General features: G+C 35.0%; 9 protein-coding genes and 3 long non-coding RNA genes across 17 annotated transcripts; 9 read left to right on the top strand and 3 right to left on the bottom strand.

Moving 5' to 3' along the window:
• Positions 1-3,759: 3,759 nt before the first annotated feature.
• On the bottom strand, positions 3,760-5,514 carry LOC108223626 (aquaporin PIP2-1). The gene is made up of 4 exons (XM_017397966.2): positions 5,046-5,514; positions 4,451-4,746; positions 4,221-4,361; positions 3,760-4,119 (listed from the first exon to the last, which is right to left on the bottom strand). Exons 1-4 carry the CDS (start codon positions 5,338-5,340, stop codon positions 4,006-4,008), a joined length of 846 nt encoding a protein of 281 aa, XP_017253455.1. The 5' UTR covers positions 5,341-5,514; the 3' UTR covers positions 3,760-4,005.
• A 2,767-nt stretch (positions 5,515-8,281) lies between these two features.
• Positions 8,282-19,923, bottom strand: LOC108223473 (uncharacterized). 3 transcript variants are annotated; one of them, XR_001807267.2, is made up of 4 exons: positions 19,819-19,923; positions 18,947-19,088; positions 17,253-17,384; positions 8,282-9,935 (listed from the first exon to the last, which is right to left on the bottom strand). It is a non-coding gene; the product is annotated as an uncharacterized LOC108223473 (long non-coding RNA). The 3 variants fall into 3 exon arrangements; XR_010292027.1 differs by having other exon boundaries at positions 8,282-9,428; XR_010292026.1 differs by having other exon boundaries at positions 8,282-9,418.
• A 570-nt stretch (positions 19,924-20,493) lies between these two features.
• On the top strand, positions 20,494-25,105 carry LOC108220658 (pentatricopeptide repeat-containing protein At5g52850, chloroplastic). The gene is made up of 2 exons (XM_017394481.2): positions 20,494-23,631; positions 24,754-25,105. Exon 1 carries the CDS (start codon positions 20,603-20,605, stop codon positions 23,243-23,245), a length of 2,643 nt encoding a protein of 880 aa, XP_017249970.1. The 5' UTR covers positions 20,494-20,602; the 3' UTR covers positions 23,246-23,631; positions 24,754-25,105.
• A 5,172-nt stretch (positions 25,106-30,277) lies between these two features.
• On the top strand, positions 30,278-31,141 carry LOC108220498 (protein S40-4). The gene has a single exon (XM_017394283.1). It carries the CDS (start codon positions 30,404-30,406, stop codon positions 30,881-30,883), a length of 480 nt encoding a protein of 159 aa, XP_017249772.1. The 5' UTR covers positions 30,278-30,403; the 3' UTR covers positions 30,884-31,141.
• A 4,201-nt stretch (positions 31,142-35,342) lies between these two features.
• On the top strand, positions 35,343-36,331 carry LOC108221733 (uncharacterized). 2 transcript variants are annotated; one of them, XR_010291826.1, is made up of 4 exons: positions 35,343-35,613; positions 35,694-35,752; positions 35,826-35,976; positions 36,060-36,331. XR_010291826.1 is itself a non-coding variant. In XM_017395591.2 (4 exons), exons 1-4 carry the CDS (start codon positions 35,604-35,606, stop codon positions 36,145-36,147), a joined length of 249 nt encoding a protein of 82 aa, XP_017251080.2. In that variant the 5' UTR covers positions 35,347-35,603; the 3' UTR covers positions 36,148-36,331. The 2 variants fall into 2 exon arrangements, 1 of the variants encoding a protein (XP_017251080.2); XM_017395591.2 differs by having other exon boundaries at positions 35,347-35,613; positions 35,826-35,917.
• Positions 36,332-36,337: 6 nt separating this feature from the next.
• On the top strand, positions 36,338-37,006 carry LOC135152565 (uncharacterized). Its single transcript, XR_010291825.1, has 3 exons — positions 36,338-36,443; positions 36,748-36,827; positions 36,909-37,006. It is a non-coding gene; the product is annotated as an uncharacterized LOC135152565 (long non-coding RNA).
• A 1,704-nt stretch (positions 37,007-38,710) lies between these two features.
• Positions 38,711-39,868, top strand: LOC135152672 (uncharacterized). The gene is made up of 3 exons (XR_010292049.1): positions 38,711-38,768; positions 39,211-39,351; positions 39,458-39,868. It is a non-coding gene; the product is annotated as an uncharacterized LOC135152672 (long non-coding RNA).
• A 35,748-nt stretch (positions 39,869-75,616) lies between these two features.
• On the top strand, positions 75,617-80,191 carry LOC108221732 (double-stranded RNA-binding protein 2). The gene is given in 3 exon segments (XM_017395590.2): positions 75,617-75,882; positions 78,517-78,736; positions 79,485-80,191. Coding segments are annotated over 3 exon segments (1,173 nt in total). The 5' UTR covers positions 75,617-75,636.
• A 521-nt stretch (positions 80,192-80,712) lies between these two features.
• Positions 80,713-91,549, top strand: LOC108223197 (uncharacterized). Of its 2 annotated transcripts, XM_017397325.2 has the most exons (20): positions 80,713-80,878; positions 80,960-81,037; positions 81,435-81,538; positions 81,632-81,718; positions 81,836-81,911; positions 82,024-82,098; positions 82,207-82,260; positions 83,558-83,617; positions 83,719-83,835; positions 84,389-84,483; positions 84,582-84,787; positions 84,900-84,997; positions 86,287-86,390; positions 86,532-86,697; positions 87,280-87,402; positions 88,177-88,259; positions 89,405-89,546; positions 90,041-90,070; positions 90,227-90,300; positions 90,405-91,549. In XM_017397325.2, the coding sequence occupies exons 2-20, from the start codon at positions 81,005-81,007 to the stop codon at positions 91,201-91,203; spliced, it is 2,526 nt and encodes an 841-aa protein (XP_017252814.1). In that variant the 5' UTR covers positions 80,713-80,878; positions 80,960-81,004; the 3' UTR covers positions 91,204-91,549. The 2 variants fall into 2 exon arrangements, with proteins under 2 accessions (XP_017252814.1, XP_063949194.1); XM_064093124.1 differs by lacking the exon at positions 80,713-80,878 and having other exon boundaries at positions 80,885-81,037.
• Positions 91,550-92,921: 1,372 nt separating this feature from the next.
• Positions 92,922-104,553, top strand: LOC108223218 (uncharacterized). 2 transcript variants are annotated; one of them, XM_017397355.2, is made up of 20 exons: positions 92,922-93,062; positions 93,144-93,221; positions 93,603-93,706; positions 93,800-93,886; positions 94,003-94,078; positions 94,187-94,261; positions 94,370-94,423; positions 95,427-95,486; positions 95,589-95,705; positions 96,249-96,343; positions 96,444-96,649; positions 96,763-96,860; positions 98,323-98,426; positions 98,566-98,731; positions 99,260-99,382; positions 100,240-100,322; positions 102,363-102,504; positions 102,999-103,028; positions 103,185-103,258; positions 103,340-104,553. In XM_017397355.2, exons 2-20 carry the CDS (start codon positions 93,189-93,191, stop codon positions 104,133-104,135), a joined length of 2,523 nt encoding a protein of 840 aa, XP_017252844.1. In that variant the 5' UTR covers positions 92,922-93,062; positions 93,144-93,188; the 3' UTR covers positions 104,136-104,553. The 2 variants fall into 2 exon arrangements, with proteins under 2 accessions (XP_017252844.1, XP_063949193.1); XM_064093123.1 differs by having other exon boundaries at positions 96,228-96,343.
• Positions 104,554-105,684: 1,131 nt separating this feature from the next.
• LOC108220825 (ubiquitin-like protein 5) lies at positions 105,685-110,475 on the top strand. Its single transcript, XM_017394687.2, has 2 exons — positions 105,685-106,051; positions 110,239-110,475. Exon 1 carries the CDS (start codon positions 105,818-105,820, stop codon positions 106,037-106,039), a length of 222 nt encoding a protein of 73 aa, XP_017250176.1. The 5' UTR covers positions 105,685-105,817; the 3' UTR covers positions 106,040-106,051; positions 110,239-110,475.
• Positions 110,476-131,898: 21,423 nt separating this feature from the next.
• LOC108223505 (auxin response factor 18) lies at positions 131,899-135,785 on the bottom strand. The gene is made up of 6 exons (XM_017397805.2): positions 135,639-135,785; positions 135,221-135,280; positions 133,844-135,054; positions 132,537-133,411; positions 132,332-132,397; positions 131,899-132,172 (listed from the first exon to the last, which is right to left on the bottom strand). Exons 3-6 carry the CDS (start codon positions 134,933-134,935, stop codon positions 132,091-132,093), a joined length of 2,115 nt encoding a protein of 704 aa, XP_017253294.1. The 5' UTR covers positions 134,936-135,054; positions 135,221-135,280; positions 135,639-135,785; the 3' UTR covers positions 131,899-132,090.
• Positions 135,786-140,502: the final 4,717 nt, after the last annotated feature.

Genomic DNA, 140,502 nt, shown 5'->3' with positions numbered 1-140,502 from the left:
GGGTGTAATAGTGTTTTTATTATTATAAAATGAAGATAGTGGAAGAAAGTAGTGGGTGTAATAGTATTTTATATTATAAAAATTTACTATTTTTAGTATGTATACAATTGATGGGACGTCCCAAAAAGGAAACTGTATACAATTCATTGGGACGGAGGGAGTATCTCTTATTTTCATTCCCGATAATCATTCTCATCACCGATTCAAACCTCTACTTTTTTTTTCTTTTTTTTTTTTTTTATCAACGGTGTAGTATACTTCTTTGTTTGTGTCGACTCTAAAAGACCATCATACTCTAATCTGAAAGCAACAATTTACGTACGGTTTTGGGTTCCATTTTACAAATGGTCTTTTATCTGGAATTCAAATTTGAGGATCCTGTTATGCCAAAGGAATTGTCTTCGAAGCCAACCGCACAACTCCGAGGCGAGTCCATCTCGAACGATTGGAATATAAGTAGTATATACAAGTTGCTAACATTAAGACAATTTTTATTATATCGACTAAAAAGTGCTGACAGACACACTTGAAGTTGCATGTGCACTTAAGAGCAAGTCCAAGGGTGTCTTAGTTGATGCCCTAAATATAATATAAAATATCATGTCCTAGTATTCTAGGACATATCTTGCCAACTTGAACTCCAACAATGTGCCTTATTCTTACAAGATGTTTAATATTTTATTATTAAAGACTCTCTTCCATCATTAAAGCATAATATAAAAATAGAGAGAGAAAGTGAGTGTTGATGTGATTTTTTAATAAAATATGTTATAGGGCAAGGAGAGAGGTGCCTCAAAAATAGGGCTTGAGAATGTTGTCCTAGTGATATAAGGCATCACTAGGACATTGTTGGAGCAACTTTTTCCATCAAATGCCCTAAATAATAACTTAGGACATGAGATATGACATCTCTTGGACTTGCTCTAATCTAGGTTAAAAGTGGTAAATATGCATGGCCCGGATTCGGGGTGCAAAATGCCCCTAACTTCTAATTCGAGATATATCGTCAAAATTTAGACAAAATAATGAATTGTGATTTTAGTGATGCGCCCGTATTTCAAATTGTGTATTTGGATATAAAAGATTTATGAGCTTTTAGAAATATAATAATAAATACTTATGAATTTGATTGGATATTTATATATTTAAATGATGAAATTGATTTATTTTAAAATTTTAAAATAAAAATAAATTGTTCAAACACTACATCCTACTAAATTATGATATAAATCTGTTTTTAATTAAAAAACAAACCCTTTTTTAATTCAAAGTCGACATTCCCTCCTAATAAATATATATAAAATAATGGGCTTCAAGCTGCTTAAAAAGCCCAATAAGAGTACTGGACCCAGGCTCTCCCCGTTGGCATATTCCGAAAGCATATGTCATTAGTTGAGTGAAGGTGACGAGGTTTTTCATGTTAAATAAAGACGAACACAAAACGAGACAACGATAGGGTCTCAGAATATGCCTTCGGAACGTTATAAAGCAGAAACACGATACTCTGAGTAGAAATCTAAACTAAACTAATTCTAATTTTCGTCTAATAAATCTTAAATTTAATGCATACATTTTATTTTGTTAATGTCATTTATTTTAATTATCAAACTCATCACTGAAGTGGACAAATGATATCAAATTCATCACTGATCTCCACGAGGTCTCAAGTGGCTCACTAAAGTCGCTTAATGATATCAAACTCATCACTGCCGTTAAAAAAACTAACGGAAGTTTAAACGAAATGACACATTGGCGGTTGACGTGGCACATTAATAAAAAAAACCGGAGAAAAAAAAATGAAAGAAAATAAAAAAAAGAAAAAGTAGAAAATAGAAAGAAAGAAAGTAAACAAGAGTAAAACATATATCAACAGTAGCTACATACATAATAGACACACACTGCAGCTTCACATGGGAGAAGAGACCAAGCGTCAAGAACATTCAGAGCGAATAGCATATAAACCCTAATCCAAATCAAGCCTCATCAACACTAAATCATAACCAGGTATGAAAACCCTAATCTTTTTGCATTTTCATGTCGTATCTTTGTTTATTTATGCTGTAAGCAAATGTTTTTGTGGCTTATATATGTTTTATCTGCATGTTTTAAATCATTGTTAAGGTGTCGTGTGTTTGTATAATGATGATAGTTGATCATGTTAAAACCCTAATTAGTGTTCATTATTTTCAGAATGTCAATCTTTAACGTGAATATCACTCTGTACCATCATTCCGTCTAAACTTCCGTTAGTTTTTTTAACGGCAGTGATGAGTTTGATACAATTAAGCGATTTTAGTGAGCCACTTGAAACCTCGTGGAGATCAGTGATGAGTTTGATACCATTTGTCCACTTCATTGATGAGTTTGATAATTAACCCTTTTCAATTATAAGTGAGGTCAATTTATCTATGGTGGCTAGCCCCTCACCTAAACCTTGAAGAAAAGTTACCAAGTTTCAATGAATGTAGTATAATCCAGTCACTGTTAGTTGACGCAGATACAATATCGATTATATTATAAAATGCTTCCAAAGTGACAACTGTATGCAAAGTATAGTGTGCGGTGTGCCTATAGTGTACCTATATGATAATTCCTATTTAATACTACCCAAAAATAATGTGCCATGTGTTCAAATAATTTGATTGCTAAATTAATTTAAAGAATTTGTAGTAATAAAAATATGACCGACTGTATTGTCACATACCATGCTGCGACTCCCTGTGTTATCTTGAGCTTCCAAGTTCCAACAATTAAGTGTCGGTTTGACTTCGATTTATTTTATTAATAATTTATAAATTTAAAAGTATATATATAATTTTTTGAAATAAAAGGAATTTATTGCGTGGATAAACCAGCCAAAATACAATTGTGAACTTCAACAAATATCTGCAGAATACTCGGTCTGAAAAAGAATATAATACTTTTGTAAGACAATGAGAAATCATATTAGCAGATCGTTTAACGAAATTGAGGGTACATAACTACATATAACGAAATTGAAAGTACATATATATACTCTGGCTTATAAGAAATTTGATATATATAACCTATAAATAAATAATTAATTTTACCGGAGATCTGGGCTCAAGTCTCTGGTTCATGTCCGAGATGATCGAGCCGTTAACTGGTACCGCCGTACCGAGTATATGTTTGTGTTTTGTTTGTTTCAACTGTACTACTGCACACAAAAATGATGTACTATAACCCAATTTCTTCCATAATTTCCATAATTTAAGGACAAAAGTGCATTATGGAACAGCCAAATCACAACCTAACAAATTTTTAAAAGCAAGCATGACAAACAAAATTATATAATAAAAAGAAGATAAGATTGATTAGCTCAGGGTCACTAAAAAGATAAGCTAGACACCCAATATTCCATTCTATAAAAAACAATAAGAATCCAACAATATTGTTTTACTTTTTTGATCTGGACTAGTCACCTGCAACAATTATGATTTTAAAGAATAAAATGCTTTGTCACACCAAGCAACAAGACATCAAATAAACACATTTCTTCTTCATATCATTGCACTCACCTTTAGTAGCATGCATATTTATATGATCCACATTGATCAAGATAAGAATGCTATTCTCCAAATATAAAAATGGTCAATGACAATTTAATCTCGTTTCTTAATTTTACGAGATGTCGAGCGTTCGAATTATATCAGACGGATTATATCAAAAGCAATCACTATGATGTGTTTCTATATAAATCCTGATTATTTGAGTAGATGCTTTAAGTGGGAACAAAAAGAGAAAAGGATGGAGAATATTATTAAGGGATGGAAGGATACATAAACGATCACAAGACCACAAAAAAATACAAGTACAACAAACAGAAAATTACAAACTTAATATTCTCACAAAGGAAGCATAATTTAATTCAAATTATCTACAATTCCATGGTTCAGCCCCTTCCAGCTCCATTTTTATAAAGAGGTAGAAACAGAGACAGAACTGATGCCACAAATACTTGATCATGTGCACAAACTAAAGCTTTTAGGCATTGCTCCTGAAAGAGCCAAGTGCCTTGATGGCGGCTGCTCTCAGAATGTACTGGTGGTAGAATGCAGCAATGGCTGCTCCAATGAAGGGCCCAACCCAGAAAATCCACTGAAAAATAATTAAAATATATTAATAACAAGTATATATACTATATGGATCGGTTAATGTAAAGATTTGAACAAGGCAATGATTTAAGATGAGCTACATACTTGATCATCCCAGGCCTTGTCTTTGTTGTAAATAACAGCAGCTCCGAAACTCCTGGCGGGGTTGATTCCAGTTCCGGTGATGGGAATCGTGGCGAGGTGAACCATGAACACAGCAAATCCGATGGGAAGGGGAGCCAGAACCTGAATTACCGCAAACAAATGTCAGATTCATAAACTTATTTAGAAAAATTACAAAAACTGTCAAAAAAAAAAAAAGGAAGGTAACATACAGGGACATGAGAATCTCTGGCATTTCTCTTGGGATCAGTAGCAGAGAAAACAGTGTAGACAAGAACAAAAGTACCAATAATTTCAGCACCCAAGCCAGTGCCCTTGTTGTAGCCATCAGCCAACTCATTAGCCCCACCACCATACCTATTGTAGTATGACTTCTGGAAAGCCTTTACTAAACCTACTCCACAAATTGCACCCAAACACTGAGCTACCATGTACATCACTGCTCTAATTAGAGACACTTTTCTTGCCAAGAACAATCCAAATGTTACTGCTGGGTTGATATGTCCTCCTGCAATTGTTTAAACATATTAATTTAATTTTAACTCATCAGCCCGTCTATAATTATAAACTTTTTAGTCGAACTGGTAACTTAACATGGTACGAATCTAATTCTTCTATCTATTTAAATTACTCAAAATATGCATCATACATGTACATGTACTTCTATAAATACCTAAAGGTGGTGAAGTTCTTAAATAAAATACTTAGCGCGTAATTTTTTTTAATTAACTTACCTAAAAACACGAGATTTAATAGGGTGAGACTCAAACGAGAACTATAAGATCACAGAAAGTGAAGAGTACTGACCAGAGATACCGGCGGTGCAGTAAACAAGAATGAAAATCATGCCACCAAAGGCCCATGCAATTCCAAGAAGTCCAACGCCACCACATTCATCAGTAGCAGACTGGCTCTTGTAGCCAATCACAGTCAACACAGTAATGTAAAGAAACAGTAAGGTGGCTATGAACTCAGCTATGAGAGCTCTGTAAAATGACCATTTGCCCAGGTCATCAATCCCAATAAAGTCTGCCGGCGGTGGGTCCTGGTAGTCCTTGCCGGAATACTCATGGGTGGCCTCTGCAACTTCTTCTTTTCCCATCTTCTATTTTTTGTCTGTGCTCAGAGAGAGAGAGAGAGAGAGAAAGAGTGGAGTGTGAGTGGATGAGCAGGAGAGGGTTAGTATTTAAGGGGAGAAAGAGAGGAGATTAATCATTATGTGTAAAACCCTACCTCATCTTTACTAATCATTTTCCATTTTTTATGGATTATCAATGTATTAGTGTATATTTTGTTAGTAATAAACATAATTAATTTGCCGCCCATAGTAATTAAAAGAAAGTAAAGCAATAGGATGGTCCCCCTACTGTACATATGCCAACGGCTCTTCTCCGATACTTTTTAAGTTTTAAGTTCTCAAAACTCTTACCTTTCTACTCCTATGAAACGAGCCGTTATGTAATTGTTATGAACTCCTGCATCAATAACAACGGATACTCCTGCGGTGTCGGTATCCTGAAATTTGCGAGATCCTAGCTAAAATTAGTTTTCAAGATTCTAAATTATATATGTTTTATATAATTCATATATCGAATTTTCTAGCATGTACTCATGCCATGTTCCGTGGGTGCACAAAAAACTCCACTAATAAGCTTCCTCTACCTAAATAAAAAGTAGTTACCTTTGTACATTTATCAATAAAAAGTTCAAAAATTTTAAAACCAGGATCCTAAAAATAGATCTTGTCTGTCTATGTTTATGAAATGTGTAAAAACTGATCACAGGTTACAACTACTGCACTTTCACCTAACTCAACTGCTAAAAGATCCAAGTTTATGTTGGTAAGAAATATTTGGCGTCCAGCTAGAGTTGGTATTGATAAGCAACTATGCAATGGTCCAGCCATACTGACCATGAACTATATGTCAAGTTTTTACCTGTTATATTTGTTGATTGAACACTGTAAAATGTAAATACATTCAACAATATGCATGCATATTTAAATGAGGTGCAATCAGAAAGTCCAAGAAGACTAAAATTTCAATTAACAAAGTCGTTAGATTATTAAAAAGGATTTGCACGTAACTGCTAATGCTTATCCTTTTAAAAGTTGAAAGACCTTGCGATTAATTAGGTCGGGAATTATAATTAAGACACGTATGAAAGTGGCTGAAAATCATTGTTGTCATAGTGTGGATAAGCAGAGCATTGACAGATAGGATCTGACACAGAAAGGGATTTGACAGATCAACTCACCAGACACTTACACCTCACAATAACTGTAAAGCAGAAAGATGAACATGGTTTTATTTGTACGCTCCTATATGCTGACAATCTGCACATTTTCATGTTTGCCTAAATGCTCATAAAGGCCTCTACATATATAGCCTTACACACAGACCTGCAATTTATTCATCGGATTTTCTGATATATGTTCATGAACACACGCTAATAACCGTTTTTTAATTTGACGGTACGTTTGTATCAATTCCAATCTCATTTACTCGAAAAAATGGTATGAACAATATTTTGAAGAAGCCGAATATTTTCCTAAATGGGAAGTTATTAAGGTTTGTATAAATGAAATGATTATAAATCATACTCTATAGAAGTGGGTTGCTATCGGAATGAACCGACCATCTTTAACAAAATGTCCACCGTCCAGCTGCTAACATCCTTTTCACCACATTTTTTATTTCCAAACCACAGAAATGTAGTGGAAACTAGTATTATTTTGATTATAATTACTCCACACATAATCAGTGACCTGTACATATTCATATATTATCACATCTTCATTAATTGGTTAATTAATTAAGGTCTTTGATGTTTACTCATGGTTAATGGAGTTTTAGTGGCTTAAGGATGCACCAGGTGTCATGTAATCAGCATGTCATTTTCTGTTGATAGCATTCTTAATCGCAGACGTTAGTTGCTTCGTTTATAATTATTGATACTTAAGGATAAGTTAATTTATACAAATCAGATTAAAAAAGTACAGTTCTAGGAGTCATGCGTACTTATGTGTTTTTTGCTGTAATAAATATGGTTATTTATCTTTTTTTCGTATATCTTATAATTTGATTATTGTAAATAATAACAGAATATATTATTGATATCGTGATTTTATAATATAATATTGAGAGGTCGTTAGTTCGGGAGTAATATGGTGTTGGAATGAGTAACCGTGGTATGGATTTGACTGTGCGATAAGTCTGACACAATTTTAAAATTAAAAATAATTCAGATTTACAGGAAGAAGTTTGGTGGATGTTTTTGAAAGAATTATTTTATTCATAAGTAATACTATATCATAGTCTTACTCATAAAATATGTAAATTAATACGAAGCACAAATATTTGCTTGAGCAGTTGAAATTGTAAACTCGAGGTCGACCCCTTTCGTAATCCATATCACGGCACCTTATGGGTAGAAAGTTTCGAAGCTTTATTTGAGTTGTTTCCTGCTAATTTTGTGTATCACCATTGAATGTTTGAACAAGTTTGGGCAAATTAGAATCGATGTTAATATTGACACTCCGATACGATGAGAGTTGCAGTTGAAATTATAACACAACTTAAGAGATATGAAGTACACTGTATAGAACTATGAGTATAATCAAATTTCAGGGAATTTTATGCAATTAACCTTTTTCTAAAGTAATATTATCCCTATTTACGTTTGTTTTTGTCATTTACTCTTTACATTCTTTCAAAATCTGGTGTTATTTTTTTTTTACCAATTTACCGATTATTGTCATTATGACTAAAAGTCTCCGATTTATCCAAAAAATCTCAAATAAATTCTGAATCGTTCTATGATATAACTACTCATTTTAAATAATCTTTACAACAAACAGGGATAAATCTTTATTGGCAAAAAAAGGGATAAATTTAACCGTGCAAAATTTTAAATAATTTGTTGGAAATTAAGAGCATGGTCTGACATTTCTAAAACGCAAAATGTAAAGATGGTGGCATAATGGAAGTACGATTACTCGACGAGGACACAAAGATTGCTAGCATATTGCAGCGTATTCACCATTGAAGAATAAATAATGGTATTTACATTACATATTACAGAGATGAACGAACTACAATATACACCTCATATCATGTAGGTCATTGTATACATAATGTAACCATATCACCTAAAAATCGAGCCGTGGTTCACAGACGAAGACATACATAGACAGGGAGCCATGAAAAGCTCCAGGTTAATCAATGAGCAAGTAATAAAACAATTTTAATACTTAATCTTGATCATTACCATCTTCATAATCCTCGTTTCTCTCCTCCCTGATTGTTGCCAATTTAGGCGTACAAGAGGGTTTCTGCGGCGAGATTATACGCGAAGGCGCTACCTCCATCCAAGGTTTAGCTTGCATGCCTTTCTTAAACACTGCCATTATGATGGTTATAAGAGATTAATTACTTTGAAGAATTCAAAGTTTTAATTAATCTCCCGTTCTCCTTGGTATGTGATGATGAGAAAGAGAGGTTGTGGATTGAGGATCCTCTGAAACCCAATGTGTATTTCAGATATTTGGTTTGAGAAGAGAGGTGAATGGCGATCACTTTGTGGTTTAGGGTTTATATAATTTTGCTAGGCTGAAATAAGGGAAATTATTGGCCATTGATATACTCAAAATTAGGAGGAAATTCAGGAGGGTGTCAGGGAAATACAAGATGAGACTTGAGAGTATGGAAGGTGGAATAGAAAAAACAAAGCGGCAATTGACAAAATGAAAACTAATATCCCAGCGGGTTCAAACCTCACTAACTCCCGGGTTCAAAACTCACTAGCTCCCGGACATAATATGGCCAATTCACCAAACACTTTATAGTGCAAATAAATGGGCATCTCCCTATATTTACTTTTTATGTGATACAGATATATGAAACTAAAAGGAAACTCAAAAAAAGATACAAAACACAATTAAAAAAACTACAGGACTTGTGACAGAAGACATCCATGAATGCATGTGTAACCAGCACGGACTAGGCCACCTCTCTCTCAATGGCGGACTGGTTGTCTGGGATGACAAGGGTACCATGAGAAGGGAAGATAGATGCCCAAGAACGAAGCAACAATCGTCACGAGGAATTGAGTGCAACTCCGGTTCTCTGGTTGGGGCAGAAGAGGCAAAGCCCATGTCAACATTCATTCTTTCCTGTAGCCTGCCAAATGCTTCAAAGACATGGTGTAGCTTGAACCAGCGATATTATAATTCATACAAACTAAATCCTCTATAAGTTTATAAATTATTAACCTTTCTAAATTTATAGATTTACAGATGCGCAGCTCGATTTGCATATTTTTCACAGAAAAAAAATATATAAAAACTCATACAATGTTTACAATAATCAATCCAAAAGCTACACACATATGAAGAGAACTACAATTTGCTTCCACCACCAACAAGTCCATATTGACCATTGTTCCTTAGTGCACATCACCTCAGCCACTTTCCCAGCTTGGCATCACGCCAGTGCTTCCACCAAACTATCAATCTCATCCCTAACCATATAGCCAATACTAAACTGCCCCTCATTTAACAATGATGCATCTGCATTAAACTTAATGTATGAAGCAGGCGCAGTCTAACTCTCTTTACCATCCCCTTCACCAGGGTCGCAACCTTTGTTACATGGACTCTTCGATTTTGGCCTAATACCCGTGTCCGCCGGAAATGACCTGGGTATGTGTACATGATCTGACTTGGATCTTTCATAGTAAAACCGGACACTTCATCTTGTAACAACCAAAGTAAAAAATGATATAAAAGGCTTACAACAACTTCTTCGTAAAGAGCAAGGTCTGTATACGACTTTTTCTATGTTATTCTTTGACTTTATGAGACGGGTATGATACATATAACGTGTACAAGTTTAATTGGTGGAAAACACTATACACACATACTTTTTAAGATGTGAAATGGAATTTGAATATATAAATTTTCCTTTATGTTAAGCTTATATTCCGATCCCCACACCTGTGTCAGATTTCGGACTCACATCCAAGAATCTTAATTTTCAGAAAAATAAGGATCCGACACTCAGATCCGCACCCGTGTCGGACAGCCGTACCCGAGCCCGGGTAACTTAGGTCGCAAAAGAGAAATATTACCTCTTCCCTCAGCCTTCATCCATTGGTTAAGAGTTGCGTTAGCAAATGCAACAAATCCTATACCTTCATCGTATGCTGCTGCCACACAAGCTTATTATGGGGTTTCCAAACACCCCCAACAAATCATAAACATTTGATTAAGGCTGGACGATTCAACTCCCTTTATCAACTCTTCCACCCCATCCCATACAAAGCCAAACTCCCTTCAACTACTCAAGTAAAACCTGTCAGCTCCCATCACTCCCACAAAATATTAATAGGAAACCAAGCAATGAAAACCAGTTTCAGCAAAAAAAAACTACAAACATAAGAAATCAATTCCACTTCCACTTCCACTTTGAATGCAAAATTAGCATAAGCAGGATAAGGACTTTTCAGAGTTTGTAAATGCTGGTAAGCAATTTGAACTGAATAGTGACCACTCTTCTCATAGACCCAATACCAGTAGTCTTCTGTGGATTACAAACAATGATGAATTCCGAAGATACAAGCCACATTACTGACTGAGAACAAATCAATCACTACCTCATAATCCCACACATTGCTTCCAACTTCTAAAACACTGTTTACCATAAATGTTCAAATTCAGGTCCGATAGGTTTTGGAATAGGAGTGCTCCTAACATCCACAGATCTTGAGTAATTAGAAGAGAATATTCGTTCCGAATTCTTCTTTACAGTCTGTCCTTGAGACTATGTTGCGAAACAATGATACTTCTCCAATTACAGTTAGGATTAGAGCCTATATCTGCAGAAAGAAAGTCACATGTCTAAAAAATTACAAAGTCTGGAACACTTTGCTAATCAACAACTCTAGCCCAACCAACAACCTTCATCCATGCTTCCCTAACATAGCTATATTAATATCCATCAAACTCGAATAATCTATACCACCAACATGTTTGTCTCTCGTCATACTATCTCAACTCATCCACTAAATTCCCCCGACACTCCTCTAACACAAGCAGATTTCACCAGGATTTGGACATCATTCTTTCCACCACATACCAAAATCCAATTGGTAAGAGAAAAACACTCATGGCACACGAAGGAAGCGTCATTACATTCAACAATATTTCCTTCACTGACCAAGAAAGGATTTTACTATCCCACCCCTGAAAATGAGTCCTCATTCACTCTTTCAAGAAACACAAAACTGCATTGTTATTTCACCCCATAGTAGTAGGCAGACCTAAATGAACTATGGAAAACTGCACTTTTATTTCATTAGAATTAATATCTTCAGCATATTCATTCACAAAATAAATAATAGACAAATAAACAGGATATTAGTATAACATATTTCTACTACAACAAATCCAGGCAAGACGTTAACGTGTAATAAAAACCATATAAAAATTACAAGAATGACCTTGCCGGTTGTTTTGTTTTCATAATAATTATATCCTAATTCTTTGATCAAGCAATAATATAGTTGTTCAAATTTCTTAAATAACAATTACGGAGGCGACGACAACATTTATATTTATAATTATATTAACATTTACAACTAATATAAGTGTAACATAAAGTAAATAAATATGTCAAGATTGTACCTCTTCCACCATTATTACTTATATTTTCATGAATTTATATTTTAACAAATTGCACATACAAATTCCAAACAATTTAATTTATCAACACACTACAATTACAATGTATCACCATATAGGCAAATTAGTGCGTTATTTGAATCATGCATAAATTATAAATTATTAAAACTAGAAAACCGTAAAAATTTAAAACCTACAAAACATATAACTAAAGATAATGTAATGTACACCTGTTATAGATATTTGATAGCACTTATTAAGAAATACTTATTTCCAAATATTCCAAAAATCATTCAAAACATTTCCACTACTGTAGAATTTTGGATCTTTCTTTTTATACTATTTTTTCTTTGTCATTCTACTAATTTGGACATTTTCGCTCTTTTCTTACTTCTTTTAGATATTTTTCTTTTCTTTTAGATAATTTTATGCAACATTAAGTATTTTTTTTTCTTTTTTTTTTTTGATAATTTTATACAATTAAGTATTAACTGAAAATAAAAGAAAAACAAAATATTGAATATTAAAAAGAAAGCTTATATGCCTATATGGAAAAATATATATATTGCAAATAGATAAAAATAATACCCGGCGCTTATTTTTATTAGTATCAAGTTTAAGTATAACTATTAAGGATTTATCATTAACTTTATATAAAAAAACAAATTGCCTACAAACTAAAAACCACCAGGTACACTCCCAATTTTACAATACCCACTCCATAATTTCTAACTGCACTCCACTGCATGACTTCATATTTTTTATTTTTTTCTGGGGGGCCCACCGTTGACAAGCAGGCCCAATGCTTAAGTGGCGGGTCTGCTGATGTGACAGTTGCCACACCAGCACTTTGCTGACGTGACAGTGACGTCATGCTGACGTGGCAGTCTGGGTTCCATAATTTTGCATATTCTAATTGCCTATTAGGAGCAATTAGGGTTAGCTCAAGGATTGGGATTGATGCTAATCGAAGCAATTAGGGTTCAAAGATTCAATTAGGAGCAATTAGTGTTCAAAGATTCAATTAGGATCAAAGATCCTAATCCCAATTAAACCCTAATTGATCCTAATTCAATTAAACCCTAATTGATCTGAATCTTTGAACCCTAATTGCTTCGATGAGCACCAATCCCAATCCTTGAGCGAACCCTAATTGCTCCTTCAGCGAGCAATGATATATGTGTGTGTGTGTGTGTGTGTGTGTGTGAAGTCCTAATCCAATACAAACCACTAAAATACAAATTAAATACAACCCAGTGTTTTTATGTAGAATGGGAAGGGTTTTGGGGTCGGGGATGGATCCCTAGATGGGCCTAGACGAGACCTATGTGGGACCTAGTAGGGTCGGGGTTGTGGCGTAGTGGGACCATGATAGGGCCTAGTTTTGGCTCTTAGGGCTGTCCCAAGCCTGTCCAAGGCCTGTCCGGAGCCTTTGCGAGGCTCTAGAGGTGAATTTAGTGACGGCGAGGGCGGGCCCTAAGTGGGTGATAACATATAAGGGTTGGGTAATGACATGTAGAGGGTGGGTGATGTCGTTTAAGGGTGGTTTCCCTTGGTTTGTATTTGAGCAATTACATATATACATACACATACATACATATACATACATACACACACACACACACACACACACACACATATATATATATAAAGTATAAAATTGTTTAAACAAAATGTGCAAAAATATATAAATTTAAAAGCATGCGTATTTATTCACTAAAATAGCTTATCTTAAATTTAGAGAAAAATTATATATACATGCATATTTGATTTAAAAATAATGCATAGTATGTTTATTAGAATGTATTGTACAATATTTTAATAAGTTACTATGATATTATATGGAAAAAACACAATAATTTAAACACATAAATTTAAACAATACCCATGTCATATTTCTTGATCGTAAAAGAGGGAAAATTTGTATTAATGTATTATTCTAAAGATAAAGCGTAGCATATTTATAAATATATATTGTACAATCATTTGATAAGTTAATATAGTGTTATACAAAAGCAAAGTTCATGTGAATAAATAAATTTAAGAATCATGAATATCGATTTTGAGTATTAGAATAAAGCATGTACACTACTTGCGTATATTTAGATTGATATTGTAGTTTGTACATAATGTTTGGAGACTAGGAGTCTACTTTTAGATAATAATGATTAAAATGAACACATAATTATTATACATATAATACAGATATGGCTTACGTCAGTGCATCGCAAACGAATATTTGATCGTTCAACTTTAACTACCGATTTCGGAAAACAAACACAGATTTAGAAAAATATAGATTCCCGTGAAAGGACGCGTCCTTTTTCTATTTTATATCACTACTCGCAAAAAGTGGAATAATTTTACTAAATTGTATTCCCACGAAAGGACGCGTCCTTTTTCTATTTTATATCACTACTCGCAAAAAGGCGGAATAATTTTACTAAATTGAGCACATAAGCCAAGAATATTTCATTATAAATAGAGTGCGGCTTGTGTATGGCATCCCAAAGAGAAAAAATACCCACAATATAGCTAGAGAGAAAAAATGTATTCAGGAATGAGGTCAACATCAGCCCTGTATCCAAGCCATCCTTCTCAACAAAAACAGGGCAGTGATAATGAGTCACAGCCAGGGTTTGGTGAACCCAACTATGAACAATTCAGTGGCCAACTTCACAGTGCCATGAAATCTACTTATTCAACCCCTTCAAGCTACCCGATGCACCAGAATCAAAATCATGGTTCTGGTATACAGCAGGGTTTAATAACGAATAATAGCTCCTTTTATCATTCAGTAAGGAACCCTAGCTATTCAGCCCCTCAAAGATATCTGATGCAGCAGAGTTCAATGACGAATATTGGGGCATACCCTAGTGCTTCAACCCCTGCTAGCTATCATGTGCCCCTGAACCAAAACTATGGGTTTGGTGTGCAGCAGAGTTCAATGACGAAAAATGGGCCCTTTAATCATTCAGGTATCATGTATCATCCTCTAAAAAAGTCCCCGACTTATCCGCTGTATCAACCTGCTGCAGCTCAAACTCAAGAGGTCTCGACTTACTCGCTGCGTCAACAAGATGTCTCGGCTTACTCGCTGCGTCAACAAGAGGTCTCGGCTTACTCGCTGCGTCAACCTGCGGATGCTCAGGTGCAAGAGGCCCCGGCTTACCTGGTGCGTCAACGTGCAGCAGCTCAAGTGCAAGAGGCCCCCTTGGCTTACCATGTGCATCAACGTGCAGCAGCTCAAGTGCAAGAGGCTCCCTCAGCTTACCTTCTGCATCAACATGCAGTAGCTCATGTGCCAGAGACCCCGACTTACCTGGTGGAACAACGTGCAGCAGCTCAGGAACAGCAGGTACAAGTGATGAGAAATGGAGAAGAAGAAGAAGAAGAAGAAGCAGAAGAAGAAGAAGAAGAAGAAGTTCTTGAAATCAGACTAGATACTCCAATTTTTCAAAGGGGAAAGCCACGCCTTAGATGGACCCCTGAGCTTCACGAACGTTTCATTCGCGCAGCCACAAAGCTCGGTGGTCTCTCTAGTAAGTTCCTAAACCCTTGTCTGATGTGCTCTAGCACGAGTTCACACACATGTACATATTAAATATTGTTTTGAAAGTTCTTTTTTGGTTGAAACTTGGAATCTATATATTTCTGTACTTGCACATATATATATTAGTTGTACTTTTGCATTGTAGTTAATTTAAATAAATGTTTAAAACTTCTATATTATGGTTTTAAAGTAAAATATTTATTTATAGGGTCATAAAGATAAATTATGAACCCATTCTTGTGATAGCGTTGTCTAAGGATATAGCTTTTAATATTTCTGTACGACTCACTAACTCACATTTGTAGAACCTACTATATGCCGAAGAATGTACATCTTTTTCATATTCTGTAGGACTCACTAATTCACAATTATAGGACCTACTATATGCTGAAGAATGTATATCCTTTTCATCTATAATCTACTAAGTAACAAATATTTCAATATACTTGCAGAAGCCACACCAAAGGCCATACTGAATAAAATGAATGTGAGGGGGTTAACGCTCGACCATTTGAAGAGCCACTTGCAGGTACATTTCTCTACTAGATATGCATATTTATACTAATATACTGGAAGTGTCTTAGAAAATACATATAAAAGAACTGCCTTTGATTAATATTCTCCCGCAGAAAACGAGATGCAGGAATGCTTTGGCTGAGCAAATCATCGGTCGGGGTAAGATGATTTTTCTTCAATTTCTATGACTAAAGTATAAATAAACAGAATAAGATTAGACACATTTTCACTTTGTTGCATAATACGACTGAATTACTACTCAATTATAAGCATAAATATCTGTATTGTTTTGTCAATTTGTTTGTAAATTACAATTGATTGTGTGATTTGTTATTGTAAATTTCTACAAAAGGTACTCTAGATGAGTAAACATGTTTTATATCCTCTAGTTCAGTAAGCATGTTTTAAACACTCTAGTTAAGTAAGCATGTTTTAACATAAACATGTGTTGTATACCTTAGCTATCAAACAATTTATTACTTACATAAGGGATTCAAATTAACGCAAATAGTTATGCTCTATTTACAGAAGATGCTGTGTCTTCAAGCAACCCGCCAATTAATTCAGACTTCGGAAACTATGGGAGCTTACTTAGGAGCTCAGAGGTATGCTTTCTTATTTCAAAATTTTAAGCTTTTGTCTTGCCAAAGTCTGTAACGAGGTGACCAAATAATAAATTGGTTCTTATGAATGCTTTATGCAGATTCCAAACTAGTAGCAGAATCTCAGGATCGCACTATTGCACTGGGCGAGGAGGATGGTGACATTGGGAATTCAAAGAACTTGATCGTCATTAGATAGCTTCATAGTTTATCTCAGACTTTTTAGTCATACAATTATGGTGTTTTAGTGGAAACTGTGTCGTGTCTCGGTTTATTTTGGTATTTGCAATTCATACAGTCGTTGCAAGACAATTTGGTTGAATTTTTTTTAGTAGTGAATTGTCTGAATCCTAGAGACAGAGTCTCATTACGCAAGTTTTATCTCCTTCTATAATAATACTATTATAAGTGGTGAAATATCTTGCAGATCTATCCTTATATGAGACAGTCATATTCATCCAAATCACCCTTCATACAAGCGATGATCAAATATGCACATCAGTGCAGGTGTATGTATACATACATGCACACATTTAAAGCCCCCGACAGGTTCAGCACTACCAAGTACCAGTATATTACATTAAACAATGATAATCTTTTTAGAAAGGGTCAGTTTGACCATGTATGTCAATATTAATATTCAGATGGGATGAGGATGGTACCATATTTTGATTGCTGCCTTCCTAGCAAAATACCACGCAGTAGCAACTCACAATGCAAGTGCAACCTCTAGTGAATTAAGTTTCTTCCACCATAGAGCAGTGTGCTTGCTTGATGCATATTAAACATGTCACCTGTAGTCCAGTAGGAACTAAGGTTACAAGGGGGAGACATAAAATATTTATGATATAAATTGTAAAGGAGTCCACCCAGAGGCCATTAAGCAAAATTACCAACCATAACATATGAAAGTTACAGAAATAAGAATAAAAGATTACCTCATAGAATCTAAAACACAACAAAATTAACCATGTTCACTACTAAAACATCATAATTCATATCATATCTATTCAATATCATCGAGCTTTACACTAACAATATCACAGGAAATGATACTATTCTATTATTTATACAATCTTACTATACAATTAAAAGTATATTTTTAATTGGCAAAATGAAGTATCACAAACTTGTGATTTGACTTTAGCGTAATTTTAAAAAATTAAAAAAAAAATGCTATTTTGCAAACAGCTCTGGAAGCTTTGTTTCAAAAAGGATTTTTTATCTATAACGTAATAATGACTTCACCCTTAAATTGCTAATTCTGTTTATATTATATTGTTGTTATTGTGAATATTCTTCTTTTTAAACAATCACATCCCAGTAATACCTCATCTAAGTATAAAGGTTAGCAAGAAGCTGGTCCAATAAAGTACTAACCAGATCACTAACGCTTATAGATATGAGACTTTATGTTTTTACAATTTACAATTTCATCACTAATCACTTGTTGCCATTGCTCGACTCCCCGCTAATACCTCATCTACGCTTGTATGAATCTACCTTAATCAACCTGCTTAATGTTTACTTTTGAGTTTTGACGTCCTCCACTCCTAAGTCATGCCCCTTAGTGCTAACTAACTGCTCGAGTTCTTTAGCTCTTTAAACAATAGTATTGACACTAACATAACAAAAATAAGACGGGAAATGAAACCCTTTGATAGGCATTTGAACTATTACTCATGGGTAGCTATTTAAAACATCAATTATGAAGAAGCAAGATACTTGAAACAATAATCTGTTTCCATTCAATTGTCGTGTTATAAGGTTTTGTGATCTCGATTGCCGAAAGAAATAATATCTACCATTTTTGCAGAAAGCAGAATCTCATGTCCCAAGGTGAGGACCATGCTAATTGTTTCAACTTTAAAGATTATCATATCAGATAATTTATATTATCTCAGACTTCTAGTAATAAACTTATCTCTCACAGTATTGCAGTAGGACCAGTTTTGTTTCTCGATTTATTTTGGCATTTGTTTTCACATAGTAACTGCAAGAATCTATTTACATGGTGATTTTACAAAAAGTCTCTCAACACAATTTTAGTCTCCTACGTTGTAAGGTATCTTGCAGGTTGAATATCCAAATATGAGTTATGGTCATTTTTACCTAATCACCCTTCACAAGTGAGTATTAAGAATGCGTACCAGGACAGGTGTGGGTGGGCGTGTGTGTGTGTAATTAGATTCATGCAAACATACATAAAGTTTCTCCTTTCTACATATTAAACCCTTAGACTGGTTGAACTCTACCAGGGTTAACTTAAACAGTAATAACTAGTTGGGAGAAAGGTCAATTTGAAAATACAATCGGCTGCATACTGGCTAACATTCAGTTGGGATGAAGAGAGTACCATAATTTGCTTGCCGTCTCCTTAGCTTAATAACACTTTGTAGCAACTTCTAATGCAAGTACAAGCTCCCTTGAATTATGCCTCTTCCACGATTGATGATTATTGTGCACCTATCACCTGTAATCATGTGCCGACTAGTCGACTACGGTTAAAGGGGGAAAGGATAATTATGACATGAGCTATAAAGTAGGGTCCATATACCATGAAGCAGAAATAGCAACCATAACAAATGAAGTAAGACCAATAACAATACAAATCTAGAAGAAGTAAAATTTTAGCATGTTCATCGATAAAAGAATCCTAGTAGGATAAAAAGCACATACTTGATTCGACAAAATAAATCTTAGTTACTTATTTATTCACAACTTTTTTCCATAGACCAATCATTCTTCATGCATCAAAAGATTTTGGGCTTTCATTTTTTGTTCATATCGGTTCCCTGTTATTTCATTACGCCCCCAAATCATCACGACCCTGAATAAGCTGCAATTTTATATTTCCAAAAGACGAAAAGAGATCGATCATGAGTATTCCCAAAACCCGCAAGTTTTAATCAAGTTGTTACTCCAAGATACCTTAAACGAATTTGTTTTCTACTCCATATTTCTAACTATACCTCTACCAAACTAAACAGGTTTATATGTTTCAAACTGCATACACTATCAAATTCCGTTAAGTCCGGAGTAATGTCAGAAATCCCAAATTGATTCCAACACAAGCACCCAATCATGTGACATATTTAAACTAATCCAGTACTTGTAACACTATTTTAACCTGGATTTTTCAACGCAAACATTCAAAAGAATCAGGATCAGCAACACAGATCATCATAATAATAATAATAAAGGATACATAGAAGAAGCGTATAATACCTGAGAGATGCAGTATCAAACAGAGTTGAGAAATTGAGTAACCAGGGAGATGGGGTGGGGGAGAGCAGAGAAGATGGTGCGGGGAATACATCACGAAATATTTCACATATTTTAACTAAAATTTAATTTAATATTTTATAAAAATTAATATATAATAAATTCTTCTTACTGAAATTGTATATGGAAATATTTCAAGAAAAATGTTGAATATTTCCAAAATTCTTAGCTTCGAAATTTCTTTTCAAGTTATAATTGATAATATATTATTAATTTTCACTTATAATAATAATAATAATAATAATAATAATGCATGTATATAAATTATCAAATTGAAATTAATATAAATATCATATTATTTTAGAAAAAAAGTTTGAGAATAACAAGAAAAACATATCAGGCTTCCGTTTCAAATTAGATGTCCACTTTAAAAAAATCACACAGTTTAAAAAAAGTGGATGTTTACAAATTAATTGCATTAAATGATTAAAATATGTGGAGTGTGATTGATCTAGGAAATATAAATAAGAGATATGTAGAGTATAATTGACTTTGGAAATATGATTTTGAATTGAAAGTTGAAGTGGACAATTAATTTGAAATAAAAAATTTTCTTAAAAGTGGACATATAAATTGAAACGGAGGGAGTATCAAGAATTCAAACAATATTAAAGCAAACAAATATACTTGGAACGTTGCTGGAAAAAATGTACTCCTTAAAACGTGGTGTGTAATATAAATGGAAGTATGGAACCATCAATCTTAATCTTAGTCTTGAACAGAAGAAATGTTAAGCAGGAGTTTACCCAACAAATCTGAACTGAGCTCCATTGAAACCATTTGCTTAAATGTCCTCACTTATTGCAACTCCAAGTCTTTGAAACAGGGCATTTGTGCTCACAGCCCGATAATCAAGCTGGGTCTTGAACATAACGTGCTACTCAATAACAATTTGTTGTCAATTTATTCTAAATGTTATGGACCTGAACATGCACGCCACCTGTTTGATGAAATGCCGCACAGAGATGTTGTGTCCTGGTCTGGGATGTTATCTGCTTACAGCAAGTGTAAGGATCATGAGGAGGCGCTTAGGTTGTTTGATTTTATGAGAGGGGATGGGCATTATCCGAATGAGTTTACGTTATCGAGTGTTCTAAGATCGTGTTCAAGTTTGGGAAGGTTTAGTCTTGGAAGTCAGTTGCAGAGTTATATGATTAAATATGGGTTTGATACAAATGGAATTTTAGCTAGTAGTTTGATTGATTTGTACTCTAAATGTGGTTTTGTAAAGGAAGCATATGAATTGTTTAAGAATGTTGATAATGCTGATACGCTTTTATGGACAACGATTATATCTGCGTATACACAAGCTCAAAACTGGAAAAGGGGGTTGCAACTCTACAGTGATATGATTCAAGTTGGGGTTGTTCCTAATGAATATACCTTTGTGAAGCTTCTTGGTGCATCAAGTTTTCTTGGTTTGTACTACGGGAAATTAGTTCATGCCCAAGTTATTGTATGGGGAGTAAAGACGGCTTTGGTTTTAAAGACTGCTCTTGTTGACATGTACTGTAAATGCGAAGAAATGGACAATGCGTTGAAGGTCTCGAAGCAAACACGTGAACGTGATGTTTTCTTGTGCACTGCTATTATATCTGGTTTCATCAGAAAGATGGATTTCACTAAAGCTTTTGCTGCCTTTACTGAAATGTTGTGTTCTGATATTGTACCAACTAACTACACATATTCTGGAATCCTGAATGCCTGTTCATCGATTCCAGGAATAGAACTGGGTGAGCAGATTCATGCACGGGTACTCATGGCTGGTCTTCAAAATGATGTCTCTGTTGGAAATGCACTTGTCGATATGTACATGAAATGTTCCTATACAGTGGAGAATGCTCTAGGAGTTTTTAAAGAAATATCTTCACCTAATGTCATATCTTGGACTTCGTTAGTTGCTGGTTTAGCTGAACATGGTTTTCAAGAAGAGTCTATGAAGGCATTTGAGGAGATGATATCCGCAGGGGTGCAACCTAATTCCTTCACGCTTTCCAGCATCCTCTGGATTTGTAGTAGTGTATATTCTCCTAGTCGGACAAGAGAACTTCACGGGTATATTATGAAGAAAAATGCAATCCAGGATTTAGTTGTGGGAAACGCTCTTGTAGATGCATACGCTGGATTAGGCATGGTGGATGATGCACACCGTGTCATTAAAATTATGGCCAAGAGAGATGTCATCACGTATACAGGTATAGCCACTAGGATCAATCAGATGGGATGTCATGGAACCGCTTTAAGCATTATTAGCCACATGCTTGCTGATAATATAAAGATGGATGGATATAGCCTCGCTACATTCTTATCTGCATCGGCAAGCTTAGGTGCAATGGAACCTGGAAAGCAGCTCCATTGTTCTTCTCTGAAATCTGGGTTGGACAGCTGGATTTCTGTTTCGAATGGCATAGTTGACTTGTATGGAAAATGTGGGTGCAAAGATGATGCAGTAAGAGCTTTTCAAGAGATAGATAAGCCTGATGTGGCTTCCTGGAACTGTTTGATGTTTGCTTTAGCATCAAATGGGCATATCTCGCCCAGCCTCACAGCTTTTGAAGATATGCTTTTAGCAGGGATCCGCCCAGATGCAATTACTTTGTTGCTACTTCTGTTTGCTTGTAGTCATGGTGGTTTGGTAGATCTCGGTTTGGATCATTTTCAGCATATGAAAGAAAGATATAATATTGAGCCACAATTAGATCACTATGTCTGTAAAGTTGATCTCCTCGGTCGTGCTGGCCGGCTAGCGGAAGCAGTGGGTGTTATTGAATCAATGCCTTTTCAGCCAAATGCATTAGTTTACAAAACGTTGTTAGGTGCCTGTAGACTACACGGGAACATACCTCTTGGAGAAGACATGGCCAGGCGAAGTCTTGAGCTTGAACCATCTGATCCCACAATATATGTGTTGCTTGCAAACATGTATGAAGATTTTGGACAGCCTGAATTAGGTGATAATACCCGCTGGCTAATGAAAGAGAACGGATTAAGGAAGAATCCTGGACAAAGCTGGACGGAAATACAGAACAAGATACATCTTTTCAGTGCAGGAGATAGAATGCATCCACAGATATATGAGATTCATGAGAAACTAGATCTCCTGTTAAGTGAGTTCAAAATCATGGGATATCCCTATGAAGCCAATAAAGCCTCAATGTACCACAGTGAGAAATTGGCTGTTATATTTGGACTTCTAAATGCCCCGTCAACTGCTCCAATACGCATCATTAAGAATATAAGGATTTGCAAAGATTGTCATGAATTTATGGTGAATTTGACATTATTGGTTCACAGGGAGATTATTGTCAGAGATGGAAACCGCTTTCATTGTTTTAAGAAGGGTGAGTGTTCATGCAGAGGCTTTTGGTGAAGCATGGGAGAAACAATAGCTGAGCCCATACGGTTGCCAAATTTGAGAATAAGCTGGAAAGAATGCTTCTGAAACAATCTCTGTATTACTCATGTCCTAAGAAATTTATGTAACAAATATTGTGAGACTCTGGAAACAAACCTGCTCCGATTAGAACACACATGAAGACCATATGGTTTCACCAGTAGAAAATTTTCAAGTTGCTGAATAACAGTCCTTGTACTTCGTAAAAAATCTATAGAAGGCAGAGTTGGAGGTTCGGCACAAATAGGATGCCGGATGTGCAAACTATAGTGCATGCTACAATGGTGTTGTATTCCTTTGTCTAGGCTATTCAGTCTTCATCTCATTTCCAGTTTCTTCTGACATGTCTCCAATCTATTCTGGTATTACTTGCTTTACCTTATTCCTTTAAATAATTTCCCCCTATATCTGAATAACTGGATTCTGGGTGCACTACTTACAATTTTGTTCGGTCTTAATATGTTTATGGTGTTTTAAATTATTCTCATTGCTAGTCTGAATCGATCTAGTGTCTACTTGTTGCAAGTTCACTTTGCCAAACGTACGGACGCCATTTTGTTTATGATTGTTTTGTTACTGGTATTAGCTTTATGTCTTTTTCTTTAGCTATTTCTTTGAACTATATTCTCTTCTAGTGAAATTCCCCATGGTCCTAGACATCTCAGTTTTTGGATAATGTTTGTTAAGCAAAAGAAATTGTGGGCGGCAGTATATGTCACTAGCTTCTGTTGATTAAGTTATTGTCAAAAATTATTCTCAGTTTGTTCAATAAAAAAGGTGGAAAGGAGTTTGTGTATCTGTTACTTGCTTCTCTTGCTTCATATGATCACAAAATGCAGCTTTAGTAATGACCAACTACAGAAGTTTATTCTTGTGTCTGTTACTAGCTTCTCTAAATTTTGATGGTTCCTAGCCATTAGTCTGTTACTATAGCCTCTATTCAACAATTTGTTGCTTGGAACTGCATATTTGACCAATTAAAGTCTGTTCCTCAGATATATCGTTAATAATAGTAATTGCACTTTCCATAAGACTGGTGATAGAAGATACTTTTTCTTTCATCCAGGGATTGCAACTGGTAGACAAGGAATACAGTATTATGTCCGAGATTAATATAAGAGAGACTCAAATTTCTGGTAGTAAAGATGTGTAACCTGATATATGTTCCTGATAATTAGGCCAAGTGATGTATCTAGAAGTTACATATGTACTGGTGATCTGTAATTCCGATTTGCTCTGTGATAAAGTAGTCTTGTTTTATTTCCTGACGTTTCAGTAAAGTATGTGTCCGTAATGTTTACTATAAGCAAAAAAATGCAAATACAGTATTAATGAAATACAAATGGTCGATATCCTAAAACACAAGTCACCTTGTTTTCTTTCCTCTTGATTCAGATACCACACAAGACATGCTTTCTTTGTAGCAAAATGTATCCTGGCCGCGAGAAGTGATTAGTTAACTTGCAATCTATTTACACGTGCAGGTCTTTTGCTAACCTAGCAGGCTGGCATGGTTATAAATTGGGTCCATGTGGTGCCTGTGTAATCTACGCTGCTGCCTCGTCGAACAATCAGCCCGATCTGTATGCACAAGCAACAAAGCTTCATATGTCAAAGCTGTAACATTGATAAAGATGCATTGACGAGCTCTTAGACATCCTGGTATAGTAGATTTTTATATATTTTTTTTATCAACAAGGTAATTGTGAAGCTAGGATAATGTTATACAGATCAAAATATAAACTTGTTGCAGAAGCTGCTAATTGTGAAAGCTGTGTACATAATTCTATCAATAAAAAATATCGTTAAAGGAATAAATTTTTGCAAACAGAATGGAAAAGTATCGAGATATGTTCGTTCCATCAAATTAAATATCGAGTAATTTTTATTGAATAAGATGCACACTTTTTATGTGAGCTTTGTCAGAGTTTGAACTAGTAGGGGACTGGCATGATGGTACTTGATGCTCTTTCCACTAATCAAGAATAAGAAACAAACAACTCCACGTAGAAATATTCAAATGTAACCCTCTCCAAACGTGGTCAGACCAAAACTAACAAGAGAATAATGCTCCCACCATATTAACATGTCCCGAGCTCACCATCATATGTAATAAACAAATTACTGGTTGAGTGTAACAGAAAGTATACAGATATAAAATTCTAGAAAATCTGTTCAAAATTCCACTTTCGTATGTGAGATTTGCGTACAAAAGGTTATTCGAATTTAGACTGGTGCATTTTTCTAGTGCATGCTTTTCAAACATGAACATATTTAAATTAATTAACAAAAGGTACAATAATTTTATATTTTATATTATTAACTGTACTATTGCATTGTGATATATTTTTATAATTGTGATTAAGATACTTTATTTTACATTTATTATGTTTGTTAAAGTCAGGAACATGGATTAATCGATAAAGGAGCTGACGAGGGATTAATTGGATGATCTAGTGTTAGCCATATTAAATATTAGATATTTTATAATATTATAATAATCGTTAATATAATACTTAATTTATTACATATAATATTTTTTATTAAAATATAATTGACTAGTTGAATTTTAAAAATTAAATCAGAAAGATTAATCGGTTTGATCGGGAGTTTTCAGAATCATATTTCTACAGGGAAAAAAGGAAAAGAAGGGGGAATAATAATAAGGTCAGGAAAAATCAAGCTGTGATCGTTGTAACAACTTTAATCAACGACTGAACAAGGTTTGTCTCACCCACCTTGGAGAATTGATTGATGAAAAGAAGATGATGGAGCACAATGAAATTGGTAGTGGTCCATAGCGCACTTATACAATAAATTTATATCCTCCTTGCTCCATGAAAGTGAAACCTCCTAAACTCCGATCCACTACCCTAATCTACTCTTTCCCACCATCAACTACAAAGTATGCCCAGCCAGTTAATATGCCTTTATTGTGTATAGACCATTGATTAAGACCCTGATTGGCTTCTTTAGCACTCACTATAACTCCTTGTGACGTGTACTTCATTGCAAACATTCACAAGAAAATAATATCTCCATTTTGTGGGTTTTTTTTATAGTAATTCTTTTTTGTTTATTACATTTCATCTATGAGGAAATATTTGTACAAATTAGAAAATCTAGATATTAGATATAAAAGATAATGCCTGAGTATAGAAATATAGTTCTCTTCGGATAATACTTGTCAAAATTTAATTTTATGAGAGAAAACTAAGTCATAATTCATCATATAAAAAATATTAGAAATTTAGTGTTCTAATATATTTTAATATAATGTATTTATCGTGTGTGTGGCTGGTAATTTTTATATTCCTTTTCTCGAGCAATATTAAATATACATATTCATAGCAATAAGGGGTCGTAGGATTGAGTTGTACCACGAAACTCATTTCCTACTCTTGGGTTTGAACATTTTCTCATGCTCATACTCAAATTGCCGAATATTGAATTTTCTTTTATACTCATTACAGCAAATTCTCGAGTTATTATAATATTAAATTATTGTCTTAACAAAATTTTGAAATACAAAGAATATGAGATGAACATTGAGTTGGGGAATGGATGAGACCGGAAAATAAACAATAAGCAAAGATAGCAGCATATTGATGCGATACGTGCGAATAATATTTAGTATTAAAAATTTCAATTAAGTAAGGATGTGAATCCACCCTGCACCCTATCTGCACAGTGCACATTATAGTATAAAATTATTATTCACGCGCTTGTACATGAATAAACTTAGCAATCGAATTTAAAATATATAAAATAATATTATCTCATTTTTACTGCTATTGAAGTCGTGAAAATGTCATGGACATAACTTTGAATCTGAAATAACCTTCTCGTGGGATGTGTGAGAAGATATGTTGAAGAGCTCTTCGATAATCTTCTTTTTATAATTTTGATATCTTAGATTTGAAGTCCTTGTAACGATAACTTAATTTACTGTTGCTTAAACAATGGAATGGATTACTTAGATTCGTATTTACTTATAATTAACAGTTGTGCAATAGTACAACAAGATAAATAATTCACAGTACATGGAAATGACAGAATTATATTATGACACAAAATATCTATGATTGGCACACCTGAGTTTTTTAAACCAACATGCTGATATAAATATGATTAGCCTATAAATTACAAGCTTAATAATTACAATTCCATCGGCACAAGATCTAAATCCAGGCGAAATGTATAAATAAATAAATAAAATATGATTTCGCGTAACATGCATTACTTTTTTCCAGCAAAGAACCCCCACAATCGAGCATGAGATGCCTTGCTTAAAATAATGTAGCTTATAAATCTATTACTTAGAAAACTAATTGTGGCGTTAGAAAAGTAGTTAGGATAAGGATTGATTGTTACACCCCGAGCAGAAATGAATTATCTAATTGGTGCCTATAAACAATATTACTGAGCACATCATTATTGAAGAATTAACAATATTTAAGTCAGACCTAGATTTGATATCCATTATTCTTTTAATTCTCTCTAGAAGTCTCGTCTGGAAACATAGTTTGGAATAATTAATTACAAATTTATGTTAATTATTTTTAACTCGGTATGATATTAATAATCATGACAAAGACATAAGGATTGAAAAATGACGAGAGGTTTGGGGATATAGTAATTTAGAGTAATTTTAAAATATAAATCGGTCATGTGTCACTTTATATTACTTTCAGTTCAATTAAACGTTAACCCCTATTGTAGAACAAAGATAACGTAGATTACTGAGAAGTTGATTGATTACTGGGGCAGCAAGAGAGAGGCAATTACATTGTTGATTTGTTCATACAATCCAATACAGTCCGACATATCTGTTTAATAATGTGTGTGCAGCATCGGTGATTTTTAATAACATTCATGTTTTATCAAGAAAAAAGAAAAGGTAACAACATTCATGTCACATAAATAAGATTAAATACACGCATCAACGTATCCGACCAAGTTAGCAATGAATTTCTCTTATTTTTAACTATATTTATTTTAAGAAACCTAAAGGAAAAAATTATTTACTCATATCTAACTATTTAGTTAATTTAAAAAATATTATGTTAAATAATAATTTCATATCATTGGATGTACTTGACCTTGCTTCAAGTTGTATACGCAGCGGAGCGGCACGCATTTAATACTTCTCTTTAATTTTTATTCGATAAAAATTGAAAATAAATCTAAAACCATATTTTATAAAAGCATCAAAGTACGTGTCAAACAGTAAATATATAAAATTAAATGAGACTGAAGGAGTATTGTACTCTGCTTTAGTTAAAGAAATTTATTAACAAATATTTTCTGTGCATGAGAATATCATTATTTATGAAATTAAAATTAATAAAAAACATTTTATGTAATCAAGTATGGTCGATATACACTAAAAAAAATCGATAAGTTTATCATGGAGAGAAGAATTGTGCCCGTTGGAAGTTTAAGTGCGTGGGATTAGAAAAGAAAAGAAAAAAATAAAGAAATAATGAGAAAAAAAAGTGTGGTGTCGCAGTTGAGGTGACAGGAGGAAGGAGGTGAGAGATACACATACTTACATTACATACATACCAACTGGCAGAAGAGAAGAAGGCATCACGAGCTATGATACAAAATGGGCGGGGTCCATGTTCACGTGCGATCATGGTACATCCTTGCGCCACATGTCCCGACGATGATCATACAGGTGTCTGTTTGTATGTGTGATTCTTGAACTTATCAAAACGGGACCAGAGTGTTCAGAAACCAGGGGGATTAGTTATGCTTATGCCCCTCTTCTCCAAAATTGACACCGAGGATTGCTGCAGCAATCAAAATATAATACTACTATATTACTACTAAAAATTTATATATATATATATATGAATAAAAATCCAACTACTCAAAACACATATAGTTAGATTTTATAACTAGATTGTTTTTATATTAAATTTTAGTTACCACTTCGAAACTCGTCAATAATGTAGATAATGCATTCGCCCACAATTTAGCATAATTTAATTAAAAAGGTTTAATAACAGAAAATGTTTACAAATAATAAAGATACATCTGGATAAAAAGAAACGTTTAAAATAATTATCCGTCACAATAATAAAAATGGATATTCATTATCAAGCTTTGATATCCAGATATCCTAATATTTTTAAATCCTGGACTTCGTCGAAACACATTAATTTTTATCATACTTCTCATCATTTTTCTGAAAGAAAATATGAACGAATGTTTTTGATTCATTTCCAATAATTTATTATTTTTTGGGAAACCATTTACTTATGGTAACTCGTGTTTTGCTGTATTGATCTTTTATTGGAAAATTCTCTATAATTAAAGTATTTTATGTCAGGCAAGTAAAAATGTGAAATTATATCTAACACTTGATGCGAGCATTAAGATCTAGACAGATGAAATAATATAAAATAATGATAATTTTTTTGAAAAACAGCAGTGGGAATCAACATTTTAAAATACTCATAAATAATGGAATGATGGCGAAAGTAATGTTATATTATAAATTTTAATTTATAGCGCTGATATATCTTAATTTGCTTCACATTTATATTTACTTTTTTAATTTAAGTAAAAAAATCATTTTTTTAAAAATAATCCAAACGGTCCAATAATCACTTTCATACTAAATCTGACTCCCCTACACATAAATTTAAAAAATCAATTATTTTCATTCATTATGTCATTTTTTAGCTTTACGGATATTTAATCTTTTACGTAAAAATGTTAATTTGTGTTGTATGATTTTCTTACTTTAACTCGATATATGAAATTTCGGACACTTGAGAAAATCAGTTGAATTTATTACTTATCGAAAGAAATCTTATCCAGAATCAGATAAAACGGATACACCAAAACCGGGCAAGCATATCCTATATCATGGGTAATTTGATAATTTCACATCCTGACTATATAAAAAATAATAAAGAAAAAAGAGAACAATTATGGAGAGATAACCCAAACCTTATCCAGTACAAACTCATCCTTATAAAACCCGATCAAAACACTTTCATTTCAATTACCCAAACACATAACCTATACACACATATTCATAAACACAACAACCGCTCTCCCAATCTAGAGAGAGAAAGCAGTCCAGTTTCTAGAGAGAGAAAGCTTCAAATCTCATCAATGGCGGCTTCGAAGACCTACTCGTCTCGCTCAAACTACCGCTTCCTCCCCACCGACTTACACTCCCCGATCCAGTCCGACTCGCTCTACGAGCTCGACGAGGCCGACATCTGGAACGCCGGCCGTCCTAAGTCGCCGGAGTTCCGCCGCTCGGCGATCCGCAAAAACTCTGCTCCGAAAAAATCGGAGTTCATCGCCGCCGGCGCCGGAGCGACGGCGAGGTCGCTTCCGGTCAACGTGCCGGACTGGTCAATGATACTTAAAGAGGAATATAACCGCAGGACCGACGAAGTGGACGATGATTTCGAGGACGAAGACGAAGAAGATCGCGTGCCGCCGCACGAGTATCTCGCGAGGCAGTTTGCGCGAACTAGAGTTGCGTCATTCTCGGTGCACGAAGGCATAGGGAGGACGCTGAAAGGCAGGGATTTGAGTAGGGTGAGGAATGCAATTTGGGAGAAAACTGGATTTCAAGACTAATTATATAACTTTATTCTATAGATATGTATGGATAATTGGATATGGATGAGAGTTTTATATGTATGTGTTATCATGTAATTGATGAGACTCGGTTTAATTGGGAGAGAAAATGTGCTATAGGAAGACAAAGAAAATTTTATAGTTTTGTTCATCGGATGGTAATTTGATTTTGGTATGTTATTGTTCTTCGTTGAACAATTTTTAGGGATGTAATTTTAACTGTTCACCGGAAATGTCATTTTTCTGAAATTTTTCTAATTGTTTTGTATCTTGTTATATTCCGATTTCGAGTCACTGAGACATCGTTTCGATACGAGAATCTGAGACATCGTTTCGATACGAGAATTTTGTGCACGGTATGCTGTAATTTGCATGTAACAAATGTATAGTAGTAGGTGTTTGTGTAAAACTTAATTGCATTGAGCTTTAGGAAAGTGGTTGGTTTTTCTTTTTTCTTTAGAGAGATGGGAAGTGGTTGGTTGGAAATGGGAAATGGTAACATCATGTTGACATAAAGTGTGTGAAGCTTTAGTGAGTGGAGAAAGTTGTGGTTTTAAACTCTGTTTTGTTCGGTAACAAAAGTTCTTCTTTTGTGGCTAAAGTAAGAAAAGTTACCAAAGCAGCAGAACACAGGTTTCTATAAAAAGTTTTGAACGGATACAGAATTTAAGGCATTGAAGTTGAGGATGGGCAATAAAAACTGTGAGATGTACACACAGGCTACAGCTATACTAAAGCATAGGGCAGAGGGCATATCCTCACCTTATCCTGTTCTATCTTTTTTCAATTCCGTTCTCATCATAATACATTTTGTAAAAGTAATTAAATACAGTAAATCTCAGGGTGAGTTTATCCTTATTTAAAAACGTAAAATGGCGATATAGTACTGTTATAATCACCACATATGATAACATTTGAGAGAATGTTCAGTTTCGAGCTTATTTTCTCACGGAATTTCGTCCTTCAATTCAAACTTGGCTGTTAAGAGAACTAAATGAATCAATGTATTCATTCATAGGAGCAAATTCGAGATTTAGTTTATTTACTGCACCGAGATAATTCTGCACAAAATTCATTTACCTTTCTTATATTAAAAAAAGGAAGAAAATAAGGTACACACCTATAATATGGACAAAGTAGAGTAGACGTATAGATGTGAGCATTGTGACTATGATTGGTGGAGTAATATATTGATTTTTATATTTAGTTTTACAATTAAAGTCCCCACCTGTCAAAATCCGCGTCACTTCAAGTGGACCTACCTGTCTAATGTCTATATCATACCATATATCATACCATACGTACTCAGTATTCCCGCTTAGAGCAGGGTCTGAGGAGGGTAAAATGTACGCAGCTCTGCCCCTACCCTTAAAGTAGAGATGCTGTTTACGTGAAGACCCCCAGCTTAGTGCACAATAATTAAAAAGATGTGTGATACAATATTATTACAATACCTTAGCTCATGCCTTATTCACATGAGACTTGCCGAAACATTACCCATCAGCAGTGGCAAAGTCCGGTGGAGAAAACAATTGCAAGGATAAAGGCGTGGGAGAAGAGAGATTGGTGCAAACCTCTTCCTAAAGCATAACACCCCAATACTCAAAACCTCTGTAAACCACGAGACCGAGTCTCAACTACTTTAATACGCCGTCGCCAATCATTCTTATCAAATGTCATATCCCCGTGAGATTTAGGGCTCCCAAGTCCAAACTTAATTGATCAGACCACGTGCGACGGGGCCGACCTCTCTTTCTCTTGCCCCGAACCGATAAGTGTTCAACTCTTCGAACCGACGCTGAATTACATTTACGCTTAACATGTCCATACCAACGCAAACGCCCCTTATTTTCTTACAAATAGGCTCAACACCTGTCTAATGTCTATTACTATTAAATATTTATATCCATCAGAAATAAGGGACCGTCTTTAAATAATGGAGCGTCTGTATTTTCATTATTCCTTTACGTTATTGGCTAAATAATCAAAGGTATAGTTAATTGCTTAATCATTTTTAAAAAGGCCGAGTGAGTATAAAGTGTCAACTATTCGACTTCAACGAAAATAACTTTTCGTCCTTTTTATTTAATAAAATAGTAAAATCACATTCGTCAATCAATAACCTTAAAATGAAACTACTTGTTCATATTAGAAATCGAAAATATATTTTTTGATTGTTATCAGATACAAAAATATATCAACATAATATTTCTAATGATACTGGGTCAAAATAGTTGATTAAAGACTTAATTACCAAAAAAACTATTAAACTTATGTGATTTTTTCATTTTAATCATAAAACTGTTTTTGTTGCAGAATAATGCAACTAAGTATACAAAATCAATTTGACATAACTCAATTTTAATGAATCTCTAACCATGGTTATTTCATAGCTGACATGAATGCCGCATACAGCACAACACATCAATTTTTTTAATTTAATTTTAAAATTTTACATAATTTATTATACATACATAAAAAGTCAGCTATATTTACATTTTCTTTTTGTGCATAAAAAATCAAGTGATAAATTTTTATTTAGAAAAAATAATAAAATAATTTATGAAACTAATTTTTTTAGAAGTATTATAATGCATGTCAAACTCTCGTTATCAGATCACCAAAATATTGAAATCATAATTTAGTGCTAAGTTTCTAAATACACAATAAGTTTGGTGGCGAAAAAATCTATTTTTTCTTAAATAAAATTATCAATTCGATATAAATTAATATAAATCGCATGATAAATAATCGATATACAGTACCTGATAGACGGTGGTTTCAAAACATCACACTAACATCGTCCTTCCAACATAAATTTTAGTACGCTCTGTGTTTGTGTAGATTGTGGATTAGGATTTTGACCCTTAATGAGATAGTAAAAGTATTAATAAAACCCATGTACTAAATAATTTAATTAGTAACTTGATAATATATGTGGCACCCATCTTAATTTTAACTTAACTATGGTATGAACTAGTGAGATTGGGTTTTTAAAATAAAGTTTATTAAAGTTACTTGTATTATTCTGCAACAAATATACTATTATGGTTAAATTGAAAAAAACATGATAGTTATATAGTTTTTTTGGTAATTAAGTCTTGATTAAACCAGGTCAAAAAATTATATAATTATCTTGCACGCCCCCAACTGTCAGTCACTATGATCGATAGATTGATTTCATATCTAATTAAATCAAATTCATTTATCATATATATGAATTTTTTAGTGTGTTCATGAAATTGTCCCAGACAATTATTTTATATATAGATGAGAGATTGTTATAAAAAGAATTTGTTATGTACGGTAAAAATTATTATTATTAATGGGATTACAACTTATATAAGCAAAGTTTATCATCCATTTAAAATGTGATCATGTGTACGTTCGTGACACAAAGTATAAAATACATACATATACACAAGAGTCCTAATCTACCGGTGTAGGCTAGAGGAGCGCCAATAATTATCATAACCATGAGGGGCTCTACGCCTGTACCTACTGCATTACAGCGAGATAGGTGTCAAGTCGAAACATCTATTCTGCCACAAAATGTCGTGTTTATCAATAAATCCAATGTTAGAATTCCATTTCTACTTTTGTAAGAAAATGACTACACGGTATTTACATCTGTGGACACCAGTGTTGTCATTATGCGGACTTTTTTACCCTCCAATCGCAATATAACTGACTTCGCATTTTATTATGTCAATTTTTTAAAACTATTATATTAAAAATAATATATATCATTTCATTAAGACAAATGTGCTATCAATTTTTACTTTAAAAAGAAAACGACTACATTGTACAGTGTCTGTAAATGGACAATTATATATTATCGTTATGCAATTCTTCATCAAAAAAGTCAAGTAGATTCAAGCCACACGAATATGTAGAAAAGATGCTGTGCTGTGTTTTATGCATGACAAGGTGAGTTTGTGGACCCGTGAAAATAGCAATATGAATAGTACTTCTTTGTATTCGGGCTTGTGGAGCATGTACGATATTTCTGTTTTTTATCATTCAGCTCACGGTTATAATTGATGACCCATCAGCCCCGGAGGCTGGATCTGGATGTATGGTTACTTGGTTAGTAGCACTTCCCCTACGACAAATGTATAATGTTGCACAGAGGGTCGTATATCTATTTCAGTACCAAAATATCCATCCCAACTCATTCTGATCCAAATACCGGGCTTGGATCCAACCTTACAATAACGAAGCCCAAACTATAAAGCACAAAATCGCCCCTGTAACAATCGCATTACGTCTAAATGTTTACAATCCTCATCTTACAAAAACCAGGCCCAACAAACAACAATCCAACTTCTCGAATCAAATCTATATCTATATCTATATCTATATAATCCTAATTTGTGAATACAAACAGGATGGATAATTATTCTTTTTGCCCTTACTTCTTTTTTTTCCCAGGGGCTTAAAAGTTATCTCACGTGCATCTTGGATTATCCAAGTAATAACGGGTACTGACCCGATTCACAAAAGAACTGCTGCCTGCACAAATTCTGCTTGGATCCGACACCATTTGGGCGCTCCACATCTTTTCTGAAATCCCCCCACATCTTTTTTTGAAATCCAGCTTTGGTTACTTCTTTCCGTACTTTCAGGAGCCGTTAACTACATCATGTTCCAGCCATGGAAGTTTGTGTGAGGCTCCTAGGTTAATCACACTGCATTCGATAGAGCATAAACAGTGTCCATGGAAAATGGTTAGAAGACTTGCGTGGTTGTCGTATTAAATTACCGCAGGTTGCCCAGTTCTAATCGGTGTTCATTTTTTTTCGAGCAGGTCGCAAACGCATCCCATTAGGTGAGGTTTCTCCTTCGTCTGTCAGACCGTCACAAATGGTGAGTACACAAACAAGTTAGTTTTAGAGTCTTCGTGGATGCACGTTTAGTGTTTGCTTTTTTGTGTTGTCAGCGCAACGGAGACGATCATCGGCCACACGGAATTCCCAGGACGCATGAATCTCAGGCATCTTCTAATCACAATTTCTGGCTATGGCCCTGTTGGTGAGCTTACCCTACCCAATAATATATTTAAGGCTTTGAAGTCTCTATATATTACTGAGGTTTGAAAATCTTATTACTGGATAAATCGTATCACTGAGGTTTGTATATCTTATTATCCATGTTTAATCTTAAGACATAACAGGTTTTCAAGACACGCTCGGGACTCAAAGTCCAACCGGAATTACACAGAAGGGGTCCATAGGTTCAAGCCAGGCATCGGGTATTTTTAGATCACGTGTTCTTATTTTCTGATGCATTCAATATAATGTTGATTTTTTTAATTTAGACAGCTCAAAGTTAAGTGATGCATCTGTATTGTTAGTGACCCTTATCATTATTTTGTTTGATTTTAAGTTTAATTTATCTATTTCTTGATTATTGTGAGTAAAGTGTGGAACTATATTTAATTTGCTGACGTGTGGACGGTTATTACACATCCTATATCAGATATATAAGAGCCACCATACCTGCTGTCAAATTGCGCTCTCCATTTCTCGCACTCTTTGTTCTTTATCAATTCATTAAGGTATATGTGTTGTTCATCCGTTTTTGTTTGACTAATAGATCTATTCCTTATTTATATTGTCTTGAGTGTTCAGTAGGATTTCTGTTGATTTCATGTCCAAGGAATTTGAGAAAGATTTGTGTAGTGAATTAGTGATAGAAAACTGGGGATTAGTTTTTGAACATCTCTTTTGACTCTTCATGTTTTTTCTGAACATTTCTAGCCCGGATCAATACCATACTTTTAATTATTTTCGCATTCATTTCCAAGCATATGGATACATCAGTTTTGTTCAGTGTTTAACTCATTTCATTTCATATCGTAGGATGTACATCTGATATTATTGTTCTGGGGGTCGTAAGCGAGTTCCTCTGGAACCCGTATCACCGAATTCTAAACAAAATGGTAATGTATGACATGGATCTCAGTGATGGTTTTGTTTGCTTCTTTTTCGGATGCTTATATGTGTTTTTTTTTTGTTAGTAGAGAAACGTCGATATGTTCATCCAACTGAATTTAATGTGCAATACAGAGATACTGATACTGAAAATTCCAATCCCAACATTATGATATCAGGTTCCACGCGTAAACCTCTTCTTATGTTATGCACAGAGCAGCTTATTGTGTATTCAACTTCTGCATTGTGCTTTTTTTAGGTTCCTCGAGGACAAAATGACCAGCAACACATACCTCTTTTTCCATGTGTGTGTCAATGTGACTTCGCAGGCTGTTGGATGTGACAACTGCTCACCTTCAGGTAGTTTGATTTTTTCTGCACATGGAAGGTTTTACAACAGCTATTATTGTATACATTGTCATGTATGAAATTTGAGAGTGCGGTTATACATCAAGGCGGAAAGTCTGAATCTGTTCCTTCATATTCAATTGCATGGACGTGACCGTCCTATAAAACTTCTATAGCCTAGGTGGTAAGCGCGTCTTTGGGTCCTCTATCTCTTTCTTCAGCACGTCCTGGTGAGTTTGAATACCGCTTCTTCCTTTTTGTTTTTGATTCTGATTTGTTAATGACCGATGCAGTGTGTCTTTGCTCATTTTTTCAGGAGAGAAGATAAGTACCAAAAATAACTTATCTTTGCATGCTAATAGTTATGATCCTCAAACAACTGCTTCTTATTCGGGTGAAAACAGTGATCCCATCACCATTCAGTTTTCCAGTGGATTGCCTCTGAACTCCAGTTACCTCCAAACATTCATAAGAATCTACTAAACTTGGAGACTAACATCCGTGCCTTAGTATAGGTATATTCAACCTTTAAAAGGATAGCCTGTAGTTTCATTATACCCCTCACTTCTACTGTACTTAAGCTCAAGGGTATACTCAAACCTCATAAGAGGTATTGTGTGCGTGCATATTTGTACTCCTATAAATAACCTTTTTCCAAACCAAAAAAAACTAGATTATAGCATAATTGATTTTCATTTTCATTAGATATCTTCATTTTTCGTTCTGAATATTAATTTTTAGAGCAACCTGGTGGCATATCTTCAAGATTAGAAAGGAGAAGAGGACAGGAGATTTCTACATTTAGCAGGGGGTGGACACATTTTCCAGCCTGGAACCTGGATTCACCTCCATTTCCGTTACGTTCCTCATTCTAACCTTTCCCTCTGATCCCACCATATTGTCAATAAGAAATATCTCATCCAACTTTTTGCCACCAGGTTGAGATTCCTCTGCATCCTGTGACAAGTCATGCTCTTTATGATCTGTAATTGCATCTTCTCTTCCTTGCTCACCACAAAATGAAACAAGAGCTCCTGAATTACCATCAGTCAGAGCAGCTTTCTCATTATATAATTAGCTGCAAACTTGATATTCATTAATATTACCTACAATCTATAAAAGTTGATGCCAGTAGAATATATACGAAAATCTAATTAGTTAATATATACTTCATAAGGTAAAGCAAATACCTGAAAAACAGAATTATTTATTGCAGAACTCATAATTTGATCAGAAACTTTGGCTTCTAAATAATTTAATACCACACTACATATGTATCTTTTTGGTACATGTTTTTGTGGATAGTATTCATGGGTACTACTCAAGCACACATCATTTAGATTAGAAAGGAAGTTTGAAGTTTCTGAAATTTGGTATGATATGTGTTGAGTAAATTAATATTTTGTGGATATAAGTATGTTGTATGGATGTGGAAGCACTCTTTTTTTTCATTTTATTTTTGTTATAACAATTTCAGTCTCATATGAGATAACTCATTTGTGGTTAACTACAAATTACAAGGATTGCTAATTTTGTTATTTCTCCAGACACCAGGACGGGAGTTCTTACTTCGCGTATCATATCTTGAAATCTATAATGAGGTCAGTTGTCCCATTTCTCTAATTTTATAATTGTGGAAGTTCATAATCGATTTTTTTTGCAATGTGAGCCCCCTGAAGACCAATAAAGTGTTGTAGAAAAGTGGCTTGGCTAAACCTGAATTCTACTTGGCATGTAGAAATGATAATGGGTTGGCGCGGTTCTGCTTTGGTAACAACCAAACCTGAAACTGAAAACCAATTATGATCTGTTGTGTGTCGATTCGGGTTTATCTGAGTCCATAAACAGCCCACGTCACACAGTTGGTTAAGTTTAAATGCATCTATAAGCATGCTAGCATCTCATAGAGCCTGTGCCAAGAGCATGACATTATACTTTTATGATATAAATGATAATGGGTCGCTTATTCACTATATAAACTTTAGTCTTCATCCTGACATAATCGTATTAATTCAGTTTTCCTACTTATTGTTTTAATTTCAGGTGATAAATGACTTGCTTGATCCAACTGTGCAAAACTTGCGTGTCCGTGAAGATGCACAGGTCCTTATAATCCCTTAATGAGGCGGCTCACATTGCAAATGGCTCTCATCCCGAAATTGCATCTTTCTCCTTAGCATCAATGTAAGTAGTAAGTACTATGCCTTTGTTTAAATTGCATTCGTCTGAGGCTCATTGTGCTTAATATATATTGTAGTTCAACTCTCTTAAAGTGTATCCAATTTTTTAGGTTTGATAGAGCAGTGGTACAAAGTGATGGACATTGAATTAATTGGGCTCATTTTTAAAAAAAAAAACATCCACGTTTAATCATGTTGATCTACTCATGAGGTAGCAAGCAACTCATCACAGACCATTGAGTTTATGCTGCAGGAAAGATGCACCGACGAATCCGAAAGTCTGGTTGCCTACACAACCCTTGATGTAGACTATGTTCAGCTATCTATGAGCTATCTATGAATGGGAAAGATCCATCCTGTATTCCTATTCTTTCCTTTGGGTTTGTGATTGTACCAATGAAACAAAACAACAACATCGATACAGAAGACCCTGGTTGTTTCCTGACAATAGGCCTCCAAGTTCTTGCCGCACCGTCCCAAATGTAAAGCTCAACCTTTCAAGGATTATATCGACCTTAATACCATATAAAATAAATATTGACATTAATAAATATGGAGGAGTGCGTATAATTTAGGATGGAATTGGTTGTTATGTAACAGACGATAATCGAGTGTTTTACATATTGACAACAAAAATCAATCTCATTTTGTAGCAGGAATTCCAGATATAAAAGATATAAGATGAAACATACATCAAGTAAAAATTATAATAAGTTATATTTGATAATATTATATTAATTTAATATATTTAATAAATATTTTTTTAATAGTTTATTAAAATATAATGTTATTTTTAAAAATATAATATACTTTTTTATTAATCATTTATGACAGATATTCACTGTTAGATATAATTGATGATTACTAATATTCTTAAAGTTTGTTTTAGAACAGGAATCATCAGAGTTTAAGCTAGAAGCTGATCAGAGTTTAGTAAAGTCTGACAGATTTTAATAAAGTCTGATCAGAGTTTACATAGTCAAGACTCGTCAGAGTTTACACGTGGAAAGAGCTCAGGAGCGGATATACTTCAAGGAAGGATAGAAGCTGAGGAGTGATTTGCTGGCTATGGAAACTAAACAGAAAACTGGAGCAATCTTTGATTGATAGATTTATTAGCTGATTTATAGGATATCAAATCAGAGATTGATTTTGTAACTGTGTCTATATAAACACAGATTAGGGTTACTCTATATGAGTTGAGTTATCGAGTACATTGTTTAGAACCCTAGCAGCTCTTAGTGATACAATATAAATCACTGAGAGAGTTTTTGTAACCATCAAAGCTTTGTGAATATAAGAGTTTATTGATTTCAATCTCTCATATTGTCTTACTGTGTTACAGATTGTGATCACTATATCATATTATATAGTGAGTTTATAGGACCTAACAAGTGGTATCAGAGCCAGCTCTGTTAAGATTACTACAGTGAGATCTTAAACACAATCATGTCTGAAAAATCACAAGCTTCATCCTTTAGAGTTCCAATCCTTAAGGCATCTGAATATCCAGTCTGGAAAGAAAGAATGATCATATTCTTAGACTCTGTTGATCCAGAATACCTTGACAGGATTTATGATGGACCACATATGCCCACCAAGCTCTCTGTTGGGATTGCAGATGAACATCAAAAGATGGTTCCAAAAGAAAAGAAAGATTATACTCCAGAGGACATCTCATCTATCAGTAAAGATGCAAAGGTGAAGCATCTGTTGCACAGTGCCCTTGATAATGCAATGTCTAATAGGGTGATTGGGTGCAAAACTGCTAAACAAATCTGGGATGCTCTGGAAACCAGATGTCAAGGAACTCAGGCCATTAAGAAAAACAGAAAAACAATCCTTACACAGGAGTATGAGCACTTTGACTCAAAATCTGGTGAGTCCCTGACAGATCTGTATGACAGGTTTGTCAAACTGTTAAATGACTTATCTCTGGTGGACAAGGAATATGATCTTGAAGATTCAAACCTCAAATTCCTTCTAGCTCTTCCTGAAAAATGGGATTTGAAAGTCACTACAATAAGAGACAATCTTGATCTTGGAGAAATGTCTCTTGATGATGTTTATGGAAGACTGAAGACTCATGAACTTGAGATGGAGCAAAGGAGCAAACGACATGGAGGAAAATCAAAGTCTGTTGCTCTGAAAGTTCAAGAGGAAGCTGCTAAGAGCAAGGGAAAAGCTCATGTCACAAAGTCTGATATTGAGTCATCAAACTCTGATGACTCAAACTCTGATGTTCCCTCAGACTCTGAAGAAAGTGATGATGAGATGATGCAGTTAGCAGCATTGATGGTGAAAAGCTTCAAGAAGTTGGCCTACAAAAAGTTCAACAAAGGCAAAAGTTTTTCAAGGAAAGACAGAAACTCTGACAGAGTTTATGACAAGAAGAACTTTAAGAAGAATGAGGGCAAAGAAGGAAAAGCTGGAAAAGCTGACAAGTATACCTGTTTCAACTGTGGTGAAAAGGGACACTTTGCATCTGAATGCAAGAAAACCAAGAAGGAAAAAGAAAAAGCCTTTATCACCAAGAAAGGAAACTGGACAGATACATCTGATTCAGAAGAAGAAGTCAATTATGCTCTGATGGCAAACACTGACAACAACTCTGAATCTCCTGCCAAGGTACCTCATTCTACTCTTGCCTTTGATACTGAAGATATAACTGAGTTAGGATTGTTTCTTAAAACTTTGCATATCAGCTTTAGAGATCAGACTTTAGAAAATGAAAGATTAAAATCTGAAACTCTGAGTGTAAAGAAAAGGAATGATTTTCTAGAAAAAGAATTAGTTCAGATGTTGGAAGTTCAGAAAGAAAGAGATGATGCTGTCATTGTCAAAGATGAATTATCAAAGAGGTATGCATCTCTTCAATCAGAACTTACTAAGGAAAGGGAGATCATTAAGACATGGACTAATTCAGGCAAAACCACTCAGGATATCTTAGGTAGTGGAAACTGGAAAAAGGGACTAGGTTACAATGATAACTCAGAAGCTGAGTCATCTAAGACAGAGTTTGTTAAAACTCAAAAACCTAAGGTTAAACCTGTTAAATTTGTTGCTGAATCCTCTAAGTCTAAACAGAATAGATCAAAATCAGAGATTAACAACAATTTAAAATCTGATAAGCCCAAACAGGTTAACATAGGACTGATGACTCAGAAACAGCTTAAATATAAGCTTAAGGAGGTAAAAACTGATGATAAAAACAGGGAGCCTAAGAAAAATAGAAATGGCAAGATTGGAATAGACAAGAGTAATAACTACATGCCTGTTCCAAATGCACCTAGGAAGACATGCCATAACTGTGGTAATACTAATCATCTTGCTAATTTTTGCAGGAAGAACAAGGACATTAACTCTTTACCTACAAAGTCTGGAGTTAGAAAAAGTAGTATTAGATATAAACCACAAGATCCATGTTTTCATTGTGGTAGTTTATGGCATTCTATTTACACTTGCAAAGAATATCATAGTTTGTATTATGATTATTATCAATTGAAACCTTCTTTAAAGGTTAATAAAAACTCTGCAATTACAAACTCTGTTTCTAGTACAAACTCTGTTGCAAAGTCTGTTAGCTCAAACTCTGATAATAATACCGCTGCAAAAGCTAACAAACTTAATAAGGCCAAGGGATCCAAGCAAGTCTGGATCCTTAAAACTAACAATTAGTGGTCTTTGTGATTGCAGGGCAACAGGAAGAACATTCTAGTCTTGGACAGTGGATGTTCAGGACACATGACTGGAAATAAGGCCCTGCTATCAGAGTTTGTGGAGAAGGCTGGCCCAAGTGTTTCTTATGGAGATGGCAACATAGGAAGGACTCTGGGATATGGCAACATCAATCTTGGAAATGTCATCATATCAAATGTAGCTCTTGTTCAAGGGCTAAAACACAATTTACTCTCTGTCAGTCAGATCTGTGACAGAGGACATCATGTTGATTTCTATGAAGAACACAGTGAGATAGTAAGCAAGTCAACAGGCAAAGTGGCAGTAACTGCTCACAGACATGGGAATATTTATGAAATCCACTTGCCTACAAACTCTGAAGGAAAAGCAATTTGCTTGTCTACAAGGATCTCTGCAGAAGAAAGTTGGAAATGGCATAAGAAGCTCTCACACCTGAATTTCAATTCCATAAATGAGCTTATAAAGAAAAAGCTTGTGAGAGGACTCCCTGAATCACTACTCACATCTGATGGATTATGTGATTCATGTCAAAAGGCCAAGCAGAGAAAGAAATCTTTCAAGAGTAAGACTGAATTCTCAATAAAGAAACCATATTATCTTCTACATGTTGATCTATTTGGACCAGTCAATGTACCATCCATTGCAAGGAAGAAATATGCTCTTGTCATTGTTGATGAGTATACCAGATACACTTGGGTATATTTTCTTCACTCTAAAGATGAAACAGCCTTGCATCTGATGGATCATGTGAAACAACTGGATCATGGATCTGAAGACAAAGTGAAGATCATAAGAAGTGATAATGGAACTGAGTTCAGAAATCTAACAATGGAAGAGTTCTGCAAAGAAAGAGGTGTAGTGCAACAATTCTCTGCACCTGGTACACCACAGCAAAATGGTGTAGTTGAAAGGAAAAACAGGACTCTTATAGAAGCTGCTAGAACTATGCTTGATGAGGCTAAATTGCCTACTTATTTCTGGGCAGAAGCTGTTCAAACAGCTTGCTTCACTCAAAATGCAACCTTGATCAATAAGCATGGCAAGACCCCATATGAGATGGTGAAGAAAAAGAAGCCAAATCTGAAGTACTTTCACATATTTGGGTGCAAATGCTTTGTATTGAAGACTCATCCAGAACAGCTTACCAAGTTTGATTTAAAAGCTGATGAAGGCATTTTTGTAGGTTATCCTCTGATAACAAAGGCCTTCAGAGTCTATAACCTCAGAACCGAGGTGATCATGGAATCCATACATGTGTCATTTGATGACAAAAGAATCATGGGCTTAGCAGATATGGATGATCATGAAGAACTGCATTTTGAAAATGAAGAAATATTCTCTGATTCAACAAACTCTGATGAACAGTCAAACTCTGACTGTGACCAAAATACAGCAAACTCTGGTGAAACTTTACAAGTTCATAATGATGAAGCAATTGCTGAGGGGGAGCATCAGAATGTTCCAGACTCTACCCAAGACTCATCAGAGAATGCTGACTCAAACTCATCAGAGAATACTGATTCAAACTCTGATAGCACAAACTTAGGGGGAGCTACAGAGAATAATCAACAGAATCAGGAGAGCATGGATCAAGGGGGAGGATCCAATGATGAAAATGGTCAACTTCCACATGCTAGGAAGTGGACAAAATCTCACACACCTGATTTAATAATTGGCAATCCAGAAGCAGGTGTGCAAACAAGGACAGCTACAGCAAATGAATGTCTACATCATTGCTTTCTGTCACAAACTGAACCTAAGAAAGTGGAGGAAGCTCTTCAAGATGCTGACTGGATTCAAGCAATGCAAGAGGAGCTAAATGAGTTTGAGAGAAACAAAGTATGGACCCTAGTACCAAGACCTAAAGACAGATCAATAGTTGGTACAAAATGGGTGTTCAGAAATAAAACTGATAGTGAGGGTGTCATTACAAGGAATAAAGCAAGGCTTGTGGCAAAAGGGTATTCACAACAGGAAGGTATTGATTATGATGAGACATTTGCTCCAGTTGCAAGATTGGAGGCAATCAGAATCTTTCTGGCCTATGCTGCTCACAAGAAATTCAAAGTATTTCAGATGGATGTCAAGAGTGCTTTTCTAAATGGAAAACTGGATGAAGAGGTATATGTTGAACAACCTCCAGGATTTGTGGATCCAAAACATCCAGACTATGTCTACAGGTTGGACAAAGCACTTTATGGACTAAAGCAGGCTCCAAGGGCATGGTATGAAACTCTGGCTCAATTTCTTCTTGAAAGTGGATTTACTAGAGGTACCATAGATAAAACCCTGTTTTATTTGAATCATGGTAATGATCTGCTTTTAGTTCAAATCTATGTTGATGACATTATTTTTGGCTCCACTAATGCTAAACTCTGTCAAAGATTTGCCAAGCTCATGCAGTCTAGATACCAAATGAGCATGATGGGGGAACTCAGCTATTTTCTGGGTTTACAAGTTAAACAGACTGAAGATGGGATTTTTATAAATCAAGCCAAGTATACCAGAAATCTTTTGAAGAAATTTGGTATGCAAGACAGTTCAGCTGCAACTACTCCTATGGCAACAGCAACCAAACTAGACAAAGATACTGGTGCATCAGTGGATATCACAAACTATAGAGGAATGATTGGATCTTTGCTTTATCTGACTGCAAGTAGACCAGACATTATGTATGCAACATGTCTATGTGCAAGATTTCAGGCAGATCCAAGAGAGCCTCATCTGATTGCAGTAAAGAGGATATTCAGATATCTCAAGGGTACCACATCATTGGGATTATGGTATCCTAGAGAATCAGATTTTAGTCTAATTGGATACTCTGATGCAGATTTTGCAGGTTGCAAAATTGACAGGAAAAGCACAAGTGGGAGTTGTCAATTTCTGGGTGAAAGACTTGTCTCTTGGTATAGCAAGAAACAAAAGTCAATCTCAACATCAACAGCAGAATCAGAGTATATAGCTGCAGGCAGCTGCTGTGCTCAAATTCTTTGGATGAAGAATCAACTGTTGGACTATGGGTTATCCTTTTCTAAAATTCCTATTTATTGTGATAACCAAAGTGCTATTGCTATGACAGGAAACCCAGTTCAACATTCTCTGACAAAGCACATCAGCATAAGACACCATTTTATAAGGGAGCATGTGGAGGAAGGAACCATTGAACTTCACTTTGTCCCTACTGAACAGCAGCTAGCAGACATATTCACCAAACCACTAAGTGAAGCAACCTTTACTAGACTGGTGAATGAGCTAGGAATGATATCAGGAACTGAGTAAACATAATGGTCAGATCTTTCAAATTTAAATTGTCAAATTACCATATGTATTACACATTTGCCATGATATACTCTGATTGTTAAAATCTGATGACATTCTCTGCTGATATACTCTGTGTGCTATACTCTGACGATATTCTCTGATCGTCATTCTCTGACGATATTCTCTGATCGTCATTCTCTGACGATATTCTCTGATATTTGTAAACTCTGAATCTTGATTAATAATCTCATTTTTTTTACTTCTCTGAGAAAACAAACCTGTGAAGATACTATGAAGCATGATATGAATTAGTAATCATGAATCTCAGTTCAGTTCCTTAATCTTGATCTCAATTTTGTGCTACTACTCTACACAATATGCATGTTGATATCATTGAGACTCTATTACTTCACATATCTTAATTATAAGTGAGACTGACTAATTTGCATTCTCTCTCAGAAAATTAGACAGTGATTATAAACTCTGATGCTATATAAATACCCCTGCAAATAAGCATAGTACTCCTTTGAGATCTTAGATGTCTATATGACAGTGACTGGAAAGACCCAAACACTTACTGGTATTAAGTAATTGCCAAGATTTTATAATCTATGGTGACCAGTCACAATCTCTGATTACTGGAGAAATACTGTTGCAAAATAATATTTAAAGGTCGTGATTCATTTACACTGAAAAGCGTCCTTGAAAAAAAAAAAAAAAAAAAGGGGGTTAGTTCTCTTTATATCTTTCTCCATCAGAGTATGCCTATTGTCTATGTCTTGAGAGTTTAAATAAATTATTCTTGTCTACCTTATATGTGACGGACCCAACTTAAACCACCGACTAAAGCATGCATATCGATATATATAATTAAACTACAGAGTTATAAAGGATTAAACTACCAATCTAAATCCACAATCCCGGAATCACCAGGAATGAGTATGAACAACATCTAAAGTTATTACAATCCCAAATAGAAATCCAAATTAAGTCTAAGTCATACTACAGTTTTTAAATCCCAAAAACTTAAAAGAAATTAACTAGGGAACTACGAGTTCCCAACCTGTCCCATCATACGGCGGAAAGCAATCCCGTTGCCTGAGGTGGTCTTACGAGCGGTCTGCTTGAATCAGGCCATTCTCGGGTTTCACTGAAGGGTTATAACAACAACAATATATATGAGCATAAAGCTCAGCAAGTGAAAGCAGTAAATAAAACAGTTCACAATATGCAATATAATCAAGTGCAAAAGCAACAATAGATATCACAAGGTATAAACACAAGTAAAGGTGCAATGTGGGAAAAATTTATTGGAATTGGAAACACACAGCGCTACGAGCATTGAGGGGTGATCAGCCCACACCAAGCTCCGAACCACATAAAGTGATTCAACCAGGGAGGATCCTCGGCACACATTGGCCATAAACAGACATCAGGCTCCCCGCTACTGATGCTGCAATAATAGACTGGCGCCTCAGTCTTAATATAAAATTATTATCCAATACCTTTTAAGGTCATTTTCAAATCAAATCATTTTCAAAAAGGGGTCTTGATCAAAGACAAGTTATAAGCAAGGATGTTTTCAAAATACAAGTGATCTTTTAAAAGTAAAGGATGTTATTAAGAACAGGGTTCCAATGAGATAATTCAGGTTAATGCGGGGTATAAAGTTCTCATTATTCATCAAGGACTATTGGAGTATAATCATGTGGGTGTAGGGTCATAACATATGAAAAAGGTACTTCAAGTGTTAAGGGTATTATTGGAATCCAAAGTGATAATCATGAGGGGTGATAAGGTAATTCAACCCTAAATAACAGAAATTCAGCGTTCGCAGGGTATACAATCATAAAGCAAGTATAAAGGAAGAGTTTCACTTGCCTGGATAAAGCTTACTAGACTCCTGAATAGATGCTTCTAGAGGTTCCTTGCCTGGCCTCCTACTTGCACCTATAATTAATAGTATCCTCGTCACTAACTACCCCTTCGCGTATAAATATATATATATATATAAATAAATATATACATATATATAAAGTATACACTTAAACTTAATCAGAACAAGTAACATGATCATCAAGTAATGCACATAACAAGTAAAGCATGGCACTTTATCATTTAACTATTATTACTTAGGAATCTCTAACTACACCTAAGTCACTTAAGCATTTAATCAAGTAGCACATAAGGTCTAAGACCAATACCTCCTAACTATACTCTACTGACCTCAAATTAACAAATTAATAGTAAGGCACACTTGTGCCTCACCTCCCAAGACTTACATGTGAAGTGCAACCTAAGTGACTTACTAGTATGCTTACCTTGGCAACACTTGGGTGCCTTGGTAAAAGAATGCATCTACACTAAGTGAATTGACTCAAACTAACTTGCACTCTCTAATATGACTTAAAACTAACTCATGGAATCAATATGAGGTCAAGGCCTCACTGATGACACACTAAAATGCAATGCATCCTAAGTTGGTACTAGAATGTGACTACATGTGTGACACTTGTGTTCTTAAGTGGAAATAAGGCATCTCCACTAAGGGTATTGACTCCAAACCAATTTCTAAAGGTTGACACAATATTAAACTAATGTTATGAAGTGGTGTGACTCAAAGGCATTGCCTATATAGGTCCTTAAAAACTAGTGTACCAAAGTGACCATTCTGCCTTGGCAGTTTGGCACCTCTTGGGGGTTTAGGCAAAAACAAGTGTTTACACTATGTGCCTTGGTGAAATTGTGACTCTACTGGGTACTTAAGACTTAAATCTAAGTTGTGCACTTGGAATGACACTAATGCCTTGCTCAGGCCTCCTTGGGCCTCTATGCAAAGTTGACACAGGGCACCCTGCCCTGCTGTGGGGACTGCCATGAACTTACTCACTTGTCACTCACTAAACTCACTCAATACCCCAATCCAATGACTCAAATAGCTTCCTAATACTTCCCTAAGTTCATCTAAATCAAGGCCCCATGAGGGCCTCCTCATTGACAAGGTGTTTAACATACAAAAGTGCAATTGACCCAAATGTGCCCTGTTCTGGGGTGTACCCTGAAATGTGTGTGTGCATCTATGTAAATGATTGTTTTTATGACTTCTAAAGCTACTGGAGACTTGTATACATCAAGTCCTACCTCCAGGAGACTTGGGCCTATGAGGGCCTAAGCATGACACCTCCATTTCACTAGTTTTCTAAGGTGTAAAAATCTGCCATGTTGTGTGTGTGTGACTCCTTCCACCTTAACACCCTCCAAAACTCCATGAACCAACAAACCAAGCCACAAATCCTACTCTACCATGTACATATACCTACTGACTAGTCACCCAAGGCAAGATATCTCAACATTTAACCATTTAAAAGCACAAGACCGAGGCATTTATAGAGGTAAAACAGAGCAGAATTTCAGGGGCATATATATATATGCATAATTTCGAATGTAACATCATGGTATCCACACAATGGCTACTGATTACTACTAGATATCATCATACACACCATAAACTATCATTTTAACACTTAGAACATGGCATGCATCACTCAAAAATCACATACAAAACTCAAATTCATAGCTTTATATTCGGTTTTTACATAACTCAACATGCATTACTATAATCTCTCAAATATAGCTCTAAATCACATTGTAATATCAAGAGAATAGACATGCAAGGGCTGATTATTCACCAAAATCTCATCCCAACCAAATACCCTTCGAAAATTCAAGAAACAACTCCCAAAACCATGAAATTTTCGAGTGACCACATACATACATTCGGCTCTTCCTTAGAGTCATGGCCGAATGTGATGAAACATGAGTATGACTTGGTCAAATAGAGGTGTAAACCCATCCAAAATCATCTCAAGTTCATCTTTAGGAGCCACCAAAATAGAGACCCTAAGCTCATAGGAACCAAGGCCCTATTTCGGCTCCAAACTCAACATGCAAAGCTAAACTAACCTTGAACTTGAAAGTGCTCACAAGATATTGCTAGAGGAGAGTGATCCTTGCTTGGTTTTGTGAAGAAATGAAGAAAAAATGGTGGAAGGGGGATGGGGGTGAGCTTCGGCCGAATAGAAAGAGAGGGAGAGAAGAGAGGAGAGTGGAGAGAGTTTGTGTGGGTTTGTGTGTGTTAAAGTGTGAGTTTTGTTTGGTTTATGTGGCTTGACTTGACCAAAAGAGTGAGTGGGTTTGAGAGATTACAAGACTATCCTTTTGACAAGTATAGGTGGATTTGCATGCAAGGGTTTATTGGTAACTTATATGGTCAAGTGAGGTGATTGTACGGTCTTACCCTTGGTCATAATGCTAGTCAAAGTTGCATGCAAGGTCACACTAGTCATTTGCTAATTAATAAAAGTGTGATTAAAAGAGTATTAAAAGAAAGAGTTTTAATAAATAAAGTACAAGTCTATAAATCATGAAATTAATATCACAAATAATATGAGATTTTAGAAGTTTAATAAAATAGTTTTCACAAATTTTGGACAAGAAATGAATTTTAAAAGAAATATTACAAGTAGAGCTCTAATAGTCACATTTCACATTAATATAAAACACAAATATAATACACGTAAAATCTCGAGAAGAATATATATACTAAACGCTATTTTACAAGTTAAAGTTTATCGGCTACTCGCAATTTATCAAATATCACTAAGTCGCATATATCTTTACTATTATTTAATCGGGTAACGGCAACGATCGCATTTATTAATATAAAGTCAAAACCGTCGCAACTAGTAATATTATTTAATCGCGTAGCGAGAATTATCCACCAAAAGTCGTACAAGTACATTTAAACGATATACGAAAGTCACGTAACGACAAAAGAGTCAAATTCACATAATTTGGAAATTAAAACACGAAATTTCATATATCACCAAAATGAAATACTGTAATATATATATATGAGTCAAATATTACAGGCGTTACATCCTTCCCCCCTTAAAAGGATTCTGACCCCAGAATCTAAGTAAACAAATGAGGATACTTATCTAACATATCACTTTCTAATTCCCACGTTGATTCTTCAACCTTGGGATTCCTCCACAAAACTCTAACTAAAGGAACTATCTTATTCCTTAACACCTTATCCTTTCTATCTAGAATGCTAACCGGTTGCTCGATATAAGACAAATCGGGCTCTATTTCAACTGGTTCATTCTCTATAATGCACTTGGTGTCGGGGTTGAACTTCTTAAGCAATGAGACATGGAAAACATTGTGAACGTGCTGCATTTGAGGCGGTAAGGCTAGTTCGTACGCCACTTTCCCAATTTTGCTTAGAATTTCAAAAGGACCAATGAATCTTGGACTCAGTTTCCCTTTCTTTCCAAATCTTGCTATTCCTTTCCAGGGTGACACTTTTAACAGAACTGCTTCTCCAATTTCATACTCAACATCCTTTCTGTGCGGGTCAGCATACTTTCGTTGTCTATCTTGAGCTGCAATCAATCTACTTCGAATCACATCTACTGCTTCTTTTGTTTGCTGGATCAATTCTGGACCAATTACTTTCCTTTCTCCAACTTCGTCCCAATATATCGGAGATCTACACTTCCTTCCATAAAGAGCTTCGTACGGGGGCATTCCAATGCTGGCATGATAACTGTTATTATACGAAAACTCAACCAAAGGCAAATGCTCGTCCCAATTTCCTTTGAAGTCCAAAGCACAAGACCTTAACATGTCTTCGATAGTTTGAATTGTACGCTCGCTTTGTCCGTCTGTTTGTGGATGATAAGCAGTACTCATCTTGAGTCGGGTTCCCAAATGTTCTTGAAATTGCTTCCAAAATCTAGAGTTAAAACGGGGGTCTCGATCTGACACAATAGATACTGGAACTCCATGACGAGTAACAATCTCTTTCAAATACATATGAATTAGCTTATCCATTGAAAATCTCTCGTTAATTGGCAGAAAATGAGCCGACTTGGTCAACCGATCAATGATTACCCAAATAGCATCATGATTAGATTTCGTCCTTGGCAATCCAACTATGAAGTCCATTGCAATGTGCTCCCACTTCCATTCTGGTATCTCTAAAGGCTGTATCAACCCACTTGGCTTCTGATGTTCAGCTTTTACTCTTTGACAAGTGTAGCATTTACTGATCCACTGAGCAATTTCTTTCTTCATGTCTGGCCACCAAAAGTTTTGCTTCAAATCTTGGTACATTTTTGTGCTTCCGGGGTGAATAGAAAATTCTGAATTGTGAGCATCCTTCAAAATTTCATTCTTCAATTCTTCCACATTTGGTATCCAAATTCTTGATGAAAATCTCAAGATTCCTTGATTGTCTTTCTGAGTACAAATCTCTTCTCCGGTCAACTCATTGATCTTTTCATTCATCACTTCTTCTTGGCATTTCTTTATCTTCTCCATCAATTCAGGCTGAAAAGTCATGGTACAAATCATTTCTGTAGGTGCACTTGGAGCTCGAATTTCAATTCCCATCTTCTCGAATTCTTGTGATAGTTCTTGAGCCATAGTCAACATATTCAACCTTTCTTTGCGACTTAACGCATCTGCTACCACGTTCGCCTTTCCGGGATGATAACTAATCGTGCAGTCGTAGTCTTTAATCAATTCCAACCATCTTCGCTGCCTCATGTTCAACTCTTTTTGCGTGAAAATGTACTTCAAGCTTTTGTGATCCGTGAATATTTCACACTTCTCGCCATAAAGATAGTGTCTCCAAAGCTTCAAAGCAAACACGATTGCTGCCAATTCCAAATCATGAGTCGGATATCTTTGTTCGTGTGGCTTGAGTTGCCTTGACGCGTAGGCTATCACTTTCCCGTGTTGCATTAAGACACAACCTAATCCTTTATACGACGCATCACTGTAGATAACAAAATCTCCTTGATCATCTGGCAAAGCTAGAACTGGAGCGGTGACTAATCTTTGTTTCAACTCTTGAAAGCTCTTTTCACATTTGTCGGTCCATTCAAACTTCTCGTTCTTCCGAGTCAATCTTGTCAACGGTACTGCAATCTTCGAGAAATCTTTCACAAACCTTCGATAATATCCGGCCAATCCCATGAAACTTCTAACTTCAGTTGGGGTCTTTAGCCTCTCCCAATTCATCACAGCTTCTATCTTTGCTGGATCCACTCGAATTCCTTCGCTTCCAACAATATGCCCTAAGAACTGCACTTCTCGTAGCCAAAATTCGCATTTAGAGAACTTTGCATACAGCTTCTCCTTCCTTAAAGTTTCCAAAGCTATCCTCAGGTGTTCAGCATGTTCTTCTTCAGACTTCGAATATATGAGAATATCGTCGATGAATACAATGACGAACTTGTCTAAATACTTCTTGAATACACGGTTCATCAAATCCATGAAGGCGGCTGGTGCGTTTGTCAATCCGAATGCCATAACTAGAAACTCGTAATGCCCATACCGAGTTCTGAAAGCTGTCTTTGGGATGTCCTCGGACTTAATCTTCAATTGGTGATATCCCGAACGCAAGTCAATCTTCGAGAAGTAAGTTGCTCCTTTGAGTTGATCAAATAAGTCGTCGATTCGAGGCAAAGGATACCTATTCTTGATTGTCAACTTGTTCAATTCTCTATAGTCGATGCACAATCTCATGCTTCCGTCCTTTTTCTTCACAAAAAGAACTGGAGCTCCCCACGGGGATACACTCGGCCTTATAACTCCTTTGTCTAACAGTTCTTGCAATTGCTTGGCCAACTCCTTCATTTCTGCCGGTGCCATTCGATATGGTTGCTTTGAAACTGGTTCCGTGCCGGGTGCTAAGTCAATAGAAAACTCAATTTGACGGTCGGGAGGCAAACCAGGAAGATCGTCAGGAAATACATCAAGAAATTCATTAACTATCGGAATGCTCTCTATATTCGGCGTCTCTTTAGATCTATCAACTACATGAGCCAAATAACCTTCACAACCTTGCCTTAACAACTTCTTAGCTTCAATTATCGTCAAGAATGTCTTAGCTTGTTTCTGCCCTTTAAACTCTACTTTCTTGCCTTGAGGAGACTTAAGAATTATCTTCTTCTTCTTACAATCTATTTGAGCACCATTTTCTGCTAACCAATCCATACCTAATATAACATCAAATTCTCCTAATCGAAAAGGTATAAGGGAAGCAGGAAAACTAAAGCCAGAGATCTCTATAGTACACCGGGGGCAAATACTTCTAACACATACTTGTTCTTGATTAGCAACAATGATAGATAAGGGTTCAGCTAAAGGTTCAGTTTCACAATTCAACTTGCCAACAAAAGATTCAGATATGAAAGATCTAGTAGCTCCAGAATCAAATAGCACTTTAGCATGGATGTTGTTGACAGAAAGCGTACCTGCCACAACCTCAGAACTCTGAACAGCATCCTTGATATTCATGTTGAATGTCCTTGCTTGAGCCGGATAAGAGGGATGGAAAACAGGAGTTGCAGACTCAAAAACTTGAGTAGAAGGTAATTGCAGAATCGGAGCAGAAGATGTCATTCCTTGATTGTAAGGTGTAGCTGCCAACTGCATCAACTTGCTGGTTCCAGGAGCTTTACAATCCCTTGACATATGACCGGTCTTTCCACACTTGAAACATGTAACAGAAGGCTTCGGGTTCTGGCACTCGTTCGCATAATGACCCTTCGAGTTGCACTTGAAACAGACAATATCAGCCTTATTACAACTTCCCGTGTGTTTCTTGTTGCAGAACTTGCATTCTGAATTTGCTTGTTGACTCCTTTGACCACTCGGTCCTTGAATCTTCTTCACGTTCCTGTTATCACCTTTCTTGAATCCTCGGGGACCTCCTTGATTCTGAAACCCAAACTTCTTGAAATTCTTTCCACTTTGGCTCCCTTGGGCCGAACCTTCACCTTTACTTACAAACTTCCTCTTCTTGTTATCCTTCTCCTTCTGGTTCTGATCACTTTCTCCTTCAATTACCATTGCCTTCTGGACCACTTCAGCATATGTGGCCAATTCAAAAGCAGCCACTCTGCTTCGTAGCCAAGGCTTCAGTCCTTGTTGAAATCTCTTTGCCCTTTTCTCGTCCGTGTCCACATAATCTCCCACGAATCTTGCCAATTCTGTAAATTTCTTTTCATACTCTCCAACAGTCATTCCCTCTTGCTTCAATTCAAAGAACTTCAACTCCATCTGAGTTTGCATATACCTCGGAAAGTATTTGTCCAAAAAGATCTTCTTAAACCTATCCCAAGCAATAACCTCACCTTCTTCTAAAGCACGGGCTGACTCCCACCAATAGTTCGCTTCGTCTTTCAGAAAATAGGAGGCATATTCGACTTTCTTATCATCGGTTACAACAGCCAAAGTGAAAGCCTTCTCCATCTCCTTTAGCCAGGATTGAGCTTCAACAGGGTCTTGAGTTCCTCGGAACTCGGGTGGTTTCACAGCTTGGAAAGATTTGAAAGTAGTAGGTGGTGGTGGTGCTTGTTGTTGTTGCTGGAGTTGTTGTTGAAGTAATTGTTGTTGTTGAGCAAGGGTGACAGATTGTTGGTGAAGAAGTTGCATAAGTTGAGCCAAGGTTGGTGGTGGTTCTTCAGTATTTTCATTGTTGGTGTTGCGGGTTCTTCGGGGAGGCATGATTCTGAATGTAGACAAGAAAAGCTTAATTGCAGTTCAATATATGCATACAAGTTATATCAAAGGAGAACATTGGGTACAAAGGTATTATTCAAGAGTTATTGACATGGTAACGGTTCACTATGGTTATTAAGGCATCATGGTATGTGTGTGTATTATTAGAGTTTAAAGTATCGTATTGCAAATGTATAATCATTCGGTCAAGGTCATGTTCATGATATATTAGAAAAGTTCAAGTATAATCAAGTTCAAAAGGGTTTAACATGGCAATTCTATCTAAGCATGGTATAACAATATAATAGAAAAATGAGATAAAAGGTCAAAGTGCGAGATTAAACATTAATCCAAATGATAAGTACGGAACAGTACGAACGGAAATAAAGTGCAAATAAAAGTCTTCCCGAAACAATCCGGGGGTACAAGTACGAAATGGAAAGTCAAAGTACGGATAACATGATAACAGAGATAAATAGACTAAGGAATAGTCTAGGGAGATGGGGATGATGCTGGTGAAGCTGGTGGACTGGCAACTGGCTCACGGAGACTGCTAATCACACGGCGGAGCTCGTCAGTAATGGCGGTCAAAGTGATACGGCTCTCGCGCTCGCGGTAGGGTGGAATAGCTGCCAAACGGTCCTCGGCCATGCGAATGATCTCCTCGACCCTAGCAATCAAACGGGGACGGTTGCCCTCATCATCAAAGTCCTCACGGTACAGCTGGTCAATCCGATGCTGGAGAATCGTGTTCTGGCCCTCGAGTCGGTCAGTAAGCCTCACCATCTGCTCGTAAAGCGGGAACGGAACAGTAGCCGGGAATCCGGGACTAGAAGATGACGATGCCTGCCAATAGTTATATATATATATATATACGCGGTTATAGTAAAAAGGGTGAGAAAACTTAAAAGATTCTAACGCCCCAAGTCCCACATGATCTAAGTTCATCTTAACTTCTAAATCCTATCTTATATCCATTTATCCTATGTTGTTCAGTGACTCAAACCTGGCTCTGATACCAACTGTGACGGACCCAACTTAAACCACCGACTAAAGCATGCATATCGATATATATAATTAAACTACAGAGTTATAAAGGATTAAACTACCAATCTAAATCCACAATCCCGGAATCACCAGGAATGAGTATGAACAACATCTAAAGTTATTACAATCCCAAATAGAAATCCAAATTAAGTCTAAGTCATACTACAGTTTTTAAATCCCAAAAACTTAAAAGAAATTAACTAGGGAACTACGAGTTCCCAACCTGTCCCATCATACGGCGGAAAGCAATCCCGTTGCCTGAGGTGGTCTTACGAGCGGTCTGCTTGAATCGGGCCATTCTCGGGTTTCACTGAAGGGTTATAACAACAACAATATATATGAGCATAAAGCTCAGCAAGTGAAAGCAGTAAATAAAACAGTTCACAATATGCAATATAATCAAGTGCAAAAGCAACAATAGATATCACAAGGTATAAACACAAGTAAAGGTGCAATGTGGGAAAAATTTATTGGAATTGGAAACACACAGCGCTACGAGCATTGAGGGGTGATCAGCCCACACCAAGCTCCGAACCACATAAAGTGATTCAACCAGGGAGGATCCTCGGCACACATTGGCCATAAACAGACATCAGGCTCCCCGCTACTGATGCTGCAATAATAGACTGGCGCCTCAGTCTTAATATAAAATTATTATCCAATACCTTTTAAGGTCATTTTCAAATCAAATCATTTTCAAAAAGGGGTCTTGATCAAAGACAAGTTATAAGCAAGGATGTTTTCAAAATACAAGTGATCTTTTAAAAGTAAAGGATGTTATTAAGAACAGGGTTCCAATGAGATAATTCAGGTTAATGCGGGGTATAAAGTTCTCATTATTCATCAAGGACTATTGGAGTATAATCATGTGGGTGTAGGGTCATAACATATGAAAAAGGTACTTCAAGTGTTAAGGGTATTATTGGAATCCAAAGTGATAATCATGAGGGGTGATAAGGTAATTCAACCCTAAATAACAGAAATTCAGCGTTCGCAGGGTATACAATCATAAAGCAAGTATAAAGGAAGAGTTTCACTTGCCTGGATAAAGCTTACTAGACTCCTGAATAGATGCTTCTAGAGGTTCCTTGCCTGGCCTCCTACTTGCACCTATAATTAATAGTATCCTCGTCACTAACTACCCCTTCGCGTATAAATATATATATATATATAAATAAATATATACATATATATAAAGTATACACTTAAACTTAATCAGAACAAGTAACATGATCATCAAGTAATGCACATAACAAGTAAAGCATGGCACTTTATCATTTAACTATTATTACTTAGGAATCTCTAACTACACCTAAGTCACTTAAGCATTTAATCAAGTAGCACATAAGGTCTAAGACCAATACCTCCTAACTATACTCTACTGACCTCAAATTAACAAATTAATAGTAAGGCACACTTGTGCCTCACCTCCCAAGACTTACATGTGAAGTGCAACCTAAGTGACTTACTAGTATGCTTACCTTGGCAACACTTGGGTGCCTTGGTAAAAGAATGCATCTACACTAAGTGAATTGACTCAAACTAACTTGCACTCTCTAATATGACTTAAAACTAACTCATGGAATCAATATGAGGTCAAGGCCTCACTGATGACACACTAAAATGCAATGCATCCTAAGTTGGTACTAGAATGTGACTACATGTGTGACACTTGTGTTCTTAAGTGGAAATAAGGCATCTCCACTAAGGGTATTGACTCCAAACCAATTTCTAAAGGTTGACACAATATTAAACTAATGTTATGAAGTGGTGTGACTCAAAGGCATTGCCTATATAGGTCCTTAAAAACTAGTGTACCAAAGTGACCATTCTGCCTTGGCAGTTTGGCACCTCTTGGGGGTTTAGGCAAAAACAAGTGTTTACACTATGTGCCTTGGTGAAATTGTGACTCTACTGGGTACTTAAGACTTAAATCTAAGTTGTGCACTTGGAATGACACTAATGCCTTGCTCAGGCCTCCTTGGGCCTCTATGCAAAGTTGACACAGGGCACCCTGCCCTGCTGTGGGGACTGCCATGAACTTACTCACTTGTCACTCACTAAACTCACTCAATACCCCAATCCAATGACTCAAATAGCTTCCTAATACTTCCCTAAGTTCATCTAAATCAAGGCCCCATGAGGGCCTCCTCATTGACAAGGTGTTTAACATACAAAAGTGCAATTGACCCAAATGTGCCCTGTTCTGGGGTGTACCCTGAAATGTGTGTGTGCATCTATGTAAATGATTGTTTTTATGACTTCTAAAGCTACTGGAGACTTGTATACATCAAGTCCTACCTCCAGGAAACTTGGGCCTATGAGGGCCTAAGCATGACACCTCCATTTCACTAGTTTTCTAAGGTGTAAAAATCTGCCATGTTGTGTGTGTGTGACTCCTTCCACCTTAACACCCTCCAAAACTCCATGAACCAACAAACCAAGCCACAAATCCTACTCTACCATGTACATATACCTACTGACTAGTCACCCAAGGCAAGATATCTCAACATTTAACCATTTAAAAGCACAAGACCGAGGCATTTATAGAGGTAAAACAGAGCAGAATTTCAGGGGCATATATATATATGCATAATTTCGAATGTAACATCATGGTATCCACACAATGGCTACTGATTACTACTAGATATCATCATACACACCATAAACTATCATTTTAACACTTAGAACATGGCATGCATCACTCAAAAATCACATACAAAACTCAAATTCATAGCTTTATATTCGGTTTTTACATAACTCAACATGCATTACTATAATCTCTCAAATATAGCTCTAAATCACATTGTAATATCAAGAGAATAGACATGCAAGGGCTGATTATTCACCAAAATCTCATCCCAACCAAATACCCTTCGAAAATTCAAGAAACAACTCCCAAAACCATGAAATTTTCGAGTGACCACATACATACATTCGGCTCTTCCTTAGAGTCATGGCCGAATGTGATGAAACATGAGTATGACTTGGTCAAATAGAGGTGTAAACCCATCCAAAATCATCTCAAGTTCATCTTTAGGAGCCACCAAAATAGAGACCCTAAGCTCATAGGAACCAAGGCCCTATTTCGGCTCCAAACTCAACATGCAAAGCTAAACTAACCTTGAACTTGAAAGTGCTCACAAGATATTGCTAGAGGAGAGTGATCCTTGCTTGGTTTTGTGAAGAAATGAAGAAAAAATGGTGGAAGGGGGATGGGGGTGAGCTTCGGCCGAATAGAAAGAGAGGGAGAGAAGAGAGGAGAGTGGAGAGAGTTTGTGTGGGTTTGTGTGTGTTAAAGTGTGAGTTTTGTTTGGTTTATGTGGCTTGACTTGACCAAAAGAGTGAGTGGGTTTGAGAGATTACAAGACTATCCTTTTGACAAGTATAGGTGGATTTGCATGCAAGGGTTTATTGGTAACTTATATGGTCAAGTGAGGTGATTGTACGGTCTTACCCTTGGTCATAATGCTAGTCAAAGTTGCATGCAAGGTCACACTAGTCATTTGCTAATTAATAAAAGTGTGATTAAAAGAGTATTAAAAGAAAGAGTTTTAATAAATAAAGTACAAGTCTATAAATCATGAAATTAATATCACAAATAATATGAGATTTTAGAAGTTTAATAAAATAGTTTTCACAAATTTTGGACAAGAAATGAATTTTAAAAGAAATATTACAAGTAGAGCTCTAATAGTCACATTTCACATTAATATAAAACACAAATATAATACACGTAAAATCTCGAGAAGAATATATATACTAAACGCTATTTTACAAGTTAAAGTTTATCGGCTACTCGCAATTTATCAAATATCACTAAGTCGCATATATCTTTACTATTATTTAATCGGGTAACGGCAACGATCGCATTTATTAATATAAAGTCAAAACCGTCGCAACTAGTAATATTATTTAATCGCGTAGCGAGAATTATCCACCAAAAGTCGTACAAGTACATTTAAACGATATACGAAAGTCACGTAACGACAAAAGAGTCAAATTCACATAATTTGGCAATTAAAACACGAAATTTCATATATCACCAAAATGAAATACTGTAATATATATATATGAGTCAAATATTACAGGCGTTACATTATAATTACGAAATTGTGAAATTCTCTAGTCTCTGATTTCATATGTTAAATCACACACATTATTTCACAAGCACATTATTGAGCTATGGATTCTTTGACAAACTCTGATTTATTGATGAATATTCTGAAAATTATGTCTTTATTCTGAGGTATTTAGAATTTATTCTATTTAATGTAAATCTCAGAGTTTAAAATTCGAGGGATTTAATCTTGATTTTCTAAATTCTTATACACTTTCAGGAGTTCAAATTTTCAGAGAATATGAAGGGAGTATTCCAAACGGGTGTATTGTTAGTGGGTTTACATCAAAAACATTTTAATAGGAGAACGTGTAATCAGCATTTATAACTGCACATGTTTTACTGCGCTCATGATTATTACTCTCTTTTCTCCATCCCACTAACTCTTATCTACCAGTTAAAATCTGACAGGTGTCCAAGTGAACAAAGAGCCATGCGTGTACAACTACACAAAATCTGAAGGGTTTATCACATCAGATTTTAATTCTTATCATTCACTTATACACTTATTCACTAATACTCTCTCAACAAACTCTTACTCTCTTCTCTCTGATATTCAAATTTTCTCACAAACACTTCCTCAAACACCTTCTTTCTTAAACTCTGTTCTAATGGCCACTACAGCATTCATCTTTGCAGGTGTGGAATTTGTCACCAATAACCATGCTGCTATCCTAAACACTGCCGACGCTCCAAGGGATTATCATCCTATGCAGCAATTTCTGGCACAGAGTGCCATTGCTACCGCTCTCACAGCTCCTGCCAGACTCTCAGGAAGCCAGATCATAAACTTCTGGAGGACGGGTAAGTATGACAATGGTGGTGAAGAGGGATCACCATCGATTGTGTTTTCATATGAAGGCGAGGAGTATTTTGTTACTCCAGCCACAGTCAGAACTGCTTTCAATCTGCCAGAGCTCGACACTGCTTATATCACAAATGGAGATGCAAATCTGAGAACAATGATGACTGATCTGGGCTACAGTGAATCACTAGACAAATTGGGACAACTAAAGCGCCCAGGGCTCAGAAGAGAATGGAGTTTCTTTTTCGACTGCATCACCAGGGCATTTCAAAAGAAGTCTACAAACCGGGATGCTATTCCAATGGACATGCTGCAGATTGGGTATTCTCTGATCTACTCTACTAATTTTGATTTTGGTAGATTAGTTCTTAGAAATATTGGTGAAAGAATGCATGAGAATAGACAAGTCATATATTTCTCAAGATTCTGTCAATTATTGTTTAATGCAACTGTTGGTGAGGTAGATTTTGGTGTTGATGATGAAATCAAGCCATTCAGGCTTCATAAAAGAGTGTTTAAGGACCTCATCTCCAAGGATGAGAAGTATCCCATTCAGAGACCTCTTCTGATTCCAGCTCAAGTTAGAGCTAGGATGGACATGCCCCCAGTACAACAACCACAACAACCTCAACCTCCAGTCTCTCCTACAATCCCCAAACAACCCAGAACTTCTGCATCCAAGTCCAAAAGGGCTGCACAGTCTGATGCAGCTGCTTCTACTGCCAAAAGAACAAGAACCTCTGTTGCTACACATGTTCTGAAACCAAACACTGATGAGCAGACAAACACTGATGAGCCAGTAAACTCTGAGGCTCATTTAAACTCTGACCCTCAAGTAAACTCTGAGACTCCTGTCCAAACTGAAGCTGCTACTCCTCAAAAGCAGAAGAAAAGAAGAAGACTTGTTGCAGCATATGAATATGATGATCTTGAACCTGCACAAGATGTAAACTCTGAACCACATATTAGTCCTCCAAAGCCAGCCAGATTCAAAAGAAGGGCTCAAAAGCCTGCAAGAGCAAAAGTCCCAGTTACTGAAATCACAGACTTCACAGTTGAGGAAGACCAAACACCATCTACTCCAGTTGCTGAACATTCTCAAGCTCTGATGGTGCTTCCTATCCAAGCTGTTCCTCTACCATCTCCTACAGCATCTACTTCATCCTCTGAAGTAGATGAAGAAATAAAGTGTGATGAACCAGTTACAACTGAAGCTGGAGCAAACATGTCTCATCCTCATACTCCATTATCTGATCATGGACCCTCCACTCCAATTCCTAATTCTCCAATGAAAATTCCAGAGGGTGCCATAGTTCATGATACAGCTCCAGAAAACTACAGGTCTGATGTAGTTGATGAATCTGACAGAGTAGCTATGGAAGCTCTACAGTCTCTTGCTCAGACTGGTGAAGAGCCTATCAAATCACAGTCTGAAGCTCAAGAAAAATCTGCTCAAGATACTGTGGAGAAAGTTGCTGATCCTGTTCCTAACGCTGACAAAGCAAACTCTGATGCTGATACTCAGGATGATGACAGTTCAGATACTGACAAGGATGAAAATGATGGAGTCCCTCTGACACAACAAAAGTGGGAGTCTACTAGCCAGTACAATGCCAGGCTATAAACTCTGAACACAGACTCTGAGCCACTTCCCAGGGATCTTCAGGTTGATCCACCAAATGAAGTCTGGGATAAACTCTGGTTGAGCCACCAACATTCTCTGGAGCCAGCAAAAGCTGAAGATTTTCTCTCTATGGCAGAGAATAAAATTTCAAACTCTGATGTTATGTCAAGCCTCAAAGGCACAATTCTCTATCTGAAGACATTTCATCCTGCTCATGCCCAGACATCTAAATCAATAGATAGTCTAAGAACAGAGGTGGCAAATATCAAGGAGACAAATGAACTGGAAAAGAAAAGGACCATGCTACCTCTGAAAGAAAATGTACAGAAGCTGGTGACTGCCAATGAATCTCTGGACAAAAGGATGACCATGATTGAATCAAATCAAGAAAAGATGTCCAAGCAGCTTGAAGCCATCCAAACTTCACTTTCTCTGATCACATCAATTCTGATTCCTGATGAGGATGATGTCAAAAAGGGGGAGAGAGTAGCTAAAGTCAAATGCCAGTCTACTACTCAAACTCTGAAAAGAAAGAAGAAGGATGATGATGATGATGATGTGGATGACTTCACAAAGCACAAGAGATTTCAAGCAGGGACTGGTGGAAGAGTTTCAAACTCTGACAGTCAGAAACAATCTAAGCAAAGCACAAAGTCTGCTCCAACACATAATGTCACATCTGGATCAAAGCACAGACCAGTGGCTGGATCAGATAAACCATTGACTGATGAAGAGCTTGCTAGATTGGTTTTTGAACAAGAAAATCCAGAAGCCAATTTGGATTTGGAGTTGATTGCTGCAGAGGAAGCTGAGCTGAAAAAGGAACATATTGAAGCCATAAACTCTGGAAAGATCCAAAAGCCTGCAAAGTCAACTACCAAGCCAAAAGAAAAGGGGATATTGATCAAAGAAGCTACTATTGCTGATCAGAGTTTACCAGCCAAAAAGGTATACTCTAAAGATGAATATACTTCCAAGGGCAAAAGCAAAGTAGATGAACATTTGGAGAAAGGCTGGGATAAGCAGAAGTCTACAACCTCTGACAAGGATCAAGTTGTAAAGGAAAAGAAGACAGAAGCGACAACCTCTGACAAAGCTCAAGCTGTGTTCAAACCAACAACTACTCCACTAGCTGGATTTGCAAAACCTACTCTGATGACTGAGATAAGCTTTGAAAAGGGCTCAATTCAACCAATCTCTCATCGTAAGGCAGGAAGAGATAAAGGAGGGCTGGGATCCAAATATGAAAAATTTGATCAGAGTATAGGATCAAGACCAGATGACCCCTCATCTCTCTGTGCTCCCAAGACTGGAGTATTGCAAGACAAAATGGACAAACTTGATTCAGTCCAGTTGGTGAAGAATGACAGAGGAGATAATATTCTTATCTACTTCATGTCTGATGGAACAGTGTTTAGAGTACTTGAAGCAGATCTATATGCTAAACACTGGGAGGAATTGAGATATGTATCACACATATTTCAAGTGAAAAACAAGTCAGGACAACACATCTCCAACCTGCTCAAAGATCAAATCAGAAGAAAGATGGGTATTACAGGAAACAAAAATGCTGGACCTTTCATTCCTAAATACCTCAATCATAAAGGACAGCTGGTTGAGATGAAGAAAAATTCAGCAAAAATTGAAACAATAGGTGGAATCAGAACTCTTGCATTTAATGAAGAGTCTGATAAAGCTTACAATATCAGGCTGGATAGAGACTTGAAGAGAAACAAGATCTACGATCTCAGAGCTGCAATTTATCAAACTGGAGTTTCAGATCCAGAGCTGAGAGAGATCAAGAGACAAATGATTACAGTGCTTGAAGAAGCTGAAAGAGAACTCCTCAGAGGGTATCTACAGACAGCAAATGGTGTTTATGCAGCTAAGGAGTAAAGTATCTGTAAGTTTTAAAAGTTTTCTGTTATATAGTTAAACTCTGTTGCATTTGACTTAAATGTTTTGACATCATCAATTATCTGTTAACTTGCACATAACTTATTTATGCACAAGTTGGGGGAGATTGTTAGATATAATTGATGATTACTAATATTCTTAAAGTTTGTTTTAGAACAGGAATCATCAGAGTTTAAGCTAGAAGCTGATCAGAGTTTAGTAAAGTCTGACAGAGTTTAATAAAGTCTGATCAGAGTTTACATAGTCAAGACTCGTCAGAGTTTACACGTGGAAAGAGCTCAGGAGCGGATATACTTCAAGGAAGGATAGAAGCTGAGGAGTGATTTGCTGGCTATGGAAACTAAACAGAAAACTGGAGCAATCTTTGATTGATAGATTTATTAGCTGATTTATAGGATATCAAATCAGAGATTGATTTTGTAACTGTGTCTATATAAACACAGATTAGGGTTACTCTATATGAGTTGAGTTATCGAGTACATTGTTTAGAACCCTAGCAGCTCTTAGTGATACAATATAAATCACTGAGAGAGTTTTTGTAACCATCAAAGCTTTGTGAATATAAGAGTTTATTGATTTCAATCTCTCATATTGTCTTACTGTGTTACAGATTGTGATCACTATATCATATTATATAGTGAGTTTATAGGACCTAACATTCACTTTAAAATTTGGTAAACAAACATATTTAAATTTAACACTAATGTTTTATACATAATTTATTGCAATTTTTTGTTATGTTATTCAACATACGAGGCGTCGCCGTTAGGCGATGCCGAGAAACTTATATTATATAATAATTATTATTTTTATATCCTTTATAAATATTTAAAAATAAATTTAACTAATTTTTATTATTATCTTAACTATATAAAATAATGATTTAATATAAATTCATAAAACTTATAATGTTTTATTCCAAACATGAAATGTTATTGTTAATTAAATTATTTTCTATTTATCATTTTATTTTTTGAGCATAAAATCAAATATTATACGTGCACACATCTATTTATAAGGAAATATATTATAAGAAAATAATTCAAATATTGTTAATGTGTGAAACTCCAAAAATTGCGTTAAAAATACTGCAACTTCAAAATTTGTATTGAAATGAGGAATTATAATAGTGAAAATGATGCGCAAAGAAAGAGCTTCAAATAGTGAAGTTTCTTTGTGATATTTGAGTTTCCTTCCGATATAAATCAGGAAACACGAGTCTTGCTAAAAATTGGCTTAATAGCGACATAACAATTATAATTCTTATACATAAAAACATTCGATACTCATATTATAACATTTCATCACAATATAACAACAGTGCTAATCAGACTTGAAAATAACATGATCTTCTAAATAGCAAAAAATAAGCAAAACAAACTCCACTTCAAACATTGGTTCGGAAACCGGTTAAATCTGCAGGTTCAGTCTAGAGCTGTTCCACGGAACAAAGTCATCTTATAAGCAATGTAAAATTCTGATACTTCGATCTAATTCTTACACTCTGTTTTAAGCATATATATCCCAGTAACTCCATCTCCCACGAATCAGCTTGCTGCAGTATCACGGTTCAAGAAAGGAATTTTATTATACTGGTTGGCAGCTGGACCAATGCATTTTTTACTCACACTTTCATATTGCTCACTAAGTTGGAACGTGTTTTCCAGTGACTTGATAAGACTGTTGTGACGCTTTTCAAAATTGCATTAGATGGACACGATTAGCTCAGGCTTTGTTTAGGTCTACATTTTTCTCCCATATGTAGAAGCAATTGTCCCGTGTCTGCATGCATTTTACTTTGTTTCTTGATTTCAAGTTCATGCACTTTGCTTTGTTTCTTGACTTTGAAGACTAATGCTCCAACCGTTGGAGTATCTGATATTTAGTATGATCTAATAAATTAATTATGAGTGCGTTACAGTGTGAATCACTTTTTAATCTACATTAACCTGTGCTTATTATCTATACTTAGTAAATGAAATATTTCTTTTAATCAAATTATAATTTTATTTACAACATATATTTGACAGATTTTAGATGAAATATTAGATTGTGAGTCAAAACATAATAATTGTGGTTCGTACGACTCTAAACATCGTATTGTATTGTATTATTAGTCCATAAATTTATTATTGAGTGCGTTATAACTAAAAACACATTATAATCAAGTATTTACGTATAAAAAATACCAACACTACCCGTGTGCGAAGCACGGGCAAGATTACTTTTGTTATAAAAGACAAACCAAACAAACTCAGATATAACTTCTTATAAAAGTATTGTAAAAATTCATTCCAACATAATCCTCCCGATTCCTTAAATTTTTAAAGGTCATTTGTGATTTATCATAAACAGATAAAAATCAATTATTTACTCCTTACATTTTTCATATTCTTTTCCGCATTTTTATTATTAATTTGATTGTAGATTTTGAATTTAATATTAAAACAATAATATTGTCATTCAATTCAGAGTCATTATCTTTTAAAAATTGAATTGTTTATAATATATCTGGAGACGTCGCTAAGACATTCTCGAAGATGTAGTGAGGCAGCTAAATCTTACCTATCATATTCAATAGAGAAGATTCTTTGATGTAGAAAATAATTAGTATGAAAAAAAAATGAGAAATTAGATTTTTTCGTCACCAAATCTATTGAGTGCTTGGGAGCATTTGGATTAAGGTTGAGAATGAGAATCGGGAATGGAAATGAGAATGGTATGGTAACTCATGGGGTATGATTTAACCACCTAAAGGATTGGAGTTCACATTCCATAGCACCAAATAACTAATCCGAACACTTTGTCATGGGATTAAGGTTTTGAATTCCGTTAACCGGTCTCATTAACCATGAACCAAAATGATTTTTTTTCTTTTTTTGTCACTAATATTAAGTTTGGATTTTTTTGTCGCTAACGTTAGGTTTGAATTTGAATATTAACACTATGTTATTCTTTTCAGCATTATTATAATATAGTGGTAGTCTGTAATATTATGGTGATTCGCATTTTAAGACTCTTAAAATATCTAGTCTCATAGATTATTTTAATTTTTTCCCGAATGAAAATTTAACGTTTGAATTTTTAGTGACAAAAAAAAAAGTCCGAACCTAACATTAGTGACAGAAATGAAAAAAATTTACTCCCTCTGTTTTGTTTTAAAGGTCGTTCTAGTTTTTTCACCAAGATTAAGGAGTGTTATTAATACTTGTTTATTTTCCTAGTTTACCCTTATTATCCTTGTATTCTCTTTTCATTATCTGTGCATAATAAATACATTGCACTAAGTTTTAACAACCCCTTCTCATTATCTAGACTTCTCTCCGCATTTCAAATTTTGTTGCCTCCAAATATTTGATCCATTCTTTACATTACACTTCTAAAAATTTCAAATATCCCCCCATTGCTTTCAAATATCCCTCCATTGCTTCACCTGATACAGTATATCTGATATAGTATATATAGCTGTGTATGCATACAAGTTTAAACACCACTTCATCCACCACATCCACAACATCATATACTCACAATATATGAAGAAAAATCATATGCTCACAATATGGATAGTAATAATAATTTTGATTTTAACGCGTCAATGAGTTTATCTGAAGGTGTTTCAGATGAAGAAGTTTCAACGGAAGAGACTGAAAACTCCAGATTTACAGGTATTTTACATGGTGAACTTGGTTTTTGTTTTAGTTATGATATTTTTTTTAAGGAAGTTATGATATTATTATTTAATCATTTTCTTGTTTATATTTTATATAATTTGCTTGGTTCAATTTTTTACTCAACAACATTACTATTCATTATATTCTCACTATATAATCATAACTTTTGTATAAATGATCACTGTAAGCAAACTAAATTTTTATTAATTAATATATAATTATAGAATAATATAATCCAATAACTATTTTATTTATGTACTTATTATTATATAAATTAATAACTTTTATTTAATTTTTATAAACTTATCTTGCACGGATTTATTTCACCTAATTTTTTTAATTATATGTATTCAAATATGTGTTTTTATATATAAAAAATTTACGTTCATCAAATATAGTTTATATTTATTTCCACTCCCACATATTTATTTATGTATATTATAATTACATATTTCAGTAAATAATAAGATATATTTATTCATAGTTAAAATATATTTTATTGTAAGAAGAAAATTTTAATATAATAAAATAAATGTCTGTAGTTGTATTCATCAAATATTTAATATATATATATATATATATATATATATATTTATTTATTTATTTTTATTTCTCATTTTTTTAAAATAATATTTGCTAATTCAATTGTTGCAGGTACAAATAATTTTACAAGTGAAGAATTCTCTCAAGAACACGCGGAGGATATTCCAATCATATTTGATACAAGCGAGCTTTCGTCTTCTGAGAGTAAAAATTTATAATTTTATCATTTTGTTTTGTTATTCATTGTTTATAATTTTGTTAGGTTTATAATAAAATTTTTAGGTGAAAGAGAAATCACAGATGAAGAAGGAGAAGTGAAAAAAAGAAAAGTGCTCACAAATGACATGAGACAGGCTATTTATGCAACTCTGTTAAGGAAAAGTGTCAATGGAAAACTCAAAAAATACACCACAAGAGAGGTTGCTTCCATCTTTTCAGTCTCAATGTGCACTGTTCAGAGAATTTGGAAAAGATCAAAAGAGAACATAGCCGATGGAGTTGTTAATGTATCTCATCGAAAAACAAAAAATTGTGGACGTAAGCGCATACACATTGATTCAGAGCAGTTTCGAAAGATACCACTCCGACAAAGAACAACTGGCGGGCTGCAGCCAGTGCTATGAAAGTTAGTCCATCACTAATTTATAGCAACTTCAGGTATGGAAATATCAAAAGACATACTAATCCACTAAACCCTGTTCTAACAGATAAAAACAAGAAGGCTAGAGTACAATTTTGTTTATCCATGCTTGAAGAAGACAGTTTACCTCATGATCCAACATTCAAGAGTATGGAGAATGTCATTCACATTGATGAGAAGTGGTTTAACATGACAAGGAAAAATGAGAAATATTATCTTTTGCCAAATGAGGAGGATCCCTACCGCACATGCAAAAGTAAAAATTTTGTGACAAAAGTAATGTTACTTGCTGCTATAGCTCGCCCACGTTTTGATGTTGAAGGGAAGGAAATATTTTCGGGAAAGATTGGCATATTTCCATTTATCACCAAGTTACCGGCGAAAAGAAGCAGTGTCAATAGGGCTGCAGGGACCATGGAAACTAAAGCTATGACTTCGGTGAAAAGAGAAATAGTAAGGTCAGTTCTTATCAATAATGTGGTGCCAGTTATCTTAGAAAAATGGCCAAGGGAGGATGCTAACTCTATTATCTATATTCAACAAGATAATGCAAAAACTCACATCGATTTTAATGATAAAGAGTTTTGTGAAGCAGTGTAGCAAAGTGGTCTTGACATCAAAATAAGATGCCAGCCAGCAAATTCTCCTGATTTGAACGTGTTGGACCTTGATTTTTTGAGGGCCATTGATTCTTTGAAGTACCAGGAAGCTCCAAGAACAACTGAGGAGCTTGTTTGTGCAGTTGAAAAAGCTTACCAAATTTTTTCAAGTGGATTGTCTAATAGGATTTTTCTAACTCTACAATCATGCATGAAGGCTATAATGGAGGTTAGGGGTTGCAATAATTATAAAATCCCACACATGAAAAAATTTGTTTTGGAGAGATATGACCAATTACCTAGTCAACTAAAATGTGATGCAAAGTTGTACAAAGATGTCATGATGGATCTAATTTTTGAGATGTAATCAATATTTGGTGGAAATTTTATTTTTGTGTTAGAGTATTTTTATTTTCCAAATTTAAATATTAAATATGTTTTGTTATATTGAGTTGTATAATAGGTTAATTTTAAAAATAATAAAATGGATACAAAAGTGTTCAAAAAATATTTGATTTAATTAACAAGTCGTGTGCATATAAAAATATAAAGTTTATATTCATACAATATAGTTCAACTAATTCATTATATATATTTTGCTAGTAAATTATGCTCACTTTATCAATTTTTGTGTAATCAAAATATTACACTTTACCTCATATATTATGTATATAAAAAAAATATTAAAAGAGATGTATAATATGGATACAAAAGTGCTCAAAAAATATTTGATTTAATTAACAAGTCGTGTACATATAAAAATATTAGAAGAAGTACATAGTGCTACAAATGATAAAAAATTGGTATTTCGTTAAATATAAAAATTATATTTAATTAACATATTTTTATAATTCATTATTTATATTTTGACATTAAAATATTAGGATCGGTACATAGTGTTATTTTTGTTGGTGAAATATGAATATTATAATAAATCTGTATTTGTTATAATTGTCATATTAAAACTATATCGATATTAATATTATTTTATTATTATTTTTTGTTAGACATTTTTTTAAAGTGAAAGAATATAATAAAATCAAGACAATGAATTAAAAATTAAAAATAAAACAAACAACTCAACCAAACAATGCATTTTAACATGTATCTAAAATAAATATTTCAAAACAAATATTAAACCATCACTTTTTTTTTTAGAGAAATGCAATAGGAAAATAAATCTGGGACATTTCAGATACAACTCTGTTAAGATCCAATGGATGCATGTTGAGATCAAACCCTTGTTTGTCTTCTGCTTTCTTATCTTGTAAGCTATCCATAAACTTTGACTCTGCTTTAACGTCTTCTCCAGATATAAAATGATATAAACTCAGCATATATATGGTTGACATAAGCATCACTTCCTCCTTTGCCTGTCAGATTTTTCTTAACTTGTATTTGATTACCACTTGCATCTTCACTTTGGTTGATCATACACTTATCATGAGAATATATATATATATATATATATATATATATATATATATATATATATATATATATATATATATATTTCGTAATAAAACTGTAAAGTATAAATATTTTAAGAGAATGTTTTTGTGGAGAAGAAAAGATTGTACACAATGAAAGAATGATAAGAAGTGAAGAAGAAACAGTGATATAAATACAAGATGAGATTCATCATTAAAGGAGGAGACGTTTAAGTTATTCTAGATGCATGAATACGTGATAATCAGAAAAATAAATAAGGGCAGTATGGGAAGATTTTTGTTGACCTACTCTTGAAAACTGAGAGCGACCTATATTTTCAAAAAAACAAAACCTTCTGAAGCGTCCTTTAAAACAAAACAGAGGGAGTATAATTTAGTGTAAGTGCTCGTTTGGTTGCCTCTCCAATACCCAGGAATTTCAAGTATTTTCAACTTCCTAGGAAGTAACTATAGATAAAATTGTTTGGTTGACAAAAATAAGGGAAGAGCAACTTCCATGGAAGTATGAATACCCATGATTTGTAGGAAGTTATCACCCCACCCTTGGTCATTGGAAAATCCCATGATTTTAAATTCCACTGTAACAACCAAACAATTTTTTTCACTCCTATATATTTTAATTACCAGGAAATTACTACTTCCCATAGAAAGTTAATTCCCGGATGCAACCAAACAAGCACTAAGTTTCTAAATTAGTCAAGATTTTAAATTACCTTACAAATATGTTATTATTTAATTAAGATTTTAAGTTATTATATAAAATAAAAATTATTTTAATTCATTAAGATAAGATATTCAAAAGCTGATTTGTTTAGCATTTCAAAATATGATGAACTAGTTGAGAAGCCGCGCGTTGCGGCGGGCTGTAAAAATTATATTAATGATTCAATATTAATATTTGTAGAATGTAATAATTTTGTGGCTGTCTATAAAAAGTATGTTAATGATTAAAAATTAATATTTGTAGGATAAAATAAATTTTATATTATAAAAATCTTGATGTAATACTAATACTAATATATAAAATTGCAAAATTGGACTATAATTTATGTTGAAAAAATGAAAATAAATTTATACATGTAATTAACAATTTAAAGCACGACGAATCCTAATTTTATTTGTGTTTTATTTTGAAAATTAATCATGTTCTTATAGTGTCACATTCCTCTAATTTTTTTGGATTGATTGTGCACAAAAACATCTAACTTAAATCCGTGAGATAGCGGTCTATAACTACCCATGCTTGTAAGGATATTTATTTTTTTAATACTGTATGAACAGTCTTCACTTAAAAATTGCTTGAACGGAGCAAACAGATAATGCATAAACCTTTTCTTGTGTATAATGTAAATCATATAAAAATTAACAACAACAAACATGTCCGATAAACAAAACAAATATTATTAAAGAATAACCAACAAATATACATCACTAATAGTTAATTTATTGATATCATCTATCAATATCATGTCAAGATTATATTCTTCTCCCGTGTTTGGATTTGTCGACTTCCACATAGCGGTCTATAACTACATTTGCTTGCAACAACATTTGCTTAAAAATTGCTTGTAACGGAGCAAACAGATAATGCATAAACATTTTCCTGTGTACAATGTAAATCATATAAAAATTAACAACAACAAACATGTCCGATGAACAAAACAAATATTATAAAAGAATAACCAACAAATATACATCACTAATAGTTAATTTATTGATATCATCTATCAATATCATGTCAAGACTATATTCTTCTCTCGTATTTGGATTTGTCGACTTCCACATAGCGGTCTATAACTACCTTTGCTTGCAACAACCTTTGCTTAGAAATTGCTTGTAACGGAGCAAACAGATAATGCATAAACCTTTTCCTGTGTACAATGTAAATCATATAAAAATTAACAACAAACATGTCCGATGAACAAAACAAATATTATAAAAGAATAACCAACAAATATACATCACTAATAGTTAATTTATTGATATCATCTATCAATATCATGTCAAGACTATATTCTTCTCCCGTGTTTGGATTTGTCGACTTCCACATAGCGGTCTATAACTACCTTTGCTTGCAACAACCTTTATTTTTTTTAATATCGTATAAACAGCCTTCACTTATCGTTGCAGAAGAACGACACCACTGAGAGAGGTATGATTGTGGTATTGAGAGAGAGTAGGTTGTGTTTAGATGATCCAAAACCCTACAACCTATAGGGGTATTTATAGGTTGTGTAGGGGTATGCATTATCTGTTTGCTCCGTTACAAGCAATTTCTAAGCAAAGGTTGTTGCAAGCAAAGGTAGTTATAGACCGCTATGTGGAAGTCGACAAATCCAAATACGGGAGAAGAATATAGTCTTGACATGATATTGATAGATGATATCAATAAATTAACTATTAGTGATGTATATTTGTTGGTTATTCTTTTATAATATTTGTTTTGTTCATCGGACATGTTTGTTGTTGTTAATTTTTATATGATTTACATTGTACACAGGAAAATGTTTATGCATTATCTGTTTGCTCCGTTACAAGCAATTTTTAAGCAAAGGTTGTTGCAAGCAAATGTAGTTATAGACCGCTATGTGGAAGTCGACAAATCCAAACACGGGAGAAGAATATAGTCTTGACATGATATTGATAGATGATATCAATAAATTAACTATTAGTGATGTATATAGAAACAAAAGCAGATTAAAATTTTCAAAGCTACTATATTCCATAAAAAAAATCAGATTCTGAAACTTGCTTCTAATATATCCGAAACTAAAATCGCTTTTACTTTATATAGAAACAAAATCAGATTAAAACTTAGAAGTTACTATATTCCATAAATAATCTAAAACAAAATAAGATTCTAAAACTTGCTTCTAATATACCCGAAACTATAAAAGGTAGTTCTAATTTTTGATATTTTTCATCCAAAAATTCCAGAACATTAGAAAAATAGAACGGAGCGATGTGAGAGGCGCCACCTACACGCCCCTCGCTTCTCCTTTATATAAGTATATTGATGATTGATTGATTTTAAATTATTGGGGATTTTAAATTTTTAATTATTATTATTCAATAAATAAACATGCACATACAATATATTCAAGACAATTAATCTCCGAAATAAACAAGACACACCAAACAAAACAAAAGTAAAAAGAAGGAAACTGCTGCTCGAGTCCACTTCGCCTCCTCTTTCCACATCTCTCTCTCACATATTCTTCTTCGCACTTTTCCGGCTCCCCTCCCCTGTCCACACACACACACATCTCCTGTACGTATACATCTCGACAATACATACAAAATTAACAAGCACAAGTTGCAGCAACGAAGATGTATAAGAACCAGCTGCAAGAGCTGGCGCAACGAAGCTGCTTCAACCTCCCTTCCTACACTTCCATTCGAGAAGGTCCGGACCACGCGCCGAGATTCAAGGCCGTCGTTAACTTTAACGGCGAGATGTTTGATAGTCCCAACTACTGTTCTACTCTCCGTCAGGCTGAGCACGCGGCTGCGGAGGTGGCGCTTAGTTCTCTCTCCACGCGCGGGCCGTCGCCGTCACTCGCCGCCAGGATTCTAGTAAGTTGTGTTTGCTCCGTTTGGGTTCCGTTAAGTTGTCGCCGTTTTGTGTGCTTTTTGGTAATGTGTGGCTTATCTGGCCGTGTCTGAATATGTGTTTGAAATGACTATATTGCCCCAGCTGTTTTTGGTGTGGAAATACGTAGTATTTTGTTTTGAATCTATAATTTTTCATATAATTTTTTAAATGAATGAATTTTAGCTGTTTTAGTGGCTTGCTTGGTTTCAGCATAATGCTATCGGCAGTTTTTGATTACCTAGTTTTGATAATAGTGTGCATTTAATTATTTTAATTTTTACCAGGTAAATTATCTGTTTTATTTCGAAATATCTGACTTGGTTAATTTTGTCTCTTTATTTTTGAACTTTGTTTGTGAAATTGAATCTGGTTCGTGGCAGGATTATATTAAATGTTGTCACAATTCGGTTGCTCTATTATATTGGCAAAAACATTTGGACTTACTGGGACCAAGTCAATTCATGTGCTTAACTTTAGTTATATGTTTACAGTATTTTTGGTTTTGTCTGTCAATGGTAAAAACATTTGGACTTAGTTGGACTTAGTTGGACCGAATCAATCTAATCTATATGTTCTTGCCTTTATAAATATACATTTGTCATATTTTGGTTCCTGTCTGTAAACGGTAACAAAAACAACTTGGACCTGGTGGGACAAAGTAAATTTATGTACATTATGATGCAGTTAAACGTGTTTGTGGATGTGTGAAAAGATTGTAGTATTTGAAATATATAATATTTTACCAATTGTTGCGTAATTGGTAGATAGGTATGAATGCATTGAGATATCTTGGTTGTTGGGCTAAGCTTTACTTGACTGTATCAATATTTTATTGAAAAGATAATGGTTGAATTTTACTATGCATATTGGATGCCTAAACAAAGTAGCAGTAGTAATATTATTGATCAGATAGTGGGACGTTTTAACTATGCATAAATATAGAGTAATAGTCTTGTCTCCCTCAATTGAATGTAGCTTTAATGATGCATGTGCCTGCTCATTCATTGCTAACTGAATTAATGGGTGCAACTGATGTGACATTTACACTATCTTCATTTGGTTAACCTAAACCATATAATATAGAGTACATAATGTTGCTTGTCCCTAAAAGAAAAATAATTGGGTTGTTCAAAATGCTTCATAAGTGGACTTTTAGTGGTTGACTGGTGTGAAATGTTCTGCAATTTGGTCAACTGACATGTTCCCTTCATGATCCTTCCTTTCATACATGGGTTTTCGAAGATTTGCCCATCGTATGCAAGTCTTTCACTCTGTCCTGATCTGTGGATGGTAAACGTTGTTCAGAAGTCAGTTTAACGGCTCTAATAAAGTTCAAGTATCTTAAACATGACTAAAATAGTTTACTGATTCTACAGAGTAGAATAACTGAGTAAATGCCAACAACCCTTTTTGATCATGAAGTAATACATACATGTGCTCAGGTTTAGACCATACAACATCGTGTGGGATTGTAGAGTGTTGAACAATTTTTATTTACCATGATTGTACATGTTGACATGGATATACATCTTTGGAACCTGTTATGTGACAGTAATGCTATGCACCCCAAAATTCTGTCCCAGATTTTCCTCCCCACTGATGTGGCGCGGGGGGGGGGGGGGGGGGGGGCATTATTAGTAACGCTAGTGAAACCAATCATACATTGCCAACTAAGATTTGGGAACAATTTTTGGGTGCCTAGCATTTTCCTTTTGATAATATTACATCATAAATAAATGTTGCTACATTCTACATTAATAGATGTTGCTACTTAAGTACTTAATTTTTTTACCCCTTTTCAGAAGACACTACTTTAATTCCCTTCAGTAGAATAAGTGCCCAACATTCCTTTTCTGTTCACAAAGGAATACATATTTTTCCTTGGTTTAAACGATACTGCATATCATAGTGTGTAAATGTGTAGCACAGGGTTTACATGTTTGGTAGTTACCATGCAACAATTATGAATAAGAATTCTACGGTAATAAATGTTACTATACAATTCTTTCGATTTTCTACCTCTTGCAGAAGACATTTAAGTCCCTTCAGTTCAATTATTTCCTCTTTTTTTTGAACATCTAGAAGATGTGTAGCATCCTTGAGAAGCATCAGACATCATACAACATTCTTTTTTAGGTGTGGTTTTACCATTACGATCTGCCTAACTTGTCATAAGCGTCTGTCATAAGCTTCATTCTTGTTATGGAATATTCAATTAAACGTATGTTTTTTTCGTAAACATTAGTTGTTTTTTCGATGTATTTTTCTCCTTGTTTGCTGTTTCATATCCCCTCTATTTTGTTTGACACGTGCAGCCTTACAATGCTAACGTCTGAAGATCTAGCATATGCCCTATGCTGGTCTTTTGAGTTGCATCCACCCATCTACCTCCATGCAGCACAGGTGTTTACTTGATCAATTAGATCATATAGAACAATTTAACCTAACCTTGAAAGATAATGTTTCATCATTGATTTAATTTTGTACCCGCTTAAGCCATCTCTGTGGGCACATAATATTAAAGTGTTATGTATAGTCCACATATACTGTAAAGCTACTTTGAAACTGTTGATATGGCTGCGTTTCTAAGTTAGACTATTATTTACTGTGCTTAGGATGAAACTGGAGTTTACAAGAATCTCTTACAGGAGATTGCACAAAGAGTTGGTGCCCCATTGCCACAGTACAGAACTTTCAGATTAGGAATGGGACACTAACCTGTCTTCACAGGAATTGTTGAACTTGCTGATATTTTGTTTCATGGAGAACCCGCAAAGAACAAGAAGCAGGCGGAAAAAAATGCAGCTTTGGCAGCTTGGTCGTCTCTAAAACAATGTGAGTAACTGGTAAAGATTATACTGTGATGATAAATAATCACACAATCTAGCGTTTGCGGGTTTGGATTGTGTTTAGTTGTTCATTTCGTCAGACTGAATGAGTTATAACTTTCGGTACTGAAAATATGTATATGTTTTTGGAAGTTTGTGTTAATGATCTGTGTTGCTTGGATTGGGATTGAAGTTCCAGACACGGACTGACTCTGACACTGGACATGTTAGAATAAGTATGGTCATCATTTCAACGTGACATAGAATAAGTGTCGACGAGTAGGTTTTTTAAGGTTCCAAGGATGTATTTTGGTTGTTTAGTCTTTTGGCTGGGCAGCTGAAAGCTAGACTGAATAGGATTTCCTTTCTGCCCCCTTATAGCAGTTTGTTATGCAGTATTGGAAGCATATCCAGGCTTGTCACACAACCTTGTTTCTGATAGACATTAAACAATATACTACATCAACTGCTTTAGATAATTAAACATCTGTGTGAAAGCTTAATTTGAAAAAAAACAATTGTCTCAAGGGTTTAATATACTTTCGGTGCACGTGTGATGTTCTTTAGCTAGTTGATGAATAGTGAATCGCTTCGTACATCCTCTTTTGATCTTCATAGCTTGGCTTATTCTTTCATCTTAATATATCTAGTCTTTAATTTTTATTTTTTTTGCTAAATATATCTAGTCTTTAAGTCATTTCAATATACAACTTTAGTTGGGATTGACATAATAATTTGTTTGATTTTTCATGCAGTGGCAAAACAGGATGCTACTCTATCATCTGAATCAGAAAATAGTGACGAGCAGGAACAGATCAGAATATCTCGTGCATTGCTAAATTATAAATTAAAAGAAAATATGGGCACTACAAGCTCTACTGGAGTACCTGTTCCATTTCAAAAGAAATTTCCAGTTCTTTACCCTAGGGCTTCAAGTCCACATCCTCCATCATCAGCGACCACATCAAGAATATTGAGTTTAATCGGCCAGAAGACAATTCCCCAAAACAGACCCGCTTCTTCAGCATCTGTAGACTGTCACTCACAACAATCCCAGCGTCAATCTCCAGAAATCCATGCCAGCTCTCAGATTTTTCGTAGTGCAGGTGCAGCCCCTTATGTTCCGTACAGACAGTTCAGGACACCATATCATGGTATGGCTCAACCAGTTATAATGAGAACAGCAGTGCCTGCTTATGCTTCCCCGCCGCTTCCAACCCCCCTAGTGCATCCACCCCATATGATACAGCCCCGAGGCATGCAAATCGCTCCACCAGTCCACATAAGGCAGTCTGTGGTGGCATTTGCTGCTCCACCAGTGGGGAAAGTAGATCATCAAATTGTTGCTGCTCCAGCCCTGCCAAACCACTCAAAGTCTCGCGTTGAGGAGATGGAAAGTGTAGCTGAAAATCGTGTTAAAGAATCCAATGTCACGAAGAACTTGGAACGGCTGCAAATTTAATGGTGGTCGGGGATATTCTATCTCCAGCAATCCAGCTTTACGGCTTCCCATTACATCTGCTATGTTTTTTCCTACCACCCTAGGCTTGATTTTTCTTCTACAGTATCAACATTTTTGGCAAATCAGAGTGGCATGCTCCTAGTAGCTTACTGTAACAGTGTAACTCATAATCATATGTGTGGCCATGCTTATATTATTTTTCCTGTCTGAACCATTTGTCGAAAATTATATAAATAAAAAATAAACAGCGTTCCCTTATTCAATGGATATAAAGCAAGAAAAAGTAAAAGATAACATCATTCTTCCTATTTAAATCTGTTTCAAATGTTTACGACAAAAGTAAATCACTTTAATTTTCTAAATATGTTAAATATATAAAAAAAGATAGTTTATGTTAAATAAAAAAAACATAGTTTTCCAAAAGGATGTGCTATTTTAACACAATCCCAAATAGAAGAAAACAAAATATGCCAGCACAAAACAAGACATCACAACATCAAATAAACCTAAAATAAATTCACATAATCAAATGAACTTTTTTTTTTTTTTTTTAAAAGAAGAACTTTGTGCATTAACAGCATATATACCCAGTTTTGTAATTTTTCATAAACATTTTCCAGCTGTAATTAATTTGGGGAGCTCTCGGTTTCAAAGCACTTCGATTTCTTCGACCTTCTTCGAATTAGGGTTTGTAATTGAATTTATCCTCAAAATTAGCTTCATCTCAAGCTATTGAAGCTATTGTATTGACCTTGCTCTTCAATTCAGGAATCGCAGATCCAACCTAGCTGAGCTGGTCGTATATGATTGAAGATGTTTTGGAAACTCACTCTCTCTGCTTCACCTGTAAGCTTAAGCTTCGATTCACTTGTATATCATGTTTCTGTTAGCTTGTGACTTTAATCCATCGAATTCCGCATGTTTGTGATTTTGCTTGGCAACATAATTCTGTTAAATTTCACTTGTAGCTATTGCGAAAGCTTCGGTATGAGTTGTGTTACTTGAATTGATTTAGAATGACTATGAGCACTTGTTTTCAGCTCGTTTGTTTCTTAGTTAATCGAGATGTATACATTTATATATGTGCTTGTGTTGATCGTATCTGCCACGGAGGAAAATTGCATCTAATAATTTGTTTTATTTATCTGTTTGTGTTTTTTGTTTATGTGTCCGTTTCCTTATTAGACCACGTGACTTCCTTTTCGAGTTTTGATCACGGATATGCTTTTCTGTTTTACTGCAGGTTGATTCGGTGTTAGATAAGGAAAATTTTACTTTGGAAGAGCTTCTTGACGAGGATGAGATAATCCAGGAATGCAAAGCATTGAATAGCCGCCTTATTAATTTGTAATTATCTATATATTACCCACTTTATATCTTCTGAAGTTTGATATCGTACGGATGATGTTGTACTTGCTCATCAAAACACTTTTCTTTCAGTCTTCGAGAGAGAGCTCAGGTGGAACAGCTATTGCACTATATTGTCGATGAGCCTCCAGAGGATGCTGAAAGCAAACGTAGCTTGAAGTATGTGATTGTGCTTTTACTATAATATGGGCCATTTGAATAATTGCGTTACTCCGTGTTTTAGGTTAATTAGTTTACAGTAATTTTTATTTTGATCAATTTTTGTTTCCATTCTAGGTTTCCCTTCATCTCCTGTGAGGTATTCACGTGTGAAATCGATGTTATTCTTAAAACCTTAGTGGAGGAAGATGGGGTATGTATCCATCATTATTATTATTATTATATACTGTTATACTCACCAATATCGAGAAGTTAATTTTTATTACATTTTATGTTAAGTATTAAATTTTTTTAAACAATTGCAGCTAATGGATTTGCTTTTTTCATTTTTGGAACCGAGTCGTCCTCATAGTGCCTTTCTGGCAGGATATTTTAGCAAGGTTAGGCAACTATGTTTGTATTTTCATTCGGCAATGTACTATGGTTAATTTCGGCTGTACGCCTTTCTTAGCATAGTGATTTCCTTAATTGTCCTTGCCGCGCTGTAGGTTGTGACTTGTCTCATGTTGCGGAAGACGATCCCGCTAATGAATTATGTCCAAGTAAGCAAAATCTTTAAGTTACATTTGGAATAGTTGAGTTTCCATACATATCCTGCCCTCTGTATCTATTTCCCATTACAATTCAAGTTCATTTAAAATCGTTCCAGTTGTTTCGAGGAATTGCCTCAAATGGTAAAAAGTAGTACATTATGTTGGCATCATAACATATTTATGCATAAAGATTAATTCCTATATCTAAATGCACATCATATTATGTTAATAAGATGATCACGGTGTATTGAACAGTCTAGCTTGTGGTATTAATAATTAGTCAAAGAAGACAAATATCTAGCAATGCTTTCCATTACTCCCTCTGTTTCACAATACATGTCCACTTTAGAAAAAAAAAATTTGTTTCTAAATACTTGTCCACTTCAACTTTCAATGTAAGTTTATATTTCCAAAATCAACTCTCCTTCACATATTTCTAATTTATATTTCCAAGATCAACCATATTTCACGTATTATGTTCAATTAATGACTTAATACAAATCTCTCTCTCTCTCACACACACACACACACACACACACACATCAAAATTCACTTTTCTTATTATGCCTTATTTTTTGAATACTGGACATGTATTTTGAAATGGAGGGAGTACCTTTTTTTTTTTTGTTGAGAAGAATGTTATACTCATTCCACAGTGTTCAGGCCCTTAATTGACAGAGTTGTTGAACAAAAACTAAAAATGTCTTTAGACATATCGGAAATGTTTACTATATGCAACAAAAAGACTTGGGCTTATAGTCATAGTCATAACATAAGAGTGCAAATGTACGAGGAAAGAAATTGCTATAAATGATAATTTTGGTGTGCTATTACATTCAAATGACCATTATTAATAAGTAGTAGCCAATCAAATGAGTTAAATACATGAAATTTGGTGCTTAGCATGTGCCCATGGGCACACCATAGAAAAACCGATGATATATTTCTTTTCGACTATAAAAGTTGAGTTTGATACTCTTATTTATTCAGAACTGTGTAATTTGTTCTTGTAGAGTTATGTTGCAGCTTCATGTTGAGAGCTATAAAAAATGTTCATAATATCTTTTGTGTAATTTTTTGTGTCATAACTAATATATTATTATGTATTGTAAGAATTTTCATTTGTTCTACATCAATTATTAAACTATTCAGCTTTAAGGTTATAGAAATGTCTTGTGTCCTGTACATGTAGTTTTAGCATTCTCTATTTCATATATTACGACAATGTTTTATCAATTTTGTAGTTGCTGAATTTCCATTTTGTTTTACAAGTACTTTGTTTCATATGCACTTTGTTCTTTTGCAGTCACATCCAAATGTTTTTAGCCAACTCGTTGATTTGATAGGTATTACATCCATCATGGAGGTGAGCGTCTAAATTTGCATACAACTATTAACATCCGATGGTGCTTTCTTGCTTTCTTTCTTTTGTTTAATGCTATTCCCTTCTGCTGACCTTTTACACAGGTTTTGGTTCGACTTGTAGGCAGTGATGATCACATGTATCCCAATTCTTCGGATGTGATGCAGTGGCTTGCTGATAGCAATTTGCTAGAGATGATTGTTGATAAATTAAGTCCATCAGTAAGTAACTAGTCCCGTTATAAATCTGTCAATCTCAGGACATACTATTGTTGCATCCCACTCTGTAGTTCTTACATTTACCATTTCAATTAATGACGGACCTCACTGATGTTGAGAAAATGGTGAATTGTACCTACTATTCATGCTGTATCCTTCCAGTTTGGTTAATATATCAAGTTGGAGACATCCTAATGTTTGAGATTGGGGATTGCATTGTAGCTGGTTTTGAATACAGAGTGAAAAAACCTTTTCTGTGGATCCCATGAATTTAACAAATTTAACTATTATACGTTACTAAAACTTACACGTTTTTAGTGTACAAGTTCTCTCTTCTCTTCTAGGTTGCTATAGTTTAGAATAGCAGTGATCTTATCGTCTATCAAAAGAGTATAACTGTATATTGAGCACGTTTTTTTCATGCAATATCAGAATTCTAAATATGTTTTGTCATAATAATATATTTAATCATAGTGAGGATGTTTCTATTTGTGCCAAGATATCAGAATATACCTTTTTCTGAAAAATTCAGCTGACTGATGTTTCATTTATCTAGAGTCCTCCTGAAGTGCATGCTAACGCAGCTGAAACTTTATGCACTGTTACTCGGAATGTACCATCACCTTTGGCTACTAAACTTTCTAGCCCAAGGTTTGAGTTATGTTACACACACACACACACACACACTTCTGATTTCTGACTAAATACCTACTGGGCTACAGATGAAAATGAACGCAATTTTTTTGCAGTTCCGTTTCCAGAATATTCAGTCATGCACTGGAAGACTCCCAGTCAAAATCGAGCCTTGTGCACTCATTGTCTGTGTGTATCTCCTTGTTGGATCCCAGAAGATCCACAACTTCTCCCTTAATTCATTCTTTCCGGAGTCAACACGTGCACGAATCACCTGTATATGTAAACTCTGAAACTGTTGACGCTATGCTGCCGAAACTTGGTAATTTTTTATTTTTTTTTATGCAAATCAGATCATGCCTGGTATTTTGTATTAAATTATGTGTAGTCTTTTCTTCCTATTTGAGAACTTTAATAAGTTTAATTTTGTTCAGGTGACTTGTTGACACTGCTAAATGTATCATCCGACACAAAGGTTTTGCCTACTACATATGGTGAACTAAAACCTCCACTTGGCAATTATCGGTTAAAGGTGGGGAATTGTTATTGGTTGAACTTTAATGTTGGTAGTGTTTTTGTGAATTAGTGTAAATTGACAGCTTGTGTTTTTTGTTCACTGTAAGGGTGAGTTACTGCGTTTGGAATTTGTGCTGCTTATGTCGACATGTGTTGCCTGATATTGTTAATATGTAATTAGATACATCACATACTTAAAAATTTGATACTGACGCAATTCCAATTTTCGACTTCAAATTTTAGCTTTGAGATTTGCTTTTTGTTTCTTTTAAAAACAATCAATAAATTAAACACCGGAATCCAATCTCTCTAATCTATACAATAGTATTAAAGCTGAAACATTAAAAGTTTTGGTTTGTCGGTATTTGTGCCGGTGTTATGGGCCTCTTTATTTTATAATTTGTTTTAATGGGTCTTAGTTATTACAACTAAAACTTATTTCAACATCCTCATTGAAACGTATCTGTCGGACCCAAATTTTTTTTTTTGAGATGGACTTAATTATTAGAAAATTACTTAACATACCCTATAAAAATATATTAAATCAAACACGTTTATTATTTATTTAAAAGTCTATTTAAACTAATAAATACATATTAGTTTAACATATATATCTCAGCGGCATTAAATATTAAAACACATACAATAAAAGAACAATTATTGCAAGTCTCCCGTGCATCACACGGTCTATAAGCTAATATAAGTAACTTACGTGGAAGAACCTTTATTTTAAAGTGGTGTAATGCCCTTTGTCACCTTTTCTTAAGTGACACCTAATCCGTGGTTGCCTTCTTGATGGCATCTTTCGATTGAAAAAGAAAGAATTTATTCATTTATTATATGTATTTATGGGTTCCCTTTATGGTCCAATGGTCAGCTGCTGTAACTTGTTCATTAATATTTACCTTGTGTTCCAATTTTTGTTTCTAGTGTGTGTTGTTACCTTGTGTTATACTTTAATATTAAAAATCTTTGTAGAAACTTGTATTTTATTTTATCAGGCTGGTTGTGCTGTGTTTTTCTAACCATTGTTAGTGGTTTTGGAGGATGTTTGTTATCTTCAATTTGTAACCTGTGTTGGTGGTTTTGGAGGATGTTTTTTTATCTTCTTTGTCTTTGTTCTGTCCTGCATGGATACTTGCCCATTTAGATTATTCTTTTGTTGCTTTCAGTGCGTTCTTAACTATGTAATACATGCTGAAATATTTAGTACTTTTCAGCTGTGATTCTGGCATTATTAAGACTGCGCAATCTTATTGCTTTGTCAATGATATTATCTCTAATCTGTTTCTTACCTGGTCATAGATTGTGGAGTTTATTGCTCTGCTACTGAAAACTGGAAATGAAGTTGCAGAGAAGGAACTGATCGTATCAGGAACAATTAAAAGAGTTATTGATCTCTTCTTCGAGTAAGATGTTACTTTGTTTGTAAAATTGGCCCATGAACATAAGTGGGTCTGTTTTTGCTTAGAAAAAACAAAAGAAGCATGCTATAAAATAATATACAAGTCATATGTATGTTTGTTTAAGTTCTACTCTTATTCCTGCAGGTACCCTTTTAACAACGCTTTGCATCATCAAGTAGAGAGTATCATATATTCATGCTTAGAAAGCAAAAGCACAACTATTCTTGACAATCTTCTTCAAGAGTGTGATTTGGTTTCCAAAATCCTCAAAGCAGATAAAAGTGTCATTGTTTCAAATGAACCCAACCAGGTACATGCTCTATATTGGTTAATGGCTCTGTATTTGTAGTCTGTTATGCAGCCTTACTTTTTGCAATGTGATTGAAATTTGAGAATTAGACGATGTGGTAACTAAGACCATCTCCAACCAAACTTTGAAGTATACTTTTACGCCAAATTTAGTTTAAATTCATCTCCATCCAAACTCTAAAAGTTACATCAAATTTGGTGTCACACCAAAAGTCGCACCAAATTTAGAGTTTTTATAAATATTAACACTACCCTTAAACTTTTTACCTAAAACATTTTCATTTACTTTTGGATTTTATTAATTTTGTAATTTAACAATTAGATAAACTGTATAGTACAAAAAGAACCCTTTTGGTGTAAATGGGTTGGAGAGACTCTAAATTTGATGTGATTTTTACACCAAATGTGGTGTAAAAACTACAACAAATTTAGTGTAAGGGTTGGAGATGCTTTAAGCACTTCAATGGATTTACGATGTTTTGGTGCTTTTATGGCATCTGATGACTGATAATATCTTGAGAAATTGTTGTTCTTAATGGGGAATGAGTAACATATAATTTGGTTTTTTGCCTTTATATTACAGCCAACATTACCTTCTACTGGAAGACAGGCACCCCGAATGGGGAACCTTGGACACATTACTCGTATTTCCAATAAGCTTGTGCAGTTGGGGAACACAGATAGTCGGATTCAGACGCACTTACAGGTATATAGTATATTTCACAAATATATTGCTATAATGAAGAGACTTACTTGAGTTGATATTTTTTGTTACTCATGAATTTACGGCCGCACATTATGTTTTGTTGTTAAGAGAATTCGCCAAGGATTAGATATCACGTGTTACATGGTCTTATACCGCCATGGTAATTCCTTCAGCCAGCTTACTGCCTGACCAGTGACCTCCAACCTTTATTGATCATATAAATTCCGCATCAACTTTGCTTCTAGCACTTCAGACACAGAATACTTCAACTTGGTGAATATTCACTTTTAAGACTTTGATACAAAAGAAAAATTGCAAAGCTTGATTGTCGAGCTGATCTCATCCCGGATCTTCAAGAACATCTGTCAGTATCAACGTTCAAAAGGATCTCGTTGTTGCATAGCTCCGGTCGAAGTAAGGGGATCGGACGATCAATATGTTATAGGAGAAATTCTTGAAACCCAGTTGCTTTGGCATCATTTGAAATAAACCGTGACCGGAAGATCTCTCCAGGATTTAGGAATCGACACTAGCTTTTAGTGCTATATTTATATGCTTACAAATTAATAAAAAAGTTAAGAAGTAATTGTCCTTACTAGTTATCATTATTCAGCTACCGGAGTACGTCTTACCCTATCAGTGTTTGTTGCAAATGTGCCATTATTTTTTCTTAAAATATTTTGCTGGTTTAAGTCAATTCCATATTGATTATCTGATTGGCAGCCCAGGTGTTTATTTCACATTTGATCTTATCAAGTATTTTTGGAACTATAGGGAAATAGCGAATGGAAAGATTGGCAGGCTTCAGCTTTGCAGGAGCGTAATATGGTCGAGAATGTTTATCGTTGGGCTTGCGGGTATGCATCTATTTGATACTATCTGTGGCTATAAATGTTATTTATACCACTGCTAATACATGGACTCAGACAAGGGATTGATAGTTATGTGTCTTGTTCGTTCTTTCTAGATTTATTTATTTATTGACTGCAATTTGCCTAGATATTTTACTAGCTATGTCACATGGGTTCTTTTATTAGTTCAGTTGTGCTTTTTTCCATTTGCTTGAAGTGATTCATATCACTCTTGCAAGGATATGGATGCCGGAAACTTCACTTTAATTTTTTAGAACTGGCTAACTACAAAGGAGTTGCCTTGTGGAACATAAGCTTCATTACTTGGTTTAGCTGTAGGTTTGCCTTGCAATCATTGGTGTTTTTTGTGCATTTGTCAATCGGAGATCATATTTGTTTGAATGAAAAAACTGAGTACGCTTTTGTCTTCATCTCTTCCATGGCACCTTGAGACGGTTCGTATCAGAATTTTGAGTTTGCCTGTATTTTGATCATGTGTTTCTCAGTGTTACGTACTTATCAGGCTGGAAACTGAAAGTTTATAATTTATATTCCTCATTCTGGAATCTTGAGAAACACTGAAATACCTGTCATTGTGTGTCAGCCTAATCCCTTTCTCCTACCCATGAAAGTTGGTTATACATTTTATTAGCATGTGCGTTAAATTAGAGGCTTTCACTAGTTATATCGGAACGAGAGAAGACCACACGCACACACACACACAAACACATACACATACATATATATATATTTGTGTGTGTGTATAAGTATATATATATGTATGTGTATATATATATGTAGTGTATGTATATATACATATATATATATATATATATATATATATATTGCTCTCTCTTTTTCCTCTGCAGAATTTTTGATAACTTTCAATTATGCTATGTGCACAATCAACAACCTACAAACATTTTAGAGACTAACTGAGACTATTGACAACTTTTATTCAGAAGTCAGTGTATTAAACTATAGGCTTTTGAACATGAACAGGAAGTCTGTTGTGCATTAATAGTCAGTAACTTTTTATTTATTTGTTATGTATCTTCATGTCTGTTATTACCTCGGGTATATATCTTTTTTGTTGGCAATTTTTTCATCTTTTGGTATCAATACCTACTTCTTCTGTACTTTGTTTACAGTCGGCCTACTGCACTGCATGATAGGATAAGGGACAGTGATGACGAAGATGTTAATGACAGGGACTATGATGTAGCAGCTCTGGCAAATAATTTAAACCAGGCATTCAGATATGGCTTGTACGATAATGACGATGCTGAAAATGTATGTTGATAGATTTTTTCTCCCCTTCTACTCCCTCTATATGTTATATATATACAAAGCTGGTCCAGGATTTTTTTTTGCCATAAACCATTTGTGGGCACTGGGCAGTACTTAAACCTCGGATATGCAATCAGATTTTTCACGCCTGTTAGTCACAGAAGAAAAATAATTATTGGCACTTAATAGATGCGGAAGTGAATGTTCTATCCATGCCTTACAATAACTCTTGGGTTTATGGTCATTAGGTGTGGTTAGGATTTTTTTCATCCATGCACAAAAGATATCTCCTTCAGCCGGAATGTTTAATATATTTACAGATCCTGGCGATTTATTGCCTAATCAGATGGTTGGGAGATAAGCATCCTAAAATGGTCTAGGGACAAATGTTTTTCCTGGACCAGGATAAAGATCCTGTGTGTGAGTGCGTGTGTGTCTATATTAACCTTGTATGTAGATAATAAAGTTATACATTTATTTACCGATTTGATTTGCAGGGCAATGGAACTCTTGATCGCAATGACGAGGTATGTTATATTTTATGGCTTTCTTGTGCTCATTTACATCCTGTAGATAGGAGAAATTGCGTGTTTCTCACACAATGTTAATTACGAGGTTTGAACAATTGATGCAAAAACTGGAATTTTGTTGATTATTCTAATGTTTTTTTTTTTTTAATCAAGTCGGATACTTACTTCGATGATGATTCTGGTGAGGTTGTAATATCATCCCTTAGACTGGGCGATGATCAAGGAAGGTATATTTTTAAAGTAATGACAGGTTCAATTATAGAACTGTATTGGGAGTCTGTAGTAAGTTATCTGGTATATTGACATAACATTTTACCTCCATGCTCTGCAGTTTGTTTACAAATTCCAACTGGTTTGCTTTTCAAGATGATAGAATAGGTGATGCATCTTTGAGCACCTCACAAAATGAGATTTTGGATGACATTGACTTGAATGGAGCAGCAAATAATGGTGACAGCAGTAGTGATGATGAGGTGGTGGTTGGAGAAGATGAAGAATTGGCTGAAAGCATATGTGCTGCTGATACTACAACTAATCTGGACAATGTAAAGAATAATATCAATGATATTACTTCAACAAATCCTGCAGATGTGGATTCCAGGGAGGAGAAGCCTAGTTCTTTTGGTGATCCGAGCTTCTTTGACACATCAGGAAATGATGATCTATTTGGAGATAGGCCTATACCTGAATGGGTGGGATGGGGGGAGTCCTCTGATTTCCCAGTTAGTGGATCAAGTGTAAACCCTTTTGAAGATGATACGAAATCGAGTGTTGAGAGTTCTAATCCAGTTGGTGTAGTTCCTACACCTGTCAGTTCCACATCTGGCGGAGGATCTCTAGCAAATGGCATCTCAAATTTTGGTGAAGGATCAGTAGGGCATTTGAGCCATAGGGCGCCTTCTCTCTCTGGAGAAGATGTGGAATATGTAGGGGTTGAATTGGAAGGTACAGAGAAAGCAATGGATCAGGCTCTCAAAGAGGGCATTGTTGGCGAAGCTGGGCCATTGAAAAGGAACATTGGCCCAAAGCTGGCGGAGAAGGAAACTTCAGATGAGAAAGATGCTGGGTTGGATGAGTTCAATGATGCAAACTACTGGAGAGTTGAACCAGAGGCTACAATATTGGAGTAGATGGATTAGTTGTGGCTGGTGATTAAACCCCACAGAGAAAGAGGGGCACTTCTTTCTCGCTACATTGGGTTGCCCCATCTTGGTGCCGAAAGTTTTATAACAAAAGGGTTCTGCCATTTAAGTATACTGGTGCAATAGCTTGTACAAATTATAGTTCTTTTCTGTAATTGGATCAACTAGTTATAGGAAGTGATAGAGTTTGATTCTGGTTCTTTACTGTCTTGGTGCTGTACTATTATAGAGGTTCTAGTATACAGTCTGCTCTGTAAGTTTTAAGCATTTGCCTGTAAAAGTCTTGTTTAAATTTGGTAGATATGGAAGCTATTGGCTTGGTTATTGGGAGACATCTTGTTTGTTAAAGTAAGTTTAAGCTAAACGTAAAATGGCTATAGTCTTTGCTATTCCGTAGCACCAAAAAAGTATTTTTGTTGTTAAAATAGGGCTTGCACTCTGATGCTAGTTCTACTTTACAACCTAATGAATTCAATTTTAGCCAACATTTTGTCCCACTCCATTTTCATTTAAAGTGAATCTTTGTATTTTATTTCTAGTTAATTTAAAGATAGTTATATATTCTCGGCAAAAAAAAAAAAAGATAGTTATATATTTATGATCATAAATATAAAACCAACTTTTGATGACCAGTATCAAAACATAAATAATAAAACAAGTGTTAAGAGTAGAAATAAGATAATCATTTTATAATTTTTTTTGATATTAATATATATCTTGAGTTCTAATATAAAAATATTTTTGATGATTTGGTGATAATAAAATTAGAAAACAGTTTTTTTTTATAAAAAATATGGAGGACTTTCTAGCAACTCAAGTGTTACCGGTAAAACACTACTTTTAAATTTATTAAATAATTTTTCTATCTATATTTTTCAGTAATTTACACGAATCTTTCACCGGATATTGCACATAATTTATTTATTTATTTTGTCATAAGATTGCACATAATTTTATTTTTTTTGTCATAAGATTGCACATAATTTTTGATCTTGGAATAGGGCGGGAGTTTCCAAGAAAATAGCCTCCCTGCTCTTTGAGAGATAAGGGACATGGTCCGCGTCCATTTTATCCTCGCGGATCTGTAAGCGGCATATATGGTTATGTTTGGTTTGGTTATAAGAGATTGCACAAAGATTTGTTGCCCCCATTACCACATTACTGAACTTTCAGATCATGAATGGGACACGAACCTGTCTTCACAGGAATTGTTGAATTTGAACTTGAACTTGCTGATATTTTGTTTCATGGAGAACCCGCAAAGAACAAGAAGCAGGCGCCAAAAAATGCAGCAGCTTTGGCATCTTGGTCGTCTCTAAAACAACGTAACTGGCAAAGATTATACAGTGATGATAAGTAATGACACAATCCAACGTTTGCGGCTTTGGTTTGGCCATGCTTATATTATTTCCCAGTCAGAACCACTTGTCAAAAGGTAAATAAAAAATAAACAGTGTTCCTTTAGTTAACGGATACACCAAGAAAGTGTACAAGAAAACATCATTCTTTCTGTTTGAATCTGTTTTCAAATGTTTTCAAGAAAATAAATCACTTTAACTTTATATTAAATATAAAAATAATAATTTATATTTACAAAAAAATAATTTTCCAAAAGGATGTGCTACTTTACCACAATCCCGAAAAGAAAAAAACAAAATATGCCAGCACAAAACATGAAAACCCTCATCATCACAACACCAAATAAACTTAAAAAAAAAAAAACAACTGTGACACATATACATTAACGGTATATACCCAGTTTTTCATTCACAGTTTCCAGCTGTAATTAATTTGGGGAACTCTCGGTTTCACAGAACTTCGATTTTTTCGATCTTCTTCAAAATAGGGTTTGTAATTGAATTTATCCTCAAAATTAGCTTCATCTCAAGCTATTGATGCTATTGTATTGACCTAGTTCTTCAATATAGGAATCGCAGATCCAACCTAGCTGAGCTGGTCGTATATGATTAAAGATGTTTTGGAAACTCACTCTCTCTGCTTCGCCCGTAAGCTTAAAGCTTTGATTTCACTTGTATATCATGTTTCTGTTAGCTTATGACTTTAATTCATCGAATTCGGCATGTTTGTGATTTTGCTTGGCAACAGAATTCGTTAAATTTCACATGTAGCCATCGTAAAAGCTTCAGTAGGAGTTGTGTTACTTGAATTGAGTCAGAATGACTATGAGCACTTGTTTTCAGCTCGTTTGTTTCTTAGTTATATATGTGCTTGTTTTGATCGTATCTGCCACGGAGGAAAATCGTATCTAATAACTTGTTTTATTTGTATCTGTTTGTGTTTTTTGTTTATGTGTCGGTTTCCTTATTAGACCACGTGGCTTGCTTTTCGAGTTTTGATCATGGATATGCTTTTCTATATTATTGAAGGTTGACTCGGTGTTAGATAAGGAAAATTTTACTTTGGAAGAGCTTCTTGACGAGGATGAGATAATCCAGGAATGCAAAGCATTGAATAGCCGCCTTATTAATTTGTAATTATCTATATATTACCCACTTTATATCTTCCGAAGTTTGATATCGCACGGATGATGTTGTACTTGCTCATCAAAACACTTTTCTTTCAGTCTTCGAGAGAGAGCTCAGGTGGAACAGCTCTTGCACTATATTGTCGATGAGCCTCCAGAGGATGCTGAAAGCAAACGTAGCTTGAAGTATGTGATTGTGCTTTACTATAAAATGGGCCATTTAAATAAATGTGTTACTCCGTGTTTTAGGTTAAGTAGTTTACAGTAATTTCTATTTTGGTCAATTTTTGTCTCCATTCTAGGTTTCCCTTCATCTCCTGTGAGGTATTCACGTGTGAAATCGATGTTATTCTTAAAACCTTAGTGGAGGAAGAAGGGGTATGTATCCATTATTATTATATTCTGTTTTACTCACCAATATCAAGAAGTTAATTTCTATGACGTTATACGTTATGTATTAATTTATTTTTTTTAAAACAATTGCAGCTAATGGATTTGCTCTTTTCATTTTTGGAACCGACTCGTCCTCATAGTGCCTTTCTGGCAGGATATTTTAGCAAGGTTAGGCACCTATGTTTCTATTTTTATTCTGCAATGTACTATGGTTAATTTTGGCCGTACACCTTTCTCAGCATAGTGATTTTCTTCATTGTCCTTTCCGCGCTGTAGGTTGTGACTTGTCTCATGTTGCGGAAGGCGATCCCGCTAATAAATTATGTCCAAGTAAGAAAAATCTTTAAGTTACATATGCAATGATTGAGTTTCCACACATATCCTGCTTTCTGTATCTATTTCCCTTTAAAAATTCAACTTTGTTTAAAATTGTTCTAGTTGTTTTGAGGAATTGCCTCATGCTAAAAAGTAGTACATTATGTTGGCATCATAACATAATTTATGCATAATGATCAATTCTTATATGTATAATGCACATCATATTTAGTTATTAATCTGACAACTATTTATAGAACAGTCTACCTTGTAGTATTAATTATGAGCCAAAGAAGGCAAATATCTAGCAATGCTTTCTATTACTTCTTTTTTAGAAGAATGTAATTATTTTTTGAATTTGCCAAAACACCTATGTATAAATGCCCAGCTTTGTCTCTCATTCCACAGTGTTCAGGCCTTCAATTGACAAAGTCGTTGAATAAAAACTAATAATGTTTTTAGACTTATCTGAAATGTCTACTATATGCAATTATAAAGCTTAGCCTTAAAGTCATAACATTGGATTGCAAATGTTTGAGGAAAGAAATGCTATGAAAAATTATTTTTAGTGCGCTATTACATTAGAATCAAATGGGCCCATCGATTTTAGCACGAAATATGCTACTTCCTGCCTGGGAAGCACAATTATGTTGGCTGTATTTTGCTTTTTGACTATTAAAGTTGAGTTTGATACTCTTGTTAATTTATAACCGTGTAAATTTTTCTTGTAGAGAAGAGTTGCAGCTTCCTGTTGATAGCTATGAAAACATTCTGATGATATCTTTTATGTAAATTTAGTTTCCTTGTGTCATATAATATATTATGTAACAGTATTCTCATTTGTTCTACATCAATTACTGAACTATTAAGCTTTAAGGTTGTAGAATTGACTTGTGTCATATACTTTTAGCATTTCCTATTTCATATATCAGGAAAATGTATTATCAATTATGTAGTTACTGAATTTCCATTTTGTTGTACGAGTACTTTGTTTCACTCACACTTTGTTCTTTTGCAGTCACATCAGAATGTTTTTAGCCAACTCGTTGATTTGATAGGTATTACATCCATCATGGAGGTGAGCGTCTAAATTTGCATGCAACTATTAATATGAGATGGTGCTTTTCTTGCTTTCTTTCATTTGTTTGATGCTTTTCCCTTTTGCTGAACTTTTACACAGGTTTTGGTTCGACTTGTAGGCAGTGATGATCACATGTATCCCAATTCTTCGGATGTAATGCAATGGCTTGCTGAGAGCAATTTGCTAGAGATGATTGTTGATAAATTGAGTCCATCAGTAAGTAACTAGTTCCATTATAAATTTGTCAATCACAGGACATACTATTGTTGCATCCCACTCTATAATTGTTACATTTACTATCTCTGTTAATGACGGACGTCAGTAATGTTGAGAAAATGGTGAATTATACCTTCTATTCATGCTGTACCCTTCCAGTTTGGTTAATATATCAAGTTGGAGACATCCTTATGTATGTTTGAGATTGGGGATAGCATTGTAGCTGGTTTTGAATACGAAGTGAACCTCTTCTGTGGATCCCATAGATTTGAAGAGTCTAACCATTATATGTTACTAAAACTTGCACGTATTTGTTCTTTCTTCTCTACTAGGTTGCTTTAGTTTAAATAGCAGTGTTCTTATCATCTATCAGAAGAGTATTAACTGTATATTGAGCACATTTTTTTCATGCAATATCTAAATTCTAAATATGTTTTTCATGATAAAAGATTTAATCATAGTGAGGATGTTTCTATTTGTGCCAAGACATCAGAATACACAATTTTCTGAAAAATGCAGCAGACTGATTTTTCATTTATCCAGAGTCCTCCGGAAGTGCATGCTAACGCAGCAGAAACTTTGTGTACTGTTACTCGGAATGCACCATCGCCTTTGGCTACTAAACTCTCTAGCCCAAGGTTTGAGCTGTGTTATATATTTTATCCAGAATATATACGTCTGATTTCAAACCAAACACCTACTGGGCTACAGATATAAATGTATGCTATCTTTTTGCAGTTCCGTTTCCAGAATATTTAGTCATGCACTGGAAGACTCGCAGTCAAAATCGAGCCTTGTCCACTCACTGTCTGTGTGCATCTCCTTATTGGATCCCAGAAGATCAGTAACTTCTCCCTTTATTCATTCTTTCCGGAGTCAACGCATGCACGAATCACCTGTATATGTTAACTCTGAAACTGTTGACGCTATGCTGCCGAAACTTGGTAAATTTATGTTTATTTTGTATGCAAATCAGATCATGCTTGGTATTTTGTATTAAATTTGGTGTAGTCTTGTCTTCCTATTTAAGAACTTTAATTAGTTTGATTTCGTTCAGGTGACTTGTTGAAGCTACTAAATGTATCATCCGACGCAAAGGTTTTGCCTACTACATATGGTGAACTAAGACCTCCACTCGGCAAGTATCGGTTAAAGGTGGGGAACCATTATTGATTGAAATTTAATGTTGGTAGTGTTTTTGTGACTCAGTGTAAATTGATAGCTTGAGTTTTTAATTCACTGAAAGGGGAGTTACCGAGTTTGTGCTGCTTAGGTACGACTTGTGTCACCATAAAAAGCTAATTTTAAAATATATGATTAGATAGCATCAAATACTTGAAAAGTTGATACTGAAGCAATCCCAATTTTTGACTTTAAGTTTTGGCTTTGAGAGTTTGCTTTTTGTTTTTTTAAAACAATAGATAATCAAACACTGGAGTCTAATCTTTCTAATTTTATACTATACCATTGGAGCCGAAATATTAAAAGTTTTGGTTTGTCGGTATTTGGTCCTGTTTGTGGGCCTCTTCATTTTATAACATGTTTTATTGTGTCTTTTTCATTACAACTTAAACATATTTCAACATTCTCAATAAAACATATCTCTCGGCCCTATTTATTTATAATTTTTTTGACGGACTTAATTATAGAAACGTACTCCTTCCGTCCCACCAGGATGTTTACGTTCACTGTTTGCACGCATTTTGAGGCTCTTATAAAGTATAGTTCAATAATGTTTTTTTTAATTTTTCTTTTTCTGAATAAAAGTTTAAACGTCAAACTTTTTTCCAAGATTTTCTTAAAAAATAAATATATAATATAAGTATACTTTTTAGGAGCATTAAAATGCGTGCCAAAAAGTAACGTAAAGAACCTGGTGGGACGGAGGGAGTATTCAATATACCCAATAATAATTTATATTAACCCAAATTTTTTTTTTAAATAAATTTAAAAAACTATTTTAATGAAAAGACTCATATTAATTTTGACATAGATATCATTGAAACAAAATTAAATATTAAAACACGTGCAATAAAAGAACAAATATTGTGTGTATCCCCATGCAAGTAATTTATGCGGAAGAAACTTGGTTTTGAAGTGGTGGAATGCCCTTTGTCACCTTTTCTTAAGTGACAGCTAATCCGTGGTTGCCTTCTTGATGTCTTCTTTCGATTGAAAAAATAAAAAATCTATTCATTTCTTATATGAATTTTGTTAGTTGGTTCCTTTTTTTGGCCCAAAGGTCAGGTTCTGTAACTTGTCCACTAATCTTTACTTTGCCTTCCATTTTTTGTTTCTCATGTGTTTTGTTATCTTGTGTTGCATTTTTATTTTAAAATCTTTGAGAAACATGTATTTTATTTTTACCAGGCTGCTTGTGGTGTGTCTTTCTAACCTTTGTTAGTGGTTTTGGAGGATGTTTGTTATCTTCAATTTACAACCTGTTGGTGGTTTTGGAGCATGTAAACATGTATGCTTTTTCAGTGTGTGTTTAACTATGTGATACATGCTGAAATATTTAGTACCTTTCAGCTGTGATTCTGGAAATATTAAGACTACGCAATCTTATTTCTTTGTCAATGATATTATCTGTAATCAGTGTGTTACCTGGTCTTAGATTGTGGAGTTTATTGCTCTGCTACTGAAGACTGGAAATGAAGTTGCAGAGAAGGAATTGATCGTGTCAGGAACAATTAAAAGAGTTATTGATCTCTTCTTTGAGTAAGATGTTACTTCGTTCATAAAATTGGCCTATGAATATAAGTGGGTCTGTTTTTGCTTAAAAAACAGAAGAACAATGCTATAAAATAATATACAAATTGTATGTATGTTTGTTTAAGTTCCACTCTTATTCCTACAGGTACCCCTTTAACAACGCCTTGCATCATCAAGTAGAGAGTATCATATATTCATGCTTAGAAAGCAAACACACAACTATTCTTGACAATCTTCTTCAAGAGTGTGATTTGGTTTCCCAAATCCTCAAAGCAGATAGAAGTGTCATTGTTTCAGATGAACCAAACCAGGTACATGCGCTATATTGGTTTATGGCTCTTTATTAGTAGTCTGTTTTGCAGCCTTACTTTTGGTAATGTAATTGAATTCTGAGTATTAAAGTTGTGGAAACTAAAACCATCTCCAACCAAACTCCAAAAGTGTACTTTTACATAAAATTTGGTTTAAATTCATCTCCAACCAAACTCTGTAAGTTCCACCAAATTTGGTGTCACACCAAAAATCACACCAACTTAGAGCTTTATAAATATTAACACTACCCTTATACTACTTACCTCAAACAATTTCATTTCCATTAATGTCCAACAATTTTTATTAATTTCACTTTAACAATAAAACAACCTATATTGTACAAAAAAGAGTCCTTCTGACGTAACCTTTGGTGTAAATGGGTTGGAGAGACTCTGAGCACTTTTGAGGGATTTACGATGTTTTGGTGCCTTTTATGGCATCTGATGACTGAGTATCTAGAGAATTTGTTGTTCTTATAAATGTGGAATGATTAACATATAATATTTTTTTTTGCCTTTATATAACAGCCAACATTAGCTTCTACTGGAAGACAGGCACCACGGATTGGGAACCTTGGACACATTACTCGCATTGCCAATAAGCTTGTGCAGTTGGGGAACACAGATAGCCAGATTCAGAAGCACTTACAGGTATATAGTGTATTTCATTTTCACACATATATTGCTATATTGAAGAGACTGACTCGAGTCTATATTGTTCATTACTCATGAATTTACGGCCAGGCATTACTTTTATTGGATGATTCAGGCATCATATTTGCATGTTTGTTGTTAAGAGAATTCGCCAAGGATTAGAAATCATGTGTTACATAGTCTTATACCAGCATGGTAATTCCTTCCGCCAACTTACTGCCTGACCAGTGACCTCCAGCTTTTATTGATCAATTAGATTCCACATCAACTTTGCTTCTAGCACTTTAGAAACAAAATTTCGTAAACCGCAATGGAGGCAGATTGTTTTAACTCGGTGAATATTCACTTTTTTTTTTTTTGAAAGAGGTGAATATTCACTTTTAAGACTTCGAAACAACAGAAAATTGCAAAACCTGATTGTCTAGCTGATCTCATCCAAGGATCTTCAATAACATCTGGCAGTATCAACATTCAAGAGGAATCTCATTGTTGCATAGCTCTGGTCAAATTAAGGGGATCGGACATTCAATATGTTACCAGTTGCTTTGGCATTATCTGAAATAAACCGTGACCAGAAGGTCTCTCCTCTAGGATCTAGGAATTGACACTGGCTTTTGGTGCTATATTTATATGCTTACAAGTAAATAAAAATTTAAGAAGTAATTGTCCTTAACAATTACCATTATTTTGCTACCAGAGTATGTCTTACTCTATCAGTGTTTTTCGCAAATGTGCAATTTAATCTTCTTAGATACTTTGCTGGTTTAAGCAAATTTCATATTGATTATCTGATTAGCAGCCCAGGTGTTTATTTGGACCTTTGATCTTATCAAGTGTTTTTGGAAACTATACAGGAAAATAGCGAATGGGAAGATTGGCAGGCTTCAGCTTTGCAGGAGCGTAATATGGTCGAGAATGTATATCGTTGGGCTTGCGGGTATGCGTCTATTTGATACTATCTGTGGCTATAAATGTAATTATAACACTGGTAATACATGGACTCAGACAAGGATGGATAGTGAATGGGTCTTGCCCGTTCTTTCTAAAATTATTTATTTATTTATTAATTGATTGCGATTTGCCTAAATAGTTTACTAGCTATATCATACTCCTATTCACATAGAAGTAATTCATGATATTGGCTGATTACTGAAATTGATATTAAACATAATTAATTAGAATTAACCACAATGAATCAAATCACTGTGAAATCATGGCAATATTACAGTGCAAACATGACTTCCCATTAAGCCCTAGAAACTACTACTCGCTAATATTTAAACAATTAAAACAACTAAGGTAATAAAAATATATAATTTAACTGACAAGAAAAGAGAAGAAAACCTTTAACTTTCAGATTTGTCAATGTAAGAAAAACTATGGTTCCTCCATGAGTCTCTCTCTAACCATAACTATATCTCTAATCTAAGAGTATACAATGATAATAAAATCTCATCCTCTCTCTAATAATAAAAGTATTTTTAATGTTTTTAGATATATTTACAAATAAACTCCAAAACCAAGTAGGATTCTTATCAAAATTCGAAGCTTTCTTTGCACATCAGTTTACGGGCTTTTCTGGTTTGATTTTGCTTCTTGGGCTGTCTCTAAATTAAAGAAAATTTCGTAAGCTTTGCGTAGACTGTAAGATCGTCCAAATCCGACATCTAGAACAAAAGATATGGCCCAAATAGTGTAGAAATCGCGTATAGCCCAATCAATCCGAATTTCCATAGAATTTAGCTCCAAAATAGCTATTGTTCTTCAAATCCTTCTCAACTTAGGAATTCTTTATTCCCTACAATAAAACATGAAAATATATTAAATAAAAATCCAAATCGGTGCAAAATACAATTAAATATGGGAATAAAATCATATAAAACATGTATAAAAATATATTTTATTATATATTACATGGATTCTTCATTAGTTCAGTTGTGCTTTTTTCCATTTTCTTGAAGTGATTCATATCACTCTTACAAGGATATAGATGCCGGAAACTTCATTTTTATTTGTTAGGACTGGCCAACTACAAAGGAGTTACCTTGTGGAACATCTGCAGTTCATGTGTTTATCTAGATGCTTCATCCAATTTTTTGCAACTGTTGAGAGTACTAGACCTCTTCATGTTGGTTCAAAGCTATTGGTAGGATAAGACTTATATTTAAAGGATTTATGATTAAACATTTGCATGATGGCAATACTCCCTGCAAACCTTTAGGAAGACCCTTTGAAGAAATAAATCTTCTCTACCCTCTAGTGCCTGTGCTATTTAAGAGTCACAGCTTCATTACTTGATTTGGCTGTAGGTTTGCCTTAAAATCATCAGTGTTTTTTGTGCATTTGTCAATCGAAGATCATATATGTTTGATGGAAAAAACTGAGTATGCTTTTGATTCTTATCTTTTCCGTTGCACCTTGAGACAGTTCGTATCAGAATTTCGAGTTTTCTTGTATATTGATCATGTGTTTCTTAGTGTTACATACTTATCAGGCTGGAAACTGTATGTTTATAATTATATTCCTTATTCTGTACTTTTGAAAAAAGTGAAACACCTGTCATTGTGTGTCAGCCTAAGCCGTTTCTCCTACCCATGAAAGTTGGTTATACATATTATTAGCATGGGAGTTGAATTATAGGCTTTCACTAGTTATATTAGAATGAGAATAAAAATATTTATATATTTTTCTCTGCAGAATTTGTGATAATGTTCAATTATGCTATGTTCACAATCAACAACCTACAAATGTTTAAGAGATTAACTAAGACTATTAACAAATTTTATTGAGAAGTCAATGTATTATATTATAGGGTTTTGAACAGAAACAGGAAGTCTGGTGTGCATTAATAATCAGCAACTTTTGTGTTTCTTATGTATATGCATGTCTGTTATTAGCACGTGTGTATATCTTTTTTGTTGGCAAGTTTTTCATCTACTGGTATCAATACCTCTTTTTTTTTGTACTTTGTTTACAGTCGGCCTACTGCACTGCATGATAGGGTAAGGGACAGTGATGACGAAGATGTTCATGACAGGGACTATGATGTAGCAGCTCTCGCAAATAATTTAAACCAGGCATTTAGATATGGCATGTACGATAATGACGGTGCTGAAAATGTATGCAGATAGATGGTTTTTTCCCTTCTATTCTCTCTATATATTTTATGTATACGAAGCTGGTCCAGGAATTGTTTTTGCCATGAACCATGGGGGCAGTACTTAGACCTCAGATATTTAATCAGATTTTCCATGCCTATTAGTCACAGAAGCTAAATAATTATCGGCACTTAATAGACGCTAAAGTGAATGTTCTATCCATGCCATATAATGAGTCTTTGGTTTATGGTCATTAGGCGCGGTTAAGATTTTTTTTCATCCATGCACAAAAGATGTCTAGTTCAGCCAGAATGTTTAACATCCTAGCGATTTATTGCCTAATCAGTTCGCTGGGAGATCAGCATCCTCAAATGGTCTGGGGACATATGTTCATACTGGACCTGAATAAAGATGTGTGTGTGTGTGTGTGTGTGTGTGTGTGTTTCCGTGTGTCTATATTTCCCTTAGTATGTAGATAATAAAATTATACATTTATTTGCCATTATGATTTGCAGGGCCTTGGAACTCTTGATCGCAATGACGAGGTATGTTATATTTTATGGCTTTCTTGTGCTCGTATACCTCCCACAGATGGGAGAACTTGTGTGTTTCTCCACACATGATTGTAATCACGAGGTTTGAACAATTAACACATACCAGAATTTTGCTGATTATTCTAATGATGTTTCTTTTTTATCAAGTCGGATACTTACTTTGATGATGATTCTGGTGAGGTTGTAATATCATCCATTAGACTGGGCGATGATCAAGGAAGGTATATTTTTGAAGTAATGATAGGGTCTACTATAGAGCTGTATTGGGTATTGATATAACCTTTTACCTCCATGCTCTGCAGTTTGTTTACGAATTCCAACTGGTTTGCTTTTCAAGATGATAGAATAGGTGATACATCTTTGAGCACCTCAAAAAATGAGATCTTGGATGACATTGACTTGAATGGAGCAGCAAATAATGGTGACAGTAGTGATGATGAGGTGGTGGTCGGAGAGGATGAAGAATTGGCTGAAAGCATAAGTGCTGCTAATAATACAACTAATCTGGACAATGTGAAGAATTATATCAATGATATTACTTCTACAAATTCTGCAGATGTGGATCCCAAGGAGGAGAAGCCTAGTTCTTTTGGTGATCCGAGCTTCTTTGAGACATCAGGCAATGATGATCTATTTGGAGATAGGCCTATACCTGAATGGGTGGGATGGGGAGACTCCTCTGATTTCCCAGTTGGTGGATCAAGTGTAAACCCCTTTGAAGACTATACAAAGAATGTTGAAAGTGCTAGTGCGGTTGATGTAGTTCCGACGCCTGTCAGTTCTACATCTGGAGGAGGATCTCTAGCAAATGGCATCTCAAATTTTGGTGAAGGATCTGTAGGACCTGATTTGAGCCAAAGGGCGCCTTCTCTCTTTGAAGAAGATGTCGAATTTGTAGGGGTTGAATTAGAGGGTACAGAGAAAGCAATGGAGCAGGCTCTCAAAGAGGGTATTGTTGGTGAAGCTGGGCCATTGAAAAGGAACATTGGCCCAAAGCTGGCGGAGAAGGAAATTTCAGATGAAAAAGATGCTGGATTGGATGAGTTCAATGATGCAAACTACTGGAGAGTTGAACCAGAGGTTACAGTATTAGAATAAATCGGTTGGTTGTGTCTGGTGATTAAAACCCCACATAGAAAGAAAGAGGGGCACTTCTCTCTCAGTACATTGGTCTAAACTTAGGGTTGCCCCATCTTGCTGCTGAAAGTTTGATAACTAAAGGGTTCTTCCATTAAATTATTCTTATGCAATAGCTTGTACAAATTATAGTTCTTTTCTGTAATTGGATTAACGAGTTATAGGAAGTGCTAGAGTTTGATTATGATTCTTTACTGTCTCGGTACTAGACTATTATAGAGGTTAGTACACAGTCTGCTTTGTAAGCATTTGTCTGTAAATGTCTTGTTTAAATTTGGTAGATATGGAAGCTATCGGCTTCGTTGTTGTGAAACATCTTGTTTGTTAGAACAAAATCCATTGTTAAATGTAGAATGACTGCAGTCGTCTCTCTGTTATAGCACCAAAAAGTGAAGTTTTTTGTATTAAAATAGTGCTTGTACTCCAATGCTAGTTCTATTTGACAACTTAGAATTTTCAAATTTAACTAATCTTTTGTCCAACCCATTCATTTTCATTCAAAATCACCTCTTTGTGTTCCTTTTTTAGTTGATTTACACGTATGTAGTTGATTTATGATATGGTGTGGATAGATATAGCTATCTGTGCTCAAATCATATGTAAACTTTTCTTATCAAATTTTCTCTAACCGAGAAAATCATTCATATATTATTATTTTAATTCGGTATTGACGGTAATCAGAATTGATGAGAAAATAAGGAAGGGACGTTTACGTTGGTATGGACATGTTCGGCGTAAATGTAACTCAGCACCGGTTCGGAGAGTAGAACACATATTGGTTCTGGGCAAGAGAAAGAGGGGTCGGCCTCGTCGGACATGGGCTGATCAATTAAGTTTGGACATGAGAGCCTTAAATCTCACGGGTGATATGACATTAGATAAGAATGATTGGAGACGGCGTATTAGAGTGATTGAGACTAGGGTTCGTGGCTCACAGAGATTATGAGGGTTATGGTGTTATGTTTTAAGGGAAGGGTTCAGCTCATTCATTACCAGATACATTCGTGCCAATCAAAACCGTTTGGATAAGTCCCATGTGAAGAAGGCCATGGGCTAAGGCATTATATTTTTATTATAGCACACACTTTTTTATTTGTTGTGCACTAAGCCGGGGGTCTTCACGGAAACAGCCTCTCTACTTTAAGGGTACGGGCATGGTTGCGTACATATTACCCTCCTCAGACCCTGCTCTAAGTGGTCTAAGCGGGATATACTGAGTATGTTTGGTTTGGTTTGATTTGGTTAGTTATTATTATAGAATTAATTGATTAATCAAATCTGGAGATATTAGAATAATAATATAATAATTTTTAATCAATTAAATTTACTATTTTAATTATTATTATTATTATAATGATTAATCAGATCAAATTTGTAAAACGTCTTCAATAATTAATCAGGCCGCTGAATCAAGGATTTTTAAAAGTCATGATTTTAATTTTTAAGTTTTTAACCCAAGCCTTTGATGACCGTTACAAAGTATATGAAAACAGAGTGAAGAAACTAGAACATTCGGGAAGCGCCAGGCCCATGGTCCAACTAACGCGTTTCCCGCACTTACGCACACGCCTCATCTCTTTATATACTTATTCACACGACACAGTAATTATAAATCTGGGACAGAGAGAGGTTTGTTAACAAAGATGATCGAGGTAATATTAAACGATCGATTGGGGAAAAAGGTTCGAGTCAAGTGCAACGAAGACGACACAATCGGTGATCTGAAGAAGCTGGTGGCTGCACAAACAGGAACTAGGGCTGATAAAATCAGAATTCAAAAGTGGTACACTATTTACAAGGATCATATTACTCTTCAGGACTATGAGATTCATGATGGCATGGGTCTCGAACTTTACTATAATTAGCTTTATTAATAGGTATCTCTCTCTCTCTCCCTCTCCCCTGTCTCCCCCCCCCCCTCTCTCTCTCATGTGTGGTTTATTGTTATGAATTTTGTTAATTGTATTGTTGATTCGGTGTTTTAAGTTTTTTATATACATATGCCACTTTTGTGTTGTGCACTTGTATTATGTTGCTCGCTTTCAGCTTTGCTAATTTTTCGAGGCTTAAATTTATTAGAACCATCCAAGTTTGCCTCTTTGAACACAGCAACAATCAAAGAAAAAAACTCGATAGGCCGACCCTCAAAGTTATGCAAATGTACAGCTTGACGTTGACACAGCGAGAGGAAAGTGCATGGCACACTCCCTGCTTGAGAGTGATATACATATACAAATGCTTTAACCTTTTCTTCCTGGCTTGTTCCTTAAAGTTACTGTCTATAACACTACTGCAATATAAATATTCTTTTTAAAACTAAAACAAGTGCACCCAAGGATTGTCATAAACATCTTTTTTAAATAATATCAACTCTTAATGCCCTTGCCCGGCAAAAACTTACACCGGAAAACCTGTTCGATAGCAAGCCCATGTTAATCGCAGCTTATTAGTACTAAAATTATAACTACTGTACACGAACTCGTGCTGCAACTACGTAACATCCATTACTAGAAAGCAAAATAAACTGTACAAGCTCTTCTCTCTACAACCAGTAAGCTAGAACAATGATGAATACTAGAGTGTTACAATGATGAATACTAGAGTGTTTGTGTTTGCTGAATATGAGAACAAATTGCTAGAATATGGAAAATACAACTACTTGCTTCACTACTAAGCAGGTATATATAGACAGATGGTGGAGAGAAGGAGTGTTGAGCAAGCTAGTCAGTTACAAGCTGATGTGTCACATTGCCAGCTGTCTGCTTAGCTGGTACTGTGACCACACTCTCTTTTATTCCAATAGCCCAAGGTCTTCCAAAGCACTGGTCATCAAAAACTTAAACATTATCATGAAAAGAAGAAACTAAATCTAGTGGGAACTCTCTCATACATATCGTTCATCTGATCATAAGCCAGCAACAAATATGTGCTTTTTACTAAAGGGATTGTTAACAGTTTAAATGGAGTTAATCTACCATTGGATGGAATTCATGCGAAGTCGACAAAGATGGAGTTTTTAGATGCCAACTCAAGTGATAGGTCCATTTTTACCACCTCAGATGACGCATCCTTCACCACTGAGAGTACTAGAGACTCTTTCAGCACAGTGGATTAGGCTAATGGAGGCAATATGGATCCCGCGTCCTTGATCTTCAACACGGTATATACGCCGGAGTATTCCTCTCATAGAACTGTATCATGTTACAGTTATGGCAGCAGTAAATCCCAGTATGACATACAATGAAACCATAAATTTATTAATAAGTCCATACCATTACTTTTGTTTGCGACATTAAGTTCATCAGAACTTAATGTCGCAAACAAATTTATTAATAAGTCCATACCATTACTTTTGTTTGGAACGTCAACCAAATTTCATTCGTTCTGCCAATAAGTTCAAAGGGAGAGTTATACTGTCCAACAGAGTAACTATATGCTGGATCACCACCGTGAGCTTTGTTCATGGCGTCCATGTATTTTGTCCCAGAAAGACTTTTGATCAAATTATTGGTCGCCTCTACGACAGTAGTGTCCATATAACTGAAGATTACAAAATGAATGCATTTCAAACATAAGTAATAACGAATTCAATGCAATCATTACATGATATACAAGATAACTTCACATAAACATATCCAAGTACTGAAGTACAGATATCACAAAAAAGACAAATATTAACCCAAAGTGCAACTTCTTCTCCTTGTTTCTGCTTCTCAAGACACATGAGACACCTGTTTTTTTGAATGGAAGAAGAACTGCAATAAGACATGGAGGAAAATGAAAAGAAATGTGAGTAAATGAGTGTGTGTTCTGTGTTTATTTCTATTGCACCATGTTAGTTTTCTTGACAAACCTCGATGGCTAAGCTGTTCAACACTGTTTGAACCTTGAGCTGTGTCTTTACCTCCATCATAGAGCAAGTGTGCTGCACTCTCTCGTGACCCGGTTTTATTTTCCTCAATCATGGTCAAGCTGTTCATTTGCAGCTTTGAGGGTCGATCTATTGACTTTTTTTCTTTGATGGTCGCTGTGTTCAAAGAGGTAAACTTGGATGGTTTCTATAAATTTAAGCCATTTTTAGAAGCGTTCATCACATGACTTGGGCTTCTGAGGGCGACGATAAAATTTGCCAGGATATTAAGTCACATCATACAAACTGATATTTACCAAAATAATGTATTACTTTTTGTAATTTAACTATACTTTAGGTGCTAATAGAATTAACTGTGGTCATTATAAACGGGAATGAGAGAGTAATGAGAGAGTAATGAGAGAGTAATAGGAGTGTGTGTCTAGAGGTTGAAATGCTAATGTGTAGATGTTTTAGCATGAAAGGGGAGAAAAGTTGGGTGTGTTTCCTGATGTCATGGGGTAAATGACTGATTTTAATATATGACAAATGTTTCTAAGGCGATAGGAAAAACAATTAAAACCTAAACAAATTTTTATATGATTCTTATATACAAAAACATAGAAAGAAATATGGACTTTATAGTAGATGTACATCTATTATATTAGTCCATACATTATGGCCTTGAACAACTCATAATATATTTATATTAGTCTACAAACCAAAAACAATAAGTAGTTTCTTTTTCTTATTTACATGTATTCGTACCAAAGTTTATACCTATATATGTTCACTGATTTTGCGGTTATAAAGTACTTCAAGTAGTATATGTTAAATACTTAATAAATTATGGATAATTGCATGTTTTATTTTTTAGTGAGTTTATTATATACAAAGTTCATGATTATATTTTTGGACGTAAGCAATATCAAATGTTATGTTGAACAAGTGAATTGTCATGCATGTTTGTACTTTGTCAAGAATAAAGGTTATTTGTGATTCAAATTTTTGTATGTCTAAAATGATGTTTATGTATCTATTATCATCTATGTTGGTGGTGTTTAAAGATTTTATTGAAGAATTAGAACTATAAAAAAAAGAAAGCAAAGTTGTATTATTGCAACTCCATCAATCAACAAAAGAAACAACAATTAACCAGACCTGAAATGTAGTCACTAAACTTAGGTTGTGTTCACTTGGATAGCATGGAATGAGGGGAGGGGAGAATGGAATGGAATGACAACATAAAATTATGAACACGTTTATTTTAATATGCATCATAATTTATATAATCTTTTATATCTACTTGAGAATATTTAGATATAAACAAATTGTAAAATGATCTAAAAAATATACATTTAAAATCATTAAAAAAAAAAGACATCTTTGTTCACAATAACAACAAATTTAAGCTATTGAGAGCTTCACAAAGGACAAGTTCGCACAGGAAAAAAAGCTAATTATATTTAAATTGACATCTCGAACAAAATCATAGTCTCCTCTTTCTTGGTGTTTTTGAAACCCAAACTTTGTAGGCTTGAGGTATGAGCTTGAAAAGTTAAAAAAAAAAAAAAAAAACCAAATTTAAAGCTATATCTCATTTCATACAAGCTAGCCAAATGACCCTAGGCAAGACTGTTGGGATTATGATATTGACGTGTTAAATGTTAAATGGCTTACATGTACTATGAAAATTGTTCATTTCTTTTTGTGGAAAGATACAGGACTCAGAGCAAGCTATTTTTAAAGATTTGTTTAACTCAATCTTTGATTGTGACTCTTCATAGCATTGGAGTGGGTTCTTTTACAGTAAGAGGCTGTCTAAGAGTTGGTTTAAAAACTTTTTTTGACGTAATGGAATTGAATGCTTTGGAGGTTTAGGATGTAAGATACCTTTCGTATCGTTCATGGTAGATATATCTTGATCTACGGATTTTAAATTTTGAAATTTGATGATTAATATGGTTGATCTACAGAAGCATTAAGGTGATCATAATTACACATCAGAACTATATAGAACGCTAATTAGCTTCATTGATGACAGTTGAGAAGGCCAGTTACTATGGACAACTTAAAATGTACTCTTACAGTTTAGGGACTTTCTGCTATTAGTGTGCTATTAGTGTGTGTGCCAGTCTGAGTTATTTTACATGCTTAGCTCAACTATGGCAGGTATCGCGATATTAATATCATTATAATTTGTGGTGTTTACAGGTGCTAGGGAGCAAATTTGAAGATGAAAATATTTCGGCATGCAACCTTTTGGTCTGAGATATTCCACCAGAGCAAGCGTGATTGCTGGATGGATTGATCAAGTAAAAGAATTACCCCCAAAATTGAAAATTTAGCAGGTTTTGCAAGAAATTAAGAGGAAAGCTTGTGACTGTGTGAATGAACTCTGGTCGAATGATGTGTTCTGTTAGAAATGTAAAAAGATTAAGTTGTTGGATATTAATAAATTTTTTAACCAAAAAGAAATTGTAATTCTGCTTAAACACCATGAAAACTTTATGCATTGAAGATTGTGAAGAGTAAAGTACATCTAACATTTACTTATCGGTTTCGGTTTTTCAATAGTGTGTTCTTATACACACAATAAGCAGACTCTTAACAGTGGATTTTTTACATTAACAACAATCACATCAATTAAAATACTTCAAATTCATAGATTTTAATATTTAGCATTTACTTATTTAGCCAATAAAAGTGTAAAAGAAGGTAAAGTCTCAGGGAAGAACGTAGTTTCGAAATCTATCAACGAAGGCCATACTGATTTCAGCCCAAGCATCTTAAAAACTGAACCATTTTTCCTTTCAAATCCAGATTTTCTTCTGATACTCGTAGATGAAATGCTTTTAAATCTGTGTACGTTTTCAAAGAATTCAGCTTCCCTAACATCTTACTTATATCATCATAGGCATGTGAACATATTAAATACGGTATTTTTTATTTAGAATTTTATATTATTTGTGAACTTCTAAATAATTTCTGTAAGTACCACCTTGTCCTGTAACTAATTTTTGTAATTTTAATATTGAATGCACAAGGCTGCTAAACAATAAAGGGTTTGTCTAGTGTGTGCCCATTGGCAGATGCTAAATGCGGAATTTTATATGTTTGGAAAATTTTGATTGATGTGGTGGTTGTATATGTAGAAGGTCCATCATTATTAAAATATGAAAGCCAATCAAAAACTCCCGAACGTATAAAATTTCGCGCTTAGTATGTGCTCACGAGCACACACCAGAAAAATATGAAACAACAAATATTGAAAAGGAGAGAATGGTACGTCAGCTGTTTGTTGCTGGGAGATAGAGATCGAATGGATGGAATCTGAATCGTACACGTGTGCCTGGCGAATTAAAAAGACGACAAAAGACATAGAGAGCAGAAGTAATAAAAGTGACAGCGCTAACTCATACTCCCTCCGTCTCACTTCTTTTGTCTTGTTTGACTTTTTGTGGTCAAATTGACCAAACTTTGACTGATAATAAGTAATTATTTTAACATGATTTTTAAAAATTGAAAAAGACATCTTAAAGTGGATTAAATGTAGATTCTAATGATATATTTTTTGTAATTTTTTTCAATTATTTAATATACGTAAATTTCAGTCAAAGTTGGGTCAATTTGACCACAAAAAGTCAAACAAGACAAAAGAATTGGGACGAAGGGAGTAAGTCATAAGAGTAGTTCCTTGCGTTGCGGGGTCCACCGCACGGGCGCCCCAAATCTCTGTCCTTTTTCTTCCCTACTGCCGTAAACTATGAATAAACTAGTGAAAAAGCCGCGCTTCGCGGCGGCGTTATGAATTTTTTATAAATTTAGATAAAATATTGTTTTAGCTACTTTCCCGTCAAACATAATACTGATAAAAAAATATTATTATTTAGGTAAAAATTAATTTGGGCCGTCCTCCCCTTAAACACAATACTAATAAATAATCTTTTTTATAAATTTTGATACGAAATAATATTCTAATTCCATAAAAGTTATTTTCAGTCATGTTCCCGTTAAACATATCTTCAATATATTATATATTATCGAAAATACTATTGTATCATCTTTAGAATTTAATAAGAAATACCAAATAAGAAAAGAACTGTATCATCTTTAGAATTAAATAAGAAAAGAATTGTATTACTTTTAGAATTCTTGGACCTGATTTTTTGAATTATAATTATAATTTCTCTCCGAAATTCAAGAAAATTTAGAATACTGAATCGAACAATCCTAGAGACGCTCGCATCCTCCTTTATATATATATATATTGATTGTTTTATTAAATTTAGACACCTATATTATTTTTAAGTTCATAATAAAATTTCTCAATTACTAAGATCCTTCGACGAAAATTTGGATTTAGTAGTGGTAAACATAAACATCGTAGCACGTTTTCTCATATAATATAAAAACAATACCAGGTATACTTCTTTTAGTAACAATAAATCATAGATAAAAAGCAGTAATGGAGAGAGGCGATTTCCGGGGCGACTTCAGGGGCGATTTTCAAAATTTGAACTACCCAACGGCTCGTGAGAGGATCCATGGCAGATCCAGAAAGATGAAACTAGATGAGACCAAGCTGGTTAAAAACTTCATCTGGGCACATAACTATTGGGTAAAGAAAGATATCTTAGAAAAGCTTAATATTGGCGATGAGAGTGTGATACAAGAGGCCTTGGATCAAATACATTCTAGAAGCCTAATGGAGAAGGCTAAGGAGAGTCGGAAAACATATAGATCTACACTAATGGAGGATCATGGTGAAGCTGGATTGGTGATGGATGCAGCTTTCCATCCAAGAAAAGAGGAAGAGGAATGGCATACTGTATCTTACAAGAAAAGGCGATCGGTTCTTCCAGACAAAAACAAAAGAGATTCTGTCACCACCATTTTCTTACACAACATTCCAGATGATTCAACAGGTAGACAAATGTGGGAATTGTTTAAATCCTGTGGTAAAGTGCTAGATGTTATCTTGCCCAAGAAGAGGGATATTTCTGGGAAAAGATTCGGTTTTGTCCACACTTGTAGTGAACTAGAGGCTGGAGCTATTATAAATAATGCCAAGATGGACAAAAAGTTGGGGAGTAAAATTCGAATGACCATTAATGGGAAAAAGGAAGAGAAGCTGGGTACTAATTCAGGAAATGGGGCAAGAAAATCAGACAATAATGAGGTTAGGGCCAAGATGGACAAGGTGGGTAAAGATAAAGAGGAAGAGGAAAAAGTGGATTTTGGGAAGAAGCTTTTTGAGTTTACGGAAATTGAAGTGGATGAAGAGGTGGAGTTGGCACTGATGGATTGCAAAATAGGCTACCTATGGTTTGAAGAAAATGCTAAGGACCTTCAAAGTAAACTAAATGATATTGGTTTGGAGCAATACAGAGTTACATCTCTATCTGGAAGGAAATTTTTAATCAGAAAGGATGGCAAAGATAGTTGGGATGAGCTTATCAACACAGACCTTTCTGTTTGGTTCTGTAAAATCCGGGATTACAATCAAAATGATCATGTTATTTCGAAAGCGGTGTGGCTGGAATGCATAGGGCTCCCAATGCCTGCCTGGAAAGAGGAGAATCTAAAGGCGTTAACAAGTAGATTTGGTGAATGGATCAGCTGGTCCTATCAAGGTGATGATCTTAGTGAATTCTTCAACCCCCTAGTCTGTGTGGATACCTCTTGGATGAAACCAATCTATGATGAGATGAAGATCTTATATAAAGGGATAAATAAAAACATAATCTTGAGGGAAGTCACAGATAGGGATTATCTGGTAGGGAAAGTTCTCCCTATGGAATTCTCAAGTAGCCCTTTGAAGGAAGAGGAGGGGGAAATTTCGAGATGTAATGGTAATAAGGACACCAGTGTCAAGGAAGAGGTGAGAATTCAAGTTGGAGGTGAGCAGCAGCAGAATGAGCATGAGCAGAGGAATGATTTTCAGGACCAAGCTAAAGAAGTCTATCAAAATGACAGTCCAGAAGCTAGGAGTATTAAGACTTCTCTGCATTCTAATCATTCCGTGAGTAAACAGAACTCTAAAGATAAATTTAGGAATAATCAGTCTAGCTCAGACATCAGCTCGGATGCCACTCAGATGATAGATGCATCATCTAAATCGGAGATATGCGCCCCAGAGATGATCTTGAGTTTGCAGACAGATCTGTGTACAGATGTTTGTAAGAAGCTCAAAGTCAAAAGTAACAGGGGGAGGCCAAAAAAAATTATCAGTGCAATTCGCAACCCCTTTGAAATAGGCATCAAGTTTAAAAACAAAAGGAAAAAGGGGGGAGGTGGCAGAAGCTGTGTTAGACCAAGGGGCAAGCAGAATGCTGAGAATTGTTTACATATGGTCCCTTTAGGCTTAACGGGCAAGACGGTGCAGGAAGCTCTAGAAATCATTAGTAGTGCGGAAAATATGGGTTTAGTTATTAAGGGTGACAGAGAGAAGGTAATCATGGAAATAGCCAAACAGTTAGAAACTGGTGTACTATAAAGTTTCTTGGCTAGACTAGTTAGAGAGTTAGTTTTGTTGTAGTTGAGATACTTTTAGATGATCAGCTTAAAGTTATTTTCATGGAATATTAGGGGTATGAATAATAGTGTGGCCAGGAGGAATCTACAGGACTTGGTTAGAACAAATAAGGCGGACATTGTTTGTTTGCAAGAGACGAAATGTGAAGACAAATTAGTGTTGGAAAATAGGCCCCCCTTAAGCCAGGTTTTTTATGGTATGGCTGCTCAGCCTTCAGTCGGTTTATCAGGAGGGGTAGCAACCTTTTGGTGCTTAAATAGGGTGAAATGTTTGGCGATAGCTCAAGATAGACACTGGGTGTGGACGACTTTTAGGATTATTGGAGGAAATGGGGGGAGGTTCCATGTTATTAATATATATAGTCCGCTCTCATCGTCAATGAAAAAAGAGCTCTGGCAAGAAATGAGAGATATCTTAAGCCTGTCACAAAACGAACCTGTGGCTTTCATGGGGGATTTCAACTGTGTGCGCTCAGCTAACGAGAGATGGGGATGTGTATACAGAAGTGTAGACACAATAGATTTCAATGATTTCATTTCTGATTGTAACCTGATAGATATTAGTTTTGAGAATGCCAGTTACACCTGGTTTGGTCCTGAAGGGAAAAAGAGCAAGTTGGACAGAGCTCTAGTTAACGCAGATTGGTTCCAGATGGCAAGGTGGCAGGTGGTGGCTCTAGGTAGGAAGCATTCGGATCATAAACCGCTCTTGGTATCATCAGGGACTAGGGATGTAAGTCCCAAGCCTTTCAAGATATTTAATTGCTTCCTAACTGATAGTCTCTTAGAAGAGGTGAAGAGTCTTTCCAAAAACAAAAAGGGCTGGGAAAATGCCAATATTCAGCAAGCTCTGAGGGATATTAAAGTTACTATTAAGCGGAGTTCTAAAGGAGCCAAGGAGAAAATTGATGAGGAAATACAGCAGTTAGAGTTTAAACAGGACATACTAGATGATAGACCATCAATAGAGATAGAGCTCCTAGAGATTAGGAGGAGCTTAAAAACTCTATACGATCACAAGGAATCTATGTTGAGCCAAAAAGCAAGAATAAATTGGCTGAAGCTGGGGGATGGTAATACAAAGTTCTTTCATCAAGCTGTACAAAGGCGGAAAAGCAGGAATACAATAAGCAAATTGTATTGGGGCGGAAAATGGGTAACCGAGCACGACTTGATCAAGCAAGCCTTCTATGAGCATTATACAGAGTTCTTTAGGAGTAGGGGAGATAGTCTGTTAGATTTGGGTCTCCTATTGCTACCAAGGTTGTCGGACAAAGATAGCCAAGATTTGGTTAGACCCATTCTCAAACAAGAAATGATAGCTGCGCTGGGTTCCATGGGGGATGACAAAGCACCTGGGCCAGACGGCCTTAACATTCGTAGTCTAAAATTTTTGTGGCCTTTTATCAGCTCCAAGATGGAGAATTTCATATTTGCATTCCATGACACTGCTGCAATTCCAGCTGGCCTAAATTCCTCCTTTGTGACACTAATTCCTAAAAATGCAGATCCATCAACAGTTAGGGATTTTAGACCCATCAGCCTCATTAACACCTCAATCAAAGTCCTCACAAAAATCCTAGCAAGTAGGCTTGCCGTTCATATGGGTCATTTGACCAGTGACACACAATCCGGGTTTACTAAAGGAAGACAAGCTTCAGAGGGTATCTTGGTGGTCAAGGAGATAGTTCACTCACTCCAGAAGAACAAGTGTAAGGGGATGGTGATCAAGCTTGATTTTGAAAAAGCTTTCGATACCATCAAGTGGGAATTCCTGTTTTCAGTCTTGGAGAAAATGAATTTTAATACTAAATGGATAGACTGGATAAAGTCCTTGCTGAGTACTTCAAGAATATCTATCCTAGTTAACGGATCACCCACGAAAGAATTTTCTCCGAGTAGAGGGTTGCGGCAGGGAGACCCCCTATCCCCTCTGCTCTTTAATTTGGTTGCAGAAGTGCTTAGCGCAATGTTAAACGAAGCAGCAAATAAAGGAATCTTTAGAGGGATTACGCTGGATAAATCATCTCCTCCAATCACACACTTACAATTCGCGGATGACACGATAATCTTCGTGGAAGATTCTGTAACGTCTGTAAAGGGTGTGAAAACTGTCCTACAATGCTTCCAGTTAATCTCGGGGCTCAAGATAAACTTTGACAAGAGTGAAATTTTTGCACATAAGTGCTGCCATATTAACCAATATGAGGGTGCTCAGATTCTCAAATGCAAACTTGGCGTGTGGCCAATGAAGTACCTAGGAATTCCTATAGGAGTCTCATGTAAAAGGAAGGTGTTCTGGGATCCATTAATTAGGAGGTTTAGTCAAAAATTGGCAGGTTGGAAGGCTGACTCTCTTAATCAAGCAGGAAGATCAGTGCTTGTTAAATCGGTACTGGACAGCTTGCCAGTATATTGGATGAGTTTGCACTCTATTCCCTCATCGATATGTAACAAATTGGAGAAGATCAGGAGAGATTTTCTGTGGGGGCAGATGGAAGGCAAAGAAGGGGCACAGAAGAAGCTACATTTAGTTAACTGGGCTAAAGTATGCAAACCAAGATATCAGGGTGGTCTTGGTTTGACTCCCATCAAGATAAAAAATTTGTCCCTATTAGGAAAATGGTCTTACAGGTGGGAAAAAGAAAGGCACAGAAGTTGGAATATCTGGATTAGAGGGAAGTACAATTGCACTAGTAAGGATAGTCTCAGTGAGGGCCTGAGCCATAAAAAAATGTCAGATAGTTTGGAGGCAATTGTCAGAACAGCTCATCATTCTCTATTCAAACAGACTGCTAATCATAAGAACTTCACCTGGGCCTTGGGCAATGGTAACAAGATACTGTTTTGGGAGGATTGCTGGTTTGATGACAGCCCATTAATGGAGAAATTCAACAGGTTGTATTGCCTATCCAAGCTCAAAGAATACACTGTAAGCTCCTTTATTCAGAGTTGGTTTACATCAAGCTCTGCTAAAGACAACATCTGGAGAAGGACTCTTAGGGCCTGGGAATTAGAGGATTTAGACAAGCTAGCAATAATAGTGAAGGATGTGTCATTATCAAACAAAGAGGACAGACTCATATGGAAGGCTGCGAGGGCTGAGTACTCTGCTAAAAAAGCCACACAAGAACTTACTTATTCTGAAGAGAGAATTCAATGGGAATTTATTTGGAAGATGAAGGTTCCTAATAAGATCAAGCTCTTCCTGTGGAAACTTCATCTAAATGTCCTTCCCACCAGGGATCTTCTGTCTAAGAGAGGGGTTCACACAAATGATAACAATGTGTGTAGCTTTTGTGGTTATTCTGAAGAAACGGAGTTCCATCTCTTTCAAGGATGTCCTCGGGCTAGGTATATGTGGAACATTGTATGTTTTTGGTGGCAAATTCATCCTGGCTACTTGCATTTCAACACCTGGGAGGCGCTATGGATTTCTGCAAAGATGTTCACACACAAAAAGGCAAAGATGGTATGGAAAATAGTCTTATGTGCCACTTTGTGGGTCATTTGGCTCTCAAGAAATGCAGTAATATTCAGAGGCAAAAACCAAAGTGTTGGAGAAATGCTAGCACTGGTGAAACAACAGTCTTTAGACTGGTGCTTAGCATCAGACTTATTAGTTAAGGAGTCCTCTCGGTGGTGGTACTCAAATCCGATGGGTACAGTCACCAACTCAGAGTCATTACAAAGACAGTCTCTAATCCAAGTTCAATCAGAATTAATAGGCTTCATTGATGGATCGTTGAAGTCTAGGAATGGTCAAAGTAAGGCTGGTTTAGGAGGGTTCATTCAAAAACAAAATGGAAATGCCATTTTTACTTTTTCAGGGCCATGCAATGCTAATTCTCCATTGGAAGCGGAGTGGAGTGCACTATGTTTTTTAATAAAAAAATTTGCACAGTCAGTTTGGGCAGACAAATCACTACTGGTGTATGTGGACTGCAAGTCACTTATTAACAGGTTCTTGGAGTTATATTCTCAGTCAGGGGGAGAAGGTGATACTGAGTTGGCCATGCAAATAGCCTCGAGACAAATATTTGTAAAATTAATTCCTAGAGACCTCAACAATGTGGCAGACTTATTGGCTAAATCAGGGGCCCATAAGCCGGATATATCTTTATCTTGGGCTCTCTCCTAATAAATTCAAATTTGGGAGGGATTTAAAACTTGTACATAATTTTCAAGAGTAATGATTATTTCTAGAATCTTCTGCAGAGCCTCTGCGCCTCACCCAATCCTGCTTCAAGCCTGATAGTATTTGTCCGCCCAGGTGATGTGCTCGAAAAGAGATTTAAAAATAATCGCAAGCGCACGATCACCGTTTTAATATTTATGATTCGATCCACAGAGATTAAAATTATTTTCGCAATCCTTTAATTTAACCTAGGCGAATTAGAACAATATTTTGAAAAAGGTTTTTCTAAATTAAATCTAAATTAACTAATTAACTAATCTAATAATTATCACTTATCAAAAATTTTAATTAATTAATCTCAATGAAATTATTAGAAATAATCTAGAAATTTTCATAAACTACAATTAATTAATCAACCAAGTGAATAAAAAAAATGATTCAAAAACAAGCTCAGGCACACAAATGATTCACAGTGACTCGAGAGACTTGGACAATCATCGCAATTCCGTTACAAACAAAACAAAACAATCACTATATACCTGAAGAAGCCAAAAACCAAACTTTGCATAAATGTCAAAACAACAGTGCTCCTGACCCGTTCTAGAAACTCAGCCACGGGAATATAAAAACAAAACAGAATAACCTCACTGAACTCGGGCATACCCAGCCAACGAAAACAGGGAAATAACGCAGCAAACTCGAATACAAAACAAACTCAGACTCAGACTCGATACTAGCACACTAACTCGGCTACAACTCGGCTGAAAAACAGTACAAAACTCGGGAAGGAAAACAAAACTCGGCAAGCAACACAGAAATGACTCGAGCAGACTCGTAACAAGAACTCAACACGTTCATCAGCTAAAACAATCTAAAGCACTAAACCCGCATAAATCTCAGCCAACAGACTCGATGCAAATCGGCAAAAGAACAGGAGCGACCCACACACTGACTCAATGAAAGAAAAGAAAAACAGAACTGAAGGAAAACTCAGTAACTCGGCTGCGACTCAGCCACAACAGTAGAACAGACCCAGTTAATAGACTACGACGCAAGCTAAACACCAGCCATGACTCGATGTACAACTCTGAAACTTGGCAGAAAATGAAGCAACTGAACTCGACCTATACTCGGTGAAATACAAAGCAAGCAGAAGCAAAAGACTCGGAAACTCAGTGAAAGAAAACAGAGCAAACGGCGACTAAAAAAAAACCCTGAACTCGGCACAAATTAAACATCACAACTTGACGCAAGCAAAACCCAGAAATCAGCCAAACAACTCGGACAAGATTAAAAACAAACGAAAACGCATCAAGCAGGAAGAAACTCGGAAAGTGCACATAAACTCGAAACTCGCAGCAAAATTACAACGCACTCGAGAAAAGAAAACTGAGTCAAAAACGGATGTTCTGCAGATTTTTTAGCGGAAAAGAGACGAAACTAAAACAGGGGAAAAGGAGTTGTTGTTTGTAAATGAAACAAGGAAATGGGGTTTTCTTGAAAACAGAGCATTTTATGTTTATTATTTGAAAACTGAATTGGTGAATCTGTAGAATAGGGACTGCTAATTGTTTTACTAAATTAGTGGACTGCCGAATTAATACTAGGTTGTAATCTGGAAATATAAAGCTTAATACAACTAAAGATATGATAATTTTGAGATTTAAAACTAAACCCTAACACAAATTAATTTTGTGCTAGGATTTACTTGACTATTTCAAGAGATCACAAATTTATACTAATCACAAGATCAATGATTCTTCATTTCCCAAAAGCTTAAAAGCATGTGGTGGTACTTAGAAAAAATCATTTAACTTGAAGAACATAAATTAAAAAGACAATACAAGATTAAACTAAAAGAGATTTGCATAGAAATTAAAAAGTGTATACAAGCTTGGAAAGGAACTTGGGGCTAGCAAAATATAAATCTATCTAAGATACTAACTATATAAATGACTAGGTAGAAAAGGTGGGTAGGTGGCTAGGGTTGCTAGGTTGGTTATTACAAGTAAAAGAAGAGGGGTATTTATAACTAAAGAATTAGGGTTTAGGGGTAGGGTGGCTCCATCTTGACCATCCATATGCCTTGAGTGTTGGGAGAATTGTGGCCATCCATGTGTCCTTTACTTGCCAACCCTTTTTCTTTTTCTTCTTTTCTTGCATTTTCTCTTCCTTCTTTATTTATCTACAATTTCCTGAAATAAAATAAATAAGCGATTAATACTACGAAAATAAACAAAAAATAGGCACTTAAATTTGCAAAAATATGGACTAATCAAACTTCCCCATACCTATCTTTTGCTCGTCCTCGAGTAAAAATCAAAAGAAAAGAAATAAACTAAGAAAACTACATGCAATTCCTAGGCTCCTTTTCGTAGGCGTGACGGGTGATTTTAGGTTCACCAACCCGTTAAACTCATAGACGATCTCTACAAGAGGAGTTTTGTCTCCTAAGGGTTTACAGAAGATATACCCATAAAATCTTCGAGACATTCTAGCAAGTGTCTACTCGACTCTACACTAATTTCGTTGGTGTTAACAAAAAGCGTTTTTAAGAAAAATACGACTTAAAGACTCATCTACTAATAATCAAGATACAGTTGTCTCTAATCTACTTGCATCGACACAAAGATTTACTAGAAATCCAAGGAGTGTAAGTAATTTAAGGCCTTTGATGGATCCTAATCGTCTAAGAACACTTTCTCTTTTTCAACCAATTTTGAACTGACCCAATCTCTATCGAAACAAATATCCAGCCAAACTTCACAAACTCTTATTCTTCTCTTTTTTTTTTCCCTTTTTTTTTTTCTTTCTTTTTTCTTTTTTTTTTTTGCATTGACTTTATTTTGTCCGTTTTCTTAGGCAAACAGTGTTACCCATGTAGCGAGCTTTGGGTCAGTGACTCCCAAACCAAACGGTCTTAGGGCACTAGGTTTTAAAATCCCCCTACGGACTTAATTGCTCGAGTAACAAAGGCCACAAAACGAGACTAGCCAATCTACTTTTGCCCATTTATCTAAAGATTTTATCTACAAAGAACAATGGGTATTGAAGTAGTTATTCTTTTTTTTTTTCTTTTTCTATCTCTTTTTTTTTCTATATTTTTTTTATTCGCAAAGGTTCGATTCGACATTGTTTCAACATGTGGGTTCTCTCTCAGGTATCGAATAATATCACTAGACAATCTCTCCATCAAAGGTCTCGTGCAAAGTGTGTGCCATCTTGGAATTTAGAGTACAAATCGGTCGATACAAGCTTCAAAAAGACAACCTTACTCAACTACGTTCAAATTATCTAAAAGACACTACATATATATACTTTTCGAAAACATGCTAAACACCAACTACTCCTAAAGTTCGAGTGAGGGAAAGACAACTTAGCTAAAACATCTCTATTTTTGGAAGTTTCTAATTTTTTCATTTTTTAGGGTTTTTCATTTTTTAAGAATTACACTAAAGCCCTCCCCATACCTAAATCATGCATTGTCCTCAATGTATGCAAAAGAGAGAATTGAAATGAGTGAGTAAAGAGGAAATACCTGAATATGAGATGAGGGAGATGCAAAATTATTAAAAACTACGAACTACATAACCCACACACGCACACATTTCCTTCCCCATACCTGAACTTCATGAGGGAAGGCTCGAAGAAAGAACCGAATCAACCAATTCCGGAAGGAAAAATGGGAGGAAGCTTCGAGAAAGAGTCAAAATGTGTGCGGAAATTTTTAGGCACAAAAACTTTCTCTAGCATATGACCATCGTTTACCCCTATAGGACAAGTATCACTAATGTTCTCCCTAAACCAACTTAATGCTTCTTTATTATCAAGCAAATTAGAGACAAAGCAATTTTGGTCATGGGATAAATCATTAGGAATGATGTAAGAAACAGTGTCATCTTGTCCTAAGGCATTATGCGAATGAATGAACAACGAGTCAAATATCGGTGATTCACCTACATGACTCTCAGAATCGGGCCTAGGGTTAAAACTAACAACCTCGGGAGGAGTTTCCCATTTTGAACAAATGTCGTTCAATTCCCCTAACAACTCCTCCGAGGTCAACTCTCTCAAAGACTCATGATATTCCCTATTGTTCTCGTTGTTGACTTTGAAATCCTCGTTGAGAAGAGACTCAATCTCACTATCCTCAAAACTAGACCATGTGACAAACTTGTTGACCACATTAACCCCTATAGGTTGTTCATAAAGCTCATTGGGTTCTTTTCCTACGTTGAAAATGTTTAAATCAATGGTCATGTTTCCAAATGTGAGCTTCATAGAACCATTCCTACAATTGATTAAGGCATTGGATGTAGCAAGAAAAGGTCGTCCTAAAATGATAGGAATTTGGTTCTTAGGATTCGAGACGGGTTGAGTCTCGAGAACAACAAAGTCAACGGGAAAGATAAAATCACCTATTTTGATCAAAACGTCCTCAATAATCCCCTTTGGCATTTTAATGGAACGATCGGCAAGTTGAAGGGTCATATTGGTGGACTTGAGATCCCCTAAACCTAGGGCTTGGTAGACCGAGAAAGGAAGAAGATTCACACTCGCTCCTAAATCAAGTAAAGCTTTATCCACAAAAGTATTGCCTATGACACAAGAAATTGTAGGACAACCGGGGTCCTTATATTTCACGGGAATTTGATTCGAGAGAATCGAGCTTACTTGCGAGGTCAAAAAGGCTTTCTTAGGAACATGAGTGGTTCTCTTATGAGTACACAAATCTTTTAGACACTTGGCATAAGAAGGAACTTGTTGAATGGCATCTAAAAGAGGAATGTTTATCTTGACTTGTTTGAAAACCTCTAGAATTTGTTCCATTTGGGCCGATTGTTTAGGAGGAATGAGTCTTTGTGGGTAAGGAACCCTTGGCTTGTAAACTTCTTCGTTGGGCTTTTGAGAAATGGGCCCGGGACTAGGTTCACTCATAGACTCACGGATTCTAGAACATTCGGGCTTATCAAGATTTGTGCTAGACAAAGAAGGATTTGTTTTAGGAATCGACTCCTCATTTTCATTCACGTTCTCACCAACTTTGTTATCCACTTGATTTCCCGACCTTAGAGAGATAATCGCATTAACATTCTCGGGAGGTCTTTGATTGAGAGGAAACTTAGGATTGACCTCGGGTTGACTTGGCAACTTGTTCTTCTCTCGCTCACTCAATGCGCTAGCTAATTGACTCAATTGCGCCTCTAACTTAGACACGGCTTGCACGTTAGAATGCAAAATTTGCCTATCTTGGGTTAGGGTTGTCATGAAAGTATGTTGAGATTGAGTCAAAATAGTTTGCGATTTAACTAAGGCTTCCAAACTCTTTTCTAAAGAATTAAGACGTTTATCCGAATCATTAAAACCGGGAGGATTCAAAGGTGTTTGAATTGGGTTAGGAAATGAGTTCGGACTTTGGATTGGGCAAGAGTTTGAGTTGGGCCTTTGAAAATTTGTTTGAGGAGTTTGAAAAGAAGTTGGGCCTTGATTCATTTGAAAATTGGGTTGAGGAACTTGACAATTTTGACCTTGGGTCCATGAGAAATTTGGGTGATTTCTCCACCCGGGATTATAAGTGGGTGAAAATGCATCATTCCTAGAATTTTGGAACATCGCATTTACTTGTTCAAGTTCGTGCAAGGGTTGAGTTGCGGGCTTTTGAAAATTGTAACAAGGGTGCGTCGACATTTGTGTGGGAGGTTTACTAGTTTCTAAAGCTTCAAGTCTCCTAGTTAGGGTAGCTAATTTGGCATCGGTTGCCACATTGTTTCCTATCGAATGCAAACCCCTAGCACTAGACGACTGAATTGACTTTTTGGGTTCCCTAGTTGACTCCCACATCATAGTCTTTTCCGCTAAATCCTCGAAAAATTCCCAACCTTGGTCCTCATCTTTTTCCATGAATTTACCTTGGCACATAGACTCTAATAACACGGTGGTTTGACTATCTAAGGCCTCGTAAACTATCTTGCAAAGTCTCCATTTTTCTATTCCGTGGTGGGGGCATTGTGAGAGAAGATTTTTGAAACGGTCAAAGAAAATCCAAAAAGACTCATTTTCCTTTTGATGAAATTGATTTATTTCATTTGTAATTCGAGTAGTCTTATGATTTGGAAAATACTTTTTAAGAAATACCACAACGAACCCCTCCCACGTGGAGATAGAATTAACGGGAAGACTATATAGCCATTTTTTAGCATTCTCCTTAAGCGCAAAATTAATGAGCCTAAGTCTAATTGAATCTTCCGTTAATTGGTGGAGCTTTTGGAGGGAACAAACTTCCTCGAATTCTTGAATGAAAAGATAAGGATCCTCACCTTCACTCCCTAAAAACTTAGGCAACATGCTAATGTGATGAGCTTTAATTTCAAAATTGTTCCCATTTACGGGAGGAAGGGTGATGCACGAAGGTTGACTTGAACGAGATGGATAACAACGATCCTTGAGTGAAAGGGCCATGTTTACTATCGGTTCTAGAATTTCTAGGGTTTCGGAATCCGAAGAGGACGAAGGAATCTCGATGATTGGTCTAATTAATCTAGACGATTCGTTCCTAACCCAAGTAGTTCGCATAAACTAGATAGTAAACACGTAACAAGTAAGTGCGAAAAATTAAAACACACAAAAGAAAGGGTGTAAAAGTGAAAGAAAAACTTAATTCTAGGGTTCCCTAATGAAATTGAACTAGACCTTGCTCCTAACGTTAAGGACCACCAAAAACTCGATAAATCCAAGATTATTCGGACCGGTCTGGCCAGTTTGGAGCAGGCATTGCCAAGAGGCCAATCTCCGCGCTTAGACACCAAACCTTAATCGGCCAGGTAAGCTTTCGTTTGCCTTAGACACCGAAAAGTCGGAATATTTAAAGATTACCTCGTTTTTTAGGTACCTTCCTAATTGAGCGCGAAACCTAGGGGCTAATGTCTAATTCAATTTTATTAAAAGGCTAGGGAATGCAAAATGAAGAATTAAGTCGTTGTGGGCCAAGGAAAGAGTGATGAAATCTCCCCCCTTATCTTATGAGTGGTTTTGCCCTTAAGATTTATTTAAAATGATGCACCACACAACGATATAATTAAAAACTATAAACAACTATGGATGCTCTACACTACGTGTTTTAATCTAAAAAAAAAGAAAAAGAAATTAACGTACCTTCGGGTCCTCCAGCGATCACCACAATTAAAGGTACGAAAATTTAAAAACAAAAATTAAAATCTAAATGATGTGCTCCTAAGTGATTAAATGCATGATGCACAATTATGTAGTTCTAACTAATATTTTTGGATTTTAATTTTTTATTTGTTTGTGTTTTTCAATTTTCAAATTTGTTTGTGGTTTTCTAAATAAAAATGAAAAATAAGAGTGGAGAGATACGGGATACCAAAGCAAGCTTCCAAATCCGAGCGAAATTTGTTCAATTTACTCCATGATTCCCGAATATTCCTCCAAATTCCTTGAAATAAAAATAAAAAGTGAGAAACAAACTAATCCGAAAGATTAAAAATAAAGGTGCGAAAAATTTAATTTTAATCCCCGGCAGCGGCGCCAAAAACTTGATGTGCTCGAAAAGAGATTTAAAAATAATCGCAAGCGCACGATCACCGTTTTAATATTTATGATTCGATCCACAGAGATTAAAATTATTTTCGCAATCCTTTAATTTAACCTAGGCGAATTAGAACAATATTTTGAAAAAGGTTTTTCTAAATTAAATCTAAATTAACTAATTAACTAATCTAATAATTATCACTTATCAAAAATTTTAATTAATTAATCTCAATGAAATTATTAGAAATAATCTAGAAATTTTCATAAACTACAATTAATTAATCAACCAAGTGAATAAAAAAAATGATTCAAAAACAAGCTCAGGCACACAAATGATTCACAGTGACTCGAGAGACTTGGACAATCATCGCAATTCCGTTACAAACAAAACAAAACAATCACTATATACCTGAAGAAGCCAAAAACCAAACTTTGCATAAATGTCAAAACAACAGTGCTCCTGACCCGTTCTAGAAACTCAGCCACGGGAATATAAAAACAAAACAGAATAACCTCACTGAACTCGGGCATACCCAGCCAACGAAAACAGGGAAATAACGCAGCAAACTCGAATACAAAACAAACTCAGACTCAGACTCGATACTAGCACACTAACTCGGCTACAACTCGGCTGAAAAACAGTACAAAACTCGGGAAGGAAAACAAAACTCGGCAAGCAACACAGAAATGACTCGAGCAGACTCGTAACAAGAACTCAACACGTTCATCAGCTAAAACAATCTAAAGCACTAAACCCGCATAAATCTCAGCCAACAGACTCGATGCAAATCGGCAAAAGAACAGGAGCGACCCACACACTGACTCAATGAAAGAAAAGAAAAACAGAACTGAAGGAAAACTCAGTAACTCGGCTGCGACTCAGCCACAACAGTAGAACAGACCCAGTTAATAGACTACGACGCAAGCTAAACACCAGCCATGACTCGATGTACAACTCTGAAACTTGGCAGAAAATGAAGCAACTGAACTCGACCTATACTCGGTGAAATACAAAGCAAGCAGAAGCAAAAGACTCGGAAACTCAGTGAAAGAAAACAGAGCAAACGGCGACTAAAAAAAAACCCTGAACTCGGCACAAATTAAACATCACAACTTGACGCAAGCAAAACCCAGAAATCAGCCAAACAACTCGGACAAGATTAAAAACAAACGAAAACGCATCAAGCAGGAAGAAACTCGGAAAGTGCACATAAACTCGAAACTCGCAGCAAAATTACAACGCACTCGAGAAAAGAAAACTGAGTCAAAAACGGATGTTCTGCAGATTTTTTAGCGGAAAAGAGACGAAACTAAAACAGGGGAAAAGGAGTTGTTGTTTGTAAATGAAACAAGGAAATGGGGTTTTCTTGAAAACAGAGCATTTTATGTTTATTATTTGAAAACTGAATTGGTGAATCTGTAGAATAGGGACTGCTAATTGTTTTACTAAATTAGTGGACTGCCGAATTAATACTAGGTTGTAATCTGGAAATATAAAGCTTAATACAACTAAAGATATGATAATTTTGAGATTTAAAACTAAACCCTAACACAAATTAATTTTGTGCTAGGATTTACTTGACTATTTCAAGAGATCACAAATTTATACTAATCACAAGATCAATGATTCTTCATTTCCCAAAAGCTTAAAAGCATGTGGTGGTACTTAGAAAAAATCATTTAACTTGAAGAACATAAATTAAAAAGACAATACAAGATTAAACTAAAAGAGATTTGCATAGAAATTAAAAAGTGTATACAAGCTTGGAAAGGAACTTGGGGCTAGCAAAATATAAATCTATCTAAGATACTAACTATATAAATGACTAGGTAGAAAAGGTGGGTAGGTGGCTAGGGTTGCTAGGTTGGTTATTACAAGTAAAAGAAGAGGGGTATTTATAACTAAAGAATTAGGGTTTAGGGGTAGGGTGGCTCCATCTTGACCATCCATATGCCTTGAGTGTTGGGAGAATTGTGGCCATCCATGTGTCCTTTACTTGCCAACCCTTTTTCTTTTTCTTCTTTTCTTGCATTTTCTCTTCCTTCTTTATTTATCTACAATTTCCTGAAATAAAATAAATAAGCGATTAATACTACGAAAATAAACAAAAAATAGGCACTTAAATTTGCAAAAATATGGACTAATCACCAGGCGTGCTTCTTGGATTTCCAACACACTTCCTTTGTGGCTATTTATACAGTCCAGTTGAGAGATGTGTTCATTCACATTTCTTGCTTTTCCTCTATCAAATTCCTCTGTACTTTCTCCCCCTCTTCTCCTTGCTTCTTTCCTCACCCATGGCTGAGGTTGAGAATGTCGATGCTAACCCCAGGTGGATTATGCCTAGACCTGGATTTGTCAAAATTAATGTGCATGGCTGTTTTTTCGTCAATGCTTTGCCAAATGGTAATGTTACAGGCATTGGGGTGGTCATCAGAAACAGTCGTGGCAAAATCATTCGTATGCTGTCAGGCTCGTTGGGAATCACTAACCCAAGGATCAATGAGTATCAGGCCATGCTAGAGGGGTGCAAACGAGCGTATGTAGAGAAAATGGAGCATTTTGTGCTGGAAAGTAATCATGTGGACTCCTTCTGGGAATGGAGGAACTCCTCTCTTGAAGGAGTTCACCCAGATCATGCTGAAATAGTTCAGCAGTTGAACCAACGAAATGCAGACAGGAACTTCCACATGGAAGTAAGGCTCTGTGAGACTAATGCCAATGAGCTAGCTATTTATCTTGCTCATCATGGAGCTGAGCACTACAAACAAATGGTTATCATGGCGCAGCCCTTTGGGCGGGTGTTCGAACTCTGGAATCGGGATATGGGGTTGGGCCCTGCTGACCCCCAGTTTATGGCAGTTCATGAAGAAGATATTGTTCCTGCTGTGGTCGACGACGACGAGCAAGTTGTTCCTGAGGTCGATGATGGTGCCCAGATGCTCGCTGGGGAGGAAATGGTTGAAGTGATAGAGATACTTGACTAACTGCATGGGGGATTCGTGAAGTTTGTATGGGGGGAGTCGTGTAGTTTGCATGGGGAATGTTCTAGCTTTTGTCAGTGGAGATTAGATTGTGTCTAGTTATTAGGTAATTTCCAAGGTCTTATGGGATAGAGTAAAGCATGCAAAAGTAGCCGTTATGATTGCTATCTTTGTAGGGTCTCTAGATTCTAGTCTCTAGTTATATTATGGTACTGGCAGAAAATCTTGTAACCCTTTTATCAATGAAATCTTTGGCCTTTCAAAAAAAAAACAATAAATCATAGATAATCGAAAAAGTGTTTTTTAGTAACAAGAAGTATTCATACTTCCCTTGCGGGATAAAGAGAGATATACAACGATGTTTGGGCACATCTCAAAACAATTCATATCACAGAAGTAATATTTTTCTGTTTGTGTCAAGTCCCAAGTTATTTTTGATATAAAATTAAAAAACATATATTTGTGTAATATATATTAATTGATGTAAATTTGAAAATAAGTTATTTTTGAAGTTTTTGAATAATTTAATTTAGTTTTGTAATTTAAGATTATAAAACTAATAATATCATTTAAATGGATAATTTATCAAATTTATATTTACTATTATATTTTTATGGCTTATCAAACATTTATAAATTATTTATAATATTAGATTAATCAAATAATCGTTAAAATTATGCATCTATTATATTGAATCATTATTTTAATTTTCTAAAACAACTCTGCATCAATATCACCCAAGACAACATACCTGTTCTTTATGCGCTAAGTAATCTGATCATTCGTCAAATATCCAAAATTAGGTCGTATTTCACAAAACTTGTAAACAAAGACAAGTCTTTTTCAGCAAAAGATAAAAATTGCAAGCTAGTGAAGACAAAAGGAAAAAGAAATTAGCAAATTGATGAGAGCAATAAATTTCGATCCGGCATCCAAGTGGAGACGTGAATATCTAATTAAAGTCAATTAGTCATTGGAGTATCAAAACATGGATATGGAAATTGATGTAAATGTATTTTAATGAGTACCCAAAATATTTTAAAATTGCTTTAGAAATGTTGGGCTCCCTGAACCCAAGTCCATGATTTAAGGTGTTTATTTATCGTTATAACTGAAAACCAAGCAAATTTGGTCAATGAAAATTTGGGGAAGAAAGAGTGGGCTTCGATTTGTGTTTTAAATGTAGATATTACACAACTTCAAATGCAGTCATAAGAGCCTACCACTATTACAGGAGTGAATTAAATTTATTGTACGGAAATATTTAAATTAATATCTGTTTCTTAATTCAAATATTCCTCTTATATATGAAGTAGACTTTAATCAGTTTAAATATTTTAAAATTATATATAGGTAGACGATAATTCCAATATGTATAGTAATTTATCGTTTATTTCATAAGATAAATTACCCAATGAATAAATAAATTCTCTACCCATATCCATTTTCATTTTTATGTTTTGTGAAATTGAAATCGATTTAATCAGCATCAGAAGGACGAGATGACAAAGTTAATAATTTTCTCCCATCAAGACGGAGAGGTTGACGGAACCAAACCTAACGCCTTTCGTACCCACACGTGAACACATATTATATTCATATAGTAACCTTTTGATAACAAGTTAATAATTAAATATCACACCTCATCTTGGGATCAACCACTCTTTTACATCAATTCAACCATTTCTTATCCTCCTTTTACTCAAACATGTCCCACTCTAATCAAGGATATTCCCATGTTAATACTCCAACAATTATTATAATTATTAAATCAAATATATATAGATGGTAAAATAAAGCTTATTATGAATTATTTAATCTTGAATGAAATTTGATGAGATAACGGAAAATGTGTTACCCCCTGTACGGATAAAACACATGATCACACATTAATTTTCAAAAAACAATTCTAAAATTAAAATATAAATGATAAATTTTTGTTGAAAAAATTAAAATTAATATTCTTTATATTTCAAATTACATGTACAAAATCAAAATAACTATTATTTTGGATACATATGTTTCCGAACAGAAATGAAGAGACTAGAATCACTTGAAGAATACAAACATAAAAGCCAAAAAAAATAAAATAATTGCAAACGTTTGGCTCCATATGCCAACCAACAAAACCCCACCACCCAGAACACTACAATCAAAAGTTTTCAATTTTTGGATGTCCTTGCATTTGATCACCAAAGACAAGACAATCTCCCTCATTCAAGTGGGGTAGGGTAGGGTGGGGTATTTATCCCACAACAGCAAAATGCCAGTGGAAAAACTCCAAATCATAAATAATTGCAACGACACAATAATAAAGTCCTGCTGGACTACAACATTACCACACATTTGTTCTTCCTCGTAATAATTCCATATAACTTATGCCGGCCATGTTACTTGCATTATTTGCTCAGTCCTCATCTCTAAACTACACACTTCTGAAAACCAGTCACGGTTTCCATGTTGAATCAAATGGTTTGAACAAGTATATCAACTTTAAGACCCCTGTTCACTGGTATAACATTTGTACGTTACATCCCTCGACCTCTTAAACACCAACTAAGATCGATATCCACGAGCCTACAATATCAACGAGACACCGGTAAAGGACCGGTGTCCACAAATCATATAATACAATCCGAGACTTTAATTGAAAAGCTGGTAGCATCTATGAAAGTTTAAACATCAAATCAAGTAAAATTGTCCATGATTTGGCACATCAACGTCGCTGGAACATCTAGATAATAATACATGCATTGTTTTGATGCAAACAAGATTAAGAAACTTTCCTACATACACATGGGTAGGATGAGACTTGGCAACCATTATTAGAATGTTTTGCTTAAGCTTACAGTTGTCAACTAGGCAAATATGCTCAAGGGACCTGTCTGACTAGAAGAATCCAGACGGCGATCAGCATTTGGCATAATTTTGTTCCATATCCTGCGAAAGAACAGTATAGAAGTTTACAAACATCTTTCATTCTTAGTGAGGAAGACAGATTGGTACATTAGCAAATAATACAGGCTTGTGTATAGAGTACTAAAAATTCTGACTAAAAGCAATAATCAAATAGAGCAAGATATATCAGATTTGGTGTACCTTCCAACAGTATTGAGGCCTGAATCCATTAAAATGGTCAATCGCTTTGCAGTCCGCCTAAATTCGCTGCAACCCATATAATAGGAGGGGAAAAAGTTGTGTCAATATAACTATAACCATAAGGTAGAGCATTCGCTATAAGAAATATTGACTGTTGAGGACAAGCATTAACATATTGGAAGCGTGAAAGAAGAAAAAAAAGTACCTAAATGGTTCATTTCCAATTTGCTTTACAGAACCTGTTGCATCTTGGTATAGCACACGAGTCATTGCCACTGATCTTTCTATACGAAACATATTCGCTAGTCGTTCATGAAGCTGTTCATAAGATTCAAGGACTGAAAGATCAAGCGTCCGTCCAACATCCTCCGATTCCAAGAAAACTTTGCAGTGACCTGTTTCTAGTTCTGGCTCAGTTTTTCGAAACCCTTGGTTCCACAAAAATCTGGAATCAGTCAACTTCTCAGAAAGATCCATATTATCATGTGATGGTCTTTTACGTTTCTCTGGACTCTCGCCATGTGAAACCTGTGAAACTGAATCCCTGGAACAGTCATGAGAGATTTGTTGCTCCGTGAGTATTGGCTGACCAAAGAGTATAAAGATAGGTGCCTTTTTAGTATCCGTTTTCTCCAAATTTTGATTGGAATGGCCCATGGTCAGCAAGCAAGAAACGGTTTCTGTGCCATGTGTGCTGCTTGGTCTGGTACCATTGGAGATTTTACTCTGTGGATTGAGCTGTTTGGTAGAGTTGGGGAAAAGTCCCATCTGTACTTTGTTGCTAACCTGGAGACCCGATAATGGTGTCCCAAATTGAGCTTGCCTGGCTCCCTGTATGCCTGCAGTAATGCTATCAGATAGATAATAGAACGGACTGCTGGGCCTGAGGGGGTTGCCTGTGAATGACGACACTGGAAATTGGTCGTCATGTAAAAAGTCTGGATAGTGTGGTAACCGTGACTTCTTTCTTGGTGGAGAGAACGGCGACATGTTGATTACTGGCATATTTGATACCAGTTCAACCAGCCATGGGCTGACACTCTTCACATTTTGCAGAAGTTCTGGTTCATCCCATGTTACCTGCGAGTTATAAAGCATCTCCATATGTGAGCAGTCATGTGATACAACAAATTAGGTAAAACAAAGCACTAATTTATAAGAAAGATTAAACGCCGAAATTCCATGTGGCACAAAATAAACGATGACCATCTATGAATAATCTCCACAATTCCTATTAGCATATTTGTAAGAGGTTTTTCAGAACAAGTTTGCCGCTTAGAACAATTAGGCAATATTTATGTAAAACCTAGAGAAGACTTTTGAAAGGTAAAACTGGACCTATTCTATCCGATTATTAACAAACAAACTATTCTATTCGCTTACTTAAATGGCATAGTTGAGAATTCAACTGCATAAATTATTAGCTATATGAACATTTATATAGCTATAAAGTAATAATGCATTCAAGTTTATAAATTCAAATTATAATGAGAAAATGTAAAAGGATGGTACCTGGAGAAGCCTCCATGGAGAATTAGGCCAGAGGATGGGATCAGCAACCTGAACAGAAGAAATAGTACCCATAAACCAACTAATTCGAGATGAGTCCTCAGTCTCAAAAGGCATTTTAAACCTCATCCCAGAACACCACTGAATCCTCATTGCGGCACTCAGAGAAGAAGCCCTCACACAGAACTCCGGAGTTCCCGCGCTTGGGTAATAGACAACCTCGAACGGCTGACCTTTCATAGCAAGGGTTGCAGCTTCAATAACAGATTCGGGCCTCACTTTCCCCTTGCCCTTTATGCCCCCACTGGAATTCCCATTTCCGTTGCTACTACTTCTCATTCTTTTGTTCTCATCTTCCATCAAATATACAGAAAATCCTCCATAAGGTGAGGGACAATTTCCAGAAGCAGAAGTCCACCCTGTAGGAGTCTCAGGGCTACCAAGACTCCCCCTTTTTGCCCTACGTATCCCAACACAAAGATCTCCATTTTCAGTTCTCATGAACACAATGGAATCCCCAGCAACCAACTTTTTTTGGTTAACAAAAGTACTCCAACCTGTTGTCAACAGATGCCTCCTTGGAGTCCCCCTATAGATATGTCTAAACTTCCATATCTCACCATGAACATCCCTCGCAACAACAGTTTGAACAGGTGGATCAGCTGTATAATCCAACCGAGGGAATATGGTCTCCGCACAGTATCGCGGAACCGAGAAACCTCCACCATTATTAGCATCAGACTGAGTCAGCGTTTTGGCAAATGAATTGGATTTCTCGACGGATTCAATACCATTGCTCTCCATAACTCCATTATTCTCATTGTAATCAAACTCATTTTGTCCAATGGGAATCAACCTAATAGCAGCATAAACTTCATCAGTTTCAGTATCTGCCATGAACTTAATAGCAGCAACCCTACAAAGGATTAAGGCCGGGATCCTAGGCAATGTCCCAAAAGAGACATGCGAAAGTGTGTGTTCAGCATGACCTTGGGGAAAATAAAAGATCTTCGAATTCACAGGAGGCATTTGAACCATGCCTCCAGCACAAGCATGCCATAGTTGAGAGTCCAGGCCCTTTTCAACCTCTTTCATTATCTACTTATTTTATACTCAACCAATTGTTTATTTCAGCCTAGACAACTTCAAATCTAACAATCCACCACTGCTCTTAAATCGAATTAGCTCAGATTCTCAGTGATCCTAAAGGGAAACTGTAAAACAAATCAAAGATCCATAACTTTAGGCAAAACAATACAGGGGCCTTAAAAACCAAAAATATATCCAACAAAACCAAACACACACATATACACACATGTGTGTATGCCTGTGTAATATGTGAATGATTACAAGGAATAAAGAGAAAAAACAAATCTTTACCTCAAAACAAGAACTCCTCAGTGAGCAACAAAACCATTGAGACCATTTCTTCTTCTACTTCTTCAATAATTGAGAAAAGGAAAAAAAAATCAAATCTTTAACAAAGGGTCTCCCTTATCTCTCTCTATATTAATGAACTGTATGAACACAAACTAAACACTTTAAAGCAGTCCAGTAAGCTACTCCAAAATCAACTAAAACTACTCAAAAACAAGTCATGGGCTCAAAAATTGAGGTCAATCAAACATAAAGCTCGGATTTTTAGCTTAAAAAACAGATTTTGAAGCAAACCAAAGCACGCCCACAAGATAATAAGAAGAAAAATTCAATCTTTTTGCCATTCAGCAGAAGAAGATGAACAAGTGAAAAAGATAATTAGCATTCGAGAAATTGAAGAACACAAATTTCTCTCTCTTACCTGATATTTTGCAGTTGTTCTTTATCACTTTATCTTTCTCTCTCTTCAGATCTGCAACCAAACATTTTGATACCCCTTGCTTGTAGCACCAAAGTTTATACACATACACACTGTTTTCTCTCTCTAAAACCAAGTACTTTTATACACACAATTGGGACTGTACTATAACTCTTTTATTAATAAATGATAAAAAGAGGATTCATTGTTTATTACTTATTTACTTTAAGAGCATTGAATTCACACACTATAGCAATTCATGCTAAAAAAAATTGTTGTATATGGCCTTATTTTTTTTTGTTATTTCGTTAATTTATAATTTTTATAAAAATAATATTTACAATTTCTACATGTACACCCTTTCTAACATATAAGTTGCAAGCATTAGTAGTAGTAGATCTTATAATGAACAAAACTGTCTTCCTAATTTTTAGGAAGAAATTTCATGGATTAATAAGATATTCATATACTTCTTTCTTTATACCTGACGGGATTCGATACGCATTCTTATACTCTTATAAAATATAGTTTGATAAATTATTTTGATTTTTTTTCTTTTGAATAAATGTTTACTATCTAAATTTTTATAAAAAAGAAAAATTTTAAAAAAAATTATGTACCTATATTTTAAATAAATCTTAAAATATGTGTCGAGTAATATGAAAAAAGTTTAAATAAATGAGAGAAACTGAGAGAGTAATAAATAATACTTATTTGAATTAAGAAAATGAAATGAAGATATTAATTTGGCTATGACAAAATAATAATTCGGAGGGGATGGGAGGGGCGAGGGAAAGTAAAGAGTGTAGGTACTGGGTTCTGACTAGGTTCAGAGTCATATCGAGATGTGGGGATGGAAAAAGTCAAGAAAACAAGTAAAATGAGAGAAAAGGTGAGTGAATTTCGTAACGGCATCGGACACATTTTAACCCCCTCATTCTCTTTGTCAGTTTCAACTTTTTACTCTTTGGACTCTTGCTTAACCTTCGGACCTACTACTACTTTAATTACATCTTCCACATTCTTAATTATTCCTATAATCACTTCATCAATTTAGTCTTATTATTCCCGAAATTTATAAATATATATATATTTTTAAGTTTATTGTAAAAAATAATATTGTAATGTTTTAAAAATGATTATTTTTTAGGTTAAAGCAGTTGAATATATGGTTGTACCGAATTTTTGGAGAAAAAAAATTATAATTGGGATATTATTGATTTTTTTTTATAGTATTTGTCAACAACTATAATACTACAAAATCGAAAAAATAAACACGAATAAGCAATTTATATATTCATGAGCTAGAATTTATTCATTGAATCAACGATGGAGATTAACTGTTATCGCGAAATTACGAAAGCACATTCTTTGGATCAAAATTTTTAAATCGGAGGTATGTGCTGATTTCGTCACAGGTAAAATGAACACGAATAAGAAATTTATATATTCATGAGCTAGTATTTATTCATTTAGTATTCTACTTATATATATAGTAGCCCAACAGGTTCGTGTTAAGCCATATGTTATTAACAAGAATTGAACCCGAGACCTCTCTATTCATATGCACCGCACCGCTTAAACCACTTGAGCTACACAAGCAATCAACATGTCATTCAAAAGCCTTAAATACATACATTAGAACTGTGGTATTTATATTTTTTTCAATATCTTATTTATTTAAAATAAGTTATTATTTCAGTTAAGTCTCATATATCGTGTAAGATTTCAGTGAGCATCTCTGAAACAAAAAGTTGATGGGCTTTCAACATGGACTATGTCATATTAAAAAAATTTATTATAAAAGGTGATTTATATAGAGATTGCAATATTTTGGAGAACACTAAATAAGGTAACTAAAAGAATATTCTTATTTAGAATAGTTTTTATTTTAAACTTATGAATTCAGAATTGGACGTGTAACTAAATCTATTTTAAAAAAATATAGATATAAGAATATTGTCAAAGACATCAAATTTGGTGTCAGAATATATATCTAAATGATGTAACTTTAATGATATATGAATTTGAAATATTATAACTTGTGATATAAAGTTTTTTTTATATCAAACTTGTGATATAAAGTTGATTTTAGGGAAATTTTATATTGTTAATCAAATAATAATAAAAAGCGTTTACGATACCTACTAAAAAGAATTGAGTTATAAATTTTACTTGATTTATTTTCAAAAAAAATTACTTGGTTAAAATAAAATAACACAAAGAAATAAACTATATATATATATATATTAAAGTCTTAAAACTATAATTTTTAATATGCCATCGATAATATATAACATACCAGTTAAATAAAATGATTCAAACTGCAATTAAATTAATTAATCATTTACAAATTAATCTAAAAAAAATATAATTAATTTTGAACCGGATAATTTGACGCGATACGGTGAAAACTAATATCTGATTAAACGGAAGTAGAACAAGAATAGTTTTTCTTTTCATAATCCAGAATATTAGATATTGAATATATATATATATATATATATATATATATATATATATATATATATATATATATATATATATATATATATATATATATATATTAACGTAGGAACCCGCAGCCGCTACCCTTCGGGTGCGCACTTGGTAAACCCACGAGCTCACGCAAATTAATCTTTAACAAATGAACATGATATGCTACATTGCTCACCCCTAAGAAATACGAGTATCAAAATATTTAAAATTTTAAGTTTGCACAAAGCTAAAAAAATAAATACACAACCAACTGAGCTAATTATATCATGTCTTTGTGAACTTCATGGGGTGTGACTTATATGTTTTTGCTATTTCAGATTCCAGGAAATCATTGTTTGAGATCTAATTTATAAAAATTATATAAAAAATCATTAAAAGTCTTGATCATCAAGCTTAGAAAACTAATTATAAAAATTAAAATTTAACAACAAGCCGATATTATAACAGATTGTATCAAAGTAATAATCTTCTAATATTTTAAATTAACAATAAAAATCAATGACATTAAAATACTTTACCGCTGATATGAAAATTAAAAAGTTAAACCACATTAAAGGTGTCAGAATTGTTTTGGGCACAGTTATAAGTTTATTTGTTGAAATTATACTTTTATAAGAAAATAAGGTATTGCTCTTTTTAGTTGTTACAATTTCTATTTATGCAAAATGTGTGCAGCATATGCTAAAAAAGACTGTGTTGATATCTGCCTCATCATGTGTCACTTAACTATGACGCCAAATCTACACTCAAAAAAAAGAATAAACAAATGTAAACCAATGCACGCCACACATCTTCTTGTAATGACGATTTAGAATATCGTAATTCAATATATCAAGAACAAGTTTTCATCAAAATCATATTATGTTAGGTGAAATAATTTAATAATTTTCAACAATAAATTACAGATACTTTTAATGAGGAATAATATATTTAAAATTTAAAAATTTCAGTATTTATGTCGAATGTAATTTTGAACATGTAGATAGTATGATGATGACCTCTATATCCTCACGAATTTGAATATAGAAAAATCAATTCAGCTGTAGTTTTTGATACATAGATTTTTGAAAAATATAGTACTTATTATTATTATTATTATTATTATTATTATTATTATTAGGTTGCAAATATAACATTTTCATATCTACTTATTCTGTCAAAAAATAAAAAATTCGTCAATATTATATAATTTTCATATTTGCTATTAGGTTGCTCGAAACAATACGACAACACGTCAATATTATTTAAAACACTACATAAACTAGAGGCCCGTGCCTCGCACGGGCTTTTATGCTAGTTATTTATTGAATCGACAATCGAGATTAACTGTTATCATGAAATTGTTTCAAAAAAAAAAACTGTTATCATGAAATTACGAAAGCACGTTATTTGGATCAAAACTTTTAAATCGGAGGTATGTGCTGATTGGTAAATCACAGGTCCAGACATAATAAAAATTTGTACAGTCTACATCGCAAGTTGACTATAAAGCTTATAAAAATGAGTAAAGTGACTAATTGTTTGTTTCAGTTAGACAAAAAAAGAGTTAAAGAGACGAACAAAAAATTTGTAGACAGGCCGTAATGAAGCATTGATAATAACAATGTAGTGGTAGTTTATAGTGAGATTATTCATCAGTGCGGCTGCCGATGTTACTGCTAAATTAGACAGCATCCGTGGTTGTGTGTTTTGTTTGAGTTGTCTCTTTCAGACTCCTCAGCGCCAACTTTCTATTGTTGTTTTGGGTTCCAGAAGCCATCAGTTTATCACCACTTTCATTTTCCTGAAGCATGAATTGGGAATTGAAACTAATTAATTGATTATTGATCTATCATTCAAGATTCATGAAAAATTTATCGGAACCTTTTTTGATAAATCAGAATTTTTAGTCAAATCGAAATATAATCGATAAATCGGTGAAATTCTTTTCTAAAATTAATTGTGGGGTTTTAAAAATTATTTTAATAGATAATTGATAAATATACTCAAAAAAATTGAATGCTTCTCACAGGAGTGCATCAAGTGTTCCAAAACAATATAAGCCAATTATTTGAAATAATAATGACATGAAACCAACATTACCTTGGTTCCATTTGAAACACTGTGCAGTCGTTAACTTGTTTTTGGATGAAATAAATTCACACCAAGCAAGCATACACCCTTATTTCTTCTTTTTCTTTTATCAGTAAGACATTTATACTTCTCTCTTTAATAAAGGAGTCTGTAATGTTACTAATGTACAAATGCAGAGATGGTGGTCCATTTAGAGTTAAATCCATATAAATTTCCTACAAGTAAAATTATGGTATAGATTATGCCTAATAATTAACATATAAAAATGAAGGGGCCATTTGGATGAGTTTAAAAT

This window comes from Daucus carota, chromosome 5, assembly GCF_001625215.2.
Source record: "Daucus carota subsp. sativus chromosome 5, DH1 v3.0, whole genome shotgun sequence".
NCBI classification, from domain to species: domain Eukaryota; kingdom Viridiplantae; phylum Streptophyta; class Magnoliopsida; order Apiales; family Apiaceae; genus Daucus; species Daucus carota.
This window is presented reverse-complemented; position numbering and strand designations above follow the sequence as displayed.

Bases quoted from the DNA above. Each gene is read 5' to 3' on its own strand.
- LOC108220498 (XM_017394283.1), top strand. From the start codon at position 30,404: ATGGCGGCTTCGAAGACCTACTCGTCTCGCTCAAACTACCGCTTCCTC.
- LOC108223626 (XM_017397966.2), bottom strand. From the start codon at position 5,340: ATGGGAAAAGAAGAAGTTGCAGAGGCCACCCATGAGTATTCCGGCAAG. The intron at 4,747-5,045 runs GTCAGTACTCTT...AAACAATTGCAG, and splicing joins CTGCACCGCCGGTATCTCTG to GAGGACATATCAACCCAGCA. The intron at 4,120-4,220 runs GTATGTAGCTCA...ATTATTTTTCAG, and splicing joins ACAAGGCCTGGGATGATCAA to TGGATTTTCTGGGTTGGGCC.
- LOC108223218 (XM_064093123.1), top strand. From the start codon at position 93,189: ATGTTTTGGAAACTCACTCTCTCTGCTTCGCCC. The intron at 93,707-93,799 runs GTAATTATCTAT...CTTTTCTTTCAG, and splicing joins AATAGCCGCCTTATTAATTT to TCTTCGAGAGAGAGCTCAGG. The intron at 103,029-103,184 runs GTATGTTATATT...TTTTTTATCAAG, and splicing joins CTCTTGATCGCAATGACGAG to TCGGATACTTACTTTGATGA.
- LOC108223505 (XM_017397805.2), bottom strand. From the start codon at position 134,935: ATGAAAGAGGTTGAAAAGGGCCTGGACTCTCAACTATGGCATGCTTGT. The intron at 132,398-132,536 runs GTACTTTTTTTT...TATGGGTTGCAG, and splicing joins ATTGGAAATGAACCATTTAG to CGAATTTAGGCGGACTGCAA. The intron at 132,173-132,331 runs GTACACCAAATC...GTTCTTTCGCAG, and splicing joins GGCCTCAATACTGTTGGAAG to GATATGGAACAAAATTATGC.
- LOC108220825 (XM_017394687.2), top strand. From the start codon at position 105,818: ATGATCGAGGTAATATTAAACGATCGATTGGGGAAAAAGGTTCGAGTC.
- LOC108221733 (XM_017395591.2), top strand. The intron at 35,753-35,825 runs GTGAGTACACAA...TTGTGTTGTCAG, and splicing joins CTGTCAGACCGTCACAAATG to CGCAACGGAGACGATCATCG. The intron at 35,918-36,059 runs GTGAGCTTACCC...AAGACATAACAG, and splicing joins TTCTGGCTATGGCCCTGTTG to GTTTTCAAGACACGCTCGGG.
- LOC108220658 (XM_017394481.2), top strand. From the start codon at position 20,603: ATGTTAAGCAGGAGTTTACCCAACAAATCTGAACTGAGCTCCATTGAA.
- LOC108223197 (XM_017397325.2), top strand. From the start codon at position 81,005: ATGTTTTGGAAACTCACTCTCTCTGCTTCACCT. The intron at 81,912-82,023 runs GTATGTATCCAT...AAACAATTGCAG, and splicing joins CCTTAGTGGAGGAAGATGGG to CTAATGGATTTGCTTTTTTC. The intron at 83,836-84,388 runs GTAAGTAACTAG...TCATTTATCTAG, and splicing joins TTGATAAATTAAGTCCATCA to AGTCCTCCTGAAGTGCATGC.